Genomic DNA, 105,302 nt, shown 5'->3' with positions numbered 1-105,302 from the left:
AATCAGTGTCTCTGCATCAGCCATAGGCAGAACAGGTCGAATGTTTGCAATGGTACTGAGGTGAGTGAAAGCATTCTTATTTTAGATCAAATTAATAAGAAAAGTGACAGTGCATCAGATTAGACACATGTATATAAGCTTCTCTCATTAAAACTCCATCAGAAACCATCCTGATTGTGCTGCTCGACCCTGACCCTACATGACACATGTACCAAACTCTAATCCACGTTTACTTGAAATGGTCAAAGTTCTGTGTGGCTCCACCCTGACATAAACAGGGACCTTGATTATAAGCAGTGTGCATGCACAAAAACAGCTTTTGCACACGTGACCTGGTATTGTGATGGAATATATCCTAAATGTGCTTAATATGCATTAACCTTTTGTGCTTTTTTTCCCCATTCAATATCATCACAATATTAATCTTTTATTGACCTAAAAATATATAGTTACATGAATGTGTTTTAATGTTTAGAAGTCATCATTTATATATTAATAGAGCTTGTTGCTGTTGAAGAATATATTACTCATATGCTCATAGTGATCAATATTTATCAATGCTTATTAAACATGTAATCAATAGCTAAGGTTAATTACATGATATCTACATATTCAAATACTTTTGACTTAAATGTTCGAGTACCTTAAGTACCTGAGTACCTTAAGTCTCTGGATGTTGAGGGACTGTCTTGGCTGACACGCCTCTGCAACATCGCGTGGCGATCGGGGACAGTGCCTCTGGATTGGCAGACCGGGGTGGTGGTCCCTCTGTTTAAGAAGGGGGACCGGAGGGTGTGTTCCAACTATAGGGGGATCACACTCCTCAGCCTCCCCGGTAAGGTCTATTCCAGAGTACTGGAGAGGAGAATTCGACCGATGGTCGAACCTCGGATTCAGGAGGAGCAGTGTGGTTTTCATCCTGGTCGCAGCACACTGGACCAGCTCTACACGCTCCATCGGGTGCTCGAGGGTTCATGGGAGTTCGCCCAACCAGTCCACATGTGTTTTGTGGATCTGGAGAAGGCGTTCGACCGTGTCCCTCGGGGCACCCTGTGGGGAGTGCTCCGGGAGTACCGGGTCCGGGGTCCTTTGCTAAGGGCTATCCGGTCCCTGTACGACCGCAGCAGGAGCTTGGTTTGCATTGCCGGTAGTAAGTCAAACCTGTTTCCAGTGCACGTTGGCCTCCGCCAGGGCTGCCCTTTGTCACTGGTTCTGTTCATTATTTTTATGGACAGAATTTCTAGGCGCAGCCAGGGTGTAGAGGGGTCTGGTTTGGGAACCACAGAATCTCGTCTCTGCTGTTTGCGGACGATGTGGTTCTGTTGGCTTCGTCAAATCAGGACCTTCAGCGTGCACTGGGGCGGTTTGCAGCCGAGTGTGAGGCGTCCAGGATGAAAATCAGCACCTCCAAATCTGAGGCCATGGTTCTCGACCGGAAAAAGGTGCTTTGCACTCTTCAGGTCGGTGGAGTGTCCTTGCCTCAAGTGGAGGAGTTTAGGTATCTTGGGGTCTTGTTCACGAGTTCCGGATAAAGCGCAAGAAAATGGATGGATGGATGGATGTTCGAATGCTGTTGAATTGTATATTGTGTCTACCAAATTAAAGGCGTGTTATGTTTATGATTACATTTGCTTTTGTTCTGAGATTTGCTTTTGCTCAAATATTAGTTTAGTTTCTTAACAAGCTGTCATGAAGATATGTTACTTATATAATCATTTTCAAAAGTCTTGTAAATGTGATGTGTCCCTGTTTTGGTGAGGCCCTGAAGATATGCTGGCAGTTTTTCAGTTAGCAGTTGTTGCCCAAAAACCTTATCAGAAGATTTCAGTTCCACCTTATCAGAAGACTTCACAGCACGTGTGGGCAGGACCATGACACGAAATAGAGGGGTCAAGACCACCCCGATGAAGGACAACTCCCAAGATTATCAGAAAAACATTGTAGTAACATAGGGTATAAATACAAGGCCATCCCACTGTTCGGGGTTCCTCCTTGCTGTCAGCTTGCTGGAACACCAGATTGCTGGTTGGAAGCTTGCAGCTCCTGGGACCCTCAGAAATTCTAGGTATGTTTTGTTTATGTCACTCATTCTGTAAAACTTAAATTCTGTCACAATTTGTGACATTTAAATCCTGTTCAATAAATCTCTGAGTGGTGGACTTGGCCTCAGAGTAATTGTGTTCAAATTTAAATGACTGGTTAATACCTTCTTTCAAATCAACGGACGCGCGGGATAAGAGAGGCAGGGAGAGGCGAGGTCACTGGAGACCCCTGAAATATCCCAAGAATTGGAAGACGAGAATGTGTGCACCGAATACTTTGGACCATGTGTATATGTGTTTTTAAAGCAAATTTATTTATTAAAATTTTAGAGCAAGTTTGATACGATGAAATTAGTATTTTTAATAGTAAATAAAGCAGCCAATATCACTGATCTTTGGATTCTTATCAACATAAAAATGTAATTTCTGTTCTTATGCACAAATATTCATATAAAGTATATAACGAACAGTGAGAAACTGCATCATAAATAATTATGTAATAAAATTGATCAGCCCTCATTATTATGTAGTTTTATATTTATTTGTTTTAATGATTTTGGTTGTTAAAAGTACTCACAACCGCATTATATTTTTATGTTTTTCCCATTCATTTCAGGACCATGAGCTCTCCACCTCCCTGCCGACTGTCTAAATTTTACATTTGGTGAAAATGCGCTTCTTCTATAGTAGTGTAAAAGCTGGATGGAGCATAAGTGGGCAGATTGCACCTGGAGCGCGGGGCTGACGTAATCAGGAGGCGACATGATTGTTCAGTGTGGGAAAAATAAAAAGTAATAAACTGACGTTGTTGATCCTCTCCAAAGTGTATTTGTTCCTGAGTTTTTGTCAGCAGAAGAGTGACTGAAACCCCTGCAGACAGGGGACCACCCCCGATAAAACAACTGGCCTACCGCACTTCCTCCAACAAGTGGAGGGAGATAAACAGAGAGGTGCAGCACAGAATCATTTTTCCTGTGTTTCTCATCAGAAAAAAGAGTAATATGTGAAGATTTTGTCTGGATTATAGGGGCCTCAATGCGGTGACGATAAAGACTCCCACCCATTGACCCAGGTCAATGATACACTGGACGCCCTAGCAGGGGTCACCTGGTACAGCACCATGAATTTTTCAGACGGCTACTGGCAGGTGGAGGTGGCACAGAAGGACTGTGAAAAGACCGCCTTCACCACCAGCCAGGGCCTGTACCAGTTGAGATCCATGCCCATGGGGCTCACAGATACATCGGTGACATTCCAGAGAGTTTTGGAGCTGGTGTTAAAGGGTCTACCTACCATGGCATGTCTGCATGGTGTATCTCGACTACATATTAATATACAGCAGGTCGTTTGAGGACCAACTTTCTGCTCTAGATGAGGTCTTTACCCAGGTTGGAGCAGCTGGGCTTTGACTTAACACCAGGAAGTGCCACCTGGTCCGGGATTATGTGGTCTTTCTTGGGCACGTCATCTCTGCTGAGGGGGTTCACCCTGACCCCAAAAAACAGACAGGGTGAAGTTGTGGCCTGTGCCATGGTCCGCTATAGAGTTGCATGCCTTTCTGGGGCTCTGTTTTTAACTATAGGAGATTTGTGACGAGTTCTGTCAAGAAAACGGCCCCTCTTAGCCACCTCATGGGAAAGAATGTAACATTTCAGTGGACTGCAGATTGCTAAGATGCATCTGAGTTCCCGCAGGACGCTCTCTTTGCAGAACCTAAAATGTGTCACCCCCACTTCAGCCACCATTTCATTCTATACACCAATGCATCTCAGATGGCTGTGGGGGCAGTATTGGTGCAAGACGCTAACAGTTTGGAGAAGGTGGTGGCTTATGCTAGCCACTCTTTCACAGCAGCCAAACAACAGTGATCTACATATGACAGGGAGTTGTGGTTGATAGTGTGGCCTGTTCATCATTTCAGACACTAATTGGGCCTTCACCCATTCATCATTGTCAGAGATCACCTGCCATTGTTGGGCCTACAACAGCTCCCCATTGACAATGCCAGAACGGAACGTTGCAACCACTGGGCCCTGTAACAAAAGTGTGACTCAGCACACTATCGCAGATGCTCTTTCGTGCAGAGCTAGTGAACGTGATGCCCTTGATGCTACCCACATTTTCATGCACACAGGTACCCAAACAGTTAACGACAGTGACTCCAGCACTGTGTGCGCCATAGACACTCCCACCACGGCCCCTGCAGCGTAACCCAGCACATGTTCACCTTCTGAACCACTGGCTCTTGCAGACTAGGTTTTGATCTACACTCTGTCACATAATGGCTCATATGTCAGGGAGCTCCAACAGAGTGACACTGACATTAAGCAAGTTTTGGCCTGGCTGAAGGTTGGTCAGACACCCCCTAGATGGAGGGTGAAAGATGCTAGTCGGGGCTTAAAGAGACTGTGGCATGACTTTCTGTGACTGACTTTCATTGATGGACTGTTGTGTAGAGTTGTGTGGCTGTCTGATGTGGGTCAGACAACACAAATTGTGGTCCCTGCTGTGTAGGTTCCCGAGGTCCTGGGTCACCTGCATGGCACACTTTTGACTGCTCACCTTGCCTATGAGCAGGTTTTGGCACGTGCCAGACTTGTATGTTTTTGGCCCACTGGGTACAGTGACATTAAAACTTGGTGTGATCAGTGTTATGCATGTCAAAGGAGGAAGTCCCCAGTTCTCTGACATCATGCCCCTATGAGAACCTCTCAGGTGGTGAGGCCTTTCCAATGTGTCGTGACCGATATACTCAAGTTGCTGCTTACATCTAAGGGCAATCAATAAGTTTTAGTTGTTGATGACTATTTCACTAAATTCTTTAGTCTGTATGTCATCTTGGATCAAAAAGCCACCACAGTTCCTGAGTTTCTGTTTCAGAATTCCATTTTGGAACATGCTTGTGATGGAAATGCTGCACACAGATATGGGGAGACTATTCGAATCAGATGTGGTGAAGCATTTGTGCAGGATGTTGGGTGTGAAGAAAACTCATACTACATATAATCCAAAGTCTGATGGTATGGTAGAAAGATTTAACAGGACTCTTATCGATCAGTTAGTTAAAACACTCCTGTCATGCAAGGAGGAGTGGAACTCTTTCCTGTTGTGGGCTGCTTTCGCTTATAATACCAGTGTAGAATCCAGCACAGGGTTCACACCTTACTTCATCACACATGTCAGGGAGGCCAGGACGCTGTTGGATGTGGTGTTGGGGCCACTGGTGCAATGCAGCCCGGTGGAAGGACCTCCTGAGGACTTATCTCCTCAGGCGTTTGGACACTGCTTTTAGGCAGACAAAGAACAATAACAGTGTGGCAAGCAGAAGGCAAAAGACTTTCTATGATAACAGATTGAGACACAAACTTTACAAGGTCAGGGATCTTGTGTGGTTGATGACCCCACAGAGAGCTGCCGTAAACTGGCTCCCACTGGAAGGGGCCTTACTTGGTGCAATGGCGTATGGACAGGGATGATGAGGTTGTGAGGCACTTACCAGATTTGTACCCCATTTGGAGAGGAACCCCCTCTTCAGACCATCTGCTATGACAGGCTGTGGTGCTACAATCTGCCTGTGGCTTTTCCATCGGAGGGCCCATTTAGAACCGTCTTCTCCTCTTCCTACCCACTACACTGACGGGTTTTCTCTCTGGCAAAGACTTGGACTGTGTCCTTCAGCTGAGGGCAGGTTCTGGTGGTTCCCCTGCATGGGCAATTGCCCCACCTAGGTTCTCCCAGGTTGGTAGGCCATCACGGCCATCTACTTGTTTTAGGGACTCTGTGAGGGAGTGACTGTTTATACATCCTTTTGTTTTCTGATTCCATGTGTTTTATGGGAGTTGGCATGTATGTTCAGTGATTATTGCCATGTTTTTTGTTTTTTCCTCTTGTACTTCTATTGTCTGTTGGTTGTGAGTTACCCAGACAGTGGTTTACATTTGTTCTTATTGACTATTCACTTTTTGTCTTGTTTGGGTTGTGCTGTGTTCCATGCACAAATTTTTTTTCCTCTTGAGTATTCTGTTTATATGGGTGCATTTGTCTTTGTGGGGTTTTTTTGTTGTTGTTGTTCCTTGTGTACTTTGAAATGGGAACATTTCTTGCAGTTAGGGAGGGCACATGTGAGAGTTGGATGACGCATAAGGGGGCGGATCATGCCTGGAAACAGGGCTTATATAAACGGAAAGTGACGTGTGGTTGTTGAATGTGAAAAAAAATATGTAATGAACGGAGGTTGTTGATCCTTTCCAAAGATTACATGTTTCTGAGTTTTTGTCAGCAGAAAAGTTACTCTAAAGCCCTTGCAGCTTGAACAGTACGGTAGGTTTTTTTCCCCTTCTTTTTCTTTTTCCTTCTTCTCTTTTCATTTCCGTGCTGTCCTTTGTGCATATAGGATGGCTGTATAACTAACAAACAGAATGTGTAAGCACATTTTTGCCACAGCTGAGTTTAAGTTGCAAATCTACAGTTTTATAAATGAGACGCCTGGTGTTTTTTTTCTGAGATCGCCAAAGAAAGAGGAAACAGAAGTGGGCAGGAATAAAACATCCACTCCCCCTGTGTGAGGTGGAGTTTGACTCTGACAGTTGACTGCACAGTTCAAGTGCAACAAACCCGTCAATAACCCTGCTTAACTGTACCACTGAACATGGAACTTTAACCTTGATAAAGTGCAGTCTGTGTGGTCACTTACCAACAGATAAAACAAGGAAAAAAATACCTTTCACGTGCCATTTTCAGTCAGTTTATCTGTTTTCCCTCCGCTGGTGGCAGCAGCCAACATTCTGCAGGTTGCACTTTGGAGCAGAACAATCCCGACAGTGCTTCCAGCTATCTTCACAGCCAGGATGTACAGAAGCACCATGCTGAGTAAAGATCTTCCTGACATTGAGGTGTGATTAGTTTGATTTTTCTTCATGACTGGTAATGGTCTTCCACTCACTTACTATGTATATAAATGACTTATGAAGTGATGCAAATCCATTTTAATGTAATTCACTGTGGAAACGTTAATGTCCATTATGTAATTACAAGCAGACATTATAGTGGAGTTTTTATTTTATTTTACTTTTTATTTATAAGAAAGTTATTCATTTTAATTAGCCTCATCCAAATATATGCAGTAACTCTTTGTGCAAGACTGATACTGAATGCAATTTCCGACAGTGAAACAACAAAATGTCTCATAAATTTCATACCTCACTGTTGTAACCTGCAGTGTACATGAGTCAGTCAGCATTAAGTGACTGAGCAGCTATCAGGAACATACAGTCACATTACAGTGAAATCCAGCACAGGAGCCCTGACATATTTTATGTCATCAAGAATGTGTCAAAAAAGTGTTGTTAATTCAGCTGCAGTCAGTTTACCACTTTAGACATTTTGGTATTACTGTTATCCATCGAGTATGTAAATGAGTTGGAAAAATATTAAATATATTTTGTTACACCCTGGCTCTTGGAGTGCAACATAACAGAAAACAAAACCAACCAAAAAGTTAAACAAATTTATTGTCACAAAAATCTAGCGGAACTAACAACAAACATAAGTTGATTTTTCTCAACATGCAACATCATGCAAAACAATGTACGACCTGGATAGAGCATCAGCCAAGATGTTATCACGTCCTCTGATGTAGCAGATGTCCAGTGAGAAGCCCTGGAAAACAGGCTCCATCTCATGAGGCGCTGGTTCATGTTCTTCATATGTCCCAGAGCCACCAGTGGATTGTGGTCAGTATAAACCACGACAGGCCAACTGGAAGAGACATATACTTAATAACAGACAGACCACCTAACAGACAGAGGAGGCTGGCCCGCGGGGAGTGCTTTGTCTGCGTCCTCGAGTGAGCATCAGCTAAGAGACTGCCCCAAGTGGTTGAACACCAACGCCCGCCCCTAGAAAATGGGCTTAGGGTGGGCCAAGACATTCACGTGGGACATACACATATTTCCACTGACTCCCAGTTACAATCCTGAGCGGGGATTTAACCCTTCAAGCCCCAGCACTGGTGGACACGGGGTCAGAAGGGAATCTGCTAGACAGCAGATGGGCTAGGGAGGTAGGGCTCCCTCTGGTGGCGCTCCCTTCGCCATTGCAGGTGCGGGCACTAGATGGCACCCTTCTCCCGTTAATCATGCACAAGACACAACCTGTAACTCTGGTGGTGTCTGGGAATCATCGGGAGGAGATCGAGTTTTTTGTGACTCTTTCTACCTCCCGCGTGATTTTGGGTTTCCCGTGGATGTTGAAACACAATCCCCGGATTGATTGGCCGTCTGGGGTGGTGGTTCAATGGTGCGAAACCTGCCATCGGGTGTGTTTAGGATCCTCGTTCCTCCCGGTTTATATGCTAAGGAGGAGGTTAAAGTCCCTCCCAATCTGACGGCAGTGCCGGTTGAGTACCACGATCTTGCTGACGTCTTCAGCAAGGATCTGGCACTCACCCTTCCCCCGCACCGTCCGTACGATTGTGCCATTGATTTGATTCCGGGCGTTGAGTTCCCGTCCAGCAGGCTGTACAACCTCTCACGACCTGAGCGCAAATCAATGGAGACCTACATCCGGGACTCATTAGCTGCCGGGCTGATCCAGAATTCCACCTCCCCGATGGGTGCAGGTTTCTTTTTTGTGGGCAAGAAAGACGGCGGACTCCGTCCATGCATTGATTACAGGGGGCTGAATGAGATTACGGTTCGCAATCGATACCCGTTGCCCCTGTTAGATTCAGTGTTCACGCCCCTGCATGGAGCCAAAATCTTCACCAAGTTGGATCTTAGGAATGCATACCACCTGGTTCGGGTCCGGAAGGGAGACGAGTGGAAGACGGCATTTAACACCCCATTAGGTCATTTTGAGTACCTGGTCATGCCGTTCGGCCTCACTAACGCCGCCACGACATTCCAAGCTTTGGTTAATGACGTCTTGCGGGACTTCCTGCACCGATTCGTCTTCGTATATCTGGACGATATACTCATTTTTTCTCCGGACCCTGAGACTCATGTCCAGCATGTACGTCAGGTCCTGCAGCGGTTGTTGGAGAACCGGCTGTTTGTGAAGGGCGAGAAGTGTGAGTTTCAGTGCACCTCTTTGTCCTTCCTGGGGTTTATCATCTCCTCCAACTCCGTCGCCCCTGATCCGGCCAACGTTGCGGCGGTGAGAGATTGGCCCCAACCAACAAGCCGTAGGAAGCTGCAACAGTTCCTCGGCTTTGCAAATTTCTACAGGAGGTTCATTAAGGGCTACAGTCAGGTAGTTAGCCCCTGACAGCCCTGACCTCTCCAAAGTCCCCTTCACCTGGTCGGATCGGTGCGAAGCTGCGTTCAGGGAGTTGAAACGACGGTTCTCGACTGCACCAGTTCTGGTGAAGCCCGACCCTTGCCGCCAGTTTGTGGTTGAAGTGGACGCCTCTGACTCAGGGATAGGAGCTGTGCTATCCCAGAGCGGAGAGACCGATAAGGTTCTTCACCCGTGTGCCTACTTTTCTCGCAGGTTGACCCTGGCTGAACGGAACTATGATGTCGGCAATCGAGAACTCCTTGCGGTGAAAGAGGCTCTTGAGGATGGAGACACCTGTTGGAGGGAGCGTCTGTGCCGTTCACGGTTTCACTGACCATCGGAACCTGGAGTATCAGGACCGCCAAGCGGCTGAACCCCAGGCAAGCCCACTGGTCACTGTCTTCGGGCGTTTTGACTTCCGGATCACCTATCGCCCCGGGACCATCTATGGAAGCCGATGTCCGGGAGTATATCCACGCCTGCACCACCTGTGCCAGGGGCAAGGCAAACCACTCAAAAACCCAGGGACTCCTCCAACCGCTTCCGGTGGCTCATCGCCCCTGGTCCCATGTCGGCCTGGAATTCGTCACGGGCCTCCCGCCGTCCCAGGGCATGACGACCATCCTCACGATAGTGGACCGATTCTCCAAGGCGGCCCACTTCATGGCCCTCCCGAAGCTCCCAATGGCCCAGGAGACTGCTGACCTCCTGGTCCACCACGTCGTCCGTCTGCATGGGATACCAACTGACGTAGTCTCGGATCGTGGTCCCCAGTTTTCCTCTCAAGTCTGGAGGAGTTTCTGCAGAGAACTGGGGGCCACCGTGAGCCTCTCGTCCGGGTACCACCCACAGACGAACGGACAGGCAGAACGGGCCAACCAAGAATTGGAACAGACCCTCCGCTGTGTGACATCCGCGCACCCGACGGCCTGGAGTAACCATCTGGCCTGGATCGAGTATGCACATAACAGTCAGGTGTCTTCTGCCACCGGCCTCTCCCCGTTTGAGGTGTGTCTGGGGTACCAGCCCCCATTGTTTCCCGTGGTGGAGGAGAGGTCGGTGTGCCCTCGGTCCAGGCCCACCTGCGCAGATGCCGTCGGTGTGGCGCACCACCCGTTCTGCCTTGTTGAAGGCCCAGATGAGGGCTAAGACCCATGCAGACCGCCGGCGGTCCCCAGCCCCTGCATACCAGCCCGGGCAGGAGGTGTGGTTATCAACCAAGGACATTCCCCTGCAGGTGGACTCCCCCAAACTGATGGACAGATTCATTGGACCATTCAAGATTGTCAAAATCCTCAGTCCTGCTGCAGTGAAGCTCCAGCTCCCGGCTTCACTGCAGATCGACCCTGTTCTTCATGTCTCCCGGATTAAACCACACCTCACCTCACCCCTCTGTGCTCCTGGTCCGGCGCCGCCTCCTGCCCGGATCATCGACGGGGAGCCCGCTTGGACTGTACGCCGGCTCCTGGACGTCCGTCGAATGGGCCGGGGGTTCCAGTATTTGGTGGACTGGGAGGGGTATGGACCCGAAGAACGCTCCTGGGTAAAGAGGAGCTTCATCCTGGACCCGGCCCTCCTGGCCGATTTCTACCGCCGTCACCCGGACAAGCCTGGTCGGGCGCCGGGAGGTGCCCGTTGAGGGGGGGTCCTGTTGTGTGGGCCGCCAGAAGAGGAGGTACTGCTGGCCCACCACCAGAGGGTGCCCTGCCTGAAGTGCGGGCTTCAGGCACGAGAGGGCGCTGCCGCCACGGACACAGCCGGGGGTGACAGCTGTCACTCATTAACTCATGACAGCTGTCATCCATCTTCATCATTCCACTCCATAAAAGGACGTCATCTCCACCTTGTTGCCGAGATATCATCTACCTGTGAAGGTAATACCTCAGCCGTGATTGTGCCGTACGCACGTTACTTTTCTTTTTGTGATATTGTTTCAGGAGACTACTCACTGTTGTTGTCTGGCAGAGTGCGGAGTGGTGACAAAGTGAGGGGCATTCACTTGTCACACCGAACAGCAGAGACAACCAGAGTTGAACTGTGTTAGAGGTGGAGGTGGAATTCCCACCATTGTTGTTACTGGGTGTGCACGCACCCACATCTCACTGTTTTTGCTCCTCGCCAGCAGTACCAGATACGACATTCGGAGACGGTGGCCACCTGGGGACTCGGGACTTGGCGGCTCCAGTATTCTCCGGGTTCGGTGGCGGAGGAAATCGTGTGGTTCCGGTTCCTCTCAGGACAGACATCTTCTATCCTCGAGCCTGCCCACACATCACCTCTGTGGATTGACTGTTTGCAAAAATTCTGTAATCCTCTGTATTTTGGTTGTGCTCTTTCACAACAGTAAAGTGTTCATATTCGACTCTTTCATTGTCCATTCATTTACGCCCCCTGTTGTGGGTCCGTGTCACTACACTTTCCCAACATCCAAATCATAACAAAACTGCCTCAAGGAGCTTCACACGGTCTAACCTTACCAAACCCTAGAGCAAGCACACAGGTAACAGTGGTAAGGAAAAACTCCCTCTGATAATGTTGAGGAAGGAAAGCGGAATAGACTCAAAGGGGTGACCCACTGTTTAGGCCATTCTAACAGTTACAAGGTTTTTACAAAGTTTTTACCAAGTTGTAGAAACACGAAACAGTAAAACCAGAATAGCATCAAAAGCAACATGTATTATTGAGGTGAGTACACAGTCATTGGTGCCGCAGGCAGGGGTCATCCAGTGCCGTGGAGTGCAGGGCCAGTATGCATCCATCACCTCATCAGTAGGCCACAGCATAATTTCTCCTCCTGGTAGAGTACACTTCAGAAGCAGATTGGAGTGCGCCGTGTCAACTTCAGCCATGGCATCTCATGGGTAGTTCAGTGCCCTGTGGTGCGCAGCTGTCAGCCTTGCACAATGTCAGTTAACCGAAAATCACAGCATTAATGTGAAGGTAAGTCCCACTACCTACTGCGAAATAAATTGAGCTAAATATCATGGTTGCAAGAGTGCTGTCCCTACTATTGAATGCAAAATAAATAAAAACTTTAAAAAATAAAACAAAAAAAAAGCGAGAATCACTTGGCATTATATTGAAGTGAAACGTTTTCACTCATCTGTATGGTCGTCACTTTATGCTGCTCACTGATCACCGTCCATTGGCAACCATACTGAGCCTGAGTAAAGCACTTCCTTCTATGGCTGCAGCAAAGTGCAATGCTGGGCACTGATACAACGCACAATCCATCCAGTATCGACGTGCCATGGATCATGGAAATGCTGATGGACACTAAATCACACATCACACTGCCGCAGATTATGGAGATGGTGTCAACGGGACGTTTTCAAGGGTGTACACAGTAGTCTGTCACAAGAATAAGTTGTCTCTACTTTTGTTCATGGGGAAACAGGGTGATAGTTCCAGCTAAGTTGTGACAACAGGTGCTTGAGCAATTATACACCGGACATCTCAGAGTGGTCAGATAAAGGCCATGGCACGGAGTTACGTGTGGTGACCGGGTCTTGATGCACTGATTGAAGAGAAATGCAAAACTTGTGTATCGTGCCAACTCATACAGAGAACACCAACTGACACATCTACGCCCATAGCCCTGACCCACAGTCCCATGGCAGTGAATTCATATTGATTTTGCTGGCCTGTTTGAGGGATGCTTGTTCTTTGTGGTGGTCAATGCACACTCTAAGTGGCCATTCTAATGGACTCAACCACATCAGCAAGGATTATTCAATTATTAAGGGGTCTGTTTAGTCATTATGGTGTACCGGAAGTGCTTGTTAGTGACAATGGACCTCAGTTTACACCAGAGGAGTCTGATAGCTTTTTGACGTCAAATGGCATTAAGCATGTTTGTTCAGCTCCTTTCCACCCAGAAACCAACGGCCTAGCTGAACGCTTTGTACAAACCTTTAAACATTCACTGAAATCATCTAAGGGAACTGACACCATTCCAAAGCAACTAGATGTCTTCCTGTTGCATTATAGGAATACACCTCATTCAACTACTCAGGAGACACCTGCAATGTTGTTTCTGCACCAGAAGTTTCGCACTTGCTTGGATCTCCTTAAACAGTGTGTTGCAATGGTTGTTGAGCAGGTACAAGATGCCCAGTGCACATACAGAGCAACGCGTGCTAAGGGGAGAAAATTCAGTGTTGGTGATTCAGTCATCTGGTCAGCATGCAGACCAGATGATTGCATGTGATCCCAGCATTGCCCATGTCTGCAGAGGAGATGCCACCAACATTGGACATGGACAGTCTGCCTGGTCTGCCAGAAACTGGGAAAATGCTGGAAACATCTAACCCTGTCAGTGACTGTGTCACAGCACCTACAGGTCAGTCTGACATCACACTGATTGAAACATCAGCAGCATCCCAAGAGACATTGAGAAGTTACCCCACTCAGATCCGCAAACCACCAGAGAGACTAAATCTTTGAATTGATGATTAATGTGTTAATGTATTAATGCTCCCCTTCTAGCTGCCACCTTATTGTGGTGGGGCAGTTTGCATACCTGGATGATCCTAGGAGCTATGTTGTCGGGGGCTTTATGCTCCCTGTAGGGTCTCCCAAGGCAAACAGGTCCTAGGTGACGGGTCAGACTAAGGGCAGTTCAGAACCTCCATGACCAGTAAAAAATCAAGGACCGAGACGTCGCCCGGTATTGGGGAGCCGGGGTCCCACCCTGGAGCCAGGCCTGGGGTTGGGGCTCGCGGCGAGCGCCTGGTGGTCGGGCCTTAGCCCATGGGGCCCGACCAGGCTCAGCCCGAAAGAGCGACGTGGGCCCGCCCTCCTGTGGGTTCACCACCTGCAGGGGGCCATGGGGGTGGATTGGGTGGCGGTCGAGGGCAGGTGGCCCGGCGGCCCGGTCCATGCTCACAGCCCCTCGCTGTTGGGACGTGGAATGTCAACGCTAGGAGGGAAGGAGCCTGAGCTTGTGCGGGAGGTTGAGAGATACCGACTAGATCTAGTCGGGCTCACCTCCATGCACAGCTTGGGCTCTGGTACCCAACTCCTGGAGAGGGGCTGGACACTTCATTTTTCTGGCGTTGCCCACGGGGAGAGGCGGAGAGCTGGGGTCGCATTGCTTATTGCTCCCCAGCTCAGTCGCCATGTGTTGGAGTTCACTCCGGTGAACGAGAGGGTCATGTCCCTACGCCTTCGGGTCGGAAACAGTTCTCTCACCGTTGTCTCGCCTACGGGCCGAGCAGCAGTGCAGAGTACCTGACCTTCCTGGAGTCCCTGGGAGGGGTACTAGATAGCGCTCCGACTGGGGACTCCATTGTTCTCCTGGGGATTTCAATGTCCACGTGGGGCAGCGACAGTGAGACCTGGAGGGGGGTGATCGGGAATCACGGCCTCCCCGATCTGAACCCGAGCGGTGTTCAGTTGTTGGACTTCTGTGCTAGTCACAGTTTGTCCATCACGAACACCATGTTTGAGCACAAGGGTGTCCATAAGTGCACGTGGCACCAGGACACCCTGAGCCACACCCTGAGCCGGAGGTCGATGATCGACTTTGTAGTCATATCATGTGACCTTTGGCCACGTGTCTCAGACACTCGAGTGAAGAGAGTGGCAGAGCTGTTGAACAATCACCACCTGGTGGTGAGTTGGATCCGCTGGGAGGGGAGGAAGCCGGTCAGACTTGGCAGGCCCAAACGTATCGTGAGGGTCTGCTGGGAATGACGGCGGAACCCTCTGTCAGTGAGGTCTTCAACTCCCACTTCCAGGAGAGCTTCTCCCAGATCCTGGGGGAGGTTGGAGACATGGAGTCCGAGTGGACCATGTTCTCCACCTCCATTGTCGATGCGGCCGCTCATAGCTGTGGTCGCAAGGTCTCCGGTGCCTGTCGCGGCGGCAATCCCCGAACCTGGTGCTGGACACCGGAAGTAAGGGATGCCATTAAGCTGAAGAAGAAGTCCTACTTATCTTTGTTGGTAGGTGGGACCCCAGAGGCAGCTGACAGGTACCGGCAGGCCAAGCGTGCCGCAGCCCGTGCGGTCGCAGAGGCAAAAACCCGGGTCTGGGAGGAGTTTGGGGAGGCTATGGAGGAGGACTATTGGTCGGCCTCGAAGAGATTCTGGCAAACCGTCCGACGCCTCAGGAGGCGGAAGCAGCTCTCCACCACCACTGTTTATGGTGCGGGTGGGGAGCTGTTGACCCTGACTGGGGATGTTGTCGGGCGGTGGAGGGAGTACTTCAAGGATCGCCTCAATCCCATCATCATGTCTTCCGAAGAGGAAGCAAAGACTGGGGACTCAGAGGCGGACTCATCCATTACCCAGGCCGAAGTCACCGAGGTGGTTAGAAAGCTCCTCTGTGACAAGGCTCCTGGGGTGGATGAAATCCGTCCTGAGTACGTTAAGTCTCTGGATGTTGTGGGACTGTCTTGGCTGACACGCCTCTGCAACATCGCGTGGCGATCGGGGACAGTGCCTCTGGATTGGCAGACCGGGGTGGTGGTCCCTCTGTTTAAGAAGGGGGACCGGAGGGTGTGTTCCCACTATAGGGGGATCACACTCCTCAGCCTCCCGGTAAGGTCTATTCCAGAGTACTGGAGCGGAGAATTCGACCGATGGTCGAACCTCGGATTCAGGAGGAGCAGTGTGGTTTTCGTCCTGGTCGCGGCACACTGGACCAGCTCTACACGCTCCATCGGGTGCTCGAGGGTTCATGGGAGTTCGCCCAACCAGTCCACATGTGTTTTGTGGATCTGGAGAAGGCTTTCGACCGTGTCCCTTGGGGCACCCTGTGGGGAGTGCTCCGGGAGTACGGGGTCCGGGGTCCTTTGCTAAGGGTTATCCAGTCCCTGTATGACCGCAGCAGGAGATTGGTTCGCATTGCCGATAGTAAGTCAAACCTGTTTCCAGTTCACGTTGGCCTCCGCCAGGGCTGCCCTTTGTCACCAGTTCTGTTCATTATTTTATGGACAGAATTTCTAGGCGCAGCCAGGGTGTAGAGGGGGTCTGGTTTGGGAACCACAGAGTCTTGTCTCTGCTGTTTGCGGACAATGTGGTTCTGTTGGCTTCATCAAATCAGGACCTTCAGCGTGCACTGGGGCGGTTTGCAGCTGAGTGTGAAGCATCCGGGATGAAAATCAGCACCTCCAAATCCGAGGCCATGGTTCTCGACCGGAAAAAGGTGCTTTGCCCTCCTCAGGTCAGTGTAGTGTCCTTGCCTCAAGTGGAGGAGTTTAAGTATCTCGGGGTCTTGTTCACGAGTGAGGGATGGATGGAGCGTGAGATCGATAGACGGATCGGTGCAGCATCTGCAGTGATGCGGTCGCTGTATCGGACCGTCGTGGTGAAGAGAGAGTAGGGGGGCAAAGCTCTCGATTTACCAATCAATCTAGAATGAGATTTGGCTCATGACGGAAAGAACGAGATCGCGAGTACAAGCGGCCGAGATGAGTTTCCTCCGCAGGGTGGCTGGGCGCTCCCTTAGAGATAGGGTGAGGAGCTCGGTAACTCGGGAGGAGCTCGGAGTCGAGCCGCTGCTCCTCCACGTCGAAAGGAGTTAGTTGAGGTGTCTCGGGCATCTTTTCCAGATGCCCCCGGACGCCTCGCTGGAGATGTGTTCCGGGCACGTCCCATTGGGAGGAGACCCCAGGGAAGACCCAGGACACGCTGGAGGGGCTACATCTCTCAGCTGACTTGGGAATGCCTTGGGGTTCCCCCGGAGGAGCTGGGGGAGGTGTGTGTGGATCGGGAGGTCTGGGCGGCTTTGCTTGAGCTGCTGCCCCCGCGACCCGACTCCGGATAAAGTGGAAGAAAATGGATGGATGGATGGATGGATGTGTTAATGTGTTCATTTAGTGAGTGTGGTCTCAAGCAAAGGGTAGAATAATCCGTTGTAATAATAATCTGCCCCCTATTCTGAATTAGATTTATGTTTTTCTAAGGTATAGTGGTATTAGGTATTTTAAAGGTTGTAATAAAGGCTGGATATTTTAAATAGTTGTAAATGGGGGGGAAATTGTAATTGAAAAAGAGGGGAGGAGTTGTAATGTAGTAGTATGTAATTCCATGATTCCTCCACACCACCAGAGATGCTGGACGCATCCGGTTTTATCGTTTAGTTAAGTGTGTTAATGGCTGTCCTGTTTCACTATCTCTCATGTTTTAAGATGTCATAATCTCATGTGGATTCAATCAGAGGAATTTCCACAACTTGCCAACCAGTATTTGCTGGATTGTTAAGCATTTTCAATGTGTTCCTATCATTCATTTTTTCTAAATGAAGGAGGGGGGGACCCTACCTGGAGACAACCATCACAAACACAGGGCGAATATGCAAACAAACTCCACACAAAAAAGGTCCAGGGGAGAGACCATCCCAGAACCTTCTTGCTATGAGGCAGTTTTCGTGACAGAGTTTTTTTTAACTCACTATTACTACTCCTTCCCCAACCCTAACCATGAGCACCACCACCACCGCTTCACTTTTAATTTTGTCCAGCCATCACGGAATGTATTAGAATGCATTTGTGCTGCCGTGATGAAAATAAGGTGCTTTCGTCACAGTATCACAAACCAATAGATTAATGTATATTTTGTGTTGCTGAATGACGACTTGCCGTGAGACCAGGTTGCAAAGACACTTGTCTTTTAGTTCATGGTTTCCTGCTTTGTTTGTTTAATGACAACAACACAACAAAAAAACTCTGGGCGTAAATATTCTTGGGATAATTCAGGGGTCTCCAGTGACCTCGCTCTCCCCTGGCCCCCTCTTACCCCATCCCGCGCTTGCCGTTTGATTGCATAAGAAGGTGGACCAGTATTTAAGTTTGAAACATAATTATTCTGAGGGGCCCTAGACACCACTCAGGAGATTATTAAACAGAATTTAAATGTCACGAATTTAACAGAATGCACAAGTTTTACAGACATGAAGTAAGATAAACAAACCTATCCCAGAAGTTCCTGGAGGGTTCCCCGAAAATGAGAGCTTCCAACTCGCTGTCTCGTGTTCCAAGAAAGCTCTCAGCAAAGAGGACCCTGAACAGTGGGCTGGGCTCTGTTTTTTATACTCCTCTGTCTTCCTATGCTAGTACAACGATTCATGCTAATCTTAGGCGTTGTTCTTCATCTGAGTGGTCTTCATCCCTCTTCTTTGTGGCATTGGTCCTGCCCACACCCGTCTTGGAGTGTTCTTGCTTCCTCTTTCTCCTAAAGTGACACCTCTCCCTAAACTGATAGGAAATTGTTTTGGGACAGAAAACTGCAAACTGAAGACTGTCAGCAAGTCTCATCACGTGGTTATACCACAAGAATATTAGACATCTCAAATTGCACAATATTCTAACAAACAAGTCTATCATACCCGTGTATAAACTTTAGTCCCCTTATCTGGTTGTATGTGGTCAGTAACTGGCATCCTGTTCCATATGCTGTTTGCAACATATGGATATTTCTCAATGTATCTTCAGGGCCTCATCAAAACAGGGACACATCACATTTACAACACTTTGAAATGATTATATAAGTAAATCATCTTTATAACAGCATGCTAAGAAACTGAACTGCTAAAGCAAAAGCAAATCTGAAACAAAGCAAATATAATCATAACATAACATACCTTAATTTGGTACACACAATACACAATTCAAATAGCATATAACATATATTTCAAACGTATTGAACATAGAGATATCATGTAATTAACCTTAGCTATTGATTACGTACATGTTAATAAGCATTGATAAATATTGATCACTATGAGCATATGATAATATATTCTTCAACAGCAATAGGCTCTATTAATATATAAATGATCACTTCCAAACATTAGAACACACTCATATATGTAACAATATATTCTTGGCTCAATAAACGCTAAATAATATTATGATGATTCTGATTGGGAATAAAGCACAAATGATTATACGAGGTCTATTAGAAAAGTATCCGACCTTATTATTTTTTTTTAAAACCATATGAGAATCGCAATCACGTGTGATTGCGTCAGACAAGCTTGAACCCTTGTGCGCATGCGTGAGTTGTTTCATGCCTGCGGTTGCGTCATTCGCCTGTGAGCAGGCTTGAGTGAGGTGTGGTCCACCCCTCTTGTCTATTTTTATTACGAATACAGGTCTGAACGATTTTGGAGCTTTGCTGCATCAATTTTTTTCCAGAACTGTGAGAGACCTCCAGGTGGACACCGTTCGAAAAATTAATAGGCTTTCAGGGACAATTTATGGGGATTAAACAGATTACAGGGTGTTACCTGCCGCTTTAAGGACGGCCCACAATTGCTACGAGCGCGGCGCACATCCCAGCCCCCATCGACAGGCTGACACCCCACTGGGAACAACCAGATCATTTTCCAACTGAAAGCTTTGTTGATCCGGGACCTCGTCTGCCTTTCACAAAAAGGCAGAAGAGTGTGGACATCAGCACTTTTTCCGGCACAATTCCACCGTTACAGGAGTTTTTTCATGGACAGAAAGTGGAGGACATGCACGGCTCCGTTCATTACGCGGGACAAAACCACCTCGGTGTTGGTCTCTCAGGACAGCTTTCAGGTGGATTTCAGACGGATTCCGGTTGCTTTCCAGTCGTGTGAATATCCAATTGTGATTGTGCATGAGCTGGACATGCCAGAACATGTCCCGTGAGGCTTCATCACGGCGTTGCTTTGCGCCGAGCGCTGCACCGCGACGCGCGGTGGAAAGGCTTCTCTTTCCATGACAAAAACTCCTATAACAGTGAACATGTGCCGTTCATTTTTAAACTGGACGCTGTCTTGATCCGGTATGTCATCTGACTAGCACAGGAATTGTGAAAAGACGTGGACATCAGCACTTTTTCCGGCACATTAAGACAGACGTGCGGAGGAGTTCCGTGCGTCGCGGTGCAGCCGAATCCGTCTGAAATCCACCTGAAAGCTGTCCTGAGAGACCAACACTGAGGTGGTTTTGTCCCGCGTAATGAACGGCTCTGTGGCGCGTCCCTCCGCTTTTCTTTCCATGAAAAAACTCCTGTAACGGTGGAATGTGCCGGATAGCTAAACACACACAACACTAAACACCAAACCAATCAAAACAATCATGGGATGCATCTTCTGGAAACTCACATTTGCTGCATGTCCTGATTTTTTTTTTTTTTTTTAAAGGCTAAAATAACTTGCATGTATGAAATTCCTATTATATGGATAAGGCCATTTAACACTCATCTGTCTTTTCCTCACCATTGTTGCCTATGTGCTTGCTCAGGGGGAGTGGCAAGGTTAGACTTAACCCTTGTGAAGCACCTTGAGATGACATATTTCATGATTTGGCACTATATAAAAAATGGATTGAACTGAATTGCCTGTAGAGGAAAAGGCATGCATTTTCTGCTGCTGCAAAAGCATTTTGAACCAGTTGGTGATGCTGGACTGCAATAAGCCAGAAAATAGAATGTTATAGTAATCCAACATAGAAGAGACAAAAGCATGAATCAGTGTCTCTGCATCAGCCATAGGCAGAACAGGTCGAATGTTTGCAATGGTACTGAGGTGAGTGAAAGCATTCTTATTTTAGATCAAATTAATAAGAAAAGTGACAGTGCATCAGATTAGACACATGTATATAAGCTTCTCTCATTAAAACTCCATCAGAAACCATCCTGATTGTGCTGCTCGACCCTGACCCTACATGACACATGTACCAAACTCTAATCCACGTTTACTTGAAATGGTCAAAGTTCTGTGTGGCTCCACCCTGACATAAACAGGGACCTTGATTATAAGCAGTGTGCATGCACAAAAACAGCTTTTGCACACGTGACCTGGTATTGTGATGGAATATATCCTAAATGTGCTTAATATGCATTAACCTTTTGTGCTTTTTTTCCCCATTCAATATCATCACAATATTAATCTTTTATTGACCTAAAAATATATAGTTACATGAATGTGTTTTAATGTTTAGAAGTCATCATTTATATATTAATAGAGCTTGTTGCTGTTGAAGAATATATTACTCATATGCTCATAGTGATCAATATTTATCAATGCTTATTAAACATGTAATCAATAGCTAAGGTTAATTACATGATATCTACATATTCAAATACTTTTGACTTAAATGTTCGAGTACCTTAAGTACCTGAGTACCTTAAGTCTCTGGATGTTGAGGGACTGTCTTGGCTGACACGCCTCTGCAACATCGCGTGGCGATCGGGGACAGTGCCTCTGGATTGGCAGACCGGGGTGGTGGTCCCTCTGTTTAAGAAGGGGGACCGGAGGGTGTGTTCCAACTATAGGGGGATCACACTCCTCAGCCTCCCCGGTAAGGTCTATTCCAGAGTACTGGAGAGGAGAATTCGACCGATGGTCGAACCTCGGATTCAGGAGGAGCAGTGTGGTTTTCATCCTGGTCGCAGCACACTGGACCAGCTCTACACGCTCCATCGGGTGCTCGAGGGTTCATGGGAGTTCGCCCAACCAGTCCACATGTGTTTTGTGGATCTGGAGAAGGCGTTCGACCGTGTCCCTCGGGCACCCTGTGGGGAGTGCTCCGGGAGTACCGGGTCCGGGGTCCTTTGCTAAGGGCTATCCGGTCCCTGTACGACCGCAGCAGGAGCTTGGTTTGCATTGCCGGTAGTAAGTCAAACCTGTTTCCAGTGCACGTTGGCCTCCGCCAGGGCTGCCCTTTGTCACTGGTTCTGTTCATTATTTTTATGGACAGAATTTCTAGGCGCAGCCAGGGTGTAGAGGGGTCTGGTTTGGGAACCACAGAATCTCGTCTCTGCTGTTTGCGGACGATGTGGTTCTGTTGGCTTCGTCAAATCAGGACCTTCAGCGTGCACTGGGGCGGTTTGCAGCCGAGTGTGAGGCGTCCAGGATGAAAATCAGCACCTCCAAATCTGAGGCCATGGTTCTCGACCGGAAAAAGGTGCTTTGCACTCTTCAGGTCGGTGGAGTGTCCTTGCCTCAAGTGGAGGAGTTTAGGTATCTTGGGGTCTTGTTCACGAGTTCCGGATAAAGCGCAAGAAAATGGATGGATGGATGGATGTTCGAATGCTGTTGAATTGTATATTGTGTCTACCAAATTAAAGGCGTGTTATGTTTATGATTACATTTGCTTTTGTTCTGAGATTTGCTTTTGCTCAAATATTAGTTTAGTTTCTTAACAAGCTGTCATGAAGATATGTTACTTATATAATCATTTTCAAAAGTCTTGTAAATGTGATGTGTCCCTGTTTTGGTGAGGCCCTGAAGATATGCTGGCAGTTTTTCAGTTAGCAGTTGTTGCCCAAAAACCTTATCAGAAGATTTCAGTTCCACCTTATCAGAAGACTTCACAGCACGTGTGGGCAGGACCATGACACGAAATAGAGGGGTCAAGACCACCCCGATGAAGGACAACTCCCAAGATTATCAGAAAAACATTGTAGTAACATAGGGTATAAATACAAGGCCATCCCACTGTTCGGGGTTCCTCCTTGCTGTCAGCTTGCTGGAACACCAGATTGCTGGTTGGAAGCTTGCAGCTCCTGGGACCCTCAGAAATTCTAGGTATGTTTTTGTTTATGTCACTCATTCTGTAAAACTTAAATTCTGTCACAATTTGTGACATTTAAATCCTGTTCAATAAATCTCTGAGTGGTGGACTTGGCCTCAGAGTAATTGTGTTCAAATTTAAATGACTGGTTAATACCTTCTTTCAAATCAACGGACGCGCGGGATAAGAGAGGCAGGGAGAGGCGAGGTCACTGGAGACCCCTGAAATATCCCAAGAATTGGAAGACGAGAATGTGTGCACCGAATACTTTGGACCATGTGTATATGTGTTTTTAAAGCAAATTTATTTATTAAAATTTTAGAGCAAGTTTGATACGATGAAATTAGTATTTTTAATAGTAAATAAAGCAGCCAATATCACTGATCTTTGGATTCTTATCAACATAAAAATGTAATTTCTGTTCTTATGCACAAATATTCATATAAAGTATATAACGAACAGTGAGAAACTGCATCATAAATAATTATGTAATAAAATTGATCAGCCCTCATTATTATGTAGTTTTATATTTATTTGTTTTAATGATTTTGGTTGTTAAAAGTACTCACAACCGCATTATATTTTTATGTTTTTCCCATTCATTTCAGGACCATGAGCTCTCCACCTCCCTGCCGACTGTCTAAATTTTACATTTGGTGAAAATGCGCTTCTTCTATAGTAGTGTAAAAGCTGGATGGAGCATAAGTGGGCAGATTGCACCTGGAGCGCGGGGCTGACGTAATCAGGAGGCGACATGATTGTTCAGTGTGGGAAAAATAAAAAGTAATAAACTGACGTTGTTGATCCTCTCCAAAGTGTATTTGTTCCTGAGTTTTTGTCAGCAGAAGAGTGACTGAAACCCCTGCAGACAGGGGACCACCCCCGATAAAACAACTGGCCTACCGCACTTCCTCCAACAAGTGGAGGGAGATAAACAGAGAGGTGCAGCACAGAATCATTTTTCCTGTGTTTCTCATCAGAAAAAAGAGTAATATGTGAAGATTTTGTCTGGATTATAGGGGCCTCAATGCGGTGACGATAAAGACTCCCACCCATTGACCCAGGTCAATGATACACTGGACGCCCTAGCAGGGGTCACCTGGTACAGCACCCTGAATTTTTCAGACGGCTACTGGCAGGTGGAGGTGGCACAGAAGGACTGTGAAAAGACCGCCTTCACCACCAGCCAGGGCCTGTACCAGTTGAGATCCATGCCCATGGGGCTCATAGATACATCGGTGACATTCCAGAGAGTTTTGGAGCTGGTGTTAAAGGGTCTACCTACCATGGCATGTCTGCATGGTGTATCTCGACTACATATTAATATACAGCAGGTCGTTTGAGGACCAACTTTCTGCTCTAGATGAGGTCTTTACCCAGGTTGGAGCAGCTGGGCTTTGACTTAACACCAGGAAGTGCCACCTGGTCCGGGATTATGTGGTCTTTCCTTGGGCACGTCATCTCTGCTGAGGGGGTTCACCCTGACCCCAAAAAACAGACAGGGTGAAGTTGTGGCCTGTGCCATGGTCCGCTATAGAGTTGCATGCCTTTCTGGGGCTCTGTTTTTAACTATAGGAGATTTGTGACGAGTTCTGTCAAGAAAACGGCCCCTCTTAGCCACCTCATGGGAAAGAATGTAACATTTCAGTGGACTGCAGATTGCTAAGATGCATCTGAGTTCCCGCAGGACGCTCTCTTTGCAGAACCTAAAATGTGTCACCCCCACTTCAGCCACCATTTCATTCTATACACCAATGCATCTCAGATGGCTGTGGGGGCAGTATTGGTGCAAGACGCTAACAGTTTGGAGAAGGTGGTGGCTTATGCTAGCCACTCTTTCACAGCAGCCAAACAACAGTGATCTACATATGACAGGGAGTTGTGGTTGATAGTGTGGCCTGTTCATCATTTCAGACACTAATTGGGCCTTCACCCATTCATCATTGTCAGAGATCACCTGCCATTGTTGGGCCTACAACAGCTCCCCATTGACAATGCCAGAACGGAACGTTGCAACCACTGGGCCCTGTAACAAAAGTGTGACTCAGCACACTATCGCAGATGCTCTTTCGTGCAGAGCTAGTGAACGTGATGCCCTTGATGCTACCCACATTTTCATGCACACAGGTACCCAAACAGTTAACGACAGTGACTCCAGCACTGTGTGCGCCATAGACACTCCCACCATGGCCCCTGCAGCGTAACCCAGCACATGTTCACCTTCTGAACCACTGGCTCTTGCAGACTAGGTTTTGATCTACACTCTGTCACATAATGGCTCATATGTCAGGGAGCTCCAACAGAGTGACACTGACATTAAGCAAGTTTTGGCCTGGCTGAAGGTTGGTCAGACACCCCCTAGATGGAGGGTGAAAGATGCTAGTCGGGGCTTAAAGAGACTGTGGCATGACTTTCTGTGACTGACTTTCATTGATGGACTGTTGTGTAGAGTTGTGTGGCTGTCTGATGTGGGTCAGACAACACAAATTGTGGTCCCTGCTGTGTAGGTTCCCGAGGTCCTGGGTCACCTGCATGGCACACTTTTGACTGCTCACCTTGCCTATGAGCAGGTTTTGGCACGTGCCAGACTTGTATGTTTTTGGCCCACTGGGTACAGTGACATTAAAACTTGGTGTGATCAGTGTTATGCATGTCAAAGGAGGAAGTCCCCAGTTCTCTGACATCATGCCCCTATGAGAACCTCTCAGGTGGTGAGGCCTTTCCAATGTGTCGTGACCGATATACTCAAGTTGCTGCTTACATCTAAGGGCAATCAATAAGTTTTAGTTGTTGATGACTATTTCACTAAATTCTTTAGTCTGTATGTCATCTTGGATCAAAAAGCCACCACAGTTCCTGAGTTTCTGTTTCAGAATTCCATTTTGGAACATGCTTGTGATGGAAATGCTGCACACAGATATGGGGAGACTATTCGAATCAGATGTGGTGAAGCATTTGTGCAGGATGTTGGGTGTGAAGAAAACTCATACTACATATAATCCAAAGTCTGATGGTATGGTAGAAAGATTTAACAGGACTCTTATCGATCAGTTAGTTAAAACACTCCTGTCATGCAAGGAGGAGTGGAACTCTTTCCTGTTGTGGGCTGCTTTCGCTTATAATACCAGTGTAGAATCCAGCACAGGGTTCACACCTTACTTCATCACACATGTCAGGGAGGCCAGGACGCTGTTGGATGTGGTGTTGGGGCCACTGGTGCAATGCAGCCCGGTGGAAGGACCTCCTGAGGACTTTATCTCCTCAGGCGTTTGGACACTGCTTTTAGGCAGACAAAGAACAATAACAGTGTGGCAAGCAGAAGGCAAAAGACTTTCTATGATAACAGATTGAGACACAAACTTTACAAGGTCAGGGATCTTGTGTGGTTGAATGACCCCACAGAGAGCTGCCGTAAACTGGCTCCCCACTGGAAGGGGCCTTACTTGGTGCAATGGCGTATGGACAGGGATGATGAGGTTGTGAGGCACTTACCAGATTTGTACCCCATTTGGAGAGGAACCCCCTCTTCAGACCATCTGCTATGACAGGCTGTGGTGCTACAATCTGCCTGTGGCTTTTCCATCGGAGGGCCCATTTAGAACCGTCTTCTCCTCTTTCCTACCCACTACACTGACGGGTTTTCTCTCTGGCAAAGACTTGGACTGTGTCCTTCAGCTGAGGGCAGGTTCTGGTGGTTCCCCTGCATGGGCAATTGCCCCACCTAGGTTCTCCCAGGTTGGTAGGCCATCACGGCCATCTACTTGTTTTAGGGACTCTGTGAGGGAGTGACTGTTTTATACATCCTTTTGTTTTCTGATTCCATGTGTTTTATGGGAGTTGGCATGTATGTTCAGTGATTATTGCCATGTTTTTTGTTTTTTCCTCTTGTACTTCTATTGTCTGTTGGTTGTGAGTTACCCAGACAGTGGTTTACATTTGTTCTTATTGACTATTCACTTTTTGTCTTGTTTGGGTTGTGCTGTGTTCCATGCACAAATTTTTTTTCCTCTTGAGTATTCTGTTTATATGGGTGCATTTGTCTTTGTGGGGTTTTTTGTTGTTGTTGTTCCTTTGTGTACTTTGAAATGGGAACATTTCTTGCAGTTAGGGAGGGCACATGTGAGAGTTGGATGACGCATAAGGGGGCGGATCATGCCTGGAAACAGGGCTTATATAAACGGAAAGTGACGTGTGGTTGTTGAATGTGAAAAAAAATATGTAATGAACGGAGGTTGTTGATCCTTTCCAAAGATTACATGTTTCTGAGTTTTTGTCAGCAGAAAAGTTACTCTAAAGCCCTTGCAGCTTGAACAGTACGGTAGGTTTTTTTTCCCCTTCTTTTTCTTTTTCCTTCTTCTCTTTTCATTTCCGTGCTGTCCTTTGTGCATATAGGATGGCTGTATAACTAACAAACAGAATGTGTAAGCACATTTTTGCCACAGCTGAGTTTAAGTTGCAAATCTACAGTTTTATAAATGAGACGCCTGGTGTTTTTTTTCTGAGATCGCCAAAGAAAGAGGAAACAGAAGTGGGCAGGAATAAAACATCCACTCCCCCTGTGTGAGGTGGAGTTTGACTCTGACAGTTGACTGCACAGTTCAAGTGCAACAAACCCGTCAATAACCCTGCTTAACTGTACCACTGAACATGGAACTTTAACCTTGATAAAGTGCAGTCTGTGTGGTCACTTATCAACAGATAAAACAAGGAAAAAAATACCTTTCACGTGCCATTTTCAGTCAGTTTATCTGTTTTCTCCGCTGGTGGCAGCAGCCAACATTCTGCAGGTTGCACTTTGGAGCAGAACAATCCCGGACAGTGCTTCCAGCTATCTTCACAGCCAGGATGTACAGAAGCACCATGCTGAGTAAAGATCTTCCTGACATTGAGGTGTGATTAGTTTGATTTTTCTTCATGACTGGTAATGGTCTTCACTCACTTACTATGTATATAAATGACTTATGAAGTGATGCAAATCCATTTTAATGTAATTCACTGTGGAAACGTTAATGTCCATTATGTAAATTAACAAGCAGACATTATAGTGGAGTTTTTATTTTATTTTACTTTTTATTTATAAGAAAGTTATTCATTTTAAATTAGCCTCATCCAAAATATATGCAGTAACTCTTTGTGCAAGACTGATACTGAATGCAATTTCCGACAGTGAAACAACAAAATGTCTCATAAATTTCATACCTCACTGTTGTAACCTGCAGTGTACATGAGTCAGTCAGCATTAAGTGACTGAGCAGCTATCAGGAACATACAGTCACATTACAGTGAAATCCAGCACAGGAGCCCTGACATATTTTTATGTCATCAAGAATGTGTCAAAAAAGTGTTGTTAATTCAGCTGCAGTCAGTTTACCACTTTAGACATTTTGGTATTACTGTTATCCATCGAGTATGTAAATGAGTTGGAAAAATATTAAATATATTTTGTTACACCCTGGCTCTTGGAGTGCAACATAACAGAAAACAAAACCAACCAAAAAGTTAAACAAATTTATTGTCACAAAAATCTAGCGGAACTAACAACAAACATAAGTTGATTTTTCTCAACATGCAACATCATGCAAAACAATGTACGACCTGGATAGAGCATCAGCCAAGATGTTATCACGTCCTCTGATGTAGCAGATGTCCAGTGAGAAGCCCTGGAAAAACAGGCTCCATCTCATGAGGCGCTGGTTCATGTTCTTCATATGTCCCAGAGCCACCAGTGGATTGTGGTCAGTATAAACCACGACAGGCCAACTGGAAGAGACATATACTTAATAACAGACAGACCACCTAACAGACAGAGGAGGCTGGCCCGCGGGGAGTGCTTTGTCTGCGGCTCGAGTGAGCATCAGCTAAGAGACTGCCCCAAGTGGTTGAACACCAACGCCCGCCCCTAGAAAATGGGCTTAGGGTGGGCCAAGACATTCACGTGGGACATACACATATTTCCACATGACTCCCAGTTACAATCCTGAGCGGGGATTTAACCCTTCAAGCCCCAGCACTGGTGGACACGGGGTCAGAAGGGAATCTGCTAGACAGCAGATGGGCTAGGGAGGTAGGGCTCCCTCTGGTGGCGCTCCCTTCGCCATTGCAGGTGCGGGCACTAGATGGCACCCTTCTCCCGTTAATCATGCACAAGACACAACCTGTAACTCTGGTGGTGTCTGGGAATCATCGGGAGGAGATCGAGTTTTTTGTGACTCTTTCTACCTCCCGCGTGATTTTGGGTTTCCCGTGGATGTTGAAACACAATCCCCGGATTGATTGGCCGTCTGGGGTGGTGGTTCAATGGTGCGAAACCTGCCATCGGGTGTGTTTAGGATCCTCAGTTCCTCCCGGTTTACATGCTAAGGAGGAGGTTAAAGTCCCTCCCAATCTGACGGCAGTGCCGGTTGAGTACCACGATCTTGCTGACGTCTTCAGCAAGGATCTGGCACTCACCCTTCCCCCGCACCGTCCGTACGATTGTGCCATTGATTTGATTCCGGGCGTTGAGTTCCCGTCCAGCAGGCTGTACAACCTCTCACGACCTGAGCGCAAATCAATGGAGACCTACATCCGGGACTCATTAGCTGCCGGGCTGATCCAGAATTCCACCTCCCCGATGGGTGTAGGTTTCTTTTTTGTGGGCAAGAAAGACGGCGGACTCCGTCCATGCATTGATTACAGGGGGCTGAATGAGATTACGGTTCGCAATCGATACCCGTTGCCCCTGTTAGATTCAGTGTTCACGCCCCTGCATGGAGCCAAAATCTTCACCAAGTTGGATCTTAGGAATGCATACCACCTGGTTCGGGTCCGGAAGGGAGACGAGTGGAAGACGGCATTTAACACCCCATTAGGTCATTTTGAGTACCTGGTCATGCCGTTCGGCCTCACTAACGCCGCCACGACATTCCAAGCTTTGGTTAATGACGTCTTGCGGGACTTCCTGCACCGATTCGTCTTCGTATATCTGGACGATATACTCATTTTTTCTCCGGACCCTGAGACTCATGTCCAGCATGTACGTCAGGTCCTGCAGCGGTTGTTGGAGAACCGGCTGTTTGTGAAGGGCGAGAAGTGTGAGTTTCACTGCACCTCTTTGTCCTTCCTGGGGTTTATCATCTCCTCCAACTCCGTCGCCCCTGATCCGGCCAACGTTGCGGCGGTGAGAGATTGGCCTCAACCAACAAGCCGTAGGAAGCTGCAACAGTTCCTCGGCTTTGCAAATTTCTACAGGAGGTTCATTAAGGGCTACAGTCAGGTAGTTAGCCCCCTGACAGCCCTGACCTCTCCAAAAGTCCCCTTCACCTGGTCGGATCGGTGCGAAGCTGCGTTCAGGGAGTTGAAACGACGGTTCTCGACTGCACCAGTTCTGGTGAAGCCCGACCCTTGCCGCCAGTTTGTGGTTGAAGTGGACGCCTCTGACTCAGGGATAGGAGCTGTGCTATCCCAGAGCGGAGAGACCGATAAGGTTCTTCACCCGTGTGCCTACTTTTCTCGCAGGTTGACCCCGGCTGAACGGAACTATGATGTCGGCAATCGAGAACTCCTTGCGGTGAAAGAGGCTCTTGAGGAGTGGAGACACCTGTTGGAGGGAGCGTCTGTGCCGTTCACGGTTTTCACTGACCATCGGAACCTGGAGTATATCAGGACCGCCAAGCGGCTGAACCCCAGGCAAGCCCACTGGTCACTGTTCTTCGGGCGTTTTGACTTCCGGATCACCTATCGCCCCGGGACCATCTATGGAAGCCGATGTCCGGGAGTATATCCACGCCTGCACCACCTGTGCCAGGGGCAAGGCAAACCACTCAAAAACCCAGGGACTCCTCCAACCGCTTCCGGTGGCTCATCGCCCCTGGTCCCATATCGGCCTGGAATTCGTCACGGGCCTCCCGCCGTCCCAGGGCATGACGACCATCCTCACGATAGTGGACCGATTCTCCAAGGCGGCCCACTTCATGGCCCTCCCGAAGCTCCCAACGGCCCAGGAGACTGCTGACCTCCTGGTCCACCACGTCGTCCGTCTGCATGGGATACCAACTGACGTAGTCTCGGATCGTGGTCCCCAGTTTTCCTCTCAAGTCTGGAGGAGTTTCTGCAGAGAACTGGGGGCCACCGTGAGCCTCTCGTCCGGGTACCACCCACAGACGAACGGACAGGCAGAAAGGGCCAACCAAGAATTGGAACAGACCCTCCGCTGTGTGACATCCGCGCACCCGACGGCCTGGAGTAACCATCTGGCCTGGATCGAGTATGCACATAACAGTCAGGTGTCTTCTGCCACCGGCCTCTCCCCGTTTGAGGTGTGTCTGGGGTACCAGCCCCCATTGTTTCCCGTGGTGGAGGGAGAGGTCGGTGTGCCCTCGGTCCAGGCCCACCTGCGCAGATGCCGTCTGGTGTGGCGCACCACCCGTTCTGCCTTGTTGAAGGCCCAGATGAGGGCTAAGACCCATGCAGACCGCCGGCGGTCCCCAGCCCCTGCATACCAGCCCGGGCAGGAGGTGTGGTTATCAACCAAGGACATTCCCCTGCAGGTGGACTCCCCCAAACTGATGGACAGATTCATTGGACCATTCAAGATTGTCAAAATCCTCAGTCCTGCTGCAGTGAAGCTCCAGCTCCCGGCTTCACTGCAGATCGACCCTGTTCTTCATGTCTCCCGGATTAAACCACACCTCACCTCACCCCTCTGTGCTCCTGGTCCGGCGCCGCCTCCTGCCCGGATCATCGACGGGGAGCCCGCTTGGACTGTACGCCGGCTCCTGGACGTCCGTCGAATGGGCCGGGGGTTCCAGTATTTGGTGGACTGGGAGGGGTATGGACCCGAAGAACGCTCCTGGGTAAAGAGGAGCTTCATCCTGGACCCGGCCCTCCTGGCCGATTTCTACCGCCGTCACCCGGACAAGCCTGGTCGGGCGCCGGGAGGTGCCCGTTGAGGGGGGGGTCCTGTTGTGTGGGCCGCCAGAAGAGGAGGTACTGCTGGCCCACCACCAGAGGGTGCCCTGCCTGAAGTGCGGGCTTCAGGCACGAGAGGGCGCTGCCGCCACGGACACAGCCGGGGGTGACAGCTGTCACTCATTAACTCATGACAGCTGTCATCCATCTTCATCATTCCACTCCATAAAAGCCGGACGTCATCTCCACCTCGTTGCCGAGATATCATCTACCTGTGAAGGTAATACCTCAGCCGTGATTGTGCCGTACGCACGTTACTTTTCTATTTTGTGATATTGTTTCAGGAGACTACTCACTGTTGTTGTCTGGCAGAGTGCGGAGTGGTGACAAAGTGAGGGGCATTCACTTGTCACACCGAACAGCAGAGACAACCAGAGTTGAACTGTGTTAGAGGTGGAGGTGGAATTCCCACCATTGTTGTTACTGGGTGTGCACGCACCCACATCTCACTGTTTTTGCTCCTCGCCAGCAGTACCAGATACGACATTCGGAGACGGTGGCCACCTGGGGACTCGGGACTTGGCGGCTCCAGTATTCTCCGGGTTCGGTGGCGGAGGAAATCGTGTGGTTCCGGTTCCTCTCAGGACAGACATCTTCTATCCTCGAGCCTGCCCACACATCACCTCTGTGGATTGACTGTTTGCAAAAATTCTGTAATCCTCTGTATTTTGGTTGTGCTCTTTCACAACAGTAAAGTGTTCATATTCGACTCTTTCATTGTCCATTCATTTACGCCCCCTGTTGTGGGTCCGTGTCACTACACTTTCCCAACATCCAAATCATAACAAAACTGCCTCAAGGAGCTTCACACGGTCTAACCTTACCAAACCCTAGAGCAAGCACACAGGTAACAGTGGTAAGGAAAAACTCCCTCTGATAATGTTGAGGAAGGAAAGCGGAATAGACTCAAAGGGGTGACCCACTGTTTAGGCCATTCTAACAGTTACAAGGTTTTTACAAAGTTTTTACCAAGTTGTAGAAACACGAAACAGTAAAACCAGAATAGCATCAAAAGCAACATGTATTATTGAGGTGAGTACACAGTCATTGGTGCCGCAGGCAGGGGTCATCCAGTGCCGTGGAGTGCAGGGCCAGTATGCATCCATCACCTCATCAGTAGGCCACAGCATAATTTCTCCTCCTGGTAGAGTACACTTCAGAAGCAGATTGGAGTGCGCCGTGTCAACTTCAGCCATGGCATCTCATGGGTAGTTCAGTGCCCTGTGGTGCGCAGCTGTCAGCCTTGCACAATGTCATCAGTGCCTCGGATAGATAGAAAAAAGCAGAATCAGTCGGCTGGAAAAAACGTTCCCTAAGGTATAAGTTCACCAACAGTAAATTGACAGGGAAGCTTAAAGAACCATACGAGAGGGAGAATTGATGCATCTTAAGTTTGGACTTGAATGTCTCTACAGAATCTGACTGTTTTATCTCCTCAGGGAGATCATTGCACAAAACAGGGGCATGATAAGAGAAGGCTCTGTGGCCTACAGACTTTTTATTCACCCTCAGGACACAAAGTAGGTCTGCACCCTGAGAATGCAGAGCCCGGGCTGGTACGTAGGGTTTAATGAGGTCAGCTGAGTAGGGAGGTGCCAGTCTATGAACAATTTTAGGCTAGTAGCAGAACCTTAAAATCTGATCTCACAGGGACAGGAAGCCAGTGAAGAGATGCCAAAATGGGTGGAATGTGATCAAATGTTCTGCTTCGTGTCAAAAGTCTGGTAGCAGCATTTTGAACCAATTGGAGAGCCCTAATGCTGGACTGCGGTAAACCAGAAAATAGAACATTGCGGTACTCCAGTCTAGAAGAGACAAACGCCTGAATATGTTGGGGTCTGTGTTGTCGTAGTGTTTTGGGTGGTTTAGGTACTGTTCCTCATGTCCTGTGTGAGAATACGCATGCTTCTTACGCTTGGGTCCTGTTGCATGCGTAGGTGTGTGTGTTTGCACGATCTTTATATACATGCATGTTATGGGAGTATTAATGTGCGTGTTGTGAATGAGTGTGCAAGAATACACGTGAGCATGCATGGGTCTTCAAAGGGTGTGTGTTTGCACAACTTACGTTTGTCTGGCGTGGACGTGCTTCTTCCTCCCATACCCTGTGTGTGTGTGTGTGTGTGTGTGTGTGTGTGTGTGTGTGTGTGTGTGTGTGTGTGTGTGTGTGTGTGTGTGTGTGTGTGTGTGTGTGTGTGTGTGTATGGAATGAGAAGTTTAGATTGTTGTGCGTGGGGGTACATAGTGCTGTTGTAGTGTTTACCTTTTCCTATAGCTCCTGGTTTAGAGCTGCGCCCGAATGTTGTCTTGGTTACACTTGGTATCGGAGTGCAGCATTTTGTCTGCTGCGAGGGTCCCACCTCCTCGCATACTTATGTTTTCTTCTGTTTTTATTTTGTCACGTTCTTGGTATTTCTTGTTATTTTCATATCTGAATTATTTGAAGTAGTGTTTTCTTCTGATGTTTTTTGCCTATAATGTTTCCTCGTGTGCTCTTACAGGAATGGCACTTTATTCTTAATTTATTCATGACCTGGGTTTATTTTCTATGGTGATCAGTTGTTTTCTTTTCTTTTGAGACTACTGTGAGCCTGGGTTTATTTTCTGTTTCCTCTGTTCCTCACATGCTTTGGTTCTTCCTGATTACTCACACCAGAGTTCAATTAACCCAAATGTATATAATCACATTTGTTTATTTTCGCTTTGCGGGCTGTTTGTTTCTGTGAAGTTCAGTTTTGCTTTGACATGTTTGCCAGTCACCTCACCTCACCTCACCTCCTCTCCTCTCCAACGGTTTGTAAGTGTCCTTGCTCTCTCTTTTGGACAGTAGTTTTATGTTATGGACTGTTGCACCCTAATTTTGTTTTTGGTCACTTGGATGTTTTTAGTTTTTGTCTTTGAAGACACTTGTTTTTGGTGCTGAGATTTTGGAGCCTCTGTTTGTTACCTCTTTTTGAGAAGAAATAAAGTTTTGTTTTTCACTTACCTTTTGTGTCTCAGCTACGCTGCATTTTGAGGTCCAACTCAGTTCCTGAGATTTAAAACCATAACAGAATAAGGATGGGATGAATCTTAGTTAAGTGTCACAGGTGGAAGAAAGCAGTCCTCATATTGTGTTTAATGTGGAAGTCAAGGACAGTGTGGGATCAAAAATTACCCCAAGGTTCCTCACTTTGTCAATGTGATGTAGGTATAACACACAGGCCTAGGTTAAGTGTTAACTAGTCAAACTGATGCTGATGTCTCGCTGGACCAAGCATCATCATTTTGGTCTTGTCAAAGTTTAAAAGTAAGAAATTTCTGGACATTCAGCTTTTCACTAACACAAGACAATTCTCTAAAGACTTTATGTGTACAAACTTACCAACAGTTACCAACATGTACAGCTGAGTGTTATCAGCGTAGCAATGAAAAGCAAGCCCATAATGCTGCAGTACGAGGTCTGTTAGAAAAGTATCCAACCTTTTTATTTTTTTCAAAAACCATATGGATTTGAATCACGTGTGATTGCATCAGCCAAGCTTGAACCTTCGTGCGCATGCGTGAGTTTTTCACGCCTGTCGGTTGCGTCATTCGCCTGTGAGCAGGCTTTGAGTGAGCACTGGTCCACCCCTCTTGTCTTTTTTTTCATTGTTTAGGAATGGCTCAGAGACTACCGCTTTGCTTGATCAAAATGTTTTCAGAAACTGTGAGGCACATCCAAGTGGACACCATTCGAGAAATTCAGATGGTTTTCGGTGAAAGTTTTATGGGCTTTAGAGAGATTAAGGAGTGTTACTATCGCTTTAAGGATGGCCCACAGCGGCTGATGGCGCGCCGCGCTCCGAGCCGCAATCGACATTGCAGAATGACCATTTCATTTCTAAACAGATGGCTGTATGGATCCGTGACCATCGTCTGCCATTTCTCTGGTTATCACAAGAGCTGGACATCAACAATTTTCTGGCAGATTTCACTTTTAACAAGCGATTTTGTCATGGAAAGCCGCGCAGAGGCTTTGCGCATCACGACGGATTCGCTGATGAAGCGAGACAAAACCACCTCCGTTTTGGTCTCACAGGATGGCTTTGAGGTGGCGTTCAGACAGCTGTCGGTGGTTTTTCCATCGAGTGATTATCCGAGAAATTGTGGATGAGCCTGGACATGCCAGAACATGTCCTGTGAGGCTTCATCATGGCCTTGCTTTGCACCATGCGGCATCGCCGCGACGCGCGGAATTCCTCCGCACGTCTGTCTCAGTGTGCTGAAAAAGTGCTGATGTCCACGTCTTTTCACAGTTCCTGTGCTAGCCAGATGACATCCCGGATAAAACACAGCGTCCAGTTTGGAAATGAACGGCACATTCATTTTGTGGAGTTTTTGTCATGGAAAGAGGAGCAGTGGCTTCGCGCGTCGCAGCAGTGCTGCATGGCGCAAAGCAACGCCGTGATGAAGCCTCGCAGGACATGTTCTGGCATGTCCAGGCACATCCACAATTTCTCGGATAATCACACGACTGAAAAACCACTGACAGCTGTCTGAAAGCCATCTCAAAGCCATCCTGTGAGACCAAAACGGAGGTGGTTTTGTCTCGCTTCATCAGCGAATCCATCGTGACGCGCAAAGCCTCCGCGCGGCTTTCCATGACAAAATCTCTAGTTAAAAGTGAAATCTGCCAGAAAATGGTTGATGTCCAGCTCTTGTGATAACCAGAGAAATTGCACACGATGGTCACGGATCCATACAGCCATCCGTTTAGAAATGAAATGGTCGTTCTGCAATGTCGACTGCGGCTCGGAGCGCGGCGCGCCATCAGCCACTGTGGGCCGTCCTTAAAGCAATAGTAACACTCCTTAATCTCTCTAAAGCCCATAAAATTTTCACTGAAAACCATCTGAATTTCTCGAATGGTGTCCACTTGGATGTGCCTCACAGTTTCTGAAAAAATTTTGATCAACCGGCAGTCTCTGAGCCATTCCTAAACAATGAAAAAAAAGACGAGGGGGCTGGACCACTCCTCACTCAAAGCCTGCTCACAGGCGAATGACGCAACCGACAGGCGTGAAAAAACTCACGCATGCGCACGAAGGTTCAAGCTTGGCTGATGCAATCACACGTGATTCAAATCCATATGGTTTTTGAAAAAAATAAAAAGGTCGGATACTTTTCTAACAGACCTCGTATGTGCTTACGGGGTGCCATATAAAGGGAGTGTTGTCTTGTCAGTGAAGCTCATAATAAATGAGCAGGAAAGATAGTATAAGGTCAAGTGTTGCTGAATTTGCACTAAAAAGCTGGTATGGTTTTGTTGATTATGTATTTGTATTTTAATTTTGATCTGTTATGTAATTGTTTTTGAGGCATGGGTGGTATGTGTTGTTTGTGTAGCGGACCCCTCTGCCCAAGACAAATTTCTCCCTTGAGTTTGACTTTGATATTTTTCAAATTTCATGAAATTTCACCAAATTTATTTTTCCTCTGAAGGAACCAAAAAATGAAGAAGTTTGTTTTTCAGGACCACTCTAGTCTGAACTTGAAAAATTTCCCTTCCTGGCACATAAACTACACTGTCACCATAGTGGATTTCCTGCACTAATTTCCCTGCTAGGCTACACATGCCCACATTTAGAGTACAGGCCCTGCAGGTTCTCTAATCACCTGCTCCATGATTGCAAAGTCTTAATAAGTTAAAGTTAACACTTTGCCTGAGGTTATATAATAGTCACCCTTTCACCCTTCAGAGTTACTATCACACTTTCTATAGTGATACCTTTCTGATGCTCTGAGTATTATGACACCTGAAAGTATATTTTAAAGAATTACACAACCATAGCATTAAATTATGTGTAAAGAGTTTAATCAACATGGATATGATCAGCTCAGAGAAAGCAATTATTGTCTTAGTACCTTAGTGAGCAATTATTTACTTAATTGAATTATTAAAGAATGTTTAACAGTCTTCACAAAGATAAGAGGAAAATTATGATTGTGTTCTAAACTTGATTTTCTCCTTTAAATAAACTGATGGTCATTTCTCTGAAATATCTTCAAAACCATATGTGATTTCTATCATACAAATATGGGTGGGGCTACACTCAAATAAATAAATACGCCTTAAGATCTGTGTTTGTGAATAAATCATCTGGTTTGTCACTGCAGCTGTGATGATTCAACAGTTGAAAAATTGTTCCATGTTGGTGCGCAGTGTTCTCACAGCCAGTAGGGGAGGAGTTTTCTGACTGTTGATTGCATTTGTTCACTAAATGTCTGATACACACAAGTGAACTGAAGCATTTTAAATAAGAACAGGTGGTAATAGGATAATGAGGTGCACGTGGTGGAGGACGGGCCTGGAAGGGGGCGTGGTCAGGTGTAAACTAAGCTGCAAAATAGATGCAGAAAGGCGGTGACAAATGGGCAAGTAAATGACAGATGAATGGGGCGTGGCCAACAGTGATGAGAAAGTGCAGGACACAAGAGTGCAGTGGACTGAGAGAAGACAGTGATAACAATGAAGCTGGGTGTGAACACGTGAGAACTGAGAAGAGTGCAGACACGGAGGAGACGAAGACAGGATGAGACAGACAGGTGCAAGTGAGCAGTGAAGAGATTACCGACAAGACAACTAAAGATCATACAAAGACAACATGAGGAATCTAAACTTGAACAGGACTTAAAAGCAAACCAGAAGATGATAAACAGAATAATAGGAAATTAAACACTGACCAAACTAAGCCGGAACAGGCAGACAAAACTATAAGAAAAACAGAAACTAAGTGATAACAAACCCTGGCATAACAGTACTACATAACAGAAATGAGAACAGCAAAAAATAGGCAAACAATAACTAGATGATAAACCATGAAAACACAGACTGATAGAACAAAACTAGAACGGAACTGGAACATGGCTGAAGTATAAAAGTAACAAAGAAAGAAAGTGCCAAAGCAAAAATAGAACATAGAATAAACACATGAAAATGGCAATTAATAAAACAAGGCTGGGGCAGAAGGAGCAGAACCAAATAAAGAGGGAAAATAAGGACTGAAGCCTGGAACTGGGCGGGGCATAACATTGCCGAGATAATCCATCCCACCTCACAGGTGTGGCATATCGAGATGCTGATTATACAGCATGATAATTGCGCAGGTGTGCCTTAGGCTGGCCACAATGAAATGTGCAGTTTTATCTCACAGCACTATGCCACAGAGGTCGCAAGTTTTGAGGAAGCGTGCAATTGGCATGTTGACTGCAGGAATGTCCACTAGAGCTGTTGCCCGTGAATTGAATAATGATTTCTCTACCATAAGCCGTCTCCAAAGGTGTTTCAGTGAATATGGCAATACAGCCAACCTCACAACCAAAGACTATGTGTAACCATGCCAGCCCAGCACCTCCACATCCAGCATGTTCACCTCCAAGATCGTGTGAGACCAGCCACCCGGACAGCTGCTGTAACAATCGGTTTACAGAGCCAAAGGATTTCTGCACAAACTGTCAGAAACAATCTCAGGGAAGCTCATCTGCATGCTTGTTGTCCTCATCAGGGTCTCGACCTGACTGCAGTTCATCGTCGTAACTAACCTGAGTGGGCAAATGCTCACAATCGATGGCATCTGGCTGCTGATCAACTCTATGCGAAGATGATGTGTTGCACTGCCTGAGGCAAATGGTCGTCACACCAGATACTGACCGGTTCAAATCAGCAACTTGAAATGGGAAATGGGAGCAAAAACAAAAGTGTTGTGTTTATATTTTTGTTCAGTTTACTTTGAAAAATGAACCGTTGCCCCAGTCTGAAGTCCAGAGGGCTCTTGAGCAAGTCTTCATCCAGGATGTCTCTGTACTTTGCTGCATTTATCATTTCCTCAATCCTGACTAGTCTCCCGGTTTCCTTTCGCTGAAAAACATCCACACAGCATGATGCTGCCACCACCATGCTTCACTGTAGGGATGGTGCCTGGTTTCCTCTGAACACAATGCCTGGTGTTCACACCAAAGAGTTCAATCTTTGTCTCATCAGACCAGAGAATTTTGTTTCTCATGGTCTGAGAGTCCTTCATGTGCCTTTTGGCAAACTCCAGGTGAGCTGCCATGTGCCTTTTACTAAGTAGTAGCTTACGTCTGGCCACTCTACCATACAGGCCTGATTGGTGGATTGCTGCAGAGATGGTTGTCCTTCTGGAAGGTTCTCTTCTCTCCACAGAGGAATACTGGAGCTCTGACAGAGTGACCATTGGGTTCTTGGTTACGTCCCTGACTAATGCTGTTCTCCCCCGATCTCTCAGTTTAGATGGGCGGCCAGCTCTAGGAAGAATCCTGGTGGATCCAAACATCTTCCATTTACAGAAGATGGGAGGCCACTGTGCTGATTAGGACCTTCAAAGCAGCAGAAATGTTTCTGTACCCTTCTCCAGATTTGTGCCTCGAGACAATCCTGTCTCAGAGGTCTATAGACAATTCCTTTGACTTCATGTTTGGTTTGTGCTCTGACATGCACTGTCAACTGTGGGACCTTATATGTAGACAGGTGTGTGTCTTTCCAAATCAAGTCCAATCAACTGAATTTGCCCAAAGTGGACTCCAATTAAGCTGTAGAAACATCTCACGTATGATCAGTGGACACAGGATGCACCTGAGCTCAATTTCAAGCTTCATGGCAAAGGCTGTGAACACTTATGTACATGTGATTTCTTACTTTTTTATTTGTAATAAATTTGCAAAAATCTAAAAAAAAAAACAAAAAACATTTTTCACATGTCATTGCGGGTATTCCGTGTAGAAATATGAGGGAAAAAAATTCCATTTTGGAATAAGGCTGTAACATAAGAAAATGTGGAAAATGTGAGGTGTTGTGAACAATTTCCAGATGCACTGTACAGTGTAAAATGTTGTTCAACTCCAAAATATGAGTGAAAGGGCTGTCTTAAATGTCTAAGTTAAGTGAAAAAAATATATAATTTGTTCTTCTGATACAATTTTATCTTGATTTTAAAATTCCTTGTTGTCCTTGTTAACAAGGAATGTGAGCATTTTAACCATGTAAGTTCGCCTACAGTGTGTCAATATAGATGAAAAATAAACAAATAAAACAAACATATCTGTCATAAAGTAATTTCTGTTGTCTGTTTATGGATCCATTTCATTTTATTTACATACTAATGTATTTGTTGGATAGAGTATCCTGGCTCTAAATCCCAGGGTGAAGATTCACGCTCAGATCATATCCACAACAACCAAGAAGAAAGAAAAAAAACACTGGAAGAGAAATCCTGAAAGGAACTGTGATGTAAGATAGACCACACAAACATACATCAGCATACATAACTTGTTGATGATGTCATTTTTCAAAGCAAATTCTTTCACTTTTTTGTTTCAGTCTTGTGTAAAGTTGGAGAACAACTTTGATGACATCAAACACACAACACTGAGTGAACGTGGAGCTCTTCGAGAAGCACTGAGGTCGCAGTGATTAACCAGCTGCCAACCTAGTGTGTGTGTGTGTGTGTGTGTGTGTGTGTGTGTGTGTGTGTGTGTGTGTGTGTGTGTGTGTGTGTGTGTGTGTGTGTGCGCGCAGTGGCGGTTCTACACTGAATTACTCCCCCGGCGAGACCCTCTCCGAGCGCCCCCACCCCCACCCCAAAAACCCCCCACAAAATTTTGGACAAACATCCATTTTTATTGTAATTATTATTTTTTATATTTTTTGAAGTGCCCCTGAAATTTTCTTTGAAATTGACATCAAAAGACCATAGACTACAATATAGTCAGTTATACAAAACATTCATGAATTGTAAATTTGAATAAACACACCCGTACATGCTAAATATCTGTCATTAGACGCTTTATTAATCTGTCTTTCAGGGAGGAACAATTAGCTCCTTGGTTACTGCCTCAAATTTGATGCCTGGCACACTTTTAGTTATGACTGGTTAAACTATGCTTTGTCACAAAATACAGTTGTAGCAAATGTTTGTCTTTGAAACTACCTACAGATATGAAAATATAGGGCTAATTACAGGCCCCAACGTTAACCCAAATGATGGATATAAATAATAACTGAACTTGGAACAGTTTTTTTTTTACAAGCATGAGTCATTTTTCTGTTGAAGCATGTGTTAATTTTACACACATTACTCTTTTAATATTTGCGAATTCTTCCGTTCACCCAAAAAATAACAGAAATTTATGTTTGCATGAGTTAAAGAATTATTTTATTTCCCTGTAACTAGCCAATTTACCTCACAATGTCTCATAAATAATTTACTATTACTACTATTATTATTAATCGTAGTAGTAGTAGTGCATCCCTCCTACAAAGTCCAGTTTATGCCATTTAGCAGTGTGTAAAATAATAATTTTAAAAACCCTGACAATTTCACTGACCATTTTGAGTACTATTTTATGGTGAAATTAGATCTTGTTTTGTTAAGACTGAATTATTGTAATATAAGCAAATTAACTTTGTAAGCATGATAGCGAGAAGGCAAACAAACCACCACCAAGACTACTTCAGTGCACTAATTCCACCCACCCACCATTAGAGCAGGGGTGCCCAGCCTTTTTTGACCCAATATCTACTTTTAAAGTTGACAGTGTATCAAAATCTACCAAGCCATATCAAACGGTTTTTGTTTGTTTGTTTTTTTGTATTTTTGTGTTTGTTTGTTTGTTTTTTGCTTTAGTTTTCTTAAGTCTGGTATTTAATGCAGCAATTTATTTTTGACAGTTAAAGAAAAAACTCTGCCCAGAATTGACATGACACACAGGCAGACGCAGTTTCGACATTTATTTATTATTTTGTTGTTCTGGTTTAAATTTGCGGGTCAATGAAAAAATTACAGCACTTGGGCCAAAAACAATTTATGAATAGAATTTTATGCAGTGGCGGCACAAAGGGGGGGCCTTGGGGGGCTTAAGCCCCCAATAATGAGTCAAGCCCCACTTCAGCCCCCTCAATAATTCTGCCAAAAATGTGAATAGCGACTGACATATTTGTGGATCTCAACTGCAGTTTTGCGCTGAGAATGTCTCAATATTGCATAACTGAGCAAAGTGATTAATGCAATCATTCTAAGTGATGTGTGTGTGCATTGATACCACATTTTAGAGGAGCACGGGTGACTAAAATATATATCTTGGTATTTATAAAGCAATTTACTATATATTGTTCATTTCGACGATATTTTGTGGAGCCCCTCCAACAAAAATTTCCTGGCGCTGTCACTGATTTTATGTGACGAAAAATAAATGTGCAGTTGCAAAGACAGAGGTGGAAAACAGACTGTCTGGCATCTATGTGAGCCAATCAGAAGCGTTCACTAAGGCGCGCTCAGCCAATGAAATGGAGGAACATGCTGGTGAATGTCCACCTCTTTTTCAGTGTGAGTGGAGGAGAAAGGAGAAACACTTATTGTGCTTTCGTCTCTAATAACACCAGGAAAAGTCGATGAATCCACCTCTCTCTCTCTGACCGGCTGCAGTCTGTCTGTCTCTCACTCCCTCTCTCTTTCTCTGAACAGCTTCTCTCTCTCTCTTTCATGCGATCGACTGGAGTCGGCCAGAGAAACCCAGAAGCAGAGAGAACATAACATGAGAACAGCATGTTCTCTCTAGAGAACATAAACAAGAGAATAGCATGTTCTCTGCCCAGAAGTGAGTGAACTGTCCCCTCCCCTCCCCACTGCTTCTCTCAGATGGCAAACAGGGGCGCCAAGTGACATTTTGCTGTGGAGATTATTTTTTATTTTTTTAAGTGATTGTGCCCACAGTGCCCCCCCCATAAATGGCCCCCGGGCCGCAGCCCGCATCGCCCATACCAAAAACGGTCAAACTCCAGACATCTCCACGTCAATGCATATTCAGTCCCTGATTAGTCATTGCGGCGCGACAAGACGAAAAAGTTCAGTTTTTTCAACACTGGGAGGAGGGCAACGCGACGTGACGCAATATTGCGCCACAAACGCGCCAATCGCTCAAAATCACTTCACTCGCGTCGCTTCATTCGCGTCCATTGCGTTGCGATGTGCGGCTTGGCGCCAAAACGCGTCCTTCCATAGGGATTACATGGCAACCTGTCGCTGCTGTCGCTCACGTCGTGCCTGGTGTGAACGCGCCATTACAGATCCATCCAATCAGTTTCACTCATCGTTTCATTTATAAACATTAAACAAACTCTGGAGAGTTTATTGACATTAACTGCAACTCGCAAGTAAAAATATCGCACATATCTTTTAAAGTAACATGCTAATTCTGAAAGTTTGCATGTTAACCGACAAAGGCACCAAAAGGCATTATGGGAAATGATATTGCTCTTTGTTTCTGAGTCTGATCAGTTCCCCCTCAACCTGGCATCACTCCAAACAGCTTCTCCCAGCAGGGTGATATCCGTCACTTGTTCTTCTGCTTTCTTCCTCTTAATATTGTGGTTATAATTCCCAGACTGAGTGTTTTGCTTTGTCCTGATGCAAAGACAAGATGGTGATTATCCGCCTTGTTCTCAGGGCTCCCGAAAAGCCAGATAATGATGTAGAAATCTCCGCCCCCTCTGTTGCTGAATTCGAGTGAAGGTGTCAAAATGCATAGAACAACACTGCCATCTACTGGATAGCACTTTGAATAGCAAGCTACATATTTATGAACCTCTGAGCAGTTTGGTGCTCAGAATGTCTCAAAATTCCGTAACTGAGCAAAGCGATGAATGCGTGTGATTGGTGATCCACAAATGCTAAATCACACTTCACAAACAGAATTTTCAGTTTTGCAAATGCCTTTTTTTTTCAAATGAAAAAAAAATTATATATTTACAAATACACATTTATTTCTAAAAACCAACACATAAGTTACAAATCAGAAATTTGTGTTTGTGGATCGCAAAACACGTGCAAATCAAGGAATGTTTGTGGAACAAACTGTGCATTTGTTTAACTCTGTACAGAATCCCAAAAGTAACAGTAGGTACAGATATAGGACAGAAGTGGAGTGATCATCAGCCACCTCCTCTACAACCCCAATTCCAATGAAGTTGGGATGTTGTGTAAAATGTAAATAAAAACAGAATACCATGATTTGCAAATCCTCTTCAACCTATATTCAATTGAAGACACCACAAAAACAAGATATTTAATCTTCAAACAAATAGACTTTGCTTTTGTTGTTTTTGTGCAAAGATTTGCTCATTTTGCAATAGATGCCTGCAACATGTATCAAAAAAGTTGGGAAGGGGCAACAAAAGACTGGGAAAGTTGATGGATACTCAAAGAACACCTAATTGGAAACAGGTGAGTGTAATGATTGGGTAATAAAAGGAGCATCTCCAAAAGTCTCAGCCGTTCACAAGCAAAGATGGGACGAGGATCACCACTTTGTGAACAACTGCATGAAAAAAATAGTCCAACAGTTTAAGAACAATATTTCTCAACATTCAGTTGCAAGGAATTTAGGGATTCCATCATCTACAGTCCATAATATAATCACAAGATTCAGAGAATCTAGAGAACTTTCTACACGTAAGCGGCAAGGCCGAAAACCAGCAATGAATGCCAGTGACCTTCGATCCCTTAGGCGGCACTGCATTAAAAACCGACATCATTGTGTAAAGGATCTTACTGCGTGGGCTCAGGAACACTTCAGAAAACCATTGTCAGTTAACACAGTTCATTGCTACATCTACAAGTTCAAGTTAAAACTCTGTCATGCAAAGCGAAAGCCATACATCAACAACACCCAGAAACGCCACCACCTTCTCTGGGCTTGAGCTCATTTGAAATGTACAGATGCAAAGTGGAAAAGTGTGCTGTGATCTGATGAGTCCACGTTTCATATTGTTTTTGAAAATCATGGACGTCATGTCCTCCGGACAAAAGAGGAAAAAGACCATCCAGATTGTTACCAGCGCAAAGTTCAAAAGCCAGCATCTGTGATGGTATGGGGGTGTGTTAGTGCCCATGTCATGGGCAACTTACACATCTGTGATGGCACCATCAATGCTGAAAGGTACATCCAGGTTTTGGAGCAACACATGCTGCCATCCAAGCAACGTCTTTTTCAGGGACGTCCCTGCTTATTTCAGCAAGACAATGCCAAGCCACATTCTGCACGTGTTACAACAGCGTGGCTTCGTAGTAAAAGAGTGCGGGTACTAGACTGGCCTGCCTGCAGTCCAGACCTGTTGCCCATTGAAAATGTGTGATGCATTATGAAGTGCAAAATACGACAACAGAGACCCCGGACTGTTGACCAACTGAAGTCATAACGTCAAGCAAGAATGGGAAAGAATTCCACATACAAAGCTTCAACAATTAGTGTCCTCAGTTCCCAAACACTTATTGACTGTTGTTAGAAGGAAAGATGGTGTAATACAGTGGTAAACATACCACTGTCCCAGCTTTTTTGAAATGTGTTGCAGGCATCCATTTCAAAATGAGCAAATATTTGCACAAAAACAATAAAGTTTATCAGTTTGAACATTAAATATCTTGTCTTTGTGGTGTATTCAATTGAGGCTGAAGAGAATTTGCAAATCATTGTATTCTGTTTTTATTTACATTTTGCACAATGTCCCAACTTCATTGGAATTAGGGTTGTGTATGGATATATATACAACCCTAATTCCAATGAAGTGTCACAGGTGTGGACAGAAAATAGAGGAATGAATGTACATTCATTCCTCTATTTTCTGTTTTTTCCTTTGTGATTCAAAGCAAAGTTGTTGGCTGGCATTACTTTTTAAATTTTTATTACGTGACTGAACTGTCAAATAAAAGTGAAATTTGTCTTTAGGTGTTTAAAATGTGCTGATGCGCCATGTCAGAAGAGCTGCCCTACCAACCTGGACATCAAGTCATTCATTACCAGTATTTCTAATAAGGTACTGTAAAATGCAGATGTGAATACATGCATATAGAAATATGGACATCATGCACATTAGTGCACGTACCTGAGATGATGGTCAGAAATGTCAAACTGAAGGGAACTGCAGACAAACGATGAAGTTCCATCATCAAGAAAAGCATAAAGCGACATGACATCAGCTTTTTATTTATTATGTGTTTGTATGCATGTGTGCAGAACTACTATGGAGCAGCGAGGGCTATCCTCTCTGATAACCCTCTTGGTTTGACCTGTGGAATGGTTTGTCCCACTTCAGAGCTGTGTGTAGGAGGCTGTAACCTTTACGCCTGTGAGGAAGGACCCATTAACATTGGGGGCTTGCAGCAGTTTGCCACTGAGGTACGTTTAATATGAGTGTACCTGTCAACGTGTTTGTGTAAATCATGTAGTACATATTTTAGAACAATTGCTACTAAAATCAGTCACACTGAGTTCCACTTGTGCCACCGCACCAACTGTAGATACACATTTATGTGTGTACTCTTCCGATTTATGCTTTTTATGCTGCAGTTTAAAGTGATGCTCAAACTCAATTTAAAGTACTGTATCTTATTTGGGCTTCTCCTGTTTTACTCAGGGTCATCACAGCAGTTCCGATATGGATCCAAGTGTTGATTTGGCACCGGTTTTACATCCGATGGCTTATTCCTGACACAAATTCAGATGTAGATTGGACATGGATGGCCTTGAACCGTGGACATATTTGTTGAGAGACATGTGTACTAACTGCTTGCACCACTGTGCTGCTCAGTGTTCAAACTCTATTTATGACGGTACACAGCTCATTCCTTAATGGAGAATATGAAAGCAGACTGCTTAAAAGAATGAAGATACAAAGCAATGACACTATTATCTAGTGTCTTTGTGATCACTGCTCCTTCTTTGGTGTATATATATATATATATATATATATATATATATATATATATATATATATATATATATATATATAGGGTGTCCCAAAAAAATTTACAACATTTAAAACACTCGGTTTGACCCTTAAGCAAACAAACATGGAATTTCACGTCTACTTAATCACTTATGTTTCTTTTTTACTTGCAGAGACCCTGAAGTTTATGTTGATGCCAAGCATAGATGCATTGAAGGAAAACATCTGCCAAGAAATCCAAAACATTCCTCAGGACACTTTCCCCAAAGCGTTTGCAGGCCGTAATTGGCCAACGCGGGGCCTACATTGAACATGTTGTCTAAGACACTGACAAAATGCAGGCCGATATTGACATTGGTATGAAAAACCTCAACCTTTCAGCTTTCTATCCAGCCATAAATTTATTTCCTAGACATATGCTTTGACCATTTTCTTTGCTGATAAAATGTTGCATATTTTTTTGGGACGCCCGAATATATATATACACACACAAGCTGGGGTACCCGGCGCTGCCTGGATTAACCTGTTTTAGACGTAAGCCAAATGCCATTCATTTTAATCAAAACAATTGCCCAACATTTGTTTTTGTAATGCTGATGTCTTATAAATATAATACACTCAACAAAAATATAAACGCAACACTTTTGGTTTTGCTCCCATTTTGTATGAGATGAACTCAAAGATCTAAAACTTTTTCCACATACACAATATCACCATTTCCCTCAAATACTGTTCACAAACCAGTATAAATCTGTGATAGTGAGCACTTCTCCTTTGCTGAGATAATCCATCCCACCTCACAGGTGTGCCATATCAAGATGCTGATTAGACACCATGATTAGTGCACAGGTGTGCCTTAGACTGCCCACAATAAAAGGCCACTCTGAAAGGTGCAGTTTTATCACACAGCACAATGCCACAGATGTCGCAAGATTTGAGGGAGCGTGCAATTTACATGCTGACAGCAGGAATGTCAACCAGAGCTGTTGCTCGTGTATTGAATGTTCATTTCTCTACCATAAGCCGTCTCCAAAGGCGTTTCAGAAAATTTGGCAGTACATCCAACCAGCCTCACAACCGCAGACCACGTGTAACCACACCAGCCCAGGACCTCCACATCCAACATGTTCACCTCCAAGATCGTCTGAGACCAGCCACTCGGACAGCTGCTGAAACAATCGGTTTGCATAACCAAAGAATTTCTGCACAAACTGTCAGAAACCGTCTCAGGGAAGCTCATCTGCATGCTCGTCGTCCTCATCGGGGTCTCGACCTGACTCCAGTTCGTCGTCGTAACCGACTTGAGTGGGCAAATGCTCACATTCGCTGGCGTTTGCCACGTTGGAGGGGTGTTCTCTTCATGGATGAATCCCGGTTCACACTGTTCAGGGCAGATGGCAGACAGCGTGTGTGGCATCGTGTGGATGAGCGGTTTTCTGATGTCAATGTTGTGGATCGAGTGGCCCATGGTGGCGGTGGGGTTATGGTATGGGCAGGCGTCTGTTACGGATGAAGAACACAGGTGCATTTTATTGATGGCATTTTGAATGCACAGAGATACCGTGATGAGATCCTGAGGCCCATTGTTGTGCCATCCAAGAACATCACCTCATGTTGCAGCAGGATAATGCACAGCCCCATGTTGCAAGGATCTGTAGACAATTCTTGGAAGCTGAAAATGTCCCAGTTCTTGCATGGCCGGCATACTCACCGGATATGTCACCCATTGAGCATGTTTGGGATGCTCTGGACCGGCGTATACGACAGCGTGTACCAGTTCCTGCCAATATCCAGCAACTTCGCACAGCCATTGAAGAGTAGTGGACCAACATTCCACAGGCCACAATTGACAACCTGATCAACTCTATGCGAAGGAGATGTGTTGCACTGCATGAGGCAAATGGTGGTCACACCAGATACTGACTGGTATCCCCCCCCCAATAAAACAAAACTGCACCTTTCAGAGTGGACTTTTATTGTGGACAGTCTAAGGCACCTGTGCACTAATCATGGTGTCTAATCAGCATCTTGGTATGGCACACCTGTGAGGTGGGATGGATTATCTTAGTAAAGGAGAAGTGCTCACTATCACAGATTTAGACTGGTTTGTGAACAATATTTGAGGGAAATGGTGATATTGTGTATGTGGAAAAAGTTTTAGATCTTTGAGTTCATCTCATACAAAATGGGAGCAAAACCAAAAGTGTTGCGTTTATATTTTTGTTGAGTGTAGTTAATGGGCTAAAGTTTAGCAGCTGGTCTGCTCTGTGTCAGCCTGATCCCGTTAGATCTCAGAAGCTAAGCAGTGCGGCATCTAGTTAGTACTTGGATGGGAGACCTCTTTGGAACATCAGCGGCTGCGTGTGTTTCTCCACGTAAAACTGGAGTTGCGTCGGGAAGGGCATCCGGCGTAAAACCTGTGCCAAATACCAATGCGGATCTGGCTCTATCCGCTGTGGCGACCCCGAACAAAATGGGACCAGCCGAATAGACAACAACAACAATGGGCTGAAGTTTGTCCAGCAGAACTATAAGAGGTGGACTCCCCAAACTAAAGACAAACACATTTGAAGTCCTTCACGCAGACTTTGTTTTGCAATCAAATTTATAACAAAATGACACACAAAAGGTAGGTAACAGTAAATGTAAATAGCAATGAATCAAAATTGAGGTAGTGGTGTATTTCGCTGTTTTTACATTGCAATTTTACAAACATAAAATGAATGTATTCAGACAGGAAGGCAAACTGGGTTGTACAGGACAGTCAGGTGCTTAACAATTGAGAACATAAAGTAGCTGAAGAAAGGGATTAAATAAACAGAGATGGCCAACACATATATACAGGGCTGGAAATTTGAATCTGCCTGGTCATACCCACAGACGGCTATTTTGGGGGTAATTTTCAGTTCAACTTTTTTTTAAATTGGTACCAGTTTGTTCCCCATGTCATGAGGATTCAGAATATATATAGTTTTTAGGGCTACATATTATAGTTTGGGAGTTTATCCCAGACAGACAAAAAGACAGACAGAAGTGGCAGCATGAAAAGCACATGGTACAACACTGTATGGTCTTACATAAATGGCTATTTTGGGGCTAATTTTCAGTTCAACTTTTAAAAAATGGTACCAGTTTGTTCCCCATGTCACGGGGATTCACAGTTGTTAGGGCTACATATTATAGTTTGGGAGTTTATCGCACATGGAACAACACTGTATGGTCTTACATAAATGGTTATTTTGGGGCTAATTTTCAGTTCATACTGCATATTCCAGCTGCATTCTGCCAGCTTTGTGGTGTTTTGTGGTGTGTTTTTTTTTTTTTTTTTTAAATTTGTATTTCTTCATGTTTTGTACTGTGTTCCGGGCACAGGCTACCTGGATTCTGAAGCTGCTGCTTGCCAAATGTGCGTGAATCATTCGTGGCAGCTTCTACACACAATCTGGGTATTCGGGTGGCATTCGGACGCCATTCGTTCGCGCCTGGCCCAATTTGTGTCCCTCCCAAATGTGGCTCAATTTTTTTCGGGTGTTGCCCATTCAGCCTGTTTTGGCCTGGATCGCACCACATTCATGTTATGTGTGAAGGCATCTTAAACAAACACACGCATGGGTGTCTTTACACTGACTGAGGATGTAGATTTTCTATCCCATCCAGGAATCAATCAACAAATGATCTTCCTTGTCGCCGAGGGATTGCCACTACAATATTAGATCTACATACAGAGGTGCCTTGCACCTGCATCCAGTAATTAAACAAGTGTCTGATTTCATTTCATTAAGACGAAATCCTCATTAACATGCTGCTATCAATTCCACAATTACGCTTAGTAAACACTCTCTCCACCCCAATGTGAAAAAGTTTGGATGGCAAATGCAGTTTAGCACTTATTATTTGAGATCTTAGTTAATCAAACCCTTAATATCTTGGCAGCAGTGACACTTCATATAAGTATGTGTGTGTGTTTCTTCTCAGGTGTTCAGTAAGATGGGAATCACGCAGATCAGGAATCCTGAACTCCCACCAGCCAATGAGATGCCAGACTCTTACCACGCCCCTATTGCTCTGATTGGCTGTGGCCCTGCATCAATCAGCTGTGCATCCTTCCTGGCACGTTTTGGATATGATAATGTCACCATATTTGAGAAAGAAAAGTACATTGGAGGGCTGAGGTATTGTTATCCGTTATTATCATAGACTGTATAGTATCCTGTTGGCATATACGAGGGCTGTCCGTAAAGTATATGTCCTTTTTATTTTTTTCAAAAACTATATGGATTTCATTCATATGTTTTTACGTCAGACATGCTTGAACCCTCGTGCGCATGCGTGAGTTTTTCCACGCCTGTCGGTGACGTCATTCGCCTGTGAGCACTCCTTGTGGGAGGAGTCGTCCAGCCCCTCGTCGGAATTCCTTTGTCTGAGAAGTTGCTGAGAGACTGGCGCTTTGTTTGATCAAAATTTTTTCTAAACCTGTGAGACACATCGAAGTGGACATGGTTCGAAAAATTAAGCTGGTCTTCAGTGAAAATTTTAACAGCTGATGAGAGATTTTGAGGTGATTCTGTCGCTTTAAGGACTTTTCACGGTGCGAGACGTCGCTCAGCGCTCTCAGGCGGCGTCATCAGCCTGTTTCAAGCTTAAAACCTCCACATTTCAGGCTCTATTGATCCAGGACGTCGTGAGAGAACAGAGAAGTTTCAGAAGAAGTCGGTTTCAGCATTTTATCCGGATATTCCACTGTTAAAAGAGATTTTTTTTAATGAAAGACGTGCGGACGGGTCCGTGCGTCGGGACGCAGCCGACGCGGCGCGGCGGCACAGGAAAAACACCTCTGTGTTGATAACCATTTGTTAAAATCCAGTTGGCTTTTGATGGCTTTCAGTGGAGTGAGTATATGAGAAATTGTTTCAGCTGGAGATGTTCCAACCTGTCCTCAAGGCTTCCAACAGAGGTGTTTTTCCTGCGGCGGCTGCGAGCCGACGCTGCAATCCGCCCGCACGTCTTTCATTAAAAAAAATCTCCTTTAACAGTGGAATATCCGGATAAAATGCTGAAACCGACTTCTTCTGAAACTTCTCTGTTCTCTCACGACGTCCTGGATCAATAGAGCCTGAAATGTGGAGGTTTTAAGCTTGAAACAGGCTGACGACGGCGGCTGAGAGCGCTGAGCGACGTCTCGCACCGTGACAAGTCCTTAAAGCGACAGAATCACCTCAAAATCTCTCATCAGCTGTTAAAATTTTCACTGAAAACCATCTTAATTTTTCGAACCATGTCCACTTCGATGTGTCTCACAGGTTTAGAAAAAATTTTGATTAAACAAAGCGCCATTCTCTCAGCAACTTCTCAGACAAAGGAATTCCGACGAGGGGCTGGACGACTCCTCCCACAAGGAGTGCTCACAGGCGAATGACGTCACCGACAGGCGTGGAAAAACTCACGCATGCGCACGAGGGTTCAAGCATGTCTGACGTAAAAACATATGAATGAAATCCATATAGTTTTTGAAAAAATAAAAAGGACCTATACTTTACGGACAGCCCTCGTACTTTATTTCATAAGGAATAAATAAACATGATGTAGATTTTAAAATACTTGGTTCGTAAAACAGTAAAGAAACTGCAGAGAGTTTAAGCAGGATAAGCCCCTTTGGCTTCTCCCACTTGTTCACCACGCTGCCAGCATTTAAGCAGAATAAACCCCTCAAATCTTCACTAAAAGGAAAGTAACAACAAACCAAATAGAGCAGCCAGTTAATCGTGTTGTAATAGTGGTTGTGTTCAGATGGCAGCAGGACAAACAGGCGTCTCACACATTACGGAACAGTGTTGTCAGGGGAACTGGGAAAGCAATTTTGCAGCAGTCACCAATAAATGTGTCTTTTCATGCAGCACTTCAGAAATCCCTCAGTTCCGACTTCCCTATGAGGCTGTGGCGTTTGAAATAGACCTGATGAAAGATATCGGAGTTAAGGTACACCTGCAGAAATCACACTGCACCAATAAATCTGTCTTACATTTTTTGTAACTTTTTCCTTATCACGGTTGCCTGCGTGCTGTCTCCGGGTGATGGGTCACTTTACCCTTGTCAAGCACCTCACGGCAACTTGCGTTGTGTCTCAAACAGTGTGACCATGCATGAAGGAGACTGCTGAGGGAAGCCAACAAGACTCCCAGACAATTCTGAAGGAGTTAGATTTATGTGGCTGTGATTAGAAAAAGTGCAACTATGCACAAAGCATTTAATATAAAACTTTCCAGTGTATTGCATTCTTCAATATCCTGTTTAAATGTGACTTTGTGTGTGTGTGTGTGTGTGTGTGTGTGTGTGTGTGTGTGTGTGTGTGTGTGTGTGTGTGTGTGTGTGCATGCGCACATTGAAGGTGGTGTGTGAGAAGGGTCTGGGTATTAATGGAATGACCCTGACATCTCTGAAAGAGGAGGGATATAAGGCTGTCTTTATTGGGATCGGTGAGAACCACAAGTTACTCAAAATCTTGAGAAATGCTTAATGTGATCTATCAACTGAAAACATTTAATCTGCTGATATTCAGAAACTGTGAAATAAGAATTTCTTGAGCTAACACCCAATCAGTACAGTTTGCTGGATTTTAATCCATATGTGTGTTCAGGTCTCCCGCAGGCCAACAGAGCTGAAATCTTCCAGCACTTAACTATGGAACAAGGCTTCTTCACGTCCAAAGACTTTTTGCCCTTGGTGGCTGCAGCCAGTAAACCAGGTACTCTGTCATGCACACACACACACACACACTCCATTTGTCTATGAAGTGTATAGAAAGACAAAAATGTACCGCAAGTTAATATCCATGAAACTGTTTTATATAATGGCTGAGTGGATCCTTGTCATTTGATTGGTGCTTTGTATGTCACATGACATGGATTAATTCATCCTATTTGTGTTGCATTGCATTTAGAGTGCTGCTTGGTTCCATTTAGAATGCAAATTTGATTCCATATGTTTGGTACCATTGCACTCTACACACACACACGCACGCACGTCTGTTATGTGTCGGACGCAGGACGGAGAACCGACCAGCGTTTGAAGGACCCAGTATGAAATAAGCAGAGCACGGTACAAAGGATAACAAAATTTAATGACATAACAGTGACGTGCTAAATACAACAAATGAGTGCGCGGTCTGCGAGGTGGAGATGACGGTGTGCTCCCAGCAGCACTAATGGTCCGGAGCCAGAAACAGTTCGGACCCAAGGACCCCGCCGACACCCCCCAGGTGGCCGTGACAAACCGAGTCTGTGAAAGAAGAACCATCATGTGAGTCCACACTCCACACACAGAGAGACCACTCAAAGGTATACATAAACAGCAAACACTTCCTGGCTTAATTACTAATCAGCTTCCCACCCTGCAGGCATGGAACACCCTGTTCACCTACTCAACTGCAGTGGAAGCTGATTAAACGACTAACATAACAGCTCAATATAATAAGGTGTGAGGGACACCACATTTACTGACTGTACTAATGTTAGTCACAAAACCTAACGTACCTCAGGAAGTGTGCTGACGAGCGTGAGACCTCACCCCCTCCTCTTTCACAGACCATGGCATCAAACCTGGACGTTCTCTGCATCCATAATGATGAGATGGCTCTCAAGACGACGATCTCATCCGTCTGGTCACAAGGTCAAGTCTCTGGCAAATACACACTGTGTACTCCAGACGTAAATGCCACCATGCTCCAATCCGTGTAGATGCACCACAGCTGTGAGTCCTGACGAGCTGCACATGATCAGCCTCAGGTGATCAGGGTGAGGTCCTGACAACTCAGCCACACAGCCACTCAGTCCTAAACACGTGCCACCTGGAAGGAAAAACAAAAGACAGAAACAGAAGACAGAAACAAAAAGCAGCCAGGCACCCCCAACCATACAACACACGTCCTCAAGATGGCACATGCACATGCGCACACACACGTGCATGTCCTCCTGCATTCGCGCACATGTGATCATGCACACGATCACATGTGCGTGCGCACGCACAACACGTGCGCGCACGCACACACTAAAAAAACCAACTCATTTCTGACGTAATTTTTTTTTTCGCTGCGCTGAGGACGTACACAGTCACCTGACCCGGTTGTGTGTGTGTGTGCGCGTGCGCGCGAGGGACAACAACACGATGATTTGATTGAGCTAACTGATGCTGCTTGTAACATACACACACACAAAATCCACGCCGCTGTAAGCCGTCTGGATGCATGAAGACCTGTTCACATGAGACACTGATGTGATTTTTGGCTGGACTGAGGAACTACACAGTCTTTTTTTTTTTTTTTTTTTTTTTTACGGAAGTCAGTGCACAGCATCACTGGACTACATGTTACAGTGGAACACCAAAATGTAAGTCCCTTTTTGTTGTTTATAAATTAATAAAATATCAAATGACAACAATCTATTTTAGCTGTTATAAAACAAATAATGAATGTTCGCCTTGTTGAATGGTATGTTCCAGCTTTCACCTCATGAAATATTCATACCATTGAACTCAAAACCATTCATTATTTGTATATTTAGACATGATAAACTGACATTTGTCACTGATAATTTCTCACACAAATCTGAACATTTAACCGAAAGTGTTTAATTTCACCAAACTTCGCAACTGTATTTTTCAAAGGTCTGTTTGCAAATAGCTGACTGTGTGTGTAGGTATGTGTCAGTGTCGCTCTTCCCTACCTGACCTAAGAGGAACCGTGATCGTTTTGGGGGCTGGTGACACTGCATTTGACTGTGCCACCTCAGCGCTTCGCTGTGGAGCCAAGAGAGTTTTTGTCTGTTTCAGGAAGGGATTCACCAACATCAGGGCTGTTCCCGAAGAGGTACGGCACAAATGAGGGCAGGATTTAAAGAAAGAAGAACAAGCATGTAGACTGATGAATGCATGCCTTTATTGTCAGATGGAGGTTGCTAAAGAGGAGCAGTGTGAGTTCCTGCCTTTCCTGTCTCCTCGGGAGGTGGTAATGAAGAACGGTCGTGTTGGTGGGTTACGGTTCTGTCGCACAGAGCAAACCAAGGAAGGTGATTGGCTGGAAGATGAGGAGCAAATTATTCATCTGAAGGCTGATTTCATCATCAGTGCGTTTGGATCAGTGCTTAATGATCCCAAAGGTATGAATCTGATGGAATACGCACTTTCATGATTGCATATATACTGTACACATATCAGAAATAACTATAATTTTCAATATTGCCATGGATGAAGTCTGTAGGCAAAGAACATTTTACATTCATGTTCTTATTCTTGCCCTCAGCCGAACAGATATTAGCCAAGAGGTCTGAGCCAGGTCGCAAACGAGTATAGACGTGAGCATGAATGTCAGACAGCAAGCCTGGGTATTGAAGCATATATATATATATATATATATATATATATATATATATATATATATATATATATATATATATATATCCTGTATGAAACAATGAACTCATCATATTAAAATAACCCTTCTACATCTGATACAGCAGATCAGTCTAAAAAACAACTTTATTTTGCAACTGTAATTTCACATAAACATGGATGCTGGATTGATGATGGATTAGGAGCAGGTGTGGTTGTCAGTATGTAAAACACCATTTCTGTACACAAACATTCTAAATCAGAGAAGTGAACTGTTATTCACTGATTTGTTCAGGGTGGCCACATTCTAAAACTCAAATAGCAGTCATATAACATAAACATGTAAAAAATATTTTGTATAAATTTAGCCATAAAAGAAAAAGTGTGAGGGAGGTGATCAAGTGAGGTATGGTGTGAATGTGAGAAGTGAGAGAGAAGTGTTTCTGTAACTAATTTTACAACATCTGCAAATAAACCATTGTTTTCTGGTTAGCGGTGGTTATGTTCTAAAATACAAATAACATGCTCACAAATCCACACAACCTTGTGAAAAGGATTTTTTTTCTGAAAGCAAGCAAATGTGCTTGAAATCAAATGTGCAGATGTGCTTTTCTTCTTTCCCTCAACATATGGATGGCTTTGAACTTAATGGAGCTTGAACCTAACTTGTCAGTTTCTGTCCCTTCTAAAGCCTAGGGCTAGTGGCCATGGTCATCAAGGCCACTGGTGTCATATACAGTCCATCTGGAAAGTATTCACAGCACCTCACTTTTTACACATTTTATTATTTTACAGCCTTATTCCAAAATGGATGAAACTCTTTTTTTTTTTTCCCTCAAACATCTACACACAAATACCCCATAATGATAATGTGAAAAAAGGTTGGGGTTTTTTGTTGTTCTTTTTTAGATTTTTGCAAATTTATTAAAAATAAAAATAAAAAACCTAAGGGCCCCTTCACACATAACACGATTGAAGTTGACTAACGCACAAAGAAGGAACTGCATACCATTTGTGAAAAATCGGAGCCGCCTCTAAGGCCTCGTAAACCTGTCGCTACAACCATTTGTGCACACAAGTAGCAGAAAGACAGTGTGCCCTGTGAGAGCCCATTCAATCCCTCTCGGAGCAGGTGTTGGCCAAATTCCAGGTGACACACACAAACATTTAATACTGCTCATGGAACACAAGAAATGTGTGGCCATTCGCGCCATGAGCAGGTGACCACTTTCGAGCTGGCTATGAAATTTGTCTAAGTGCCCTCACAACTGTGGCATTGCCAAGTACACATGTGGCGTGCCAGAGTGCTCCACCCACAACACGTGTGCGTGTGTGCGTGTGTTTCGCGCACCCCACCCCCACTCCCACCAACATGTGTCATGCGTCTATGTGGTTCGCACTACGTCCCCCCCCTCCGCTCTCCCCCACAGATGACGTGACTCTTATCTGATCAGAGTGACACCTTGGTCTGTACGTCGAATGGACAAGGGGGTGTTACTAGCTGCCAACAGCAGCAGCTGTTGAGATCTCTTGTCCTGGACGTCACAGCTGTAGAACACGTACCATCTTTTGACGGACAGGACCTTACAACTGTCCACCGTGACACACGTGTGTGTGTGCTTGCTGTCCTCACATGGAAATACATAAAACATATATTGCTTTTGTAATGGGCTGGAGAGCACGCACATTGACAGGCTGTCCTTGAGTGGCCCAGTCAACCTAGACCTGAATCTGATTGAACATCTCTGGAGAGATCTGAAAATGGCTGTGCTTCCGACGTTCCACATCCAATCTGATGGAGCTTGAGAGGTGCTGCAAAGAGGAATGGGCAAAACTGCCCAAAGATAGGTGCACCAAGCTTGTGGCATCATATTCAAGAAGATTTGAGTGTTGTGTGGGCCGCTGAAGAGGAGGTACTGCTGGCCCACCACCACCAGAGGGCGCCCTGCCTGGAGTGCGGGCTCCAGGCACCAGAGGGCGCTGCCGCCGACGAAGGCTGTCAGGGTGACAGCTGTCACCCATTACTGGACACAGCTGACTGCACTCAGGACGGAGGTATATCAGCAGGACAGCGTCTCCACCTCAGTGCCGAGATATCGCCTTGAGCCTAAGGTAATCTTCTCTGCAGCTTATTTAAGTATAATCCTATAATACTTGTTAAACCTTTCAGGACAGCTGACTACCGAAAGCCGAGTGATCGGATAAGTACTCACCTTCCTGCTTATTGTGACAAGAGGTGGAGGCGGCTTGCCCCTCTCATCTACTGGGTGCGGTCGCATCCCAACCTGTGTGTTTGTGTTCTTTCCCGCCAGCAGTACCGGATCCGACGAGCGAAGGCAGTGGCCACCTGGGAATTCGGGACTTGGCGGTTCCAGTACTTCTGGGTTTCGGTGGCAGAGGAAATCTGGGTGGTTCCGGTTCGACTAGGACGGACGTCTCCTACCTTCGGGCCTGCCCACAAGACACCAACAGATTTCGGCTTACACCTCCAAATTGTGAATTATTGTATCAGTTGTGCTAATTTCACAACAGTAAAACTTGTTATTCACCTTTCTCCATTGTCCGTTCATTGCGCCCCCTGTTGTGGGTCCGTGTACCTACACTTTCACAACATTGAGGCTGCAAGTGCTGCTGAAGGTGCATCAACAAAGTATCGATCAAAGGCTGTGAATACTTATGTACGCGTGATTTCTTAGATTTTTTTTTTTAATTTGCAAACGTTTCTGTTGTGTGTTGGGGGGTGTGGCTGGATGTTTTGGTGTTCTTTTCTTTTCTTTGCTCCTCAGGTGGCATGGAAACTGATTCTTCTGTGGAGAAGGTGCTGGCTGAAGAATCCTCACCCTCATCAACAACATGTGAAGCACCTGTGACTGGTGCTCACATGCAACCTTAAAGACTTTCAGCTGAAGCAGATAATTGGATGGCGTTCTGCTTTTAAGGCATGTGTGATTCAAGCAGAACTGCCGGGAACACTACCTTGTGATGTTCGTTTGTGAGACGCTGAGGACCGCACCTGGGTTTGACACATCGAGCCGTGAAGCAAGGAAGGGTGAGGACACATGCTGTCAGCACACATTAAAGGTAATTAAGTATTTGACTAATTGTTGATAGTAACTTGGTGTTTTGTTACACAGTATACTTGAATTGTGATGAGAATTGTGCAGCTTGCTTCTCACTGCTGTGGCGTGCAGGATAAGTGATCCTCCACTTGTTGTGAGAAGCTGCTCATTTGCATAAAGATAAAAAGTACAGACCTGAATGTGTTGCTGATAGCGTGTGTCTTTTGAAAGATATTGTTGTAACTGCTGACTTACCTCACATCTTCTTTGCTTCACAGAGAGTCAGTTTGTCGTGTCCACCTGGGGGGTGTTTGTCTGGTGGTAGTGGGTCCAGGAGCGCCGGACTTCTCTCCTTGCGGGCGCTGGAGAGCGTGCCAGCAGTCACTCCTCCAGAAGGACGTTGGTTTTGGTTTTGTACATTTTATTTAGGCACAGGTGAAAAATAAATTGTTTTTGTTGTTGGAACCGCTTTCTGGTTATTTTTAGCGCTGGGTTCTGTCTGACGCAGGTTCGCTCCTCAATCCGCGTCGACACATAACAGTTTCCCCCCAAAAAAGGGTGTGAATACTTATGTACGTGTGATTTCTTAATTTTTAAAAATTTTTAATAGATTTGAAAAAAAAACTTTTTTCATGTTGTCATTATGGGGTGTTGTGAGTAAAATTTTGAGGGAAAAAATGAATTTACTCTATCTTGTAATTAGACTGTAACATTACAAAATGTGGAAAAAGTGAAGCGCTATAAATACTTTCCAGGTGCACCGTAACTGCATTGTTACAATATGGTTTTTAAACATTTCCACATTCACATTTGGATGAGCATATGTATGTGTTTTCTTTTATTGTGAATTGATTATAGTGACTGAGGCCATGGATCCCATCAAGATGACACGCTGGGGTACTCCAGAAGTGAACACAGACACAATGCAGACCAGTGAACCCTGGGTGTTTGCAGGAGGTGATGTTGCTGGTTTTGCAAATACCACAGTGGAATCCGTGAATGATGGCAAACAGGCATCGTGGCACATTCACCGATACATACAGGTCAGTCCGTGAGCCAATCTGCTTGTTTGACACTGTGCAAAACTTACTCACAGTCATCAACTGGTAAGCTTTTCAAACTTTTTGGCTGCTGATTTTATGGATATTTTTTAAATTGGAAAACGGAGGATAGCAGAGACAAAAGACCACAGACTTCTGTAGCTGTGACAGGCAGGGCCAGTCCAGCCTATAGGCAGTATAGACAATTGCTAAGGGTGCTGTCCATCCAGGAGGGGGCACCAGAAGTAAGGAAAAAAGTCAACTTTCACGGTTCTTATATTAAAACTAATCAATACAATTTCCCTGCTAGTATATGGTATGGTATAAAATAAACAGAAGCCCATATTAACTTAACTACATAGCAAAACCTATTACATAATAATTGTAATAATAATGTGTCAGCTGTATGGAAGAACAAGTAAGCACTATTGTCTTTTCTGCACTCAAGGAGCTACAAGGAGGCACCATTATCTTTGCACGCAACACAGAGACAATGGGGAAGTCATCAAATACACTACACTTTACACTTATGGTATTAACAATATGACACTCAACCAAACTGACTAAACCAATTTTACTACAAAACGCAACAAATCAACAACACTAGCAACACTGTTAAACCAACATAAACCACAATAACAACACTTAAAACCCAAAACCCTGAACTCCTATAATGTATTGCAGCACAACAATTTACATACTTAGCAACTGACCAATAATTTTCCTCATTGCCCCCCTCTAAAGTATCTAATGAGATTTTCTGCATCATTACATCATTGCGACATAACAACAATGTCAAATGGCCCAAACCGTCTGGTCCCCAGGGGAGGACAAAAAAAGAGGATGGAAAAGTGGTCCAAGACAAAGGTAAAGTAAAAATGATGAAGTAATCACCAGGCCGACCGCTAAGACTTTAAATTGTTGTGCTGCAATGCATTATGAGAGTTTGGGACGATAAGTGTAATGTGTAGTGTGTTTTATGACTTCCACCATTGTCACTATCATGTTGTGTGAAAAGGTAATAGGATATTTTTGTGGCAGAGTGTGGAACTGGCAAATACTACGGTCTTTGTTTTTGTTTTTTATGCAGCTTGCCACAATAATAATATTTTTATTTATTTATTTATTTTGTCTTGCCTAAGGTGTCAAATTGGTTGGGTCTGGCACTGGTGACAGGGAACTGTTTGGTATCATCAAATGGTATCCGTGAATCAGGATCTGGTTTTTCTGATTTTGACACCATATCATTAGTTGTCTGAAACTGTGATGGAATAAGTGTACTATGTGTCCCCTTGATTCATTGCCTACCAGGTTGGTAAAGGATTTCGTACTTATTATAAACTTAATGTGCACCACTGGAAGTGTTCCAGCTAGTTTTAAAGCTGCTGTGATAGAACCTCTTAAAAACTGTTTGGATTCTGGCTTGCTGAAGAACTATGGACTTATTTTGAAATTCTGTATTATTATTTTTTTTTTTAGAAGTGTTAGAAAAGATGATTGCTAACCAACCTTTTGTTTATTTATACAAGAGTGATCTTATTGACCCTTAAAGTCAGTCTTTAGGTCTCATCATTCCACAAAGACTGCACTTATGAAGGTCATAAACACATTGATGATATCAATGCAACCCACTTCTGCACATGTGTAACTTCATCCCTCACTGGGATTGAACTCCCAGTTTCTGCCGTGGCAAGCAGGTGCTCTATCCCCAAGGTTAAAACCCAAGGTGTCTAGGATCTGTCGTTAGCATGTTTTTTTTTTTTTTTTGGCAATGACATAACTCTATACAAACTACAGACACATCTAAAAAAAAAAAAAAAAAAATTGAATATTGTTCAAAAAGTTAAAAATTTTTGTTGGGTATTTCAGTAAGTGAACATTGTATATATATTCTGGACTCATTACATTAGGGTGACCATATTTTCATTTGGGAAAACCAGGACACCTTGGAGCCGGGGGGCACATATACTGTGGCATGCACTCACTTAACATAGGCCCACGTAATCCTACAATAACATGATATTTACAGTTGGTTTATTTAAAATGCTTTTCAGTAAAAGTCAACAACAAAAACTCCAATAACAAATGATAATTTTATTCAAAATGCATTTATTCAAAATGCTTAATTTAACATTTCCTGTAATGAATGAATAGCACAATGAAAGAAATAATGTCTCATCTAAACATCCCTCACTTAACAACAAAAGTTAACAATAACTCTCAACTCCAAATAACACATGATACTCAGTTACCCTCAGTAATGAACAAATACTGTCTGTTCTGTAGGCTATTGGAAAAAAATAAACAAATGAGCTAATTAACAATCAGCTATTGGGAAAAATAAATTAACAAATTAGCCAATTAACAAAAAAATACCTCTTGTGTATTAGCAAAAATACAAAAATACCAACAAAAATATCAATAGACCATCTTTACTTTCCTGCTTAATCCTCATCTTCCTCTTCATCTGGTTTTTCTTCCTCGTCCTTCTTTGCCCATTTATATTTTGCTGTAGAGCTGATCTTTCTCAGCAGTTTCTTGTGGCTCAACACATACGTATGAAAGTCCTTGCAAGACATATTTTTGAAATTGTATTGCACAAATAGGATACCTTTCAATGATTCAACTGAGAGCTGGTTCCTCTCCTTTGTCCACTGGCTCTGCATCAGTGAAAAAACTCTCTCCACATTTGCATTGTGAGGAGGAAGTGCAAAAACAAACTGTGCAATCTTCAGCAGTTCTGAGTAGCATCCAATGCTTATTTGGTCCACTTCTGGTGCACCTGCAGGTCCATGAATGCGTCATCATCACTGCAGCTTTCTATGAATTTCTTCAGATTAGCAACTTGGTCAAAGCATTTAACATCATCAATTGGCACCCCCTTTTCTCCAAGGTACTTGATGCAGGCCTCCACATTATTCCACTTTGGTGGCTCACTCATGTCCATCCACATGAATGGTGAGAACTCTTCCATAGGTGTCATCCACTTCTCCAGATACTCCAAACATGAACTGTACATGCCGAGCACATCAGCTATGAACTTGTCACAGCCCTCTTCAAGTCCTTCTCTGCGATTTTTGGCCAGCAGTCCCTTAACTTTGAGGGACATGAAACTGTTGTTCTTCCGTTCAATAAAAATGTTGTGGATGCTGCTCAATATTTTCTTAACCTCCATGATGGAGTTGTTCTCCCTTTCCATTTCTTGAATGTGATTGTGGAAGACGGACATGAGTGAGTGCATGTGCCACAAGAATATCTCACTAAATGGGTTTTCAAAAAATCCCTTGATCATCATGGGTGGCTTTTCCTGAGACGAAAAGAATGCTTTTAAAGCAGGGAACATCTGCAGCATCCTCTCTATGCCTGGGAACAGAGAGAGCCACCTGGTCTTGCTATGTGACAGCATCCTCCTGTATTCAACATCCACAAAATCACAGTACTCTTTGAGGGACTCTGTACGCACAGTGTAAATGTGGAAGTACTGGTAGATTTTAAAAATTATATTCTCAATGTCCACATCAAGTCTGTCTGCCCCGTGATGGACACAGTCGTTAAGAATATGCGCTGGGCAACCCACGCCAGTCAATGTTTTGTTTTGTAGCATTCTCTTCAAATTTGCAAATACATTATTTCCCTCTTCGTCACGCCGGGTTCCACCAAAATTAGTGTTGCAACTGTCGCAGGTAAATACGACGCATTTGGAAGCCAAATTGTTTTGTTTTTTTTTGCCAATGTTTCCATTAGGTAATTGGCGATGGTGGTTGCAGTCTCGTTTGGTGTATCTTGCACTTGAATTAGTTTACTCTGCACACCACCCTCCTTCCAATCAAAGTACTGAATAATTATGGGGAAGATTTTCACTGCACCGTGATTACTCCCATCAGTGCTTACACCACAAAATGGGATGTTTTTGAACGCTTCGTGCGCCACTTCTACAGAATGAGGTGCCAGAACAGCATTAACAATAGCCTCGGTCTTAGTTCGGATACAACTAAACGTTTTGGCTGTGTTTGAATTGGGGAGGGTCTTTTTCAACAATGAACTTGTGCAGTCCATGGATCGATAACTGTTTTGATGTTTCACTGTGTGAAATGACCATGCAGCCTCCGCTGCATTCACTGCATCCTCGTTCCCTGGTTTGACAAAGTACTGTGTGATTGAGCTAGCACTACTCGCCTCGGACAGCTGTTTTATGCTTCTCGGTGTCCAGGTGGCTTTTCAGATCCCTTGCACCTCCATTGGACACCGAGACATATGTGCCTGCTTTGCACACTGTGCACAAGGCTTCCCATTTGTCTCGACCCGGTCTGAAAGCGGGGAAACTTTTGTAAATCGTCGGTAAACATACACTTGCGCTTCGGCATGTTGCTTGTGTACTGACAGTCACGCTGTCTACATTCTGACTCAGAACAGGGCTGCCCTCACTGACACGGCTCAGGGATTACGTCACACGCAGCGCCGTGCGCAGTGCCCTAGTGCCTGTAAATTTAATGGTCCAATGAAGGTAATTTAAAAACCAGGACATTTCCTCACTTTAAAAAAAAAAAACCCAGGACGCCCGGGACAGGACGTGAAATACGGACATGTCCCGGGAAATACGGACGTTTGGTCACCCTACATTACATATAAACTAAAATGTTGAAAGCATTTTTTAAAATTTTAATAATTATGTTAGATTTTTGCCATGTTTTATGAAACACATCTTAATATTCTGTTCTTAACAGAGTGCATTTGTCTTTTTGGCTTCATAATCATTGAAAGTTGACTGGAAGGGAAACATGTTTTAGGAAAAGATGCACAAACAACAGGGATGACCTCAGCCTTAAGAATATTGTCAAGTCAAGAACTTAGGGGAGCTTCACCATGAGTGGAATGAGGCTGGAGTCGGTGCATCAAGACCCATCACAGACAGACGTGTCCAGGAAATCGGCTAGTGTCAAGTCACTCCTAAACCAGACACAATGTCAGAAGCATCTTAATTGAGCTAAGGAGAAAAGAAATCTGGATTGTTGCTCAGTGGTCCAAAGTTCTATTTTCAGATGAAAGTAAATTTTGCATTTCACTTTGAAATGAAGGTCCCAGAGTCTGAAGGAAGAGTGAATAGGCACAGAATCTAAGTTGCTTGAAGTCCAGTGTGATGTTTCCACAGTCAGTGATGACTTGGGGTGAAATGTCATGTGCTGGTGTTGGACCACTGTGTTTGATCAAGTCCAAAGTCAGTATAACCCTCTGCCAGGAGGTTTTAGAGCACTTGCTTCTGTCTGCTGACAGTCTTTATGAAGACGCTGATTTCCTTTTGCCAGCAGGATTTTGTACCTGCCCGCAGTACCAAAACTACTAATAACATGCTGACCATGGTATTACTGCATTTGACAGTCCACCCAACTGGCCTGACTTGAACCCTGTAGAGAATCTATGTGGTATTGTCAAGACGAACATAAAAGACACAACAATAATTCAATAACACAGACGAGTTGAAGGCTGATATAAAACCTCTCAGCAGTGCTACATGTTGACGACTTCCACACTGTCACATTGATGCAGCAATTTCTGCAAAAGGAGCTCTAACCAAGTTCATGCTACTTTTTCAGAAGTTTGACATTTCTGTATTACAAATCTTTTATTATTATTATTTTAATCTTTAAAAATGATTCTCAAATTTTGAGATGTACAGTGGCTTGCAAAAGTATTCGGCCCCTTGGTATTTCACACATTTGAATTTGTTTATGGCATTTCAAATACAAAAAGTAAATCAGGCTTCTCAATATAAAAATTTCTAAAATTATCTTCCTTAAACTCAAATTGAAAGTAAATCTCTACAACTTGATATAAATTAATTAAAAATATAAAAGCCAAGATGATGGGTTGCATAAGTAATGAGGCCCTTTGGTATAATACCTGTAAATAATCAGTTTTATTGCCAGTTGTCTTTAGACAAGTCAGAGGATGGATACATGAACATTTCCAAGTAACTGAATATGTCTTGGACTTTATTTACATCAATTATGAAGAAAGACAAACAGTATGAAACTCTATGGTAAATCTGTGTGGAGTAGACAGTTCTCAAAAACTGAGTGACTGTGCAAGAAGGAGAAGAGTGAGGCAAGCAACCAAGACACTCAGACAACCCAGAAGAATTTATAGGCTTCTGTGGCTGTGATTGGAGAAATTGTGCACAGTGCAAGCTTGGGATTTTATATCCCCAGTTATACAGCTTCATGATGAAGTGAAGCAGAGGAGGATTTTCTTAAAAAGAAGACCTGAAAGTTCACCTACAATTTGCCAGAAGGTACATCTGAGATGCAAGCCAAGATTTGATGTTTTAGTGAAAGAAAATCCTTGTCTATACCACTTCATCATGAAGCTGTATAACTGGAGATACAAAACGCAGAATTTGCACTGTGTACAATTTCTTCAATCCCAGCCACAGAAGCCTAAAACTTGATTACTTATGCAACCCATCATCTTGGCTTTTATATTTTTAATTAATTTATATCAAGTTGTAGAGATTTGTTTTCAGTTTGAGTCTAAGGAAGCGTTGTGTGGGCCGCTGAAGAGGAGGTACTGCTGGCCCACAACCACCAGAGGGCACCCTGCCTGGAGTGCGGGCTCCAGGCACAAGAGGGCGCCGCCGCCTCACAGGAGCAGCCGGGGTGACAGCTGTCACCAATCATCTGATCTTCAATCGTATATCAGCAGGACGACATCTCCACTTCTTTGCCGAGATATCGCTATGCTTAGGAGGTAACGAGCTCAGCCAATCAAGTTGTCTTTTCGACAGAAGAATATTGTTGCTTTGTGTTTTTTGACAGCAGACTTTTCGACGAGAGGTGGAGGTGGATTTCCCACCATACGTGTTGCTGGGTATAAACACACCTACATCTAACTGTTTTTGTTCCTCGCCAGCAGTACCAGATCCGAAAAAAATGGGCCAAAATGGGGAGGCTGATCCGTGGAGAGTGTTTTCTCTGCAGCTCAACTGAGCACACACAGAGAAACTGCCCCAAACGGCCAAAACGACAACACTCGCCCTTAGAGACTGGGCTAAGGGGGGGTCAAAACATTCAAGTAAGACACACACAAATTGCCACACGACTCCCAGTCACAATCCTGAGCGGGGATTTAACCCTTCAAGCCCGAGCACTGGTGGACACGGGGTCAGAAGGGAATCTGCTAGACAGCAGATGGGCAAGGGAGGTAGGGCTCCCTCTGGTGGCGCTTCCTTCGCCATTGCAGGTGCGGGCACTAGATGGCACCCTCCTCCCTTTACTCACACACAAGACACAACCAGTAACTCTGGTGGTGTCTGGAAACCATCGGGAGGAGATTGAGTTTTTTGTAACTCCTTCTACCTCCCGCGTGATTTTGGGCATCCCATGGATGTTGAAGCACAATCCCCGGATTGATTGGCCGTCTGGGGTGGTGGTTCAGTGGAGCGAAACCTGCCATCGGGGGTGTTTAGGATCCTCGGTTCCTCCCGGTTCACAGGCTAAGGAGGAGGTCAAAGTCCCTCCCAATCTGACGGCAGTGCCGGTTGAGTACCACGATCTTGCTGACGTCTTCAGTAAGGATCTGGCACTCACCCTTCCCCCGCACCGTCCGTACGATTGTGCCATTGATTTGGTTCCAGGCGCTGAGTTCCCGTCCAGCAGGCTGTACAACCTCTCACGACCTGAGCGCGAATCAATGGAGACCTACATCCGGGACTCATTAGCTGCTGGGCTGATCCAGAATTCCACCTCCCCGATGGGGGCAGGTTTCTTTTTTGTGGGCAAGAAAGATGGCGGACTCCGTCCATGCATTGATTACAGGGGGCTGAATGAGATTACGGTTCGCAACCGATACCCGTTGCCATTGTTAGATTCCGTGTTCACCCCCCTGCATGGAGCCAAAATCTTTACTAAGCTGGATCTTAGAAATGCGTATCACCTGGTTTGGATCCGGAAGGGAGACGAATGGAAGACGGCATTTAACACCCCGTTAGGTCACTTTGAGTACCTGGTCATGCCGTTCGGCCTCACCAACACCCCCGCGATGTTCCAAGCCTTGGTTAACGACGTCTTGCGGGACTTCCTGCACCGATTCGTCTTCGTATATCTGGACGATATTCTCATCTTTTCTCTGGATCCTGAGACCCATGTCCAGCATGTACGTCAGGTCCTGCAGTGGTTGTTAGAGAACCGACTGTTTGTGAAGGGCGAGAAGTGCGAGTTTCACCGCACGTCTTTGTCCTTCCTGGGGTTTATAATCTCCTCCAACTCCGTCGCCCCTGATCCGGCCAAGGTTGCAGCGGTGAGAGATTGGCCCCAACCAACAAGCCGTAGGAAGCTGCAACAGTTCCTCGGCTTCGCTAATTTCTATAGGAGGTTCATTAAGGGCTACAGTCAGGTAGTTAGCCCCCTGACAGCCCTGACCTCTCCAAAAGTCCCCTTCACCTGGTCGGATCGGTGCGAAGCCGCGTTCAAGGAGTTAAAACGAAGGTTCTCTACTGCGCCAGTTTTGGTGCAACCCGACCCTAGCCGCCAGTTCATGGTTGAAGTGGACGCCTCTGACTCAGGGATAGGAGCTGTGCTGTCCCAGAGCGGAGAGACCGATAAGGTCCTTCACCCGTGTGCCTATTTTTCCCGCAGGTTGACCCCGGCTGAACGGAACTATGACGTCGGCAATCAAGAACTCCTTGCGGTGAAAGAGGCTCTTGAAGAGTGGAGACATCTGTTGGAGGGAACGTCCGTGCCATTCACGGTTTTCACTGACCACCGGAACCTGGAGTATATCAGGACCGCCAAGCGGCTGAACCCCAGGCAAGCCCGCTGGTCACTGTTCTTCGGCCGTTTTGACTTCCGGATCACCTACCGCCCCGGGACCAAGAACCAGAGATCGGATGCCTTGTCCCGGGTGCATGAAGACGAAGTCAAAACTGAGTTGTCGGATCCACCAGAACCTATCATCCTGGAGTCCGCTATCGTGGCCATCCTCACCTGGGACGTGGAGAAGACCGTCCGGGAGGCCCTGGCACGGAGCCCGGACCCCGGAACCGGGCCGAAGAACAAACTTTACATCTCACCAGAGGCCAGGGCTGCAGTCTTGGACTTCTGTCACGGCTCCAAGTTCTCCTGTCATCCGGGGGTGCGAAGAACCGTGGCAGTTGTCCGGCAGCGCTTCTGGTGGGCGTCCCTGGAGGCCGATGTTTGGGATTATATCCAGGCCTGCACCACCTGCGCCAGGGGCAAGGCTGACCACCGCAGGGCACCGGGACTGCTCCAGCCGCTGCCTGTGCCTCATCGCCCCTGGTCCCACATCGGCCTGGATTTTGTCACGGGCCTCCCGCCGTCCCAGGGCAACACCACCATCCTCACGATAGTGGACCGATTCTCCAAGGCGGCCCACTTCGTGGCCCTCCCGAAGCTCCCGACTGCCCAGGAGACAGCAGACCTCCTGGTCCACCACGTCGTCCGGCTGCATGGGATTCCAACAGACATCGTCTCCGATCGCGGTCCCCAGTTCTCCTCGCAAGTCTGGAGGAGCTTCTGCCGGGAACTGGGGGCCACGGTGAGTCTCTCGTCCGGGTATCATCCTCAGACCAACGGGCAGGCAGAACGGGCCAATCAGGAGGTGGAACAGGCCCTGCGCTGCGTGACGGCCGCGCACCCGGCGGCCTGGAGTACCCATTTGGCCTGGATCGAGTATGCCCATAACAGCCAGGTGTCTTCTGCCACCGGCCTCTCCCCTTTTGAGGTGTGTCTGGGGTACCAGCCCCCGTTGTTTCCGGTGGTCGAGGGAGAGGTCGGTGTGCCCTCGGTCCAGGCCCAGCTGCGGAAGTGCCGTCGGGTGTGGCGCGCCGCCCGTTCTGCTTTGCTGAAGGCCCGGACGAGGGCAAAAGCCCATGCAGACCGCCGGCGGACCCCGGCCCCTGCATATCGGCCAGGGCAGGAGGTGTGGTTGTCGACAAAAGACATTCCCCTCAAAGTGGACTCCCCAAAACTGCAGGACCGTTACATCGGTCCCTTCAAGATACTCAAGGTCATCAGTCCAGCCGCAGTGCGGCTTCAGCTTCCGGCCTCACTGCGGATCCATCCTGTTTTCCATGTGTCCCGGATAAAACCGCATCACACCTCACCCCTCTGTGCTCCGGGTCCGGCACCGCCTCCTGCCCGGGTTATCGATGGTGGGCCGGCTTGGTCTGTGCGCCGGCTCTTGGATGTCCATAGGATGGGCCGGGGCTTCCAGTATTTGGTGGACTGGGAGGGGTACGGACCCGAAGAACGCTCCTGGGTGAAGAGGAGCTTCATCCAAGACCCGGTCCTCCTGGCCGATTTCTACCGCCGCCACCCGGACAAGCCTGGTCGGCCGCCAGGAGGCGCCCGTTGAGGGGGGGGGTCCTGTTGTGTGGGCCGCTGAAGAGGAGGTACTGCTGGCCCACAACCACCAGAGGGCACCCTGCCTGGAGTGCGGGCTCCAGGCACAAGAGGGCGCCGCCGCCTCACAGGAGCAGCCGGGGTGACAGCTGTCACTTATTACCTGTGACAGCTGTCACCAATCATCTGATCTTCAATCGTATATCAGCAGGACGACATCTCCACTTCTTTGCCGAGATATCGCTATGCTTAGGAGGTAACGAGCTCAGCCAATCAAGTTGTCTTTTCGACAGAAGAATATTGTTGCTTTGTGTTTTTTGACAGCAGACTTTTCAACGAGAGGTGGAGGTGGATTTCCCACCATACGTGTTGCTGGGTATAAACACACCTACATCTAACTGTTTTTGTTCCTCGCCAGCAGTACCAGATCCGACAAGCGGAGGCAGTGGCCACCTGGGAGTTCGGGACTTGGCGGCTCCAGTATTCCCGGGGTTTGGTGGCGGAGGAAATCGTGTGGTTCCGGTTCTGCTTTGGACAGACGTCTCTTATCTTCGAGCCTGCCCACATGACACGTTCTGTAAATTGACTTCATTGCATACTATTGTGACCTGCCGTGTTTGTTGTGCTCATTCACAACAGTAAAGTGTTGTTATTTGACTTCCTCCATTGTCCGTTCATTTGCGCCCCCTGTTGTGGGTCCGTGTTCCTACACTTTCACAACAGGAAGATCATTTTAGAAATTTTTATTGTGAGAAGCCTGATTTACTTTTTGTATTTGAAACGCCATAAACAAATTAAAATGTGTGAAATACCAAGGGGCTGAATACCTTTGCAAGCCACTGTACATTTTCTGTTTTTGAAGCTGTAGGCCATGATTATCAAATTAAAACTAAAAATGCTTGAAACAGTTTAGTTTTATGTAATAAGTCAACAATATAATCATTTCTTTTTCACAATATTTAATTTTTTGAGATACACATGTAAAGCATATTCAATTCAAAAATTTTCATTTTTGATAGATACAGATGAGGACCAGTGAACCTCCTATTTTGGGCCATGTCTTTCAATATAATTTGCAGTTATTCTTTTATATATTACTTTAAATGGCAATGTTGACTCAGTGGAATATGTCTGGGCTTATTCGGACAGTCACATGTAACTTAGGCCTTTTGTTTGCATGTTATTTCTTTGCTGCTAATTGCAGGTTCCTGGTGCACACTAAGGCCAGTTTTGCTAAAACTATACCAGGGGTGGCCAAGTTCGGTCCTCGAGAGCCACATTCCTGACACTCTTAGTTGTCTCCCTGCTCCAACACACCTGAATCCAATGAAAGGCTTTCATTGGATTCAGTGTCAGGGAGGTGGCTCTCGAGGACCGAACTTGGCCACCACTGAACTATACAGTAAGTACACTAAGTGAACTGTAATCATCCACTCTGTCTCTCTGTAGTCCCTCTATGGACAGGCTGTGGACCCAGTTCCAAAGCTGCCATTGTTCTACACCGCAATAGATCAGGTGGACATCAGCATTGAGGTTTGTGGAATAAAGTTTCCAAATCCATTTGGTCTTGCCTCTGCTCCACCTACAACCAGCACTGCTATGATCAGAAGAGCATTTGAGCAAGGATGGGGTTTTGCTCTGACCAAGACATTTGGACTGGATAAAGTAAGTTAATCCTTTAAACCACATACATATAACTCTCTACACAGATTTTGTAAAAAGAAAAATTCTGAACTTCTCAGCGCAACGGTGAAGCTTTGTAGGACTCAGCTGATACCAAACATCACCCACTTCATGTTATGTACATTTATTTCTCTGTAGGACCTGGTGACCAATGTGTCTCCCCGTATTGTGCGCGGCACCATCTCAGGCCCTGTCTATGGACCAGGACAGAGCTCATTCCTCAACATTGAACTCATTAGTGAGAAGACGGCAGCCTACTGGTGTCAGTCAGTTGCTGAGCTAAAGAAAGACTTTCCCAACAATGTAGGTTTTCGCCACGTGAAGTTGCATTTTTACCAACTGTCATTGGGTAGCTGATTTGTTAGCAAATTACTGATGGGATTTTCATGCTGATGAAAAGGCCAAGTGTCACATAGGCATCTTATAGTATGAGTCCCAAATTCTGATCTCAGCTGTTGGTGAGATATAGATATCGACATAAACTATATTTGTTAAAGGTATTTATGTTTTATATAATCAACTGCATTCAAAAGCAAACTTTAAATGTTTCAGTTCTGTCAAGATTATAACCAAGTTAAAATAAATTGTTCTTGTTGGTCTTACTGCATTCAATCAAACTTCCATAGAATGCATTTGGGAGGGCCAAACTCATTATAGTCCAAAAAGATATCTAAACAAATTAACTTTTTGTATTGCAAAAGTAGAAGAGGCTTTACACGTGAAATACAGGAATGTAGGATTATGTGCAGAAACAGTACTTTTGGCCCTGGAACTCAGCCGTCAAAGGTAGCTTTGTTGTGGTACTAATCAGGTTCACAAAATGTCAGCAAATTAATTTTGTTCAAAATATTTGTAGATTAGCAAACCTACACATTTAAAAACACAAAAACAATGAGATTCAAAAGATTGAGTATGTACGTATGTATGTACGAGGGGATATCAAAAAGTTTTGAGCCTCAAACAGAAAGAGCAAGATATTTGGCTTTATAATGTTTTATTTTTCAACATACTCCCCTTCCAACTCCATACACTTGTTCCATTTAGTTTAGCAGTTAATGACACCTGATCGGTAGAACTCAACACCTTTGTCCCCTAACCAGCCCTCTGCTGCAGCAGACATCTCATTGTCATCCTCAAATGTCGCTAGGGGCTAGGTCTGGAGAATAGGGTGGGTTAGGAAGAAGTTCATAGCCACACTCGTGCACAGCGTCCATGGCAACGCGGGTGGTGTGGACTGGTGCGTTGTCCTGGTGAAGCAGAATGCTACAACTGACACTGGAGGGTATGTCTCTTCCATACAGTGTTATGACTCAACAACTGAATTGAGCAATATGATCCTACATGAAATAAGTAGTTAAGGCATTGATGTGTGATGCATTGTAATATCTGACTGGGAAAAAAAATGTGCGAGGCTCAAAACCTTTTGACATCCCTGTGTGTGTGTGTGTGTGTGTGTGTGTGTGTGTGTGTGTGTGTGTGTGTGTGTGTGTGTGTGTGTGTGTGTGTGTGTGTGTGTGTGTGTGTGTGTGTGTGTGTGTGTGTGTGCGTGCACGCATGCATCTGCCATAGATTACACATTATCTAGATTTCTAATCAACACACAGAAACAATATATCAAAATGTTTGGGACAATAGATTCAGTTCTGCTTTTTCTCCCAAGAGAGGGCACACAAATTCCAGTCAGATTATTTTTCCTTCTAAAAAGACATGCGTGTAGAGTATGGATTTTGTCTTCCTATACTAAACTTGCAGGATGAACTTCAGATATATACCTAAAACATATTACATCATAGCTTCTGTTTCTATAATAAAATAACCATATTTATAGCTTAGCATACTAGCTATAATTTAGTTTTACAAAATGTCTACAGAGTAGGTAAATGCATACTACAATCTTCTCCTGTATGAATATTTAGGTTTTAGAAGCTAACTCCTATAATATTATGTAATAACTATATTTCTTGTATATGTTGTTTACTACCCTGATTGTGTAAATGTCACTTATATACATGCTGTCCGTTTTCTTGAGCCGTTTAGGTGGGTAGGGAGAGTTCCCATGGGATTAAAAAAGCTTTTCAACCTACCATCCCTGGTTCTCAAGACTAGGCACCTATGTGGCTCTACTCTTCTTTTTTTTTTTAGATATTTAGATATACTTTAGTATACACTAGTAAAGTTCTTCCTTAGAATTGGAATGTATAATAGAAGATATACCTTACTGAATTTTCATGTTCCTGACATCAGGGTGTTCAGTCATCCTCGGTCAATAGAAAACAATGGATGCTGTGTGCGATTTGTATCAACAAATCGCAGACCGCACGGTCCCCCCTAAAACTCGGCCCGCCCTGCATTCACTGTGCATGTGTCATCAGCAGCAATTCACCGATTATCACCGCATTTCTACTTAAAACCGCACTCCAGTCATAATCTATCTCAGCGACAGATATCTGAAGCTTTTGTACAACAGTCATTTCCACATAAATTCAACATTATTTAATAATAAAAGACGGAGGAAGCAATAAGAGCCCCAACTACTCGGGCTGCTAGCTGATGCGTTCACTGCGCATCCGTCATTTCAAAGCATCACAAAATTTCGCCTCGTGTCTGCTTAAAACAGCCTCGTTTCTGCTTAAAACTGACTTTAGAATGATTTAAGATGTTTTACCTTGTCATCTAATGGTTAATAATCACATTAATCCATTTGATCGCTTTGGGTGAACTCTGTCTCAGGTGAGCTTCTGAGCTCCGAAATGAATTTTTAGTGGGGATTGTTTGGTCTGCGACACCGTCAAGAGGAATCTATCCTTAAACTGAATTTCAGTTTTAATATTTTGAGTCTAATTATGTAATCACTGAGTTCCTTGTCCCTGAAAACATTGTATAATATGTATAATGACGTTTGTAGGGTACTTTGAGTCTGAAATATACATTATGTATTTTATGGCAGCCATTTTGATACTTGTTCTTCAGTTTTGGCTGCTCTTTGTTGCTTGTTTTTCATGAAAAACACCTTGAGCGATGTAATGTCAGGTGAAATTGTCCAAAAGACAATTCACTTAGAAATAAATCATTTACTGTCTCTGTGTCAGGTGGTGATCTCCAGCATAATGTGTGGATATAACAAGGACGACTGGACAATACTCGCCAAGATGGCTGAGGTAAGAAAATGTCACATGACTGCCAAAAATAAATAGTATAGCAATCACCAGTGTTATCATCATGAACATGTAATTGAAGGTTAAAAAATGTGTTTAGGAATCAGGAGCAGATGGCTTGGAGCTGAACCTGTCTTGCCCTCATGGAATGGGAGAAAGAGGGATGGGATTGGCATGTGGACAGGTACAAATGATAGAATTCATAGGTGCTTTGTAAGCATGTGCATTGCTCATATATGTATGTGTGTATGTGTGTGTGTGTGTGTGTGTTCCTCCTGCTTTTCATAAAGTTTTAAACCATTTTAAAATATCTAAAATGACTTGCACTTGAGTGTGAGACTAAGATAAAACATATTTATATATACTGTGTGTTTGTTTTTTTGTCTTCTTGTGTATGTCTGTATTTGCGTCATTATTAGGACCCAGTGTTGGTGCGTAACATCTGCCGTTGGGTGCGTGCAGCTGTTTCAATTCCATTTTTTGCTAAACTGACACCAAACGTTACCAACGTTGTTGACATTGCCAAGGCTGCCCAAGAAGGTAAACAAACTTCCTCTTAAATCAACCTCTGATGTGTTTTCATTTTTTTCTTAATCATTTCTTCTTATTACTTTTTATTTTTTTTATGCTACATATTTTTTCTTTTCAACTGAGAGACTGTTTGTGTGTCACAGAAAAGTTAAATGTACGGTCTGTACGGGAAAATATCAGACCAAGGTGCTGACAGCACGGGCCGAGCACACAGAGATCTGATATTTTCTTGTACAGACCGAGCAAGCAAGGTTAATAATTTGTTTATTATATGGCCATTATATGTAAACATGTAAACTTCTGGTATCGCCCGAATATGAAAGCTGTTGATGGTTTTGGGCTCGTAGTCAGACCCGTTCGCTTTCTTCACCTCCATGAAGAACTTGCTTAACAGATGGCTTTCAATCTGTGTTTTTTTCTGATGCTGTTTAGATATTTCTGGAGTATGTTCATGTTCGACTTGGTTTTTCTGGTGTTTTTATCTTTCTGGTTTGTAACAAATTTTCAATCTGTTCTTGACTGTTCGGATCTGTGTTTTCATTTTGTTGGTCTTCATTTCATTTTGCACGTCCACTTCATGCTTGTTTGCTGTTAATTCCTCCATTTTCTTTGTTCGCTTTTTGTTTTACTTTGGAAAATTGTAAAGAAAAAAAATCACAAATCTGATATGCGATCCGGACCGATTGTCATGATAAGAGCCTGATATTGGAAAATATCACACCGGAAATCAGCCAATCAGAGTGGGCGTACCGTCGTAGTCATATAATAATGATTTTTATTTTATCTCCACTTTAATGCCCTTGCCTAGTTACATTGCAAAGCTGTGTATTCTCCATGTCTAGCTGGTTTGCACTAAATTATATTACAGTCAGTTTAAAGTTTCCAGTTCACCTAACAGGCATTTTTTTTTGGGGATGGGAGACGAAGTAATACCCAATTTAAGTACATATAGACTAAATTGGGGGTGTTTGGGGTGACAGTCTTCCTCTATTAGGCCTAGTCATATTGTTCCTCCGTGAGTGTGTTTGATCTCTCTGGCTGCTAAGTTAAGGGTCACAGGAAAGCTGGAGCATATCCCAGCAGTCATATGGCTTGAGGCGGGGTACACCCTGGACAGGATGCCAGTCCATTACAAGGCCACATATAGAGAGACAATCACCTTCACACCCGCACACACACCTACAGTCAACTTAAAGTTTCCAATTCACCTAATTTGCATGGCTTTGGAGGTGGGAGGAAGCCAGAGCAACCAGAGGGAATACAAGTGGAGGGGAGAACATGCAAACTCCACACAGAAAGGTCCCGAATAGGAAGCAATCCCATGACCTTCTTGCTGTGTGGCAACAGTGCTGACCATTAAGCCATCGTGCTGCCTGTTCTTTATTCTTATTCTTCTTTTTGTTGAAAACTTTGCCACTGGATTTTAAAGGTGTAATATAAGTAAACTGCCTTTTTATATTGCATTTTCTCTGCCATTAGCAGGGCAAACGTAGGATTAATTGAGTCAGTCAGTCACTGGAGCTGCAAAAATTGCATAAGTAACTTTATAAAATGTATTACATATTCAGCTCTGAAATTTTAAATTCTGATAGATATAGATGAGAACCAGTGAACCTCCTATTTTTTGGCAATGTTGGCGTTAACATGTACAATGACTGTAACATAAAACAAAGACAGGCTTATCAAGTTGCTAGTTCTGGCAAAATGACGGAGTATGGCAAAGTCAAACTACATTCAGTGATAAAAGGACCATAGCTGTTGGTGAGTGGAGTAAAGGTATTGTTGTATTTTTTTTTTTTAGGTGGCGCAGATGGCGTCACAGCTACCAACACTGTCTCCGGCTTGATGGGACTGAAGGCTGATGGTTCTCCCTGGCCTAAAGTGGGACTAGACAAACGCACCACGTATGGAGGCCTTTCTGGTAAGAACACATAAAGTCATAGCTCATGATAGCAGACATTTTTCATATATGTGGTTGAAAGCCGCCTGTGCCTCCATGTACATCCGGAGTTGTGTCAAGTAGTGACACGTGCTTAAATTGAAACCCACTGATCCACATACTCATCCAGAAATATAAATAATAGTGAGATTTTTATTAAAAGCAACAGTTGCAGATTTTTCGGGGGCAGTTTCTGTTCATGGCTACATTCTTCTATTATAGCACCAAAGATAAAATTCAGAGTCTGCTTTACAGTAAGAAAATCTTCCAAAATTGTTATTAAAATAAAGGAAATGTCATGGAAATGAGGTACAGATAGATATAGGCTGGGCCAGTATCACATTTTGATGGTATGGTACCCATGCTTCACCTCTTAACCTGTTTATGGGTTGGGTAGGAAATAGGCTGAGTCAAGCACTGCCAAGGTGGCAAGATTAAAAATAGACCCACTTCAGCTTCAAACCTCCTCTAAAGAAAACCCATGGGTGACATCTCATAGATTTTGTCTATCATATCAGCGTATGAGAATTACACACCTCCTTGGACACATTATTTTAGTCCTGATGTGCACATTCTCCCCTTTTTATCTGTCTCTCTTGCCGCATATTCTAAATCTGATCAAGTAGCAAGGCCACCAGAACAATATACAACGGTATTACTGAATTCCAAAGAATGAATTTGCACGACTTGCTGACAACCATGTAAGGCTCGTGTATTGCACTCTCTGAGTGCTCCTTCTTTGTCTGGATGAAGTTAACTTTAAAAAAAATAATGCAATGCTAAAATACCCTCGGCTGTATGAGCATTGTCTTCTTTATAATTTGCATATTGGCTTACGTAAAATTTGTACATGTACAATAAAACCCCTCAATCAATCAATCAATCAATCATAAACAATATTTACATTTTCACAGCATCTGCAGGATGGTGTGCGTGTATATGTACATGAGCTTTTGACAAGAGCCAAAGTTAGCTTTGAGTTAGTGGAAGTGAAATGTCTTCTAAATCACTTCAGAGGTGTTATTAGGTTCCAAAAATAGCATTTTCAGATTTAGAAGTGTTTATTTCTCACTAGCGTTTACATACTATATGATGGTGTTATATTTAGCCAAAAATGAAGCAAAGTTAGCAGCTAGCAACACCAGGACGTGACGCCACCAAGCTAATGTCCATGAGATCATACCCAAAAATAGGGACAGAATGTGACTTTTTAACCTCTTAAAATTCCTCTTAAATATCCTATGGCCATATTTGATGGCCTTGGGTAATAAGATTGCTTTGAATTAATCAAGGCAATCTCTCCAACACAAAGAGGTGATGGTTCCCAGAGAGGAACCATCACCTTATCATGGTGGACAGGTTTCTGTGCTGCTATGAACCTGAGAGCTTTTGTGCTCCTGGTAGGGTCTCCCATGGCAAATTGGTCTCAGGCGAGGGGCCAGACTAAAAATGGTTCACAATGACAACATGACAAAATGAGGCAGAGGAAGCCTGACTGGACCCGGAGGAAGCTTGGGGCCCTGATCTGGAGCCAGACCTGGATGGAGGGCCTGTCAGTGCGTGTCTGGTGGCTTGGCTTACCACGGAGCCCAGTCGGGCACAGCCCAAAAAGCCAACATGGACTCTCCATTGCTACCCTCACCACCCACGGGTGGGACCTCTGGTGTCAGATGCACTGTCCCATGGGTGGCAGTGAAAGTTGAGGGCCTCAGTGAACTAGACCTGGGTGGTAGGGCCTAGCTCTGGGGGTGTGGAACATCACTTTACTGTGGGAGAAGGACCTGGAGCTTGTGTGGGAGGTGCCGCGTTACCAGTTAGATCTGGTGGGCCTCGCCTCCACGCACAGCCTTGGCTCCGGAATCGCTCTCCTTGATAGTGGTTGGATCTTATTCTTCTCTGGAGTTGCCCAGGCTGTGAGGCACTGGGCGGGTGTGGGGATACTCACGAGTCCCTGGCTGAGCACCGCTACTTTGGAGTTTACCCCAGTAGATGCGAGGGTCGCCTCCCTGTACCTTCGGATGGTGGGGCAGGGGGGACACGACAACTCTGACTGCTGTTTGTGCATATGCGCCAAACAGCAGTGTGGAGTATTCGGCCTTCTTGAAGTCCCTCAGTTGAGTCCTGTATGGAACTCCAGTGAGAGACTCCATTGTTCTGCTGAGGGACTTCAATGCACACATGGGCAATGACAGAGACACCTGGAGAGGCGCGATTGAGTGGAACGGCCTTCCTGACCTAAACCTGAGCAGTCATTTGTTGGTGGACTTCTGTGCTAGTCATGGACTGTCCATAGCGATCACCCACGTTCGAACATAAGGATGCTCATAAGTGTACATGATACCAGAGCACCCTAGGCCGAAGGTTGTTCTGGACACTCGGGTGAAGAGAGGGGCAGAGCTGTCAACTGATCACCATCTGGTGGTGATTTGGATCAGAGGGTGGGGGTGTTAGGGTCCGGTTGGGTTGTGTATTAGTTCTCTGTCATGTTAGTTCTGCGTCAAGGTTCTATGTCATATTAGTTCTCTGTGTCCTAGGTCTCTGTTCATCTGTCCTGTCTTGTTTTCCAAGTTGTCTGTGTCCAAGTTCTCTGTTATATTAGTTCTCTGTGTCCAAGGTATCTGTCTCCGCTTGTTTGTCCTGTCTTGTCTTCCTGTAGTGGTTATAAGTTCTGTTCATCTGTCCATCCTGTCTCGTTTCCCTGTGGTCAGATTTAGTTCTCAGTTTCTGTTCTGTCTGTGAGTGCCTGTGTGTGTTGTAGGTGTGTCGTATGGATGAATGAGTGTGAAGCGCGTGTGTGTGTGTGTGTGTGTGTGTGTGTGTGTGTGTGTGTGTGTGTGTGTGTGTGTGTGTGTGTGTGTGTGTGTGTGTGTGTGTGTGTTTGCAAGAGGAGTGGAGCATGTGCATTTAATACATCTTGTCTCGGGCACTCCTCCCACACCAATTACCTGTATGTCTCTCTCTGGTCCATGTCAGTTGTCCAAGTCCAGGGTCCTGGTCCCCATTTCTGTATGTCTGCACTGCTGTCTCCCTGTGTCTATTCCCTGCGCACACTCATGGGCGGGACTGCCTCTCGCTGCAGGTGAGCTGTGTTCTTCCTGTCATGGTTAGATCCCGCCTTTTGGCTCATATCGTATTTCCTGGTTGTGTCCGTCTTGTCTTTCTCACTGTGCCCTCTAGTCTCATCTGCCTTCCAGTCTTGGCACCATCCTCCGTCATTGCACTGTGGGGTTCTGCCCCTTATCACAAGTCTTATTAGATTGTGTGTCACTGTGTGTCTTATGTTCCGTTCTCTGCTGCCCCCTTGTGTCCGAGTTGTGTCACTTTGTGTCTACCCTCCACATCCATCTCACATTCTGGTATGTTATCTTCTCTGCTGCCCTCTTATGTTCAAGTTTGACCATCATATCCCCTCCATAAGGTTCCCACCTGCAATCCATTACCTCATCAGTTTATCTGTATTTATGTCTCACCTGTGTTCATGGCCCTTGTAGGTCCTTTGTAGCTGTTTGTCAGAAGTAGCTGTTTAGTGTTTGTCACAGTCTGCTCTGTGTTGTCAGTGTTCATTCAAGATTCCGCTGTTGATTTATTATGTGCTCTGAGATCCTGTGTTCTCCACCATTACACCATTTGTCGTAAGTAACCAGTTTTGAGTTTTGCTCCTCCTTGAAGAGAACTGCCTTAGTTTTTCCCTTGCCTTCTCACACCCTGGGTTTCCCTCACCCTGAGTGGGTAGAGATTATATTTTTGTTATTTCTGTTTCCTGCATCAGTTTTTGAATCTGTATTCACTTGTGAGATAATTAAATTTGGCATCTTTTGAAATCACCTTTGTTGTCACTGCTCTGCATTTTGGGGTAAATATCTGACTCAGTTCCCAGCTCCATCCAGAATCATAAAAAGAGGAGGACTTTGGACAGACCTTGTAAGCCCAAATGGATAGTGAACTGGGAACATCTGGAGGAGCCCATTGTCTGACAGATCTTCAACTCACACCTCCGGCGGAGCTCTTCTAGCATCCCTGTGGAGGTTGTGGGCATTGAACAAGAATGGGCAAAGTTCAAAGCTTCCATTGCTGAAGCTGCAGTGGGGAGCTGTGGCCTGAAAGTCTTAAGTGCCCCAAGAGGTGGCAACCCTCGAACACCATGGTGGACACCAGTGGCCAGGGAAGCTGTCCAACTGCACAAGGAGTCCTTCCAGGATATGTTATCTCAGAGGACTCCGGAGGCACTTGCAAAGTTCAGAAAGACCCGAAAGACTGAGGCACCTCAGGAGGGGAAAATGGGGAACCATCCAAGCTGTCTACAGTAAGGATAGGACTCTGTTGACCTCAACTGAGGATGTAATCTGGCACTGGAAGGAACACTGAGGAACTCCTGCATCAGACCAGAGTGCCGTCTATAGTAGGGGCAGAGCTGGAAGCTGATGGGGGATTATCAACAACATCCCTGGTGAAAGTCACTGAGGTAGTCAAACAACTCAACAGTGGCAAAGCCCCAGGGATTGATGAGATCAGTCCAGAAATGCTAAAGGCTGTGGGTGTGGAGGGACTGTTTTGGATGAGACGTCTCTTCAGCATTGCATTGAGGTCTGGAACAGTGCCTAAGGACTGGCAAACTGGGGTGGTGGTCCCCATATTTTAAAAAGGGGACCAGAGAGTGTGTGCCAATTACAGGGGCATCACACTACTCAGCCTTCCTGGTAAAGTCTATTCCAGGGTGAAGGAAAAGAGCGTTCAGCTGATAGTCAAACCTCTGATTGAAGAGGAACAATGCGGGATCTATCCTGGTCATGGTACAACCGACCATCTCTTCACTCTCACAAGGACCCTGGATGAGGCCTCGGAATATGACCATCCAGTCTACAGGTGTTTTGTGGACTTGGAGAAGGCGTATGATCGGGTATCCCGGGAGATACTGTGGGAAGTGCTGCAGGAGTATGGAGTGAGGGGGTCCCTTCTCAGGGCCATCCAATCTCTGTACTCACAAAGCGAGAGCTGTGTTTGCATGCTTGACAGTAAATCCGACTCGTTTCTGGTGGGGGTTGGCCTCCGCCAGGGCTGTGCCTTGTCACAATCCTGTTTGTGATATTCATGGACAGGATATCGAGGCGTAGTCGGGGGAGGAGGGTTTTCAGTTTGGTAGGCTCAGGGTCTCATCACTGCTTTTTTTTACAGATGATGTGGTCCTGTTGGCTTCATTGGCCTGTGACCTCCAACACTCACTGGATCGGTTCGCAACTAAGTGTGAAGAGGCTGTTATGAGGATCAGCACCTCTAAATCTGAGGCCATGGTTTTTAGCAGGAAACCAATGGATCTCCAGGGTAGGGAATGCAGTCTTACCTCAAGTGAAGGAGTTCAAGTATTTCAGGATCTTATTCACGAGTGTGGGGACAATGGAGCATGAGATTGGCTGGAGAATCGGCGCAGCAGGGCTGGTGTTGCATTCCCTCTACCGTACTGTTGTGGCAAAAAGGGAGCTGAGCCAAAAGCTGAAGGTCTTGATCTACTGGTCAATCTTCTTTCCTACTCTCACCTATGGTCAGGGTTGGGTCATGACCGAAAGAACTAGATTGCAGTTATGAGTGGCCGAAATGGGCTTCCTTAGAAGGGTGGCTGGTGTCTCCCTTAGAGATAAGGTGAGAAGCTTGGTCATCTGTGGGGAGCTCAGAATAGAGCCGCTGCTCCTTCGCATTAAAATAAGCCAACTGAGGTGGTTCAGGCATCTGGTAAGAATGCATCCTGGGCACCTCCCTAGGGTGGTGTTCCAGGGACATCCATCTGGGACGACACCCCAGGGAAGACCCAGGACTACGTGGAGAGATTATATCCCCCGCACTGGTCTGGGACGCCTCAGGATCCCACAGTCAGAGGTGGTCAATGTGCCCCAGGAAAGGGAAGTCTGGGGTTGCCTGTTGGAGCTATTGCCCCTGTGACCTGATCCTGGATAAGCCGTTGAAGATAAGTGACACGTGACGAGGGAATTAATCAAAAAGCTCTATGTGGTGCAGTTTTTTCTGTCGTCTTAAATTCACTCTATGCACATTAGATAATTATTTTCCTCTATGTTGGCGGTGGTATATAATTTTTTTTCTCTTGATAACCAAAATATCTTCATAATCCTCTGACCATGACACACAGGTCTTCACTCATGTGGAATGACATCAGCTTTGTTTTCAGAGCTTATGAATTGACAAAAGAAATCCCAGTTGTGAAACCATGGTATTTTCAAACCGTGACATACCATGACATCTGCCCATGCTTATGTAGATGTTTGGATGGAAAGTTTTTTGTTGTTTTTTTTATATTACCAACACTAGTATTATTCTTCACAACCTCCACTTCAATGAATATATTGTATAAATAAAAAAACAACTTTCATACACACATCTTGTGCATCTTAATAATTTTAATGTTGTATGCAGGTAATGCCATTAGACCCATTGTACTTAGAGCTGTGTCGGCCATTGCCAAGGCACTTCCTGGTTTCCCTATTCTGGCTACTGGCGGTATAGACTCAGCAGAGGCAGGACTACAGTTTCTTCATGCTGGGGCTTCAGTTTTACAGGTAAGAAATAACATGTTGGTATGACAGCACTTCATACTGTACATAGGAACATTCCCAAACATAGGGGAGAAAATTGGAGAGCATGACAGGACGGGAAGTAAAAATTATAAAGCCAGAATCAGAATCCTGTTGTGTTACAGATGTTATTTGAAGTCAGTGAGTTTTCACTCAAACAATAATGAATGTTATTACAGGCTTTAAACAACCAACTGGTCTTCATTTGCCGTCCACCTACTTCTGTGTTTGGCTGTGTGCAGTCACAACTGTTTAGTTTATACTGGCACTTAGCGCCCCTGCAGGTAACCCAAGTTACTGCACCTTCAGAACCTTCCATATACCACAGTCCTCCCCTGTTGTCAGGGATTTGGCAGGGTCAGGGCGCTGAGCCCTTGTTTTCCTCCTTTCTGTTATTCTGGTCTGTTTCAGCTTTAATTTATTAATATTTATTTTCATCAGGATTTATTCTGTCATGTTTTTCTTGTCACTTTGTTCTTGTCATGATTCACTAAGTTATTTTGTTTTCATCATATGGTTATTCCCAGTTCTGTTCTAGTTTTGTTCTGTTAGATTGTTTGCATTATTGATCATTAGTTTATCATCCGTGTATTTTCTCATTTGTGTTATCTATTATGCTTTATACTGGGGTTTTGCTTTCTGTTTTTCTTGTAGTTTGTTTTCTTCTTCTAGTTCATTCATCACCTTGTTTTCCTAGTCTAGTTCTGCTCTTGTATTTGTTTCCGATCAGTTCTCATGTCTAGTCTGCTTTCAGCCATAGTATGTTCTGTTCATAGTTCCCTGGTTCTCCTCACGCCCCTCAGTTCTGTTTCACTCCACACCCTGCATCTGCCTTCATGTCTTCATCCCTCACTTATATCTGATTATGTTCTCGCTGAACCTGCCATGTGTCCCTGTCTCCCACTTTAATTCTGTCTGCTTTGTGTTTCCTTTCTCTCACGCTCTGTGCACCTGTTTACATATCTTTGTCTTTTCTTCACTCCACCTTGTGTTCTCTTCCTTCACTGTCTTGCACACATAGTATCTTTGTTCATTAGCCACGCCCCCTTTCTGGATCCTTCCTCTCATGTGCATCTTGTTAACACCACCTTTTTTCTAATTAGTCCACATGCATATAAACCCCAGATTGTTGTCGCTTCCAGCACACTCTCCAGCCTTCTAGTTCTCTGTCTCTGTCCTGATAGTCTTGCCGTGTACCAGTTCCTTGCTCTGAGTTTCTTGACCGCGCCTTTTTGCCTCAGCCTATACGCCAGTGTTTACTCGTGCCTCAGACCCCTGCCCGGAAATGACTACATTTGTGCCTCGCCCAGCTTGTACCTCTGCTCCGCTATACGATCACCTGTGTACCGAACCTCTGCCTGTAATAAACATGACGACTTCTTATACCTCAAAGCCTGGTTTGGGAGTTTGTACCATGGGTCCACCCGCTCCTGGTGTCGGGCAGCCGCCCGTCATGATACCTGTAGACTTTTAACTACACCTGTTTCTTTTCTGTTACACAATTACATGTGCAGTTTCTTTTTCACACATCATTATTTACATTTCTTTACAAGTTTAGCCATTGTGGAGGATGTACAAATGGTTATCTGTTCACCTGTCGTGTCCTTTGACTCATTTTCTGAATCATCCAGTTCATTGTCAAAATCAAAAACAAAGTGATCATCAACATCATTGACAATGTCTGGATTTACATTCTTTTTCTTTTCTTCCAGTAATTGATTCATATGTCGTTTGATACAATTGCCATTTACCAACACCAAATATGTAACAGGACCCAAAAGCTGGGTAATTTCACCATTCACCCATTTCTCTCCTCCCCTGTAATTTCATAGAAGCACTGCTTGTCTCCTGAGTCTACCATTTACATTTGACTGTTTCTGAACATGTTGATCCTGGATAAATTGAGAGAAAATTGGTTTCAGCAAAGATAACCTGGTGCAGACCTGTCTTTTCAAAAAGAGTTGTGTCGGTGTTTTAACAGTTGTCCCGTGTGGCATATTTCAAAAACCAAACAAGAAATTTGCAATACAGTGCTGCAAAGACATACCACCAAGTGCTCTACTTTTGACTAAGGACCTTTAAAGTCTTCCACCAGCCTCTCAGCTTCAGAAATGTCTCATATTCACTTGCAATGAATTGAGGTCCGTTATCAGTTATCAACTGTTTAGGCAACCCATAGTGGAAAACAAGTTTCTCAAAACTTTGATTATTTTGCATGTGGTAGTATTTTCATATGGATAATTTCAGGCCATCTGGCACATGCATCCATCACCACAAGGAACATTTGCTTCTTAGACTCTGTAAAATCAAGGTGTGTTCTCTCCCATGGACCTGAAGCCCATTTCCAAGTAAGCACTGGTGCTGTAACAGGAACACTACGCTGATGTTTGCAGATACGTATCGCACTGATTTACCTCAATCTCAATGTCTTCATCCAATGAAGGCCACCACTATAAGCTCCTAGCCAAGGACTTCATTTTAACCGTGCCCCAGTGGCTGTCGTGTACTGCTGAAAGTAACCTGTTTCTCAAACTCTCTGGAATGATTACTCTGAATCCCCAAAGTAAACAATCATCTTCCACAGTCAGATCAAATTTTCATCTCACATACGACTGAATAGCCTTATCAGACACATTTTGGCCAACCTGACAAAACATATTGTTTCACCTTCACCAGTGTGGGGTCTCTCTCGGTTTCACGTGTAATATGCTGAGCTGTGATAGGCAGACTGTCTAGGTAAGAAACTCTAAACACTGGATTTGACCTTGGAAAAGTTTCTCCTGCTATTTGCAGTCTGGATAATGCATCTGCATTCCCACGTTGCTCTGATGGTTTCTACCTGATCTCATAGGAGTATGCTGCTAAAATCAAGACCATATCTGCACCCTAGCTGCTGCTAATGGTGGTACTCCTGTTTCTGGACCAAAGATTTTTAGTAATGGTTTGTGATCAGTGATCAGTGAACTTGCATCTAAACAAGTACTCATTAAACTTCATTAGTCCAAAAACTAGGCCTAATGCTTCACTGTTAAACTGAACACTCCATTTTAATACAATAATTAAGTTAATGTAACTCAAACTTTGAAAAAAATTATAGTCACTCATTTCCATTAATTAAACTAACTCAAAAATGAATTGTTGTCATAACAACTCAGTTCCTTTAAGTGCATTTAAAGTTTTGGGGCATTTAAGAGTTGGTGATGTATTTCCAGTGCATTCCATTCACTCATTTTAATTGAGTTTATGTAACGGAGGCCAGCAGGTGTCGCTGTGCATATGTAGTTAGTAAACCTCATTCCCAACAGCTCAAAAGGATTCTCTGGTCACAAGGCCAGAGCCCTGGGTTTTAGCCTTCTAGTTAGAGAGTCCGACTTCCATGCCAGAGATCGTTAGTTTGCGTCCCGAGGGGAGTAAATGGGCAGAGTCATAACAACACAACGCAGAGTCAACAAGTAAACCAAAGAATGCATCAAAAAATCTAATCCAAAATGTAATACAAATTTTTTAGGCAGAACTTTATTTGTCACTTTTTTTTAATTGAAAAACAGAAACTAGATTTACATAAGTTTAATTAACTATAAATTAAGTTACTAAAACTTTAACAATTAAATTTTTGAAAATTATTTTATTTAAGTTGGCAAACACAAATGGTTTAAGGCAATCGGTTTCCTCAAATGGTTTGAGTTAAACTAACTCATTGAGTTTTACAGTGTTCTTTTTTAATTTGTCAGTAGTTCTTTCTCTGCTTTTGTGAGCATTCTAGAAGCAACAATTGTTTTTTCACTTCCATCTGGCATTTGGTGTGAGATCACTGCACTGACACCTACTGGTGAAGCATCACATGCCAATATGAGTGGCAGATCTGGGTTGAAATGTACTAAGACTTTGTTTGAAACAGCTGTTTCTTGGCTTCCATTAAACTTTTTGACATTATTCTGTCCACTCCCACTTGACATCTTTGTGTAGCAACCCAGTAACTGGTGCTATTAGTGTAGACAAATTTGGTATGAACTTCCATAGTACCTCAAAGGAGAGAGGAAAGACATTACTTGGGATTGAGGCCTTTGCAATAGCCTCACACTTTTCCTGTGCGGGATGAATTTCCTCTGCATCAGTCATATATCCTAAATAAGACACACTGTGTTGGAAAAAGGCGCAGTTATCTTTGTTCACTTGAAGATTATGATTTTGCAGCCTTTTAAGAGCTTAATCCAAAATTTTCATGTGCTGTTCACTGCCATGTCCAGTGATCAATGTCATCTAAATAACATATTACTCCATCTAAACCCTGTAAAACCTGATCGATCAATTTTTGGAAGATTGCAGGTGCAATGCAAACCACAGAAGGAAATTTGTTTACTTTATACAGGCCCTTATGAATGTTGATTGTTAAGAACTGTTTTGAACCTTCATCCAATTCCACTTGTTGATATACTTGTGAGATTTAGCTTGGTGAATTTGTCACCTTCTGCCAACTTTGTGAACAAGTCTTGTGGTTTTGGAATTGGGCACTGATCTACCTCCAACCAAGGGTTTATGGACACTTTTTAGTCACCACATATCCTGACAGAGTTATCCACTTTTGGTAAGTTTACAGTGGGTGCAGCAGACTCACTATAACTAACAGCTGTGATAACCCCTTCTGTTTCCATTTTGGTTAACTGAGCTTCCACTGCATCTTTTAGTTCATAAGGCACAGGGTGAGGTTTACAAAATTTGGGAATGGCCTCCGGTGCAACATTTAGCTAGGTTAGAACACCTCTGGATATCTCCCACAAAGCTCTTCTGCACTCTCTGGTGCCACTCAGTTTACAAAAGACCAATCCAAATTTAATCTTTCAATCCAATCTCTTCCAGTCTCTAAGGCTGGACCATTTCCTTTGACCACAAACAAGGTTAGTCTAGGACTGTTTCTCTAACATTTTACCACAACTTGGAGGCACCCTTAACCTCCAGTACTTGTTTGCTGTAAGTTCTCAGCTCGCAGCTGGAATGTACAACTTTAACCTTTTTAAACCTGTGTTTGGGACTCAGATATAACAGATAATGCTGCCCCAGTATCAACTTCCATTGTCATTTGTTTACCATTTTCCTGTACATCGATATTGTTTGATCAGATCACTGGTCTCTATTTCAAACAGTTCCAGCCCTTGTTTTTACTTTCCCTGATTTCATATTTTGTTTGGATTTGGATGTGACCTTGGGAGTTTCAAATGAATGAAGATGAAGATCTCTCACTTCCTCTTGTAAAGCTGTCGGGATGGATCCTGGTGGCTCTGCTCTGCAGGTGTCCAGCATACACAGCATCCAGGACAGGAAGCTCAGCTCCAACAATCCTCTGGGCTGTCCTCACAACCCGAGCCAAGTCTTTTCTGTTTTCTGCTGTGCAGCTGGCATACCATACAGTCATGCCCTGACAGAGGATGCTCTCCACAGTGCTCTTGTAGCACGGTTTTCTACTTTCCTCTTTCTTCGAAAGAGCTCTCTTGATAAAGTTGGTTTTCAGGAACTATTGTGACCACTGCTTTGCATTTTGCTTCGCAAACTCGTGTGCCAGGTGTTATAATTTACTGCTATAATTAATACGAGGAAGAACCTCGAGATGCAGGTCAGGGTGAGTTTCCAAAAATCCAAAAGCTTTTAATTACACAAAGGGTGAGCAAATAACACACAAACAGGTACAGGGTATTCTTAAACCAAAATACAATGCCCAACCATGACAACGGCTGGAGGAATCCAAGGAGGTGAGACTGTGAGGAAATAACTCACAAACCATGGATGATCAAGGCATGAATAACCAAAATCAGGATACTTACAAAAACCCAAAAGCATAAGGGAAAACATGGAGTATGTCACCAGTACACTCAAGACAGAGCATGAAAAGCAAATAGACCCGCAAAGCAAAGACGAATAAAAGTGAGTTGAATAAAACAGACTAAATAAGCGGCAGGTGCAGTAATCAAGAGAGACGTGAATAACTAAATAGAACACAAGGGGGGCAGCAACAACACATCAAAGAATAAAATGCAAAAGTGACTGCAGAGAGTCACTGTAAATATACTAATGATGAACTAAACAGAAGACCCGAACAGAAGATGATACCCCAATGAAATAATTAATAAATAGGAGTCAACACAGAAACTCAAAAAGGGAGACCAATTGCACTCTAGAAAACCTGACACAACATGAGGTTACACAAATAGAAATACAAGTGCATTAATGGTCATCTCACAGTTTGCATTATTTCACCTTAGTCTTATATTTACAATAACTTTCGTTGTACTGGACAGCAGTTTCTATTATATAAGGGTCTCAAGGGGTTATCAACCTGCATTTCACTACGTATAGTGTATGTCAATGTCACAGAATCACAGAATCAACTTTCTGAAAATCTTTTATGTGTTTAATGTTGATTTTGTGATCACTGAGCCAGTTCATCTGTCTGTGCATTTGACAGGTGTGCAGTGCTGTTCAGAACCAGGACTTCACATTGATTGATGATTACTGTGTAGGTATGTATCAACTTTGTATATTTTGGATGCTATGCTATATTTCTACCTGCCATAATCTATCTGCCATAATTAGCATAAATCAGCATTGAGGTATTTTTAGGTTTGACAAGCAAAGAGCAAAAAACAAATGAATACAGACAGACATACAGAACATAATTTTCAGCTCAACACTATACAGTGACATTAGGTGGCTTTCCAATACCCTTCAAATTGCACAAATTAAAATAGCAGAGAGAAAATACAGTCAATGGAAACGTGTATTTCGAAAATACACTCGCAAAAACATTTTTACACTCGTATGAGGTAGATTTTCAGACTATTTGAAAAAGCCCAATTTTGGAAAGGTTGGATGGAAACACTTTTTTTTTACTATTATAGGTCACATGACATTACAGAAAGCATCAAATTGATGTAAAATACTTGACTGGCAATGGGTGGATGAAGTAAGAGACGGAGAGCTTGTTAAATATTATAAGTGATAACATATGGCAGTATGAAATTTTAAAAACAACCAAATGTTAATTAGCGACATTTCCTCTTCTGTCGCTATCACTATTGGAATTACAGGACAACATCCAGCAGCGGCATTCACTAACTTACCAAAATTCTGAAAGGATTGCTAAACTTTTGTGCAGACCTCTAATGCAAACCCAGATCATGTTTCTTATTTACTACTTTCCATTAACATGATTTACTGTATTTTCAAATAAATCCTGATAGCTGGTAAATCAGGTATATTCAGGCAATTATCATGGCAGATGACATTTTTCATAACCAAGGTCAATAAATTTATGATCCCTTGACTATTAACTATGAAGTCACATCAGTGTCTGAGTGACATTACTTTCCTATCAGGTGTGAAGAGTAGTGTAAAAAATGTATACTTCAACTACAAGCACACTGAAGTAGAAACAAAGGTACAAAATTCAACATGTGCATACATTACTACTCTGGAATATTTCTATTGTAAAACAATACCAAAATGAACATTGCTTGCATCCAGGTCTGAAGGCCTTGTTGTACCTGAAGAGTCTGGAGCTGAAGGACTGGAATGGTCAGTCTCCTCCAACAGAGAGACATCAGAAAGGAAAGCCAGTTCCGAGACTGGATGAGCTGGTTGGAATGGTACTACCACTAATTATACTGTTTTAATGATTGCTATACTGCCACAGTTACTACCACGACTGTTACTGACAACCTCCACTGCAGCAAATACTACTGCTATTACTGCCACTATCACTGCTACTACCACCACACTACTAATGCCACTGCAATTTCTTCACTATTACTAATGCAGTTAATACAGGTGTTGCAACTTTTACCATTACTGCAATTACCACTGCAATTACTTCTACAGAATGGGTATATATTAATGAAAGAAATGAAATATTGACTACACAAAACATGACAAATATATTGGGTTCAGAGAGAGAGATTTAAAAAAAAAAAAATCATGTTAGGTGCAACTACTTCAAACATGACTACAGATTAATATTGTTATTAATTAATTAGAAAGCATCTGTGTCAACATAGGATCCTCTAAACTACAACAATATGTGCCTTGAACATTTTCATATATTGTCACTGGCAACCCAGATGCATGAGTATTGTGAAGCCACTTATGTGAGGAACGCCTGAATATTGCACATTTAAATACCATGAAGACACAGCGCTCAACTTTAGACCAGGTCGTTGGTGGCCTATGAGGTAAATGTCTTCTGGTGCCAAACAATATGAATGTACAAGCTGTGCATCTGGTCACACCATTTTTATACCAACATGAGGACAAGTGGACTTGTGATGTGTGCTGGCACTGCTTTGTGCCAGGTGGAACATATTCTCCTCACTGTATTTTGTAGTTAACTAAGGATCCTGTTTGTTTAGTATTAGTACTGCAGGATCTGTTTAGGTTTGGGTTTTTGTTTTTTGTGAAATGCACAAAACGTTTGGAATATGAAAAATACTTTTTAGTAGTAGAATTCTAAATAGTTCTGGTCCACTTCCGGAAGGTCTCACCTTCTCATACTGCCCAGAACACCACTACCACTATTGTTAATACTAGGATCACTATTAATAGAATTGTTGCTACTAGTAATACCAATACCACAGCCAACACATCTGCTGACACCATTACCAATAATAATACTACCACTCTGCTACAACTACAACTTCAACCTATTGTCAATACTGCTAATACCACTGCTATCACTAGTACTACTAATAATAGCCTCTTATACTTCCACTACTCTGATCACAGCTACATCTTGCCAGCCAGAGTGATTTGAAGTCCTGTAGTTTAAGTTTTTGATCTCTATACTGTATTCTGTCTGTATTTACACTGAACAGTTTTATACACACTACAACTACTACTTTTACAGACTGCAAACTGCTCCTACTGATGTATAATTCCTTCATTATTTGTCATGACATGGGACAATCACGTAGTTGTGCTAAAGGTTTTCTAAAGGATTAATTTGTGCACCATAATATTTTGTATCTGTAGAGGCTTCCTAGCTTTGGTCCCTACCTCCAGCAGAAGAAAGAAGCCATAGCAGTACAAGAAACAGCTCCAAGTGCCTGTGACATCAGTGGCATGGAAGCCAATGCCGCTCGTGTTAACATGCCCAAAAACCTGTTCCCGCAGTTAAGGTGTCATACACAAATACACTCATCCATTCGTAGCGTAGTACTGTACATAGGGTTAAAATGTTTTCTTTGTTCTTTAAATCATTACTTTTTAACTTAATCAGTGTTCATGTTTGTCTGTTTGTAGGATGTAATAGCCAGAGCATTGCGTTACATTGGCGCATACCAGGAACTAACAACACAGAAGCAGGGTACACTCTTTTTATTCATCTTACCTACAGTCTGTTGTTACCTGACTTGGTGTTTAGACAGAATAAACAGCATTTCTGCATAAAAGCATTCATACCATAGAGAAAGTGTGACTAAAAAAGGATCATACACTGGGAAAATATGAACCTCATGTACAGTACAATCAGGTGTACACATGGTTTCCAACACAGTCCATCAAAAAAAAAGAAAAAAGACTGATGGAGTTTTTCCTTACCACCATCTATGCACTTGCCCAGGGCCCCGTAACACCTTGACAATTTAGCCAGTGTATGCTGTCAGCGTCGTTTCCATCGAGCGGTTTGGGTCAGTACTGTACGGTATGGTACATGTTGGAACAGCTAAGTCAGTCTTGGTTTGTGTTTCCACCACTGGCAGAACCTTTTTGTCTCACTGACAGAACACGTAAATATTGACGAGCACACCATCAAGCATGGGTGCACTGTCGCGCGGCCTCTCCCCTCCACATGGAAGCCAAACAGAGTAATTTAACATTTTTTTTATTTTATTTTATTTTTGTCTTGGTGGATCATGGGATTTATTTTCATCACGTGCAGAATGCTGAAGTATCAACTGATGTCTGATAAATGCTGACGTGAATGAATGAGGCGCTGTGAGCCTTTCAACTTTTAATTTTCTTGTGGCGTTCTCCAGTTCAGGCTAAGAAGTGCACAAAACACAGAGGGACTTCTTTTATTCAGACAGCTGTGAGTGTCCTCTCAATCACTGGTTGGTTGGTTTATTTATAAAAACCGTCACACAAGTTATTGTGTGTTGGTTTTTACAAATAAATGCGTATTTTTCATTTGTAAAAAACAGATTTAAAAAACTGAAAATTCTGTTTGTAAAGTGTGATTCAGCACAAAGGATAGTGACCACCAATTGCACATTGGTCGCTATTCACACTCCCATTCAGTAGGTGGCAGTGTTCTATGCATTTTGACGGGGGAGGGGGTGATTGAGAAGACACTCATTTTCCCATAATGCCTTTTGGCGTATGTGTCTGTTAACGCTCACAACCTTCAGAATTAGTGCATTACTTTAAAAGATATGTGCAATATTTTCACTTTGTAAAAATGACAGAGTTGCCGTTAATGTTGATAAACTGTCTGGAATTAGTTTGGTTTATAAATGAGTAAAAAGTGCTTTACGTTTGATGTCTCCTGCCCACTGTCTGTGCTGTTGTATGTGGAAAGTAAATTACACTTTTTTGTTGCAGCAGCTACTGGGGAAGGGTTGAACTCAGCTCCTCACGTCGGTCTGGCTGTTGCAAAACATGCATCAGACAGGAGCTAAGATGTATGATTTTAGGGTTTACAAATGTTTTTGACTGTTAAGCTTTACTCACTATGCCAGCAAAACAAATGTTAGCAGACTGGAAGTTAGTGGAACTAAATTAAGCCGAAGCTAATTGGTCCGCTGATGGTTTTCAAAGGTAGCTGAAAAGCTAATCCGCTAATAAAAAGTTAGCTTTGCTAATTAGGGGTTAGCGGATTCGCAGAACTGTGCCCACCACTGCCCTTGACTAATTAGGTGACTGAATCCAACCCCTTTGTGTCATGTGCTCTAATTTATACTCATATTTCACGCCGGAGAAATGGTGAAAAGGAATTGGACACACCCAAAATGCATCTCTGATCATGATCCGTAGATCATCAAGATAGAGCCCTCTATTCTGTGTGTGTAACGAAGTTTCGGTCTCTGTACTTCCATGGCAAGCAGAATGTGGTGTAATGATTTTTTGGACAGTTTGTGTTGAATGTAGCTGTGGAAACATCAATGAAGTGTCTGAAATGATAATTTTATTGCTCTGATTACAAGATCATGTGAAGAGGTTCAGCTGTGTTCATGTGCACACAAACTCCTCATTACATAATCATCAATCAAGGTGTTTTATATTTCACAAGCCAGCGTCATTGTTCATTTAAAACTGAATGTAATTCAACAGTATGATCATTGCCTGTTCCTGTGTTCTCAGGTCCAGGCCCTCATAGATGAAGAGATGTGCATCAACTGTGGAAAATGTTACATGACTTGTAATGATTCTGGATACCAGGTACTTCATCTATCCATTCATCTATCCATCCCCTCATCGATTTGTGATGTTCTGTGTCAGTCCTGTAATGTTGCTTGTTCTTTCTAGGCTATAAAGTTTGATCCAGAGACTCACCTTCCATTTGTCAATGACAAATGTACTGGCTGCACTCTGTGCCTCAGTGTCTGTCCAATCATAGACTGCATCAAGATGGTTGCTAGAACAATTCCTTACGAACCTATCAGGGGAGTACCAGTCAGTCCTGTCTGTTAAAGGAAAATGGAAAACTTCATTTAAAATAATAACTGCATGTTGCCCGCGGGGATCCACGGGCTCTAGATTGGGTTGTGTTTAATATGCATATGTCGCGGACATGAATGAGCAAAGCTCGTCAGCATTTCACCATGTCATTTAGGTTCTTCAGACTTTACTTTGAGTAAATGCTTCAGGGGAGCATTAGCATGGCAAAAACCTTTCAGCTTCAGGGGGGCTCCACCCCCCTGTGTTTTTAAGCATTTTTCTTTATTTGCCTCTCACATACTTGGAAAAGCTCCTCACCATTTAACCATGTCCGTTAGGTGCTTCAGACTTTTTTTTTCAGTAAAATGGTTTCTTGGGAGCATGAGCATGACTAAAATCTTTTAGCTTCTGGGAGGCTCCACCCCCCCAGATCCCCCGCCTTTTTAGGCATTTTCCTTATTTTGCCTTTCAGCTTCTGGAGGGGTTCTGCCCCCCATACTCTCCACCTTGTTAAGCATTTTTCTTTTTTTGCTTTTCAGCTGACACCCCCCCCCATTACAGCTCTCTTAATCCCCTGCCACTTTAAGCATTTTTTTAATGTAGATGTAAATTAATATTCAAAGTTATCAGCTAGTTGACAGTAGGGCTGTACATTATGGCCAAATTATCGTATCTCAATATTGTCATATAAATTGTCATGTAAATGTCACTTATATACATGCTGTCCATATTCTTGAGCCGCTTAGGTGGGTAAGGAGAGTTCCTATGGGATAAAAAAGCTTTTCAGCCTACCATCCCTGGTTCTCAAGACCAGGCACCTAAGTGGCTCTATACTAGGCTTTCTTTTTTGTTAAAAAAGATATTTAGGTGTACCTTAGTCAACACTAGGAGAGTTCCACCTTAGTTTTGGAATGTATTACAGAAGATATACCTTACTGAATTTTCATATCAATATGATAAACGATACGACTATGATTTGACACAAAGTGCAGCAACAGTGAAAATTAAACATTCTTAAACAAAACAGTAATAATACCACACTCATTGTGCACTCATCATAAGGTTAGGATACTGTGCCCTCCAAAAGTATTAGAACACTTGGAATTTCACACATTTTAATTTGTTTATGCCATTTTAAATACAAGAAATACAAAAAAAAATAAAAAAAAATAAAGAATTCAAATTGATAAAATTATCTTCATCAAACTCAAACTGAAAGCAAATCTCTAAAACGTGATAAAACCTGTAAATAATAATCAGTTTTATTGCCAGTTTTCTTTAGACAAGTCAGGTGATGGAAACATGAACATTTCCAAGTCAATGAATATGTCTTGGACTTTATTTACATCAATTATGAAGAAATACAAAAGTTTCTTTCACCAAAACATCAAATCGAGGCTTTCATCTGAAATGTACTTTCTGTCAAATTGTAGCTGAACTTTCAGGTCTCCTTTTTAAGAAAATCCTCCTCTACACCACTTCAAGGAAGCTGGATTTTATATTTTTAATTAATTTATATCAAGTTGTAGAGATTTCGTTTCAGTTTGAGTTAGGGAAGATAATTTTAGGAAAAAAATGTATTTGAAATAGAATAAACAAATTAAAATGTGTGAAATACCAAGTGTTCCAATATTTTTGAGGGCAACTGAGAAACACTGAGGAGCAGCATCTTACATCTCATGTATAGTGCAGCAGATAAGAGAATATTTAGAGTGGAATCCTGCAAATGGTGATACAAGCATCAAATTTGGCACAAATAACCCATAGACATGAACTCTTTAAAAAAAAAAAAAAATTTCAATAGGCAGCTGGGTAGGGGTCAATTGAAGAATTACACATGGGTCAAAATAAGGGGTGGGCAACTTGTTCCAGAACAGGCCAAGAGGGTGCAGGTTTTCTTTGCAGCCACTGATTCCACCAGGTGATTTCACTGATTAACTTTGCAGCCACTGATTCCACCAGGTGATTTCACTGATTAACTGATTCCATTTGCTCAAAGTGATATTAATCAGTGAAATCACCTGGTGGAATCAGTGGCTGCAAAGAAAACCTGCACCCTCTTGGCCTGTTCTGGAACAAGTTGCCCACCCCTGCTAAAAAATGCTCCAATCATATACACCACATTATTTACCTGATCATAAAGATTCCAAAAAAAGGTATAGTTTGGACAATATATGACTGAATGTTATGGAGTTAAAAGCAGCATTAATGGTGTCAAAGTTTCAGTCTGTACAGGAGTCAAAAGTTAAAGTTGCTCCATTAATTTTGCTCCAGTTGTATTTGTGTTGAATTTGATGCTTGTATCACCATTTGAAGGATTGTTTCAGTTATCTGTTGCACTCATGAGCCAACAATAATAAGCCACCCAAATTAAAGGAGAAATGCTGCTTTTAACAACCTGGACATCATTTCTGGCATAAAATAAGGTCGTTTACTTACCATTATAAGTTTGGTATCATTAGAAGTCCACAGTTCAAAGGACATATTGGGCCTCATGTATCAACGTGCGTACGGCAATATTTGAGCGTATATGGGGTGTACGCCAAAACGGCTGCGCTACTTGGCATTTATCAATGTGGTCGTTGGCGTACGCTGCGCTGAAAATATACACCAGGTCGAGAGGTGGTGTAAATTATACACCAAAATGAACCAGCACTGGAATCCACATAAAAATGAAGATGATCAACATGATAAACAGTGCCATTATACAAATCAATGCATATGTTACATAAATAACACTTTCCTGATTATACTACATAATAATCAATACAAATCCCGCTTTTGCGGGATTGCTGGTCTATCGAGCACGATCCGTGGCCACAGCGCTGACTGCAAAGAAAGCGCTGCGTGCCTTTTTCTCCACAACCTGGAGCCAGAGCAGCGCTGAGCTTAACTTTATGTGGTGTGATCGTGTTAGACTATGGAATTGATAATAACAACTGTAGTGTTGTCATTCCCTTCGCCCGTGCTGCAATCAGGTTTTGTCGTCTCCATTCGTTTGTTACAATAAAATAAATAAAGAAATACATTTTAAAAATAAAGAAATCTGACAAATTAGGCATGTCTTATTAATTGAGCGAGCAAATATCCACGTCAAGAATTATTGACATGTGAAAAGAGAATACAGTGGTCCCTCACTATAACGCGGTTCACCTTTTGCGGCCTCGTCGTTTCGCGGAGTTTTTAGTCCAATTTTGCATGCCTTTTTTTTTTTTTTTTTTTTTTTTTACAGTGTTCTGTGTTCTACGTGTCTGTTTATAAGAATCTTCTCGCCCAGAAGAAAAAAAGAGCGCCAACAACTACTCTTAACTGTGTTTGTCACACGGAAACAGACACCTGCAGCGAGGTGTGAGTGGAAAAAGGCGCGGCGTCAGGACGAAGAGACGCGATCTGTGAAATACTGGTCAGTCACTATTAATAATTTCTTATGTGTCCAACCTCGTACGTTGATCGTTAAAATTAAATTCGTTAGTTCTAAAAGCCATCATAATTATTTATAGGAAAACGTTCTGTTTTTATTTCTCAAACAAATGTTTGGGCCTGAAAACAGTTTGGTCTTATTTTTCTACTAAGGTTTGAACTTTGAGAGTGTTTACACATGAGAGAAAAGTGAGGAAAATGTTCATGCCTGATTGAGAAAGTGTATAAAGTGGTTTTACAGGGTTTTTACAGCTTTAAAACGTCTATAATAATTGTAAAAAAAAAAAAACGCTGACTACGTCGCAGTTTCGCGTATTACGGGCTATTTTTTGAACGTAACTCCCGCGATAAACGAGGGACCACTGTAACACTTTATTGATTATATACTACAAAACAATTAATACGACGGCCGCTTTTGACGCTCTACTGGCACGCATCGTGATTGGTGGAGTTCTTTGTCTTTGCCGTCTTCCTGGCTTCCATGTCGTAAAATGAGGGTGTGTCTGAAGCGGAGTCTGAATATTTATGGACGTGTTCATTATAATTACGATTGTTTTCACCCACCGCATTTATCAAGGTCACGTCAGGCGTACGCCGGAAATGGGCAGGTGCGCACTGCTTGATACATGTCACAGCAACTTTGGTGTACTTCAAATTTACACCGTAAATTTACGCCACAAGTGCGCAACGTTGATAAATGAGGCCCATTCAGTTCAAATCTGGAGCAAACATTTTTCTTCTTCTTATAAGATGGGCATGGGCACAATCTGGTGAGGGATGGGGGGACATGTTCCCCCCACCTTTTCAACCAGGGGGGACAGAATATGGTATGTCCCCCCGCCTTCTGACATATATGTGTGTACTTGAAACATGCTATGCCAGTCTTGTGTGCAAACCATGTCAGAATAGTATCTTTGTTTCTGCAAGTTTGTATTTTTAGCAGCATTGACTTGTTTACACCTGTTTCTTGTTTGTCACATTTGGAATTTTCTGGGACTGCATTTGCCCAGATTTGAAACCAAAAATAGTTGCCTCTAGGGACTAATGTCTACACATAAGTATCAATGGACCATATGCTAATTTACTAAATTCTGAAAGTTAGAAAAGGAAATCAGAAAAGCTATCTGGGACCTCAGAAAGCCCATCTGCAATTATTGCTTGATCTCCAAAATTAGTCTATGCAGTTGAAATTATGTTCAGTATGAGTGTTGTCATTAGTGCCACTTCAAAAATTAAATTCATGATAAGTAATTTATTTTAAACTTATGATCTGCTGTTTTTTCAAACTTATGCAAAAATAAATCTTGAGAAAAAAATACAGTATGCGATAGTTAATAATTATTATTCTTTTTAAATTACTATTCTTTCATATTTATGTATACATTTTACCACATTGCAGTTATTTTTTAATGAAAACTCAACCTATCATTCTTTTTGAGTTCTACACATGTGGTGATACCTTATTTACACCAGGATGTTAATAAAATCAATGCTGGCTATTCTCAGAATAAAGTACTTATATCCACAGTTTCAAATTGCATAAGTCAAATGGTGTCCACTTTATGGTTTTCTCAAAACATTAAAATTACTGTTCTGGATGCTAAGAATGCATCTGAGCTTATCTAGAAACCGGTGTCCCCCAGACCCCCGGCCTATGGGCTTCGGCCCTGCGGCCCTCGCATTTTGTCCCCCCCCCCAATTTCTAGTTGTAAATTGCGCCCTTGAAGGTGGATTAGAAGTTTTGTGGTACACAGCACAAACTACTGGACAGGAGGAATCTAGCAGTCAATGTGACTCACTAATTTGAAAATGCAAGTCTTTCAATCAGATGTGTGGTGCTGTGACATGTCAATCATCTGTGTCCAATCAGATTTTAGGAGAGTCCAGTGAAACCTCAGCCACCGTAGTGTGGAGTTCAGTGTGCTCCACCCACGCCAGGAAGTGTTTGACATTTGAACATTTCCTGTTTCACTGTGACTGAGAATTCGGTACTTCCTTGTTTGAGTGTGAGCTTGCCACTGAGTTCCCGTGAGATTTCATGGGATCTCGTCTGTCAATCCAGGAAGTGTTTGACATTTGAACATTTTCTGTTTACTGTGGATTTGAAAATTGGCACTTCCTGTTTAGGCCGCCCTGTACCATGAGTGAGCTTTGCGCAGCTGCACGACATTTCGCTCATATAAAATAGGTAGTGAAGATATATCTGCTATTTTGCTCATAATTAGCTTTGCATGCTACCAATGATAAAGTTATTAATTTGTATAAAATGTTTTGTGTTTATTATTTTGAAAAAGTAACAAATGTTTAGAAGTATGTGCACCATCCGGTTCTAACGAATTAGGTACTGGATGGATTGAATAAAGTTGATTTTAGGTTTAGGATTTTAGATATTTCTGCCATTCGCCCTATTGACATTTCAAATCCCGCAAAACCTCGGAGAGTTCGCCGCGCTGCGAGATCTCAGTAACACTGAGAATTGCATTGAGATGCTCTGATCACGCTGCACTTTAACTGCTGCACACAGACAACACCATTAACATCGCAACATAAAACTATTTTTATATTGTGCCTAAAATTCTCGTGAATATATTCTCTGGGTTTATAGACGTTGTTATTGCGTTTGTTTTATGTAAACATGCGAGAATCACAGGTTGTCTCTCTGTTATTTTCAATGGGAGCTGCTGTGAGCTACGCTCGCTTCCTGATCATGTCGTTAAAGTTTGCTCTTTAACGTCTTGATTATTGTTCTTTACAACACTGTTTGTCCTCTTTGTTTGAGACTAATATATATAATATGTCTGAAATTCGGTTTGCATTAATAAATTCCACGCAGATTAAACATAACAGATACGGATTATTTGTTCTAATTGTTTTAGCAAGTTTTCAGGGTATCATGCAGCAGTCTCTTATTAACGTGACGAAAAGCATAAAAAATACATTTTTGTAGTATAATATTAATTTACAGCTGTCATTGTGTTGATTCTCTATATGTTGTTGACTGCAGCGACTCTCTGGCATGCAAGGGATTAAGGGATACGTCAATAGGGCGAATAATGTGTTTAAGGGATTTATCATGATGCCAAGTAAATGAAATGTGTATGCTTATGCTTTGATGGGTGTTTAATTGATTTATGATGATTTTGAAATGATACAATATTATATGGTTTGATTAAGGATTGTGATATGTGCTTATGATGAATTGTATTGACCATGCGTAACTGCTGATGTGTTGTTGATTTCCTGTAGGTAAGCCTGGCATTGACCACTTTGAATAAAGTCATTATTTGATGCCAGCATGATGCTTATGCTATAATATGTTTAAGGATCTGATATTTTGCTAAAGCGCACGTAATCTTTTGGAAATGCTTTGGATAATTTATCATGTAGTTGGAATAATGTTTCATCATTATAAACTGTTCAAATGTATTACTGTTGTTGACTGAACTTTGATATGATCTTTTTCTGTTGACTACCTGGAACTGCTCCAGTTGTATTTGTGTTGAATTTGATGCTTGTATCACCATTTGAAGGATTGTTTCAGTTATCTGTTGCACTCATGAGCCAACAATAATAAGCCACCCAAATTAAAGGAGAAATGCTGCTTTTAACAACCTGGACATCATTTCTGGCATAAAATAAGGTCGTTTACTTACCATTATAAGTTTGGTATCATTAGAAGTCCACAGTTCAAAGGACATATTGGGCCTCATGTATCAACGTGCGTACGGCAATATTTGAGCGTATATGGGGTGTACGCCAAAACGGCTGCGCTACTTGGCATTTATCAATGTGGTCGTTGGCGTACGCTGCGCTGAAAATATACACCAGGTCGAGAGGTGGTGTAAATTATACACCAAAATGAACCAGCACTGGAATCCACATAAAAATGAAGATGATCAACATGATAAACAGTGCCATTATACAAATCAATGCATATGTTACATAAATAACACTTTCCTGATTATACTACATAATAATCAATACAAATCCCGCTTTTGCGGGATTGCTGGTCTATCGAGCACGATCCGTGGCCACAGCGCTGACTGCAAAGAAAGCGCTGCGTGCCTTTTTCTCCACAACCTGGAGCCAGAGCAGCGCTGAGCTTAACTTTATGTGGTGTGATCGTGTTAGACTATGGAATTGATAATAACAACTGTAGTGTTGTCATTCCCTTCGCCCGTGCTGCAATCAGGTTTTGTCGTCTCCATTCGTTTGTTACAATAAAATAAATAAAGAAATACATTTTAAAAATAAAGAAATCTGACAAATTAGGCATGTCTTATTAATTGAGCGAGCAAATATCCACGTCAAGAATTATTGACATGTGAAAAGAGAATACAGTGGTCCCTCACTATAACGCGGTTCACCTTTGCGGCCTCGTCGTTTCGCGGAGTTTTTAGTCCAATTTTGCATGCCTTTTTTTTTTTTTTTTTTTTTTTTTTACAGTGTTCTGTGTTCTACGTGTCTGTTTATAAGAATCTTCTCGCCCAGAAGAAAAAAAGAGCGCCAACAACTACTCTTAACTGTGTTTGTCACACGGAAACAGACACCTGCAGCGAGGTGTGAGTGGAAAAAAGGCGCGGCGTCAGGACGAAGAGACGCGATCTGTGAAATACTGGTCAGTCACTATTAATAATTTCTTATGTGTCCAACCTCGTACGTTGATCGTTAAAATTAAATTCGTTAGTTCTAAAAGCCATCATAATTATTTATAGGAAAACGTTCTGTTTTTATTTCTCAAACAAATGTTTGGGCCTGAAAACAGTTTGGTCTTATTTTTCTACTAAGGTTTGAACTTTGAGAGTGTTTACACATGAGAGAAAAGTGAGGAAAATGTTCATGCCTGATTGAGAAAGTGTATAAAGTGGTTTTACAGGGTTTTTACAGCTTTAAAACGTCTATAATAATTGTAAAAAAAAAAAACGCTGACTACGTCGCAGTTTCGCGTATTACGGGCTATTTTTTGAACGTAACTCCCGCGATAAACGAGGGAC

At 43.9% G+C, this 105,302-nt stretch overlaps 1 protein-coding gene across 1 annotated transcript; it reads left to right on the top strand.

Moving 5' to 3' along the window:
- The first annotated feature begins 27,010 nt into the window (after positions 1-27,010).
- On the top strand, positions 27,011-97,089 carry dpydb (dihydropyrimidine dehydrogenase b). The gene is given in 27 exon segments (XM_034183269.1): positions 27,011-27,136; positions 27,589-27,708; positions 40,925-41,035; positions 41,126-41,208; positions 46,528-46,615; positions 46,816-46,977; positions 51,503-51,699; positions 53,422-53,503; positions 53,913-54,000; positions 54,162-54,269; positions 56,218-56,387; positions 56,466-56,676; positions 60,826-61,010; positions 72,812-73,027; positions 73,184-73,348; positions 76,135-76,203; positions 76,301-76,384; positions 76,620-76,740; positions 78,533-78,652; positions 85,091-85,233; positions 91,706-91,760; positions 92,764-92,885; positions 94,264-94,384; positions 94,387-94,409; positions 94,534-94,596; positions 96,589-96,669; positions 96,757-97,089. Coding segments are annotated over 26 exon segments (3,078 nt in total). The 5' UTR covers positions 27,011-27,136; positions 27,589-27,663; the 3' UTR covers positions 96,922-97,089.
- Positions 97,090-105,302: the final 8,213 nt, after the last annotated feature.

The sequence above is a fragment of the Thalassophryne amazonica genome, chromosome 12, assembly GCF_902500255.1.
Source record: "Thalassophryne amazonica chromosome 12, fThaAma1.1, whole genome shotgun sequence".
Taxonomy (NCBI): Eukaryota; Metazoa; Chordata; class Actinopteri; order Batrachoidiformes; family Batrachoididae; genus Thalassophryne; species Thalassophryne amazonica.
Note: the sequence above shows the minus strand (reverse complement) of the source record. Positions and strands in the feature narration are given on the sequence as shown.